The sequence below is a fragment of the Macaca mulatta genome, chromosome 14 (genome assembly GCF_049350105.2).
Source record: "Macaca mulatta isolate MMU2019108-1 chromosome 14, T2T-MMU8v2.0, whole genome shotgun sequence".
In the NCBI taxonomy this organism is placed as follows: domain Eukaryota; kingdom Metazoa; phylum Chordata; class Mammalia; order Primates; family Cercopithecidae; genus Macaca; species Macaca mulatta.
In genome coordinates this window covers 14,485,463-14,620,194 of record NC_133419.1, presented here as the reverse complement: position 1 = coordinate 14,620,194, position 134,732 = coordinate 14,485,463, and the positions used below count along the sequence as shown (strand labels likewise).

The 134,732-nt window shown below is 44.6% G+C and overlaps 2 protein-coding genes, 2 long non-coding RNA genes and 1 pseudogene across 5 annotated transcripts in view; 1 reads left to right on the top strand and 4 right to left on the bottom strand.

Moving 5' to 3' along the window:
* Window positions 1-19,744: 19,744 nt before the first annotated feature.
* On the top strand, window positions 19,745-55,771 carry DTX4 (deltex E3 ubiquitin ligase 4). Its single transcript, XM_001088765.5, has 9 exons — window positions 19,745-20,395; window positions 29,347-30,070; window positions 36,350-36,411; window positions 36,776-36,937; window positions 38,717-38,778; window positions 39,723-39,875; window positions 42,837-42,998; window positions 47,272-47,361; window positions 52,287-55,771. Exons 1-9 carry the CDS (start codon window positions 20,185-20,187, stop codon window positions 52,518-52,520), a joined length of 1,860 nt encoding a protein of 619 aa, XP_001088765.2. The 5' UTR covers window positions 19,745-20,184; the 3' UTR covers window positions 52,521-55,771.
* On the bottom strand, window positions 20,515-20,991 carry LOC144334206 (uncharacterized). The gene is made up of 2 exons (XR_013403790.1): window positions 20,856-20,991; window positions 20,515-20,573 (listed from the first exon to the last, which is right to left on the bottom strand). It is a non-coding gene; the product is annotated as an uncharacterized LOC144334206 (long non-coding RNA).
* LOC144334205 (uncharacterized) lies at window positions 28,670-33,879 on the bottom strand. Its single transcript, XR_013403789.1, has 3 exons — window positions 33,743-33,879; window positions 30,423-30,540; window positions 28,670-28,788 (listed from the first exon to the last, which is right to left on the bottom strand). It is a non-coding gene; the product is annotated as an uncharacterized LOC144334205 (long non-coding RNA).
* An 897-nt stretch (window positions 55,772-56,668) lies between the features above and the next one.
* On the bottom strand, window positions 56,669-60,620 carry MPEG1 (macrophage expressed 1). The gene has a single exon (XM_015114089.3). It carries the CDS (start codon window positions 60,565-60,567, stop codon window positions 58,417-58,419), a length of 2,151 nt encoding a protein of 716 aa, XP_014969575.1. The 5' UTR covers window positions 60,568-60,620; the 3' UTR covers window positions 56,669-58,416.
* Window positions 60,621-132,466: 71,846 nt separating this feature from the next.
* Window positions 132,467-134,732, bottom strand: part of LOC699903 (macrophage-expressed gene 1 protein-like) — a 2,558-nt pseudogene continuing 292 nt past the window's right edge. Inside the window, exon 1 of the transcript XR_013403787.1 lies at window positions 132,467-134,732. This exon is cut by the window's right edge and continues 292 nt beyond it. The product of XR_013403787.1 is annotated as a macrophage-expressed gene 1 protein-like (transcript).

Sequence of the window (134,732 nt, the reverse complement as noted above, 5' to 3'; positions counted from 1 at the left end):
TACCGGATCAAACCGGATGGAGCCGGTTCAAACCGGATCAAACCGGCTCAATCCTCTTCAAACCGGCTCAAACCGGATCAAACCGGATGGAACCGGATCAGACCGGCTCAAACCGGTTCAAACCGGATCAGACCGGATCAAACCGGCTCAAACCGGATGGAACCGGATCAGACCGGCTCAAACCGGTTCAAACCGGATCAGACCGGATCAAACCGGCTCAAACCGGTTCAAACCGGATAAGAGCGGTTGAAACCGGTTCAGACCGTATCAAACCGGATGGAACCGCTTTAGACCGGATCAAACCGGGTGGAACCGGATCAAACCAGCTGAAACCGGTTCAAACCGGTTCAAACCAGATCGAACCGGCTCAAACCGGTTCAAACCGGCTCAAACCGGATCAAACCGGATGGAACCGGATCAAACCGGATGGAACCGGATCAAACCGGCTCAAACTGGTTCAAACCGGATCAGACCAGATGAAACCGGTTCATACCGGATCAAACCGGATGGAGCCGGTTCAAACCGGATCAAACCGGCTCAATCCGCTTCAAACCGGCTCAAACCGGATCAAACCGGATGGAACCGGATCAAACCGGCTCAAACTGGTTCAATCCGGCTCAAACCGACTCAAACCGGTTGAAACCGGATCAAACCGGTTCAAACCGCATCAATCCGGCTCAAACCGGTTAAAACCGGATCAGACCGGATGGAACCGGATCAGACCGGATGAAACCGGTTCATACCGGATTAAACCGGATCAAACTGGTTCAAACCGCATCAATCCGGCTCAAACCGGTTGAAACCGGATCAGACCGGATGGAACCGGATCAGACCGGATGAAACCGGATGAAACCGGTTCATACCGGATCAAACCGGATGGAACCGGATCAAAGCGGATCAAACCGGATCAAACTGGTTCAAACCGGATCAGACCGGATGAAACCGGTTCAGACCGGATCAAACCGGATGGGACCGTGTAAAACCAGCTGAAACCGGTTCAAGCCGGGTCAAACCGGTTCCAACCGGATCAAACCGGCTCAAACCGGTTCAGACCGGATCAGAGCGGTTGAAACCGGTTGAGACCGGATCAAACCGGATGGAACCGCTTCAGACCGGATCAAACCGGTTGGAACCGGATCAAACCAGCTGAAACCGGTTCAAACCGGTTCAAACCAGATCAAACCGGCTCAAACCGGTTCAAACCGGATCAGACCGGATGAAACCGGTTCATACTGGATCAAACCGGATGGAACCGGATCAAACCGGATCAAACCGGCTCAAACTGGTTCAAACCGGATCAGACCAGATGAAACCGGTTCATACCGGATCAAACCGGATGGAGCCGGTTCAAACCGGATCAAACCGGCTCAATCCTCTTCAAACCGGCTCAAACCGGATCAAACCGGATGGAACCGGATCAGACCGGCTCAAACCGGTTCATACCGGATCAGACCGGATGGAACCGGATCAGACCAGATGAAACCGGTTCATACCGGATCAAACCGGATGGAACCGCGTAAAACCAGCAGAAACCGCTTCAAACCGGCTCAAACCGGATCAAACCAGCTGAAACCGGTTCAAACTGATTCAAACCAGATCAAACCGGCTCAAACCGGTTCAAACCGGATCAGACCGGATGAAACCGGTTCATACCGGATCAAACCGGATGGAACCGGATCAGACCGGATGAAACCGGTTCATACCGGATCAAACCGGATGGAACCGGATGGAACCGGATCAAACCGGCTCAAACCGGATCAGACCGGATGAAACCGGTTCAGACCGGATCAAACCGGATGGAACCGTGTAAAACCAGCTGAAACCGCTTCAAACCGGCTCAAACCGGATCAAACCAGCTGAAACCGGTTCAAACTGGTTCAAACCAGATCGAACCGGCTCAAACCGGTTCAAACCGGATCAGACCGGATGAAACCGGTTCATACCGGATCAAACCGGATGGAACCGGATCACACCGGATCAAAACGGCTCAAACCGGTTCAAACCGGAACACCCCGGATTAAACCGGTTCAGACCGGATCAAACCGGATGGAACCGGATCAAACCGGATCAAACCGGCTCAAACTGCTTCAAACCGGATCAGACCAGATGAAACCGGTTCAGACCGGATCAAACCGGATGGAACCGGTTCAAACCAGCTGAAACCGGTTCAAGCCGGCTCAAACCGGTTCCAACCGGATCAAAGCGGCTCAAACCGGTTCAGACCGGATCAGAGCGGTTGAAACCGGTTTAGACCGGATCAAACCGGATGGAACCGCTTCAGACCGGATCAAACCGGGTGGAACCGGATCAAACCAGCTGAAACCGGTTCAAACCGGTTCAAACCGGATCAAACCGGCTCAAACCGGTTCAAACCGGATCAGAGCGGTTGAAACCGGTTCAGACCGGATCAAACCGGATGGAACCGGCTGAAACCGTTTCAAACCGGATCAGAGCGGTTAAAACCGGTTCAGACCGGATCAAACCGGATCAAACCGGATCAAACCGGTTCACAACAGATGAAACTGATTCAGACCGGATCGAACTGGATGGAACCGCTTCACCGGATCAAACCGGATGGAACCGGATCAAACCGGATCAAACCGGCTCAAACTGGTTCAAACCGGAGGAGACCAGATGAAACCGGTTCATACCGGATCAAACCGGATGGAGCCGGCACAAACCATATCAAATCGGCTCAATCCGCTTCAAACCGGCTCAAACCGGATCAAACCGGATGGAACCGGATCAAACCGGATGGAACCGGATCAAACCAGATCAAACCGGCTCAAACCGGTTCAAACCGGATCAGACCGGATGAAACCGGTTCATACCGGATCAAACCGGATGGAGCCGGTTCAAACCGGCTCAATCCGCTTCAAACCGGCTCAAACCGGATCAAACCGGATGAAACCGGATCAAACCGGCTCAAACTGGTTCAATCCGGCTCAAACCGACTCAAACCGGTTGAAACCGGATCAAACCGGCTCAATCCGGCTCAAACCGGTTGAAACCGGATCAGACCGGATGGAACCGGATCAGACCGGATGAAACCGGTTCATACCGGATCAAACCGGATGGAGCCGGTTCAAACCGGATCAAACCGGCTCAATCCTCTTCAAACCGGATCAAACCGGATGGAACCGGATCAAACCGGCTCAAACCGGTTGAAACCGGATCAGACCGGATGGAACCGGATCAGACCGGATGAAACCGGTTCATACCGGATCAAACCGGATGGAACCGGATCAAAGCGGATCAAACCGGCTCAAACTGGTTCAAACCGGATCAGACCGGATGAAACCGGTTCAGACCGGATCAAACCGGATGGAACCGTGTAAAACCAGCTGAAACCGCTTCAAACCGGCTCAAACCGGATCAAACCAGCTGAAACCGGTTCAAACTGGTTCAAACCAGATCGAACCGGCTCAAACCGGTTCAAACCGGATCAGACCGGATGAAACCGGTTCATACCGGATCAAACCGGATGGAACCGGATAGCTCCGGATCAAAATGGCTCAAACCGGTTCAAACCGGATCACCCCGGATTAAACCGGTTGAGACCGGATCAAACCGGATGGAACCGGATCAAACCGGATCAAACCGGCTCAAACTGCTTCAAACCGGATCAGACCAGATGAAACCGGTTCAGACCGGATCAAACCGGATGGAACCGGTTCAAACCAGTTGAAACCGGTTCAAGCCGGCTCAAACCGGTTCCAACCGGATCAAAGCGGCTCAAACCGGTTCAGACCGGATCAGAGCGGTTGAAACCGGTTTAGACCGGATCAAACCGGATGGAACCGCTTCAGACCGGATCAAACCGGATGGAACCGGATCAAACCAGCTGAAACCGGTTCAAACCGGTTCAAACCGGATCAAACCGGCTCAAACCGGTTCAAACCGGATCAGAGCGGTTGAAACCGGTTCAGACCGGATCAAACCGGATGGAACCGGCTGAAACCGTTTCAAACCGGATCAGAGCGGTTGAAACCGGTTCAGACCGGATCAAACCGGATCAAACCGGATCAAACCGGTTCACAACAGATGAAATTGATTCAGACCGGATCGAACCGGATGGAACCGCTTCACCGGATCAAACCGGATGGAACCGGATCAAACCGGATCAAACCGGCTCAAACTGGTTCAAACCGGAGGAGACCAGATGAAACCGGTTCATACCGGATCAAACCGGATGGAGCCGGCACAAACCATATCAAATCGGCTCAATCCGCTTCAAACCGGCTCAAACCGGATCAAACCGGATGGAACCGGATCAAACCGGATGGAACCGGATCAAACCAGATCAAAGCGGCTCAAACCGGTTCAAACCGGATCAGACCAGATGAAACCGGTTCATACCGGATCAAACCGGATGGAGCCGGTTCAAACCGGATCAAACCGGCTCAATCCGCTTCAAACCGGCTCAAACCGGATCAAACCGGATGGAACCGGCTCAAACCGGCTCAAACTGGTTCAATCCGGCTCAAACCGACTCAAACCGGTTGAAACCGGATCAAACCGGTTCAAACCGCATCAATCCGGCTCTAACCGGTTGAAACCGGATCAGACCGGATGGAACCGGATCAGACCGGATGAAACCGGTTCATACCGGATTAAACCGGATCAAACTGGTTCAAACCGCATCAAACCGGTTCCAACCAGATGAAACCGTTTCAGACCGGATCAAACCGGATGGAACCGTGTAAAACCAGCTGAAACCGGTTCAAACCGGCTCAAACCGGTTCCAACCGGATCATACCGGCTCAAACCGGTTCAAACCGGATCAGAGCGGTTGAAACCGGTTCAGACCGGATCAAACCGGATGGAACCGCTTCAGACCGGATCAAACCGGATGGAACCGGTTCATACCGGATCAACCCGGATGGAGCCGTTACAAACCATATCATACCGGCTCAATCCGCTTCAAACCGGCTCAAACCGGATCAAACCGGATGGAACCGGATCAAACGGGATTAAACCGGATCAAACTGGTTCAAACCGCATCAATCCGGCTCAAACCGGCTGAAACCGGTTCAAACCGGTTCAAACCGGATCTAACCGGCTCAAACCGGATCAGACCGGATGAAACCGGTTCATACCGGATCAAACCGGATGGAACCGGATCAAACCGGATCAAACCGGCTCAAACTGGTTCAAACCGGATCAGACCGGATGAAACCGGTTCAGACCGGATCAAACCGGATGGAACCGGTTCAAGCCAGCTGAAACCGGTTCAAGCCGGCTCAAACCGGTTCCAACCGGATCAAACCGGCTCAAACCGGTTCAGACCGGATCAGAGCGGTTGAAACCGGTTGAGACCGGATCAAGTCGGGTGGAACCGGATCAAACCAGCTGAAACCGGTTCAAACCGGTTCAAACCAGATCAAACCGGCTCAAACCGGTTCAAACCGGATCAGACCGGATGAAACCGGTTCAGACCAGATCAAACCGGATGGAACCGGATCAAACCGGATCAAACCAGCTCAAACTGGTTCAAAACGGCTCAAACCGACTCAAACCCGTTGAAACCAATTCAAACCGGTTCAAACCAGATCAAACCGACTCAAACCGGTTCAAACCGGATCAGAGCGGTTAAAACCGGTTCATACCGGATCAAACCGGATGGAATCGTATAAAACCAGCTGAAACCGGTTCAAACCGGCTAAAACCGGTTCATACCGGCTCAAACCGGTTCAAGCCGGATCAGAGCGGTTGAAACCGGTTCAGACTGGATCAAACCGGATGGAACCGTTTCAGACCGGATCAAACTGGTTCAAAACGGATCAAACCGGTTCAGACCGGATGAAACCGGTTCAGACCGGATCAAACCGGATGGAACCGGTTCAAACCAGCTGAAACCGGTTCAAGCCGGCTCAAACCGGTTCCAACCGGATCAAACCGGCTCAAACCGGTTCAGACCGGATCAGAGCGGTTGAAACCGGTTGAGACCGGATCAAGTCGGGTGGAACCGGATCAAACCAGCTGAAACCGGTTCAAACCGGTTCAAACCAGATCAAACCGGCTCAAACCGGTTCAAACCGGATCAGACCGGATGAAACCGGTTCAGACCAGATCAAACCGGATGGAACCGGATCAAACCGGATCAAACCAGCTCAAACTGGTTCCAAACGGCTCAAACCGACTCAAACCCGTTGAAACCGATTCAAACCGGTTCAAACCAGATCAAACCGGCTCAAACCGGTTCAAACCGGATCAGAGCGGTTAAAACCGGTTCATACCGGATCAAACCGGATGGAATCGTATAAAACCAGCTGAAACCGGTTCAAACCGGCTAAAACCGTTTCATACCGGCTCAAACCGGTTCAAGCCGGATCAGAGCGGTTGAAACCGGTTCAGACTGGGTCAAACCGGATGGAACCGTTTCAGACCGGATCAAACTGGTTCAAAACGGATCAAACCGGTTCAGACCGGATCAAACCGGATGGAACCGGATCAAACCAGCTGAAACCGGTTCGAACCGGTTCAAACCAGATCAAACCGGCTCAAACCGGTTCAAACCGGATCAGACCGGATGAAACCGGATGGAATCGGATCAAACGAGCTCAAACCGGTTCAAGCCGGATCAGGCCGGATGAAATCAGTTCAGACCGGATGACACCGGTTCAGACCGGCTCAAACGGGATGGAACCGGATCAAACCAGATCAAACCGGCTCAAACCGGTTCAAACCGGATCAGACCGGATGAAACCGGATGGAACCGGATCAAACGAGCTCAAACCGGTTCAAGCCAAATCAGGCCGGATGAAATCAGTTCAGACCGGATGACACCGGTTCAGACCGGATCAAACCGGATGGAACCGCTTCAGACCAGATCAAACCGGATGGAACCGGATCAAACCAGCTGAAACCGGTACAAACTGGTTCAAACCAGATCTAACCGGCTCAAACCGGTTCAAACCGCATCAGACCGGATGAAACCGGTTCAGACCGGATCAAACCGGATGGAACCGTGTAAAACCAGCTGAAACCGGTTCAAACCGGCTCAAACCGGTTCCAACCGGATCATACCGGCTCAAACCGGTTCAAACCGGATCAGAGCGGCTGAAACCGGTTCAGACCGGATCAAACCGGATGGAACCGCTTCAGACCGGATCAAACCGGATGGAACCGGATCAAACCAGCTGAAACCGGTTCAAACCGGTTCAAACCAGATCTAACCGGCTCAAACCGGTTCAAACCGCATCAGACCGGATGAAACCGGTTCATACCGGATCAAACCGGATGGAACCGGATCAAACCGGATCAAACCGGCTCAAACTGGTTCAAACCGGATCAGACCGGATGAAACCGGTTCAGAACGGATCAAACCGGATGAACCGGATCAAACCAGCTGAAACTGGTTCAAACCGCTTCAAACCGGATCGAACCGTCTCAAACCGGTTCAAAGCGGATCACCCCGAATGAAACCGGTTCAGACCGGATCAAACCGGATGGAACCGGTTCAGACCGGATCAAACCGGAGCAAACCGGAGCAAACCGGTTCACACCAGATGACACTGGTTCAGACCGGTTTAAACCGGATCAGACCGGCTCAAAATGGATGGAACCGGATCATACCGGATCAGACCGGCTCGAACCGCTTCAAACCGGATGGAACCGGATGAAACCGGATCAGACCGGCTCAGAATGGCTCAAACGGGATGCAACCAGATCAAACCGGATCAGACAGGCTAAATCCGGATCAAACCGGATCAGACCGGATGGAACCGGATCAAACCAGCTGAAACCGGTTCAAACCGGTTCAAACCAGGTCAAACCGGCTCAAACCGGTTCAAACCGGATCAGACCGGATGAAACTGGTTCATACCGGATCAAACCGAATGGAACCGGATCAAACCGGATGGAACCGTATCAAAGCGGGTCAACCTGGTTCAAAACAGAACACACCGGATGGAACCGGTTCAGACCTGATCAATCCGGTTCAGACCCGATCAAACCGGATGGAACCGGATCAAACCGGCTCAACGCCTTTCAAACCGGATCAAACCGGTTCAAACCGGATCGGACCGGATCAAACCGGATGGAACCGGATCAAACCGGGTCAACCTGGTTCAAACCAGATCAAACCGGATGGAACCGGATCAAAGTGGCTCAACCTGGTTCAAACCGTATCAAACCGGTTCAGACCGGATCAAACGGGATGGAACCGGATCAAACCGGATCAAACAGGCTCAAACTGGTTCAAACCGGATCAGACCTGATGAAACCAGTTCAGACCGGATCAACCCGGATGGAACCGGTTCAAACCAGCTGAAACCGGTTCAAACCGCTTCAAACCGGCTCAAACCGGATCAAACCGGATGGAACCGGATCAAACCGGCTCAAACCGGTTCAAACCGGATCACCCGGGATGAAACCGGTTCAGACCGGATCAAACCGGATGGAACCGGATCAAACCAGCTGAAACCGGATCAAACCGGTTCAAACCGGATCAGAGCGGTTGAAACCGGTTCAGACCGGATCAAACCGGATGGAACCGCTTTAGACCGGGTCAAACCGGGTGGAACCGGATCAAACCAGCTGAAACCGGTTCAAACCGATTCAAACCAGATCAAACCGGCTCAAACCGGTTGAAACCGGATCAGGCCGGATGAAACCGGTTCATACCGGATCAAACCGGATGGAACCGGATCGAACCGGATCAAACCGGCTCAAACTGCTTCAAACCGGATCAGACCAGATGAAACCGGTTCATACCGGATCAAACCGGATGGAGCCGGTTCAAACCGGATCAAACCGGCTCAATCCGCTTCAAACCGGCTCAAACCGGATCAAACCGGATGGAACCGGATCAAACCGGCTCAAACTGGTTCGATCCGGCTCAAACCGACTCAAACCGGTTGAAACCGGATCAAACCGGTTCAAACCGCATCAATCCGGCTCACACCGGTTAAAACCGGATCAGACCGGATGGAACCGGATCAGACCGGATGAAACCGGTTCATACCGGATTAAACCGGATCAAACTGGTTCAAACCGCATCAATCCGGCTCAAACCGGTTGAAACCGGATCAGACCGGATGGAACCGGATCAGACCGGATGAAACCGGTTCTTCCCGGATTAAACCGCATCAAACTGGTTCAAACCGCATCAATCCGGCTCAAACCGGTTGAAACCGGATTAGACCGGATGGAACCGGATCAGACCGGAACAAACCGGATGGAACCGTGTAAAACCAGCTGAAACCGGTTCAAACCGGCTCAAACCGGTTCCATCCGGATGAAACCGGTTCAAACCGGATCAAACCGGATGGAACCGTGTAAAACCAGCTGACACCGGTTCAAACCGGCTCAAACCGGTTCCAACCGGATCATACCGGCTCAAACCGGTTCAAACCGGATCAGAGCGGTTGAAACCAGTTCAGACCGGATCAAACCGGATGGAACCGGCTCAAACCGGATCAGAGCGGTTAAAACCGGTTCAGACCGGATCAAACCGGATGGAACCGGTTCAGACCGGATCAAACCAGAGCAAACCGGAGCAAACCGGTTCACACCAGATGAAACTGGTTCAGACCGGTTTAAACCGGATCAGACCAGCTCAAAATGGATGGAACCGGATCATACCGGATCAGACCGGCTCGAACCGCTTCAAACCGGATGGAACCGGATGAAACCGGATCAGACCGGATCAGAATGCCTCAAACGGGATGCAACCAGATCAAACCGGATCAGACCGGCTAAATCCGGATCAAACCGGATCAGACCGGATGGAACCGGATCAAACCGGATCAGACCGGATAAAAGCGGTTCAAACCGGCTAAAACCGGATCAAACTGGATGGAACAGGATCAAACCGGATCAGACTGGCTCAAACTGGATGGAACCGGATCATTCCAGATTAGACCGGCTCAAACCGGTTCAAACCGGATCAAACCGGTTTAAACCGGATCAAACCGGATCAACAGGATCAGACCGGGTAAAACCAGATCAAACCGGATGGAACCGGATCAAACCGTATCAGACCGGATCAAACAGGATCAGACCGGCTAAAACCGGATCAAACTGGATGGAACAGGATCAAACCGGATCAGACCGGCTCAAACTGGATGGAACCGGATCATACCAGATTAGAACAGCTCAAACCGGTTCAAACCGCATCAAACCGTATCAGACAGGCTCAAACCGGTTCAAACCGGATCAAACCGGTTTAAAGCGGATCAAACTGGATCAGACCGGATCAAACCGGATCGGACCAGCTAAAACCGGTTCAAACCGGATGAAACCGGATCAGACCGGCTCAAACCGGTTCAAATCGGATCAGACCGGCTCAGACTGGCTCAAACCGGATGCAACCGGATCAGACCGGCTAAAACCGGATCAAACCGGATGGAACCGGATCAGACCGGCTCAAACCGGTTCAAATCGGATCAGACCGGCTCAGACTGGCTCAAACCGGATGCAACCGGATCAGACCAGCTCAAACCGCTTCAATCCGGATCAAACCGGATCAGACCGGATCAGACTAGCTCAAACCGGATGGAACTGGATGAAAGAGGATCAGACCGGCTCAGACTGGCTGAAACCGGATGCAACCGCATCAAACCGGATCAGACCGGCTAAAACCGGATCAAACCGGATCAAACCGGATGGAACTGGATCAAACAGGATCAGACTGGCTAAAACCGGCTCAAACCGGATCAAACGGGATGGAACCGGATCAAACCGGATCAGACGGGCTCAAACCGGTTCAAACCGGATCAGACTGGCTCAAACCGGTTTAAACTGGATCAAACGGGATGGAACCGGATCAAACCGGATCAGACCGGCTCAAACCGGTTCAAACCGGATCAGACCGGCTCAGACTGGCTCAAACCGGATGCAACCGGATCAAACCGGATCAGACCGGCTAAAACCGGATCAAACCGGTTCAGACTGGCTAAAACCGGTTCAAACCGGATCAAACCGGATGCAACCGGATCAAACCGGATCAGACCGGCTAAAACCGGATGGAACCGGATCAAACCGGATCAGACCGGTTCAAACCGGATCAAACCAAATGGGACCGGATAAAACCGGATCTGACTGGCTCAAACCGGTTCATACCGGATCAGACCGGTTCAAACCGGTTCAAACTGGATCAGACCGGCTCAAACCGGTTCAAACCGGTTCAAACCGGATCAAACGGGATGGAAGCGGATCAAACCGGATCAGACCGGCTCAAACCGGGTGTAACCGGAATAAACCGGATCAAACCGGTTCGAACCGGATCAGACTGGCTCAACCGGATTAAACCGGATCAGACCGGCTCAAACTGGATCAGACCGGATCTAACTGGCTCAAACTAGTTCAAAACGGATCAGACCGGTTCAAACCGGATGGAAACGGAACAGACCGACTCAAACCGGATGGAACCAGATCAAACCGGATCAGACCGGATCAAACCGGATCAAACCAAATGGAACCGGATCAAACCGGCTCAAACCGGTTCGAACCGGATCAGACTGGTTCAAACCGGATGGAAACGGATCAGACCGGCTCAAACCAGATGGAACCGGATCAGACCTGATCAGACCAGCTCAAACCGGGTGGAACCGGATCAAACCGGATCAGACCAGCTCAAACCGGTTCAAACCGGATCAAACCAGATGGAACCGGATCAAACAGGATCAGACCGGCTCAAACCGGTTCAGGAAAGGGTCCCAGAAGATCCACGCTATAGTGAAAACAGTACGGCTACTTGGACCGTGTGCCCTGGCTGACCCTCTGGTTTCAGAAGTATCAGATGTGGGAAGAGATACCATATGGAGTTGAAAGCAAGCCCAAGTGGGAAAAGTACAAGGCAAAGTTTTGGGGTTCTGGAGAAATGCCATGTTTTGCAGTGGATAATTACATATCTTTTCAATAACAACTCCTTTTGAATTATATACTGTTTAAATATACCTTTTGGGCCCTGGTAGGGAGCACCTAATCTTGAGACATTAAGTGACTCTGCATCCAAATCTCCCCATTTTGTAATGAGTTCTATCAGATTTATCAAGTCATAATGTCAAGTGTGGCCAAAAAACCAGTCTCTCATATAATGGAGTTGGAATACCTAGCATTGAGCAGCATGAGCAAGAAAGGAGACCACAAGTGAGTTGTATGAGAAATGTGAGGAGCAGGCTCCCAAAGATGTTCACAGCCTAATCCCTGGAATATGACTATGTAGGTTATATGGGAAAAGGGAATTAACGTTGCAGAGGGAATTAAGACTGCTAATCATCTAAGTTTAAGATAGCAAAGTTATCTTGGATATCTGGATGGCCTGATGTAACCACAATGATTCTTAAAAATGAGAAAAGGGAGAATCAGAGATTCAGAGGGAAATGTGACCATGAAAGAGGCATAGAGAGATGGAACACTGCTGGCTTTGAAGATGGAGGAAGGGGCCGTGAACCAAGAAATGTGAGTGAGCTCTAGGAGAAAGAAGAGGCAAGGAAATAGATTCTCTTCTAAATCCTCCAGAAGAGAACTTCATTTTAGTCCAGCAAGATACATGTCAGATGTCTGACCTATACAGGCCTATACTTGGGCCTGGGAAACAAAGGGTAGAGGCAGGAAGGGCCCTGCTTACCTTTATCTGTATTCCTAATAATACACTTAGGGAATTTGTGCTTCCTGTCTCTCTGTCTGCCATCCATGGCCCTGCCAGCCCCCAAGTCAGGACTCTGTAGGATGAAAGGTCCTGATTCCCTATGGGGGCACACTTCTGCCAGGGGACATGGAAAGAGTCCCGCTGAACTCTAAGCCATAGCTTCTGCCTGTCACTGCAAAGACTTTGTATCCAGAGACCATTATGCAAGAAGAGTCACTGTCTGGGCTCAGGCAATTAACCCAGTTCTTCAGGAGCAGGAAGTGCTTATGTGACCCAGTAAGGGCAGGAAGAAATATGTTTGCCACTCACATGATCCATTTGGACCCTACTTGACCAAATTTGATAGTAAACAGACAATTGCACCACCCTAGCTTGAAAATAGCATGGGAGCCAGGGTCTCAGACCCCTCAAAAATGAAGATTTGGGTCATGCCACCAGGTAAGACACCAATACTAGAAGAAGTATTACGGGAGACTGAGGGTAATTTAGAATGGACACCAGAAAAGGGAGACAGTAAAAATCAGTCACATCCCCTAAATCAATTGCTCTGAGAAAAAGGAGAATTCTCTCTGAAATTCCAAATAAAATAAATTCTCCCTTTTATTTATTATTTTATTTGAGAGAATTCTCTCTCAAATTTCAGCTGTACATTGTACCAACTAGAATTTGAAACCAAAAACAATACCATTTGTTTGAGCAATTCCCCTCCTTCCCATCCAAACTAACTTGCTGAGATTTTGATTGCAGTTGCAATGAATCTATAGAACAAGTTGGGAAGAACTGAAAATGTGACAATATTGAGTCTTTCTATAAAGGTACATTGAATATCTCTCCATTTATTTAGTCATTCTTTGATTTCATTCATCAGAATTTTGTAGTTTTCTTCATAAAGAGCTTGTTTAGCCTTTTTAGATTTATGCCCCCAGGTGTCCCTTCCCAGTGGAGTTGTATAGATAGTGCTATTTCTCTCAGCCACAATGTGTGACAATACACATGAAGTATCGTCAACCAGGGAAGCTCATCTGAGCTTCAGTGTCAGGGTTTTTACTGGGGGCTAGTGATGTAGATATGGCTGACCTTAGTCTCCAGATCCTGTAGAACTACAGGTATGCACTACCATGCCCAGCCTCCTGAAACCTTTAACAAATAAAATACAGCAATATTTTAAAAGAATTATACACTATGACTAGGTGGGGTTTATTCCAGGGATGCAAATCTCATTAAATATTTGAAAATCAATCAATGCAATCCACCCTATTAGCAGTCTAAAGAAAGAAAATTATGATCATATCAATTGATACCAAAAAAGCATTTAATAAAACTCAATATCTATTCATGACAAAAAAAACCCTCAGGAAAGTAAGAATAGAGGGAAACTTCCTCAACTTGATGAAGAACATCTAAAATAAACACCTACAGTTAATATCATAGTTAATAGTGAAAAACCAGATGTTATCTAAAATTAGAAACAAGGCAAGAATGTCTAGTCTCATGACTGTATTAAACATAGTACTGGAAATTACAGGTAATACAATTCTAAGTAAGGCAAGAAAGGAAATGAAAAGCGTAAAGATCAGAAATGAAGAAACAAAATTATCCCTATATGGAGATGACAAGTAAAATCCCAAGGAATCTATAAAAAAAACTCTTAGACCCAGATTTGGACTCCCTAGCAAGTTTACAAAATACTACATAAACATACAAAAATCCATTGTATTTATATGTGCCAGCAATAAGTATGTGGAAACCAATATTAAAAATAGAATGCCATTTATTAATATAATCACTCTGAAAAAATGAACTACTTAAGTGTACATTGAGTAAAAAATGAACTGGACAGGTATGCTTAAAAGTAGAAAACACATAAAACAAAGAATATCTAAATAAATAGAGAAGCATATCCATATCGTGTTTATGGATTGGAAGACTTCACACAGTAAAAATATGTCAGTTCTCCTCAAATTGATATACAGCTTCAATGCAATTCCTATCAAAATCCCAGCGAGAATTTTTGCACATATAGACAAGATTCTTCAAGTATTTATGTGGAAATCAAAGGATCCAGAATAGCTAAAACAATTTTGAAGAAGAATAAAGTGAGATGAATCAATCTACCCAATTTACAATATAAGACATTACATAGCTTATTAATACAGCTTATTAATTAACACTGTGCAGTACTGGTGAAGGGATAAACATACAGGTCAATGGAACAGACTAGAGAAACCAGAAATAGATCTACACAAATATGCCAGAATGATTGTTTTACAAAGACTCAAAAGCAATTCAAAGGAGGAAGAAAAGCCTTTTCAACACATGGTGCAAGGACAATACATCTATAGGCAAACAAACAAATAAAAAGACACTCAACTTAAACCTCACTCCATACACAAAAATTTAACTCAAAATGGATCATAGATTTAAATGTAAGTTGTAAAAGAATGAAACTTTTAGAACAAAACAGAGGAAAAAAATACTCAAATCTTAGGACTAGCCAAAGAGTTATTAAAATTAACACAGGAAGCAGAAGCCATTTAGAAAAAAAAAATGATAAGTTGTATTTTATCAAATTAAAAAACTTTTGTTTTGTGAAAGATGCTATGAAGAGCATGGAAAACATAAGCTACAGATTGAGAAAAAATATTTTCAAACTATATATCCACTAAGAGTATTTATTTATTTATTTATTTATGACTAGGATTCACTCACTCTGTTGCCCAGGCTGGAGTATGTCACCATCACAGCTCATTGCAGCCTCAGCCTCCCAGACTCAAGCCTCAGCCTCACGAGTAGGTGGGACTACAAGCCTGCACCACCACGGCCAGCTAATTTTTGTATTTTTTGTACAGACAGGGTTTCCCCATGCTGCCCATGCTGATCTCCAACTCCTGAGCTCAGGCAATCGAACTCCTGACTGAGCTTCCCAAAGTGCAAGGATGACTAGCTTGAGCCACTGTGCCCAGCCCAATATTTAGAATATAAAAAGAACTCTCTAATTTCAACAATGAAAAACAAAAACCAGCAAAAGACCTGAACAGATATCAAAGAGCATATATGGCAAATAAACACAGGGAAAGATGTTCAACATTATTAGTCAATAAGGAAACAAATTAAAAGCACAATGAAATAACACTACACACCTACAAAAATGGCTAAAATAAAATATACTGACCAAAAAATGATGGTGAAGATATAGTGACCAGATCATGGCTATATTGCTGGAGAAAATGTAAAATGGTGCAGCCACTTTAGAAAACTGGCAGTTTGTTAAAAAGCTAAACATGCAACTACCCTATGACCTTGCCATTGTACTCCTAGGCACTTATCACAGAGAAATGGATACTTTATGTTCACACAAAAACCTGGATGAGAGTGTCCATAGCAGCTTTATTCATAATAGCCCAAACTAGAAACAACTTACATGAACTTCCACGGATGAACAGTAAGATGGTCCATGGATAGTAGGGAACACTACTTAGCAATAACAAGAAACAAACTTCTCTTGATACACACAATTTGGATGAATCTTTCGATAATTATGCTGAGTGGAAAAAGCCAATCTTAAAAGATTAAATGCTCTATGATCCATTTACATAATATTCTTGAAATGACAAAATCATAAACATGGAGAACATATTAGTTATTGCCAGGAGTTATGGACAGGATGGTAGTGGGGAGGAATTAGTGGGTGTACCTTTTAGGGCAACATGAGAAATCCTTGTGGTGCAGAAAATGTATATTGTATACAAAATGTATATTGTATAATGTGTGACACAATGGTATTGTATCAATAAAGGAGCAGAATTGTAACCATTCTGAATCTTAACCGTGTCAATATCAGCAGTGGTATTGCACTATACTTTTCCTAGAGTATTATAGGATGCTGAGGATACACAGGCTCTGTCTTGTTTCTTATAACTGCATGTGAATTTACAATTATTTTAAAATAAAAAAATTAAAATGCAATGCCTCTTCTGCCTGGCTCTTTTTCTTGCCTCTCGTTTATTTGGAAACTAACTTCTGCGTTGTAAGAATGCCAATCAATAACATGGACTGGCCATGTGTAGGTACTTGGGCTGATAGCCCTAGCTAAGTGCCCAGATAACAGCCAGTATCAAGCAGTAGACTTATGCATGAGCAAGCCTACAGATGATTCCAGCCACCTGCTTTCCTGAGAGCTCCCTTGAGCTAATGCTGTGTGGAGCAAAGACCAGCTGTCCTTGGAAGCCCTCCCCAAAGCGCAGATGTGTTTGAAAAATAAATGCTTGCTGCTGTTTTTAGCCACAACTTTTAGGGTGGTTTATCACATAATAATAGGTAATTGAAAAAAAAAGGGGGGGATTTTGTCTATGAACATTCTACAGAAAAAGAAGAGAAGTGGCTTTTTCATTGAACCTTTGTGTTAGACAATAATGACCTTTTTTGAAGTATCATCAAATTGTACCTTTGAACAGTTCAAAACTGGCTTCATAGTCTCAATTAGTGAGGTTTTATTATAGCCACCATATGTTCAAATTAAAAATTTGGAATATCATTTGGTTAAAGATTTTTATGCCACTTATGGGTACAGAAGGCAATTTGGGGGATATAGTTTGGATACTAAAATAGAATGTTGGCTGGGCACGGTGGCTCATGCCTGTAATCCCAGCACTTTGGGAGACCAAGGTGGGCTGATCACCTGAGTCCGGAGTTCGAGACCAGCCTGGCCAACATGGTGAAACACCATCTCTACTAAAAATACAAAAATTAGCCAGGCATGGTAGCAGGTGCCTGTAATCCCAGCTACTTGGGAGGCTGAGGCGGGAGAATCGCTTGAACCCAGAAGGCGGAGGTTACAGTGAGCCGAGATCGCGCCATTGCACTCCAGCCTGGGGGACAAGAGCAAGACTTTGTCTCAAAAACTCATACAAGTTAGTATGAGTTTATTTGGGTGCAAAAGAAAATTTGAACTACCTGCCTAGTTTTTTCATAATACGCATTTTCCATAAACTTTTAAAGACCCCTCTCGTGTGTGGATATGTGTGTGTGTGTGTGCGTGTGTGTGTGTGTGTGTATTCACTTCCTCTTGCAAATGAATCAGACTACATACAAACCTTCTCGCATGTCATAAGGTATTTTTATTCTGCTGTAATACTCTGTTGTGCTTAACATGGAAGATACAAGAAGACCAGATACAAAATTAGGCTGGACATAGGCAGGTAGGCGTCAGTTTCCTTCGACCTTCCATTCATCTTTCAAACAGTTCATCTAACATTTGCTAGTAGCCCTCTTATCTAGTTTAGACTTTTTTCACCTGGGAATTTCTGGCTTAGCTGGTCAGGGACTATATTTTCGCTGGTTCTTCCAATATCCCCTTGAATCATTACTCTTCCCTTTTTGATTCATACTTACCAAGACTGTAAGAAAGTTTCCTGAGTTTTGATACTTTCCATTTTTATGACTAGAAATAAAACTAGCCCAATAAATGTTTAAATTACTTTTTCTTCAGTTTGACTTTTGTTTCTTTTCCAGAAAATTCTACCACCATTTTCTCCCTTCCCTTCTTTCACACTGAGACACTTCTACATTGCCTGTTTTTGTGCCACCTCTGTGTCATATAGGACATGCTATGGAACAGGCATTTTCTTTTGAGTCAGCCCAACTAAATTTTGAATACTTGCTTCCCCTCTAACTAGATATGCAATCTAGGGCAAATAGTTTAAATTCCTTAAGTCCTGTCATTTGTAAAATGGTAATAATAATGGCCTATGATAGAATTAATTGAGGTATCCTTAGCTTGTATTCTTTTTGCTCTAATTCTGAAACTCGACATTTTAATGAGTGGTGTTGTTTGGGTTGGATTAGGAACAGTCCCCAATTAAGGGAGAGGCTGACTAGGCATTTTGGAGGTCAAGCTGTGCAAGAAGACCAGAAAGAACAAAGCTGAGAGGTCCCTTGAGCCTGGTGCCTTTAGAGGCCTGAAGAAGAACAGATCTCACACTTTTTCTTTTGCTTGTATTCAGAACTCTGTTGGGAGAAAGATAAAGGTTAGAGGGATGGAAAATTCTAACAACTGGAGACAGCTGTAAGGAGAGGGAGGGAGAAGCAACTCTTCTAAAACATAAAAGGGTCTTAGGATATTTATGAAAAAATTGATAATTTCAAAAGACTCACAATCCCATTCTCTAACACATAATCTATTTTTACTTTCCCACATCCTATATCTTGGATCTTGATAGACTCAATTCGTTGTTTTATGTGGTTTGCAATCTCAACAAAACAAAATTTGTGTTCTTTGACAAGCATAATGCATAATCCTGACTTCAATATTCCCTTTTAGTCAGAACCTACCTATTTAAGGTTATTTTCCATATTAACTATTGATGATCAAAATAAGTTTAGCTTGTGTTTGTCCTAGTGTTTCATAATTTTAGTTACAGAAACGATGCAGATAAAACTAATTTAACATGCGTCTTCCTGACTCTAGTACATTGAATCTGGCCAGAAAAACCACATTTGCTCCCTACCTAGGTAATAGAAATCCATCATTAGCCAAATTGCTGCATCCCTTCGGACTGGGTCTATTAACAGAGGTTGGAGTAGCCATTGGCCGGCACACGACACTTTAGGCCAGCAGGGGGCGGGTAAGCTCCAGGGCACTCGCCCGAGCAGCAGGGGGCGTGGCTTCTGCTTCCTTGACTGACAGCTAAGGATGCTGGAGCGGATGAGGTAATAGGAGCCGGGGCAAGGAAGGCTTGGGGGTGCGCGCGCGTGTCTGCGACTGTGAGTGTGCCAGTGCGTGCGCAAGCCCCGAGACAATGCGTGTCTTCAGTTTGCGCTGCGGACACTGATCGTGCTCCATTAAGGGGGAAAAAAAAAAGAGAGAGAGAAAATTACATTTTGGGGAAGGAGGCTGCAAAGTTGCGGCTGGGCGACAGTGGTGGTCCCGGGGCCGTGTTATGGCGGGTCGCTTCTCTGCATCAAGGAACCAGGGAAACACACGCGGGCGCGGGTTTGCCTTAGCGCCCCGCTTGGGAGGGGCAGTTCATTCTGGAAGGGACTGAGCAGAGCCACAGGGAGGGGGAGCTCTCCCCGCGGCGGCTACTGCAATTCGTGCGGTGAAGGGGTGGGGAGGGAAAGAGAGAGGGGAGGGGACCAGAGCGTGCCATTCCGAGCGCGGCAGTGCGGCGAGATCCCACCCCGGCGTCTGCAGAGCCCGAGGCGCAACTGGTGCGAGGGCTGGGTCCTCGCCTCCCCGTCAGCCCCAGCTCGCGGCCGCCGGGGCTCGGGCCGCGCGCCCGCCGAGTGGCTTTTGCAAGGCGGGGGCCTGTTTGCAGAGAGCTGGACATTTGCATGAAGCGACTCGACCCCACGGAGCAGCGGCAGCAGCGGCGGACCCCGGCGGCGGCGGCGGCGCGCGGTCCCAGCCCGGTGGCCCTGGTGTGCCGGACCCGGTGGATGCACGGCTGGGGAGGATCCCATGGGCCGGAGCTGAGGCTGCCCGGGGAGGGGGAGCGCAGGGCAGGGGGTGCGGTCGAGGCCCGGAGGCGGCGGCGCAGGAGGAAGCGGAGGAGGTCGGGCGCTCGGGCCGCAGCCCCGGGCTCGCCATGCTCCTGGCCTCGGCGGTGGTGGTCTGGGAATGGCTGAACGAGCACGGCCGCTGGCGTCCCTACAGCCCGGCGGTGAGCCACCACATTGAGGCGGTGGTCCGCGCCGGCCCCCGCGCGGGGGGCAGCGTGGTGCTGGGCCAGGTGGACAGCCGTCTCGCGCCCTACATCATCGACCTGCAGTCCATGAACCAGTTCCGCCAAGACACGGGTAAGCCAGCTGCCCCTGCCCCTGCCCCGCTTGCTCCCACCTTCCCAACCTGCCAAGGTACCTCCCTCCCTGTGAACCCACCTTGGCCACCTAGTCGTCACCTCTGTGCAGTAGTGTCACCAAGAGGTGGTGGGAGGCGATTCATTCCCCTGGATTCTCGCAGAATCCTCTCTCCCCCCTAAACGTCCATGCAAGTAGTATTGGTGTTCTGATTTTGCAAACCCAGCTTCAACCTAGTCGGTAAGAATCCACTCCCCACCCCCTTTCATGCCCCCCCGCCCTTTTCAGCACTTGGTGGCCCTAAGTCTTTCCATGTAGAAATTCTAGGGTCACCCCAGACTACAGGCAATTCCAGCCCTTCGCAAAGGCGTCCTGCCCTCATCCCGTGGCGGCCGGCACCTCGGCTGACCTGACCCTCTTTTGCCTCAGGCACGCTGGGGCTTGCCACACGTCCCCTCACCCCCGATCTCACTGCCTCTGCGTCTCCTGTGGGGGATGCCTCCCGGCAGCTGGGTCCTGGATGTGGGAACTGGGGGAGGAAGAAGGGATTCCCCGGAGGTTCTCGCTGCAGTCGGGTAAGGGAAGCGCCGGGCTCCCTGGGAGGAGAGACTGGGGCTGGGGTACCCTGGACGCCGTGGCATTGGCGAATGCCTCTGCTACACACTACAAGCGCGGAAGCAACAGGCCGGAGCAGATGGAGAGAGGAGGGGGAGGCTCGGGGCTTCGGAATGCATGGCAGGGAAGCCGCTCCCTTTGTCTGTGGAGGAGGAGGAGGCAGATTCCTAAGGAGAAACTGTCCCTACGCTTCCTCTTAAAACCATAGCCCGTAAGGAACCCTTGGTCTTCCGGAGCGCCAAACTACTATCTTTTCATGAGAATCAAGTTGCCACTGTAGCCAGCACAAACCCGCTTCCCAGCTGACCTGCCTTTCCAGGTCAGAGCCAGGAAGGGAGCCTCCAGGATGGGGTCGTGGGGGGTGGGGAGTGAGGGTGCTGCCCGAGGGAGAGCAGAACTGCCCCTCTTTGCTCGGTGCTTGCTTAATCGATGACCTGGGAAGAGTTTCCGTCTCCTTCGGTGACAGGTGGGGAGGGGGCCATTGTTTCTGGAATTCTGGCTCGGCTTTCCCAAGAGTGTAACGGAGGAGCCTGGAAAGGCCGGTGTGCTGGGGAGGAAGTAGAGAAGATGACTGAGAGGCCCTCCCCAGTGAACAGCTGTTTGAGCAGAGTCTCTCCGCTTCCTTGGAAAGCCCCCACATCCTGTGTGCTAATTAGGATTGTCATGGGAAAGGGGTATCTTTCCACCCTCATGTCCCCATCTTTAGTCATAACTCCCAGCAACCCCTTTGCCAAGGACTCTGCGGATACTGGCTGATTGAGGAGAGCTTTCTGGGGAGAGGATTCTGGAAGTGTTAGAATCTAGAGGGGCTTAAACGGTGTGTGGAGCTGAGGGAGACTGGGAGGAGGAGAGAATAGAGAGGAATGTGGGGAGATTGAGAAAGAGGATTAAGTGTGGCTGAGGTAGGGGGAGAGAACGTCATTGTGCAACTTGGGTAAAGGTTGTGGAGGTGAGGGTGGAGGTGTCAGGAGGTGAGGATGGAGGGGGTGTGTGTTGTGGGGAGCTGAGCCGTGGAGGTGGAACCAGAGAGAGAGAGAGAGACCAGCAGTTAAAGCACCTGACAGCGGATTCCAGTCCCTGGAAAAAAAAAAAAAAAAAAAGCGGGTTTTAGCTTTTCTATTTCAGACTAAATCTCTGCAGCATTTGGAAAACCACCCTTGTGACAGAAAGGTCTCAGCCCCTTTCCCACATTTGGGAAGGGCAAAGGTGGAATCTGAGTTTGGTGGGACTTAGGATAGGCAAGGTATCTACAAAGGTTCATGACCCTTTCTACAGAAGTGAAGTTGTAGAGAAAACTGGGTGGAAGGAAAGAAGCTACGTGTCCCAGGTCTGATCACTCTTACCTGAGGACAGGTTGAGTACTGCCTGGTGATGAGCAATTTAGTCAGAGGATGGCGCTCCCTGGACTTTAAACCTCAGGCAGAGAACTTGCCCTGAATCATTTTAAAGGCTGCCCCAGGGTGTGTTTATCATCAGACTGCTGTGGTTTCATCCACTCATTGCTAGAGTCAGTCAGCCATCCCGAGTACCTCTCTCCTGTGCGCCAGGCCCTGTGCTGGGTGCTCAGACACTGGGCTGAATTCCCAGAAAAGCTGGGTCTGTCAGGGCGCTTGTCAAAGAAGAATAAAAGAATCTCTGGGTTTCTGAGCTCTGAGCCTCTTCCTCTCCCTTCTCCACCAACACACACATAGTTTCTCTCAATCTCATTGATGAGGCCATGACAGGGTAGGAACTTTAAACCAGTGGCTCCCAGGCAACCTCGGCCAAGCCCTTGCAATGTTTAATTAAATTACCCACCATCCTTAAGCCATAATTCAAAGCTGGGAACCAGAAACATCCCCACAAACAAAAGAGAGCTGGAAGTCCCCTGCCCAGAGGCGATTCCTCTCCTTTTTTGTTGCCTCCTCTATATGGGGACATTTCCTGACATGAGAGCTTTGTCTTTTTAGAAGTTGCTTGCTCTGCTGCTGAGAGAGTCCTCAGGCTCTCCGCTTGCCTGGGCTCCTGACCTCATCTAGCCTGTCTCCAGGGAGATGGCTGGGAGGTTGCAGACACCCGTCTGCCCGCCTCTGTTTGCCCTGGGCCCTTCTCCTTCCCCAGACCACCTAGGGGTCTGTTCTTATTTGCATTCTATGCCAGTCTCCTCTAGGCATTTTGGGCTAGAGAATCTGGAAGAAGGGAAGAGATGGGGTGAGATAGATGGGACTGGCTCTTGGCCATTTCCAAAAGCCTCGGTGAGGCCTTCTCCACCTGCCATCATTTACCTTGACTGGGTTGCCCTTTTTCTGTTGTAGGGCAGTGACTGAAGAACTTTACTTCAGCATCACTTCCCCCTGTACCTTTCAACACGCCTGATCCTATCAACTCCAGGGTTTCAGTAGCAGGATGAGGAAGACCCAGGCTGAGGGTGGGAGAAACAACTGTGGCTCTCATTCTAGGCTCACTGCTTACTCCGTGCCCCTGAGCAAGTCTCTAAATGGTCAGGCCTCATTTTTTTTTTCTTTTTTTCTTTTTCTAGAATGAAGAGCAGCATTAAGATTTCTTTTTTCCCTCTTTTTCTTTCCTCCCGTCATGCACATCAACAGATGAATGGGATGGTCCCTGTGCCAGTGATGATACTGATAAGCACAGGGTGAAGGAGAGTTATTTCCAGCTCACAGTTTCCTGTGCAAGTGTTGCCTTCTTTATGTCTTTTAAAGTGGTAAGAAGTGTCAGATGGAGAGAAAGAGGTTGAGTTGAATTAAATGATTTGACAGAAGCTGAGTTTTAGCCACCCCCGACAACGCCCCCTACCCTATGTTAGCATAGAAGTGGAGGAGGCAGGCATCCTGATGACCACATGATAGTTACAATGTGCAGGATGCACCATGTGACTGCATCATGCCAAGCACGTTGCACACACTATCTGGTTTAATCCTTACAACAGTCTTATGAAGAACCTATTATTATCCCCATTTTATAAGTAAGGAAACAAATTGAAAGTGATTAAGCTGCTCAAGGGTTTACAACTAGTCAATGGCAGGGCTGAGATTCTGAATGAGGTGCCCTATGTCCTATTTCTTCATTCAGTGAATAGTTATGGAGCAACTGTTTAGCGCAGGCACTGTTCCAGACATGTGGGATATAGCAATAATAGCGCATCCAAATGTTTCTTTGTCCTTGTGGAAAATTCTGGTGGGCGTAGGGGATGCTGGTAAGAGTGGCCTGAGACTTCTTGGACATAGTGCCTGCCCTGTAGGCAGTGAGTCACTTACATAGATGTGTGTAACATGTCCCAGAGACCTCAGTGCATGCCTGGAAGGCATTGCCTTCCACTTCCCAGAAGCCGAAAGATTTTGGGTGCTTTGTAATGCAGGTGGAAAATCAGTAAAAAACTGATTTTCTTTCTCCTTCTTCATCCTTAATTTATGAACATCCTCAATCCCTATCCTACTGGAGCCCCTTTCCTTGCATTACTTCACAGATTATCTGGTTTATAATCCTGATTCTAGAAAAGCTGAGAACCAGCACATCCAAAATAAGGTGGTCTCTGAAAATAATCAGAGAATAAAATCCCACCATGTCTGTTGTCTCAACACTTTGGTTCTGAGGTCTGCATGTTATCTCTGACTCTCCTCTAGCATTGAATTGAACTCAACAACTTTCCCTTCAAAACCAGCTCTTCCTCTTGACATCCCTCTGACACCATTTTACCACTTTCCCATGGTCCAAGCCCAGGATTCTTTGACTCATTCTGTCATTTAGAATCTTATTTGGGCACCTAATAGGTACAGGCACATAGATCCTGTAGCCCAGCAGCTGAAATTTGAGTGTACCTGTGCACCACTCAAGGTGGCCATTCACATGCAGATTCCCATACCCAGGCCTGGGAGATGCTGGCCTGTAGGTCTCAAGGGCATTGCTGATTCAATTCGTACCCCTGGAGATTCTGATGGAGGCAATCTTCGAACCTCACTTGGAAAGCACTTAGCTACTGATGATCAAGTCTTACCCATTTTTTTCTCTGTAAGGTCTCTTCTGTTTGCCACCTTCATTTCATTTTCTATGCCAACAGCTTTCTACGCACCTGGAGCTAATGGACAGAGTGGCTCTGGTCTTGCCCCTCTTTTCTTAACAAACTTTAGTGGCTCTTCGTTGATTACAAATTAAATCTATCATAGCCTGCCATTTCAGACTTTCCATACCCGCTCTGGCTCTAACATATCTTTCCAGGATTGTCTTCTTCTATGCCTTATATTTCCCTCCAATCTGCCAAACAGAGGCCACCGCTATCCTCATGCATTCCTTTAGAGTTCTCTGACACCCTTCACTCCACAACTAGCCTTGAGGTCCCTTCTTCTGAAACACTGTCCTTTGCCATTTTTACCTGTCAAAATTATTTTTGTTATACGAGCCCAGGCCATTTGTTATTCATTTCTTAAAATGTTCTCCACAGCTTGAAATGCTTTCCAAACCATCGTTACTTCATTTATTGAATCAACATTTCGGGGTGTCTAGGACATGCAGGCATAGAGAATACCACTATGAGCACACGCCTTGATGCCCATTCTCATGGGATTCGGAGTCTAGTGAGGGGGACAGATGTTCATCAAATTAGACACATAAATACATATGTAACTGCACATTGAGATGAGCGCTATTAAATTTTTTAAAAGGAATGAGAATTTGACCTGGCCAGGACTGCCTAGGGGGCTTCCTTGAAGAAATAAGCCCTTCCTGTAGGAAGAGCTATGGAAAAGATGCCAGAGAGTTTTGGGGAGGAACCAGCATTGTGAAGAGGCCCAGAATCAGAGAAACCTAGCAATGAGGAGAGATTGAAGGCCCGTGTAGCTGAAATGTGGGCAGAGTTAGGCTATGAGGGGGCCATGTACGTTGGTGGGTAGGGGGGATTTAGATTTCAACCTAATGGGACGTCATGGAAGGGATTTATGCAGGGAGGGGACGTGGTCGATTTTCCTGCCAACACGCGTTTTGTTGGCATTCTCCTTGTGAAGCGTTCTGCCTCATAAATAGTCATTCACACACTTGTCTTCCAACCCTGTTTTAGACTGAAAGCTACTTCAGGAATGCTTGAATCTGCATTCCCCATAGCAGTTAATGAGTACTCAGTGATATGTGATAAATGATTAAATATTAAAGTAGCCAGAAATCTTCAATCAGTCTCAGCAGTTTGTGGAGCCCTTGCAACTGCCAGACACTGCATTAGGCACTAAGAATGCAAAGAGCTCCACAGTGGCATTCCTGCCCCCGCTTAAGGCAGGCTGGTATGAAAAGTGTTGCTGAAACATTGGTGCACATCAGCATAGTCAAGCTACACAGCTCAGGCTTCCTGAGGGTGGAGCCTGGGCTGGGAGAACATTTTAAGAAATGGTTGGAGAATGGCTTAAGACCTGAATGGTAAGGAGAATTTCAATAGGTAAAAATGGCAAAGGAGGCCATTTCAGTAGAAGGGACGTAGCGAATTGTGGGGAAGGGAGTCAGAGAACTCTGGGGGAATGCACGAGGATAAAAGGGGCCTCTGTCAGGCAGGAATAGAAGAAAACACAGAGACTGAGGAAAACAAACCTAGAAAGGTATATTATAGGTCCATGGCGTAGTTTCCAGAAGTTCTGGGACAACTCTCAGGCATCGCCAGGATTGATAACGGCATTGTGTTAAAAAAAAAAAAAAAAAAAAAAAAAAAGTCTTTTAGGCACATCTGTGAGGGAATTAATTGCACCGTCCCTGCCACCCTGGAGAGAATATCAAATAGTGCCATTTAAACTCTTTAAACTTAAATTCCTCATTTGTGAAAGGTATTTCTAGGATTGCTATGAAATTTACATAGGATATGTGAGGTGCTTTGTAAGTAATAAAGAATACCAATTTGAAAGCAGTAGAATGCAGCCCAATGACTAGGCAGATAGGGGCAGGTCTCCAGTGAAACCCTACCTTCAAGCCAAAAACAGCCTGAAGGCTGAAAGACTGGACTGCTGGTCCAGGATGAAACCCGCAACCCAGTGTGAGAACTTCTGTTCCTGTTTCCCTACCCTTTCCCAATTGATTCTTTCTGAATAATGCCTTTTAACCAATCAAATGTTGCCTTTTCCAGTACTACCTACAGCCTGCCCCTCCCCTATTCTGAGCCTATAAAAGCCCCGGACTCAGCCACATTGCAAGGACTTTCCCAATTTGGGGTAGGGGGACCACCCCTGGGTCCCCTCTCTGCTGAAAGCTGTTTCATCACTCAATAAAACTCCCCACCTTGCTCACTCTTCGATTGTCAGCATATCCTCATTCTTCTTGGGTGTGGGACAAGAACTTAGGAACTGGTGTGCAGCCAAACTTGGCCCAGGTGGGCAGAGTGAGCAGGGCATCTTCTGCCATCTCCTGCAGCAGGCTGTGTGGCCGAGGGAGGCCTAGGCAGGTTGTTGCCGGCCAGAGGTCCCTGGCTTGCAAAGTGACCGAGAAGAAAATCCTGTGTCAGTTATATAGAAACTTTCTCTCTCTTTCTTACACCCCTCTACCACCCTACACACACACACACACACACACATACACACACACATACACACACACACCCTGAGCTAAACCTTCCCCATGGCTTCTCCATCCTGCTTAGACATATAATAGAAAATAAATTACAATAATAATCACCAACTTTCACTGAGCTCTTGCCATGGTGACAGGTGCTATTTTTGAGTTTTATATTCATTTCTTCATTTAATCCTCAAATCCACCGTTTGAAGTCGCTACCCGGGGCCCAAACAGATGAGGAAACTGAGGCTTAATCACACAGCTGGAAGGGACAAAACCACCCCTGTTGGCTCCAAAGCGCATAATCTTTGCCCCCAGCAAGCTGGGCACTTAGGAAGGAAATGGAGACAAACCAGGGAACTATCGCCTCCCCCTCCTCTGCTCCCCCATCCAGATACCCCCATATTCCCCAGCAGAGGCCCTGGTGATGAATAGGGGATTGTTCTGCTTCTCCCTTGTGCCTCTGAATGTTGATGTTTGGGTCATTAAGGGGCTTGGAGTTGGGGTGGGGGGCGGGTTATGACCCTGGCAAAGGCCTGAATAGCCATTGTTTCTTTTCTTCCCTCCTTGAATGGGATTCTGTCCCCAGTCTTGGTATATCCCTCTGGGTTGGAGGAGGGGTGGGTCAGAGGCTGGTGAAGGGAGCCTTTTCTCACCACTTTGATGGATAGAGCTTAAGCTGACAGATGCAGAGATTCCAGCATCCCAGGGGCCCTCCCCAACCTCCCCACCCTACCCTGAGCCAGGCATCTTTAGCCTTAATGTTGATACCATGAAATGAGCCCTGGTTGAGAATGGGTCAGGATTCAGGTTTTGAGTGGGGAGAAAGAGGTAACAGTTACAGGTTCAGTTCCCTTGCAGTCCTGACAGTTCATATCTGCTGTACCATGACCGTGTAATAACCCTGACCTCTTCCTGGCCCCAAAGTGAGACTGTCAAAATTAAGACAATCCTATCTTTAGGAGGGTTTGAGCTTCTTAAAGAAAGACATCAGATAAATATAAAATTATTCTCATGACCATTGAGAATGTTACTTTTGCTGCTGATATAAGACTTAATGTTGGGAAATATGAGAGAGTTTTCCCAACCTGATTTCCCGTCTCCTCATAGTAACACACCATTTTTTTTTTTTTGACAGCATTCATAAATGTATAGAGATCCAGCTCCCTCACAGCCACTTCTGGGCAGCCTTCCCGCGTGGAGGCAGAGTCTTCCCTCAGTCCTCTAGGCTTCCACAGCCCTGCATTCTTTTCCTTATGACTCTTGGCACAAGAGCATTTAGAGGAACAGAGAAGGAATATGATCATTATGAGCACCTACTGTCTGTCAAGGGCTTTACATGCCTTAGTGCATTCATAGGGTTCACATGAAATCCAGAACCTGGCAGGTACAAATACATATTTGCTGAATAAATAAGTGAGTCATATTTAATTTGTACAAAAACTCTAGGAAGGAGTTATCCTGTTTCCCAGGAGGGAAAGGGAGGCTAAGAGGTTCTATAATAGCTAGTAAATGGAATGAATTTGGCTGCAAACCAAGTTGTCCTGACTACAAACCAGGAGGCAGTCTTTCTGCTACCTTACACTGCCACCCATATCCTTCATGTCATAACTCATCTGCTTCTACCGTGGTTGGACTGTAGACGTCTTAAAGGGAGAAATGAGTTTCATTCAAAGCTGGCACTTCAGGCAGTGTCATGCCCACTACACAGTAGGACTTGTTTAATGTTTGCCATTATTGCAATGGCATGACTTGTTAATGTCATGCCATTCATGTAATTGCATGCTGACTCTGACCTCTCCCCTATCCCACCCTGGCAGGAACTCTCCGCCCAGTTCGCCGCAACTACTATGACCCCTCCTCAGCCCCTGGGAAGGGCGTGGTGTGGGAGTGGGAGAACGACAATGGCTCCTGGACGCCCTACGACATGGAAGTGGGCATCACCATCCAGCACGCCTATGAGAAGCAGCACCCCTGGATCGACCTCACTTCCATTGGCTTTAGCTATGTCATTGACTTCAACACCATGGGCCAGATCAACCGTCAGACACAGCGCCAACGCCGCGTCCGCCGGCGCCTCGACCTCATCTACCCCATGGTCACGGGGACCTTGCCTAAGGCTCAGTCCTGGCCAGTCAGCTCTGGGCCAGCCACCTCGCCCCCCATGTCCCCCTGCTCCTGTCCCCAGTGTGTCTTGGTGATGAGTGTTAAGGCAGCTGTGGTCAATGGCAGCACTGGGCCCCTACAGCCACCAGTGACCCGAAAGAACTTGCCCCCTCCCGGAGTGGTCAGGCTGCCCCCACCACCAGGCTCTGGGGCCAAGCCACTGGACAGCACAGGCACCATTCGAGGCCCGGTGAAGACCGCCCCATCACAGGTGATCCGGAGACAAGCCTCCAGCGTGCCCACTGGGACAACCGTAGGCTCTCCTGCCAGCCCCCCAGGACCCAACGGCAAGACCGGAAGGGTGGCCCTGGCCACCTTGAATCGTAGCAACCTGCAGCGACTGGCCATTGCCCAGTCTCGGGTGCTGATCGCCTCTGGGTAGGTGCTTCCACAGCTGCCTCAGAGCATTTACTCACAGCAGAGATAGGCTACAGCAGATCTTCTGGATCAGAAGAAGGAGGGGCTGCCAAGACTTAAGCTTCTCCTCATCTTGTGCTGACCCCTGGCTGCAGGTGAAGGCAGCATGGTGTGGTGGATGAGGGAAGGTTTGATGCTCAGCCTCTGATCTGGACTCTGGTTGAGACTGGCTCTTACTAGTCATATGATTTAGGACCAGATCCCTAACATCATGGAGTCCTAACTTTCTCATCTGTAAATGCTGGCAGTAATACTCCTGTTAGGGTGGCTGTGAGGCTTAAAGAAGATTGTGGCCAGGCGTGGTGGCTCATACCTGTAATCCCAGCACTTTGGGAGGCTGAGGCTGGAGGATCGCTTGAGCCCAGGAGGTCAAGGCTGCAGTGAGCTGTGATCGTACCACTACACTCCAGTTTGGGTGACAGAATGAGACCCTGTATCAAAAAAAAAAAAAAAAAAAAAAGAAAGAAAGAAAAAATAAGATTGTGCCTACTAAGCAATAATAGGCAACATTAATTGAACTCCCACTATATTATAGTTTGGGGTTTTATCATCTCATGTAATCCTTGCAACAACTCTATGAAGTAGGCAAGTAGGCATTACCCCATTTATGGGTGAAGACAGTAAATGTTCACTTGTTCAAGGGTACATAGCTAATCATTGGCAGAGAATGGGATTCAGACTTTAGGACATCTGACACTAGAGCCCATATTCTGACTCTGCTGTGCTCCTCTTCTACCAAGTACCTACACAATGCCCAGCGTTCAGTAGGTGCAAAATGAGAGTTTCTTTCCTGTAGTCTCTCTGGAAGCCAGAGAGGTGACTCCAAATTGAAATACTGGCCTCTTTTTAGTGATGACTTATTATGGGCCAGACACTTCCTATACATTGTCTCAGTTATTTCTGTGACAACCTGTTGATGCTGTGGGTCCTGTTTGTATTGCTTTTTATGTTCTTGATTTTCCTGATCATAAAATTGAAGTGACCCAGGTTCATGTGGTGGCTGCAACCTTTGCCTGCCAGCCCCTGGTGTCTTAGCATCTCACAGCCACCCAGTCTTCCCTTCCTGTCTCCAGAGAGGCCTGGCTCTCCTTGTTGCCCCTGATCCCAGCTGATCAGGATGGTTTTCGATTGCATTGGGTGCTTAAGTCTGAAAGTCCAGACCGCCCTAAGAAGGTTGTTTTGATACTCGGCTGGGTCCCTGCACACAGAGGTTTGGTACTGGGAGGAGGAATGAAGGAGGGTACACCACAGAGTGGGAGGAGTGCTGGATTGGAAATCCAGAGGCCCAGCCCCTACTGCTACCGCTGTCACTGAGGTAAGCCACAGAATCTTTGCAAGATCCAGTGGCCTTACCTCCTCCATGGAGTTATCGTGAAAATCTCCACTAAGGGAGTTGGCCGTTGGCAGTGCGTTCTCTTACTCTGTGATCTAAGTGTTACGCACAGACATCCTGCTCAGAACTGATTTCCCAAGGAGAAACACAGAGCTCATGTATTATGCAGTAGGGGTTGGAACCCAGGTTTTGGTCTCCTGATCCACTGTTCTTTTGGCTAAAGCCCAGCTCCTCATTGTACGCAAAGGCAGTTTATAAAAGGCAAAATGCTGGCGAGATGCATGAGATTTTCATGACTTCCCCTGAGATGGCAGAAGTGTTTGGGAGCGGGGAATGGATGGCTAAACCTTGCTACTGCTTAATTTCAGTTTCACACAGCACCATCCTGGGGGCCTGTGCTGGATAAGAACACATCCTCCAGAAACTAGGACTGTCTGGGCTCGAACCCAAGTGCCTTGCTGTGTCACTTGGGGCAAGATTTGCATCCCCTGTCTTCAGTTTCCTCACCCGTAAGATGGGATAGTAATAGTAACTTCCTTTTACAGTTGTCATGAGGATCAAATGACATGCTAAGTGTATACACTTAGCACAGTACTTGACACATAATAAGAGTTCAGTCAGTATAGGCTGCTGTCATTGTGATTGCTGTTATTATTGTTAACAGGTATCCATGTAGTTGAAGTCAAAGCTAAGTAGAGTCTGACATCCCACCTTGTCTCTGGTGCCCTTGACAAATGCCAAGTGACTTCATGTCGTCACTGAGGGAGAGGCACCCAGGTGGCTTTGAATCTTGATGAGGGAGTGGAGTCAGCAGCTTTATCTATCTTCTTTATTTCCTCTGCCCGCTAATAGAATTGGGGCTAGAGAATGGGTGGAGGTCTGGGCAGCACAGTTTCAAATGGGCTAGAGAAACAAGTTGTTTTTTTTTCTCTACTCTGTTTTCCTGACGAGGGAGGCCCCCGCTTACTCCTCTCGATCTTCCAGCCCTTTGCTTTTCACCTCTTACCACCTCTCTCACCCCCACTCCCATCTTCTCCTCCAGCCTTTCTTGGCCATTTAATTAGCGTGTTTATTCCCTTTGTCTGGCATTGCCATCAACCTTCTGTCGCTGCAGGGCCCCTTTCCCCCTCCTCTCTCTGCCCATGACCTCTTCCAGCAACTTTCCCACGGAAAAAGGAAGACCAGGGAGGGCGGGAGGAGTGGGATGAAGAGAAAGGTTTGGGGGCAGGAACAAAAGATCCTGTGAATTATTCAGAGACAGAAGCAGGGGGTTTCTAAAGGGAAGCAAGAAAGGGGCTGTGCAGTGGAGGCAAGCGCCACCCCTCTAGCCCCCTCCTCTAGAGCTGAGGATTCTCTGTCTCCAGCTAGGCCTCAGTTGCCGTAGAGACAAGATCCTTGTCCCGCTGGAGGATTCCTGGGCTGGTGCATAACTCCGAGAAAAATACTGCTTCTCCTTGTGGTGCCTGCAGCGATATCCTCCCTCCCTCAAAACTCCTTTCTCTGCCACCTTGCCAGCTCTCTTCTCTTGTCTTAGTTTTATGTTTTAGCGACAGAAACAAAACCTTGGACCCTGCATATCGGGGAACAGCCCAACTGAATGGGGGCAGAGAGTGTCTTCTGATTGGCCAAGAAGGGGTTAGCACAGACAGTTTTGGCTGATGGAGTTGCCTGAAGGATGTGAGATGCATGCCTGCCATTGGGTTGCTGTTTTCTAGGAGAACTCAGGCTTTTGTAGCTGGGGCCCCAACTGGGTGTGACCAGATGGGACTTGATGGGCTGTTCTCCAAGGTTTAACCAGTAATAGTGGGGGAGGTGAGATCAGGTGTTGTCAACTCAACCATCTCCAGTACTACCCAGCACTCAGCTTTCTGCTGGATACCCATGACCTCAAGAATCAGAATCAGAAAATTGGAACATTAGAGCAGAAAACGTCTTTCTTCAGCCCAATGCCCCTTTTATACTTGGGAGGTAAAAGCATAAACAAGCACCCAAACTTGCATAGGGCTCAGCTGTTTACACAGTTATTTGACCTAGTTCCTAAATCCTCACAGGGCCCCCGTGGGGCAGACATTTAGGATGCCCTGTTCCCAGCTGTGGTAACTCAGAGATGGTCAACAAAACGCAGACAGGCTGTGTGGTTCTCCCAAAGGCAAAGCAGGTCATTGCTGAGCAGGGCTAAAACAGACTCCCTGACGCCAGTGCAGAGCTCCTTCCATTACACCGTTCTGGATTTCACAAGCAAATATCCCCCCTTCTCCCCAGGCCCCTCCTTCCCAGAGCCCAGTGACAAGCCCACCTACCATGTCATTCCTCTCCTCAAGTGGCAGGGCCATGTATCTCTCCCACCTATTGAACCCACAGTCTTCTTGTGTGTCCCAGGTGCGCATGCGGGCCCTTCCCTCCCTCTCTCCAGACCTTGCCCCTGAGTTCTTGAGCTGCCTGAGACGTGTGGTGTTCCAGGGATTGGATTATTTCCTGGTTCGCCAGATTGGGTGTGGAAACCTGCCAGTCCAGTTTATGGGAACAAAGGTGGCTTTTGTCACCCAGATCACAGCTACTTATCAGCTGGAGTGGGGGGTCTGGAGATGGCGAGGGAGAAGGCAGGTGCACGACTGAGCCCTGAGTGCTGCCCCCTGCTGGGGAGCTGGGAGCAGGACACAGGAAGCCAGGTCTTTTCCCAAAACCTCTCCGGAAAGAGCTGGGGGAGGAGAATCTGCCGTAAGTGGGGGACTCAGGGCTTGGGTGGCCACCTTGTTCTCAGATATTGAGGTGGGAAGTTGTCAACCAGTTTCCCTGGCATCTTCTAACCCAAGACCCTCACAGTTTTACAGATGAGGAAATTGAAGCTCAGAAAAGCTAACTACCTTAGCGAGAAACTCCCGTCAGGGATGGGACTTGAACCTGATTTTCCTGACTCCCCATCCACCATACCATGCCTGGCCCTGGGGAGCAGGTCACAGAGTCCAGAAGCAAGTCCATTCTTCTTTTCTTGGCCCAGTTGCCCTTGTTTTGTATTCAGCTTTCTCTTCCATCCTCCCATCCTGGTTTGATTTATCCTGGGGACAGTTTCAGAAGAAAAGTGGCTTTGGGTGGCCTGGTGAGACACAAACATTCCCATCCCCACATCTGTTCTTTCACATCCATCTCCCAGCATTGGTGCACATGTCGTCATCCCTGGGAAGGGACAGAGCCCCGGGCAGGCTCACAGTAGCTTAGAGCTGGGGAAGCACCTCCCTTACAGATATGAGGGGAAGAGACAGACCCCATTGCTTGGCATGGAGGTCCCGTTGCAGCTTTCCCCATTCCTAATGGTGGGTTTATTCATTACGCTCTCTGAGTTTCTGATCTATGTTTGCAGTGTGGGATGTTACAAGGATTACATAAACACAAGAGCGTGGCATAGTAAATGGGCTCTGGTGCCAGATTTTCTGGCTTAGCTGTGTGATCTTATCAAGTTTCCTTAACCTCTCTGTGCCTCAATGTAGTTGTCTCTAAAATGGTGTTAATAAGTGCATCTCTTGCATAGGATGTTGGAAGGATTAGACAGGTTTGTATGCTGTGAGCAGTTGGAGCCAGTCTTGGGAGGAGGTGAGCTCTGTGAATGTTGGCAACTATAACATGTGAGTGAAGAAGGGCCATGAGCTGTGTGTTCACTCCTGACCCCCAGCACTGGGAATAGCCAACAGCACAAAGTAGGGCTCAATAAATACTTTTTGGATGGATAAATCAATACACAGATATTCTTTTTTCCCTCCTCTTGCTTTCCCAGCACCATCCTGCCCCCACAGCAGAGCTGCTGGCTTCACAGGCTGTCTGCCTCCTGGAGTCATCTGTGACCGGGTCCATTAGCCTCTCCAAGCCCAGCTGCAGGAGTGTGGGTGGCAGAAGGGATGGCGCAAGACCCAGCCCCATGTGTCCCATATTTTCCGAGTCAGCGCTGTGGGGGGTCGTGCCTTTCCCAGGCAGCTGCGCCATCTCCTCTCCAGCCTGGCTGGAGTTGCTGGGGAAAAGGATAGAAAGGGGAGGAGGCTTTGCCTCGTATTTATATATGTCTCAGGGAAAAGGAGACTTGACAGCTGTTCTAGCAGTGGTTCCAAATGTTTTGCTGGGGATTACTATATCTGCATCCTCTCAGGAGCTTTGGGAAATGCAACTTCTTGTGCTCCACAGGTGGATATTCTGGTCTACATCTGGGACTCTGTCCTTCTAAAAGCGTCTTAGGTGACTCTTGTGTGTACCCTGGTTTGAACTTGCTTCTTTGTGTTTTCATTCCTTCAACAAATATCAGTTGAATGCCTGCTAGTGTCTGGCTCTGAACAAAACAGACAAAGATACTTTGCCCTTGTAGAGCCTGGATTCTAGAAGGAGGCATAATGAGCAATAATTTCCTTTAAAGGATCCTAAGTAGAGCAGGAGTCCTGGCGTGGGATGCAGGGGTGGGTAGCAGTATTCAATACGATGGTCTCAGGAACCTCACCTGGTAGGTAGGATTTAAGCCAGGACTGAAGGAGTTGTAGGAGGAAACTAAGCAGTTGTCTGGTGGAAGGGCATTTTGGGTACAGGGAACAGCATATGCAAAGGCTCTGAGGCAGGAATGCACCTGGCTCCTCGACAGCTGAGTGACATGAGAGGAAGCAAGATGAATAAGAGAAGCTGGGTGGCAGTGTTGGCAGATCGTGCCGGGCTCTGTGGGCCTTGCTAGGACTTTCGCTTTGACTCTGAGTGAACTGAGGAACATAGTTCTGAGGTTCTGAGTGGTGGAGTGACACGGCCTGACTTAGGTTTTGAAGATGCCACTTCCTGCTGTCTGCTGTGTTATGCACTTACTGCATTTTATTAGAATTAAATACTAGTCCATTTTGTTCCACATGTCAAAATGACATTGTATCTGCTCTTTCCTTTCACAGGGTCCCCACAGTCCCAGTGAAGAACCTAAATGGGTCCAGCCCTGTCAACCCTGCCTTGGCAGGTAAGAGAAACCCCAGGGTGCTCTGGGTTAAGGTAGAGAAATCAGAGTGATGAAATAGGTCATGAGCATTTGTGGGAAAAAAGGAGAGAATCTGGATATTAATGAAAGAAATGGTGATTTTAGGAATTGCATGGGAAGGGTATGAAGAGTTTGGAGAAGAACTTATTACTGAAAGGAAAGCATGCAATTGAAGATAAGTGAGTGAATAAATAAGTTTCTGGGGAAAGTGCAGGGTAGAGAATCCAGGAATTATGAGAACTTTCTCCTGGAAAGGAGGAGAGTAGGTTAATGGGGAAAGAGGAATTTGGGGAATGTTGAGAGCTAAGTCTCCAGTCCTTCCTCACCCATGCCCTGCCCCTTCCAGGAATCACTGGGATCCTCATGAGTGCAGCGGGGCTGCCTGTGTGTCTCACCAGGCCACCAAAGCTGGTCCTACACCCACCCCCCGTCAGCAAGAGTGAAATAAAATCCATCCCAGGGGTTTCCAACACAAGCCGCAAGACCACCAAAAAACAAGCCAAGAAAGGTACCAGCCTCTTGTCTCATGGGGTACTGAGAGTCAAAGACTTGGCTCTCAGCCCTGACTCTGCCTCCACCTCCAAGGGTCATAGCCACAGCTTCACCCTCTGTGCCTCAATTTCTGCATCTGCTGAGTGGGCCTAACCAGTAAACGTTGATAATTATACCAAAGCTGATTGTGTATGGATCATATAGAAACACCTTGAGAAATAAAAATATATAGTGCAAAAGTGTAGAAACATAAAAATATAAGGTGTGGTACAAAGAAAATATGTTAGAAGAGAAAGATGACTTTGGCATTGGAACCAAAATAGACTGGAGTCAAATCGTACCTTTGTTTCTTGCAAGTTGGGTGACCACATGGAGCCCCTATTTTCTCATCTTTATAATGAAGTAAAAATAGTCACAACTGGTATAACTGGTATCCAGCAGGTATATCCTGGAATGCATCAATGACAGGATATAGTCACTGTCCTGTGTCCCCCTAGAATGCACAGATGCTCAGAAATCCTCCTTTAGGAACCCCCTCCTACCTGCACACAATCCGGCAAGTAAGGGGTCAATATCTGTACCTTCCTAGCATTGCAGGACCCCAGCTTAGCTCTGTGGCTGGTCTTTCTGGTCACTGGCATTAGTTGTTAAATTTGACCATCTCCCTAAGCCCCAACCTTGCAAACTTGTGAAGTTTAAATTGGATCATATGTGTGTGGCACTTAGCCCAGGGCCTGGCAAGAAATAGGCTCTTAATTACTAGAGCTTAATTCTTACAAGAGAAGCAGGGCAGCCAGAGGAAAGGGCCTGCATCGAAGCTTTTGGCTGTTGCATGATCCACTTCCTCAAACCCTTGTCCCACTTTTCCAGTCTATCAAGATTTCCCTGCTTAAATGAGCTCAGTTGCCTTGCTCATAGTCTTATAGGAAATAACAGCATTTTACACTTTCCCACTCTTCCTGTTATTATTAATAGTGCACATCGGGCCCTTATCTGGCAGAGAGCTAAAGGGCATTACATCCATTTGCTCATTCAATTGTCTAAGCAACCCTTTGAGGTAGGTGCTATTGCTCATCCCCATTTCCTAGGTGAGAAAACAGAAGCTTAGAGAAATTAAGGGAGTGGCCCAAGGTGGCACTGATCATTTTTCAGGCTGTATCATCCCATCCTCTACCTTCAGGTTGGGCTACCTTTTAAGAGTCCAGTCCCCCCAAAAAATCCCTAAATCATTGCAGCCCATCAGGATGCTTCCCAGAGGATCACCCTTCCCCTGCTGCAGGGCTGTGCTTGCTGGCGGTGACAGTGTCATCCACAGCCAGGAAAGACTGTTCTGGAGTTGTGGGTCGTAACTTCCTTGTTTCCCATACAAATAAGCTCACATTGACACCACATTATAAATTGAGACTATACTTAGCAAATTGTAAAATGAAGGTGGTAAGTGCCTAACGTCTATTTAACGTGTAACCGTTTACAAAGTGCTGTTATCAAATCATTTGATTACAAGGAAGAGAAACCCACTCAAACCTTCTCAATTTAAAAAGTGGGTTTGTTGAAAACAGGCAGAGATGTCAGAAAAGGGACTGCAAGAAGTAAAGCTTTCTCTTCAAACCATCTTACTTGCTTTTGCACAATCCATACTCTCTTCCATGTTCTTAACTTCCATTGCAGAAGGAATTCCTCCCCTTTTTGCTTTTAACTTGCCTAATAACTTCCCCCTCTGTCATGCCTAGCATGGCAAGGCTGTTTGATATCTTACCTCTGCCTCGGTGACCCACTGAACCTCCTGTCTCTGCAGGTAAAACCCCAGAGGAAGTGCTAAAAAAATATCTCCAGAAAGTCCGGCACCCACCAGATGAGGTGAGTTCAGAGTTAGGAGAACGGGATTCACCTCTCCATCACCCACACGCATTTCCTCTGCCGTTGTCAGTTTCTACGGGATATGGCAGAGGCTTCATTCCAAGCTCTGATGGGTACAGAACTGGTCAGAGCTGACACTGAGGGTTCAAGGGCCATGGTCCAGAGCTGCAGCTGCACCTCAGTCTCTCCCGCTTCCCCCTTCAACCTAGTGCTGGTTGATTTTAAGCTACCTTAACACGGCAGTCTCAATTTCAGAAAAGCAGTATGGTAAGCCACAAGAACTCACCTTAAAATGGGTTTGATACAGAACAGTGGTTCTCAAACAGAGACAATTTGGCCCCTGAGGGAACATTTGGCCATGTCTGGAGACATTTTTGTTGTCATTATTCTCAGGAGAGGAGATGTCACCAGCACCTTGTGAGTAGAGCAGAGGCCAGGGATGGTGCTAACCACCCTACAATGCCCAGGACAGTCCTCACAGCAAATAATTGTCCTCCCCAAAATGTAAATAGTTCTGAGGTTGAGAAACCCTGTTGGACATTTATTTAAATAGCAGTCCCTCTGGAACAGTTAAAACACAATTCCTTTACATTCCTTTACAGGTTCACCTCAAGTAAAGCTCGTCAGTGGGCTTGTCGACAGCATTTGTTTCCTCCATAAGCCATTGGAGGACAAAACAGAAGGGCAGTGCATTGTCATGGCCCTCATGATTATGATAATTTAGATGATGAGCCCAAGTTAATCAGTACCAGGAATTATTTCAGGATGTTGTTGTGTAAAATAAGATAAAACGATGTTTAGATTCCAGAAAGCACATACACCCTGATTTGTGGACGTTTTAGAAGAGAAGTGGTAAGAGCTCATCTGACCTCTGAGATCATGTGGAAATCTCCCAGGCTGGGTGAGAGCTGATGGCCTCTCTGCTGTGTCTCCTCCCTCCCCAGGACTGCACCATCTGTATGGAACGCCTCACGGCCCCCTCAGGCTACAAGGGCCCGCAGCCTACGGTAAAACCTGACCTGGTAGGGAAGCTATCCAGATGCGGCCACATCTACCACATCTACTGCTTGGTCGCCATGTACAACAATGGAAACAAGGTCAGTGCCAGCCTATGGGGCTCCTGCCACCCTTCACACTGGGCTATGGAGTAGCAAGATGGTGAAGGCCCTATAGGGTCCTTGCTCAAGTGATCTGGGAAGTCTTAGAGATTACCCCTAGGCAAGAGTGAGGATCTTGGCTGTTCTCAGCAGGATCAGTTCTTTACTAAATTACGGCGCTGGTAAGACCCGTCTTCACCTTCCCTTTTGGGCTGTGCTATCTAACTCTCCATCTTCAGTGTCAGATCTAAGAGGGGGGTAGGTTTTTGTCCATGAGGGTTCTGAGGGGAGTGGCCCATTGTCATGGCCCATTGCTAGGTGAAGTGTGTTCCCATCAGTGAGAGAAAAGGAAGTTCTTATCACAGCTCTAGACCCTTGGTGAGTATTCGTTCATACCATTGTAAATGGGTTTCCCAATCACCCTTTCTTCTCCAGGGATAGTGATTTTCAGCTACAATTTTCTTTGGACAGTTTCAAAATACCCTTGATTGGCCCTTCAAAGGTACTAAAGACTGTTGCCAAAGTACACCTGGTAATCCCTGCCCTAGAATCCCACTGTTGGAAGAGGGGAAGGCTGTTTTGGATGCTTATTTTGACTATTATCTGACAATGCAATGGTATCTCCTCATTAGAGCTGGTTCTTTGGAGTCTGGAAGGCTCCATAGGTGATGATTCTTTCCTTACAATGTCTGAGCATTTCCTAAGTCATTGCCTCACGTTCTTTCCTATGCCCGAGATAACTTTTACTCCCCATCTCCATGAGTTTAAATACTACCTCTTTCTTCATGCCAAGCTTAGATTACATGAGAGTCTGTGATATCCCTGATAGCTCCCAACCTCTCACTAAGCAAGAAGTTTGTCTGGGTTTCAGGGTCTGTTCTATACATCTGTTACTGTGGGAAAGAAGTAGAGGCAAGAGAGGTGGGAGACCTGAACTTGAATCCTGGCTTATTAGCTGAATGACCTTGGGCAAGGTTTTCCAATCTCTTTGAGATTTCATTTTCCATCTGGAAGATGGAGATTAAAACTATACCTACTTTATGGGGTGTTATGCTATTATTATTCAAATTGATATCACCTTTGTATTAAAGGCTGTAATTTTTTCCTTCATCTTCATGTAGCCTATTTGATTGAAGTTCTCAAAGCACTTTCTTGGTGTCCCTGAGAGACATGCTTCTAGTGGTGGGTGGTCGGTCATTGATGGGGGATGCAAATCTGGATCACTTGCTCACTTTCCCAACCCTGGGCTAAAAGATTTCATTGGGATCTTGCATTTCAAGAGGTTATTTTGGGCTTAAAGGGGTTCCTTAGCACATTTGTTCCCTATTTGATGTCTATATTCAAGAAGAATATGGTAACTCTACTTTTATTTCCGTGGGGCTTTCAAAAATGTTTCTCAAGAGTCTATGCTTTATTCTCTTTTGCACTAATACTTTGAAGCTTGTGTTTTTATTTGATCAAACACATGAGAGAAAAGGGCCCAGGAAGAAGGGAGTGATTCACCCTAGGTCATGAAGCAAGTCAAGGCCAGAGCAGAGAGTGGGAGTCTGGTTTCAGAGAATAGTAACCCTGAATACGAGCTATTGCTTTAAGTGAGTAGACTGGAGAAGTCCCTAAATAGCTCAGCAGAGGATCCCTGTCTTCCTGAGGAGATGGGGATGTCCTGGCAAGCTTTCATTCCCAGCTGCACAGCAGCACATTTTACACACATTGCTCCCAGCCCATGCGCCTTCCTTCTCTTCGCCCCTCCTTTTTGCGAGCCTGGGAATAGGATTTGGTGTCCAGGCCCTCCTCCAGGCAGCACCTCACCAGGCCCTGCAGTGAGACCATACATCCCTGCATCCAGAACTGCCTCTTCCCACTAATGGAGCCACTGAGTTGCAATGCAAAGCTGGGGGTTTAAACAGACCCCACCCCCTGACAAGCAGTAAGTCCTTTAATCTTGCTGTGCCTCGATTTTCCTCTCTATAAAAAGGGACTAATAATTTCTTCCAGGCCAGTGTCAGAAGCTGAGGCCTAAATGAAACAAGAAATGTTAAACTCTCTTTATAGTATGATTTAAAGCACTATAATTACTGGCCTCATTCTTTCTTCTAGGTATTTGTGCAGACCTTACACTCTATCCTTCTAAGCAAATTCATAGCTATTCTTCAAGGACTGTTTTCTTAAAGTTATCCTCACTTACTCCAGCTCTTAGTGGCCAGTTTCTCTTTTCATAGCAGTAGTTTCCAAACCTGTATGAGCATCAGTCTTTCCACAGAAATTGCAAAAATGCTGATAACATTTAGATACACCACATGCTAAAAGCTTCCTATAGATTATCTCATTTAATTCTCTCAACAACCCAATGAGACAGATATTTTTTATCCTTCTCCTATAAGGGAAACTGAGACTCAGAGAAGTTAATTAATTTGTCCAAGGTCACACAGCAGGCAGATGGCAGAGCTAAGAATTACGCCTAGGCAGCCTGATTTTCGCATTCACAGCCTGAACCACTACGCTTTGCAGCTTCCCAGTTCTTACTCAGTGGACCTGATGTGGGGCCCACGCATCTGTATGATTAACAAGCTGTGTGGGTGATTCTGATGCTCAGGAACTGGGCAGTTGCTGCTCTCCAGGTCTTGCTGTGTGTTCCACCCATTTGGCACTGAGTAGCTGAATAATGACTCCCTGTGTCTGCTCCTGCCCTAGTGAGCTGGTCCCCTCCTCAGGGACAGGGGCTTCTCTTACATATCCCTCAGCGTGGAGCATGGGACCAGTTGTGGAATTTACCTCCTATTACTTTGAAGACAGCAGAAATGGCCTACGTGACTGAGCTGGGGGTGACAAACTAAGATCTATCACTCATTAGGGCACACTTTGTCCCCCTGGCCCTTTATCTCTGGTACCTTTTGGGACTGGGTGGGGAAGTTATTGCCAAAACTGTTTCCCAATCTGGCTCTTCTGGCCATGGCCCCTCAGGATGGGAGTTTGCAGTGTCCAACCTGCAAGACCATTTATGGGGTGAAGACAGGCACCCAACCTCCGGGGAAGATGGAGTACCACCTCATCCCCCACTCCTTGCCTGGCCACCCAGACTGCAAAACCATCCGGATTATCTACAGCATCCCCCCTGGCATTCAGGTGAGCCTTTCTCTCAGGTGAGCCTTTCCCTCAGCCCTTGGTTTTTATTGTTCTACATGTTTGTAGGTAAAATGTTACATATGAAGAGTCTCCTTCCCACACTTGTCCTCCATCTACCCAGCCTCGCCCACATCCCCTGACTTCATCGCCATTGTTCTGACTTTCCTATGTATCCTTCCAGGATTCTTTGTGCACATGCAACAGAGAACTGCATCCACCCCTCCCTTTTTTTTCACAAACAGTGCCATTTAGGCACATTGTTTGGCATCCTGCATTTTTCAGTTAACTATATAGTCTGTAGATCTTTCCACATCCGTATAGAGAGAGCTTCCTCGTTCTTGTGTCTGTGTAATCATCCATTGTATAAATGCACCACTATTTGCATTCAGCAGTCTCCATTTGATGGGCATATGGATTGTTGCCAGTCTTTGGCTACAACAAATAATGCTGGAATGAATAACCTTGTACACATGTGAATATATCTGTAGAATAATTTTCCAGAAGTGGAATTTCTTTGTCAAACGGTATTTGCACTTGTCATTTGATAGCTATACTTGGCTTTGATTTTGGTGGGCATTACTTTCCTCTTTTGATTCTTTGAAAGACAGTCCTGAAGAACAAATTTGAACACTATTCCTGCCAGTAAATCCAAATGTGGCACCTTCCTTTACACAATGAAGCTTTTTCTGAGTGTTCTGGGGCATTCACTGTATGCATTTCTTTAGCAAATATTAATTCCTCTTTTCCTCCCCCTAGTTTTCTTCTTCCATTTTGTCTTTTATTTAACAAACATGTGAGTGTGGACTATGGTCCAGACATGTTCTAGACATTGGAGAAGCAATGAGCAAAGTAGATGTAATCCTTGCTCCTTGAATCCCCTATTCTAATGGGGCCAGGAAGGCCATAAAGGAAACAAATGAATAAACAAGGTACTTCCAGATAGCGATCATCGATGTGGAGGAAATAAAACAGGAAGTTGTGATAGCCTGCAGAAGAAGTGAATAAATCATGGTTCTTCCTGGAGGGGCTTACCAGCCAGTCAGGGGAAGATAAATGTACATCACTAACAAAACCTCTGAGATGCAATGTAGACAAAGTGAGAACACAGGCCTTCAAAGTCCGACGGACTGGGTTCTACTTCCCGGCTGAGTCTTTATTAGCTGGTGCCTTTAGCCCAGGGGTTCCCAACCCTCAGGCCACAGAAGAGGCTGCACAGCAGGAGGTGAGTGGTGGGTGAGCCAGTAATACCCCATGTGCTCTGCCTTCTCCAGATAAGCAGCAGCCTTAGATTCTCATAGGAGCACAAACTCTATTGTGAACTGTGCATGTGAGGGATCTAGGTTGCTCACTCCTTATGAGAATCTAATGCCTGATGATCTGTCACTGTCTCCCATCACCCCCAGATGGGACCACCTAGTTGCAGGGAAACAAGTTCAGGGCTCTCACTGATTCTTCATTATGGTGAGTTGTATAATTACTTTATTATATATTACAATGTAATAACAATAGAAAGAAAGTGCGCAATAAATGCAATGCTCTTACATCATCCCAAAACCATCCCCCACCACCCCGGTCCATGGAAAGGTTGTCTTCCACAAAACCAGTCCCTGGTGCCAAAATGGTTGGGGACCGCTGTTTTAGACAACAGGCTCTTGACCTTTTGGAGCCTGATTTCTTCACCTGCACAGCCAGGAGCCCAACTGGCAGAGGTTTGGTGAGAATGGGAGATAACGTTTGTCTATGTGTATTGAAGGATGAGCACAGTGCCAAGATGCTCCACACCTGCTTGTCAACATTATTTTAGGTCCTCCTTGTCATGGTAAAGAGGAGGGCTTATGTCTCTCTGTCTGGGAGGGTCAGAGGAGACTTTCTAGTGCAGGGAATTCTCTAGTTGAGTCTAGAAAGACATGAAGAAATGGAGGAGAATGTTTTTAGTGGGAGGAGGTAAGAGGGTTGTAGAGGAAAAATTTGAGTATCAAAGGACAAGAAGGAAGGGTTTCATTTGGGGCTCAAGACTTGCAAGGAAGTACAGGGAGGAAGCATGAAGGAGGTACAGGGAAAAGACTAGGCCATGAGGGAGGTTGCATCCAGATCATAGAAGGCATTGAATACCAGGGCGGGGGTCATGGATTTTACTCAACAGCTCTTGGGTGTGCAGTTAGGAGTATGGACCACTGTGTGATTGCAATTATGCTCTAGGAAGGCTAGTCAGGCAAAAGAGTCGGGGATGGCCAGAGGGAAGAAGACCAATTAAAAGACCACTGCCACAGTCCAGGCCCTAGGAATGGGGCTCGAACAAGGGAAGGCCAGGATAAGGAAGAGAGAGATACGGTTGGATATGGGGTCAGGTGAGACTTCTCGAGTGTCTCAGAGGCAGTGAGTCAAGGTGATACAGACATGAATGAAAAAAACAGGACTTGGGAGAAACAGCCAATGATCTGGTGAGCAGTAGAACAGACCGAAGCTTGCAAAGACAAACCTGGGGCTACCATTTCCTCCAGGATTAAAGAGCAGAGAACCCACACTAGGGGATAGAGGTGGCGCATGCTGCCTTGATGGGTGCCGTGGTGGTTCCTCCTGAAAAACCCAAGCTCGTATCAAGAGAAATGCAGCTCTCCACTGTTAGGATCTACATTCATCCCTCCGTGTAAGTAGCAGGACACTCAGTGCCATGTCACTCAAGTTTCCAGGCACCACACAGGCATGCGCCTCTGTGAGGAGTCGAGACCTTCAAGCTCTGCATTCACTGCAGAGAACCATTCCCTTGGGGAGAAACTCTGGGTTGGGCTGAGGCAGAGTCGTGACTGCTCCACTTAGCAACGAGCTGGGAGGGCACAGCCATGTTGGGTCAGTGCCAGGCAGGCATCTGAGTTGGCCACACAAGCAACAGTCCCAGGCAGATCAGGAGCAGTCAGAGCTGTGGTTAGAATTGGCCTTTCAGTCAGGCAACTTGATTTAGAAACAGCCGGGGCCATGGGAAGGTTGTAAATTTGTAGTGATTTCCTATGAATGTAAAATTCATAAATGCTGCATTCTGCATCTCCAAGAAGGCGTTGTTGCTTTTTCAGCTCACGGTGACCTCTCCTCTCTGAGACCCCATTGCATTTACTGCATCAAACCATAGGTGATCTTGAATCAGGTTAACTATTTAAGAAAATGGAAAACCACAGAATTTCTTATCATTTTGGAACCATGGTCCATAATAAGAGAGAAAGAAAAATCTGGGGTTTTTTCTTCCGTTTTTTCATTCATTTGTTCTTCCACACTCATTCATTTATTCAGACAGGATATATTTGCTGATCATGTACATGACAGCATGGAAGTATCAGTTTTATACTGGTTGAATCTAGAAGGGATTTTTAAAGAGGATTCCATCCCTGAGGGGGTCAAGGATGCTCAGAAATCATAGACAAACCTTTGTATGGGGAGGGAGAGATTTGGTCATTGTTACCGGGAGAAAATTTGCCGCTTTTCATGAGCTTCTCAAGGGGGCCTGTGGACCCATTCTGGGCACTGATTAGGAAACCTGTTCTCACTCAATTGTTCTTCAGGTTTTTTTCTCACTCAGTGGCCTGAGACTGCCTACTTAATAGGGTATTGGGTGGCAATAGCTGAAATGCTGTTAGAAGATTTTTAGTCCTGACTATTCCAATTCCTATTGTTAAAGAAGAAAACAAACAAAAACCCATAAGGACAAAGGAGAAAATCCACAAGAATCATTCAGAAAATTCTTTTGGCATGCCTCGTAGCTTGGAGGCACTTTCTTTATTCTGAGTAGTTAAAAATCCAGAGTGTGCCTCAGGAAATCTGGGCTTCAGTTTTAGCAAAGCCGCTAATGTTACAGAAGCCACTTATCTTCTCTGCACTGCAGATTTCTTCTTTTGTAAGACAATAGATGATGAAGATGATGGACAATGATGTTAAACATTTACTGAGCTCTTACTACTCATCAAGCACTGCTCACTTAACATTTATAACAGCCCCATAAGGGAAGGACTCTGCATCATTCCTGTTAGAGAGATGGGGAACAAAAGCCCCAAGGGAGGGTTCCAGCTAACACAGTGGGAGGTAGCAGCTCTGCATCCAAACCCAGGTCTAAGGACACAGAAACATGTGTTAAATGACCATTCACAGTGCTTTCCGGGTCTGTTCTCTCTTGAGGCGCTGTGGGAATTATTATTATCATTATTATTGAAATTAGTCACAGCCTAACCCGCCTCTTATCAGAAATATTTTGAAAAATGCCATTTGCTTGCTTGCTTTCTGCTTTCAGGGACCAGAACACCCGAATCCTGGGAAGAGTTTCAGCGCCCGAGGCTTCCCACGACATTGTTACCTTCCGGACAGCGAGAAAGGGAGAAAAGTAAGACCGGAGGTTTCCACCCAGAACTAGGTTTTAGAATAGATCGGGCAGTTTACTTCTATATCAAGGCCTAAAGTTTTACTTCTTACAATGCACAGACCAAAGAGAACTGTGTCTCTTTTAACTCTAGATGCACACAGTAGCAAGGTCAAGTTTGAGTCAACCATAGGTGGGGTGGCTACGATTCGAATTTTTTTGGTTTTTTTTTGCAGGTGGGTGGGAGTGGGACATTTCGTTTGTGTATTAGCCTGTTCTCACGCTGCTAATAAAGACATAAATGAAACTGGGTAATTTATGAAGGAAAGAGGTTTAATTGACTCACAGTTCCACGTGGCAGGGAAGTCCTCACAATTGTGGCAGAAGATGAAAGGCAACTCTTACATGGTGGCAGTCAAGAGAGAATGAGGGCCAAGTGAAAGGGGAAACCCCTTATGAAACCATCAGATCTTGTGACACTTATTCACTACCACGAGAACAGTATGGCGGAAACCGCCCCCATGATTCAATTATCTCTCACTGAGTCCCTCCCACAGCGTGTGGGAATTATGGGAGCTACAATTCAAGATGAGGTTTGGGTGGGGTCACAGTCAGACCGTATCAGTTTGTTTCCTCTCTAGGGTATTACTGGCAATAATTTATCTATTTTAAGATCCTGTGTCGAGAGTCCTGCTGCTTAAAAGCTGGTCCTGGAACCAGCACCAGTGGCACCACATAGGAGCTTGATAGAAATGCAGAACCAGAAGCCACTTCATCTTAACGAGATGCGTAGCTGATCTGACAACACCTTGAAGCTTGAGAAACACTGGTCTGGGATAGGGATCTTAACATGTAGATTATTTTCTTTTTATGTACTTTCATATCATTTGAATTTTTCTCAAAAGGGCAGAGAAAACAATCATTGGATTTCTGGATTCCTAGTGATTCATGGTTAGGCGTCAGTGGTTCTATGAACTCTAAAATTCGAATAAAAAAATGTATGTTTGTATTTCTATGGATGAGGCCAGAAAATCGTTGGATTTTCAAAATCTTTCCTGATTTCAAAAGGAGTAGGAACCATTGATCTACAGGGAGTACTGGGGGGAATATTGGACAAGATGTATTTTAGTGAGCATTCTCTCCAAATTTCCGCAGCTTACTTGAACAAGTGTTTATTTGTCATGCACTTTGCATGTCAGCAGCTATGGCTATGTTGTTGCTGTGGGTCAGTGTCTTAGTCTGTTCTGGCTGCTGTAACATAGTGCCGTACACAGGGTGGCTTATAAACAATAGACACTTATGTCTCACAATTCTGGAGCCTGAGAAGTCCAAGATCAACGCGCTGGTGGATTTAGTGTCTGGCTAGGACTTCTTCATAGGAACCCATCCTGGTTCGTAAATGGTGCCTTCTCACTGTGTCCCCACATGGTAGAAGGGGGCAAGGGGTTTCTCTGGGGCTTCTTTTATAAGGGCACTAATGTCATCCATTTAGGGTTCTGCTGTCATTACCTGCTGCAATCACCTCTCCAAGGACCCACCTTCTAATACTGTCACCTTGAGGGTGAGGATTTCGACATGGCAATTTGGTGAGGACACATATTCAGACCATAGCAGCAGCTTCAGTCGGCTCCATGTGTCTTCCTGTTCTGGAGCCCAGGTGGAAGGAGCAGCCCTTCTGTGGCCCATGCCCTTCCCGTGGAGGGGACAGAGGACAGAGAACCCAAGTGGAAGTGTGTAATCCCATTTAGAGCTCCTGGATGCTTGTTACTTCCACTCACCCCTTCACAGGCCCCAACAAGTCCTGGGCAAGCCAGATAAGGGGTGGGACGGTGACCTTTCTACAGGGAGGCCCTTTGGGTTTCCTGTCAAAGGGTATGGATATGGTCTCCCCCTACAGGTGGGAAGCAGGTATTTTGGAAGAAATAGAAAATCAACCACACAGAGAAGATGTGCGAGTGCAGTGTCCCCAGATTAGGGGTGAGGACCATCCCTGATACTGTTTACCTTGAAGAGTCAGATTTCTGTGCTTGAGCCCTGGAGCTACATCCCAACTCTTGGCGAAATGTCTCTATTCTAAAGTCCTGCAGTTAAAACTAGAATCCTGTTGCCAAGAGCTGCTTTTCTTCCAGGCCTCCCTCTTTATGTTAATGACATACTCAGAGTTCCTGGTACCCAGATGGGCACATGAACCTATTCTTATCCACCTGTTCTTATCCACTACATCCATTTAGCTCATTTCTCCCTGCACTCACTGCCTTCCAAACCACTAGACTCCTCTTCTAACCCTGCCACTGCCAACATAGATAAGACTTCTTCATCTTTTACCTGCTACCAGGTTAGTTATCTCAAACAGTTTCTAGAATCAAGCTTTTTGTGTGTAAAAGAAATAAAACAAAGAAACAACAAAGTGCAGTCTTCTCAGCTTGACATATAAGACCTACTACAGTGTGAGTTAAACCTTCTCCTCACACCAATTTCTCATCCTTATCCTTCACATCTGCTGTTCCAGGAACCTAACATTGGACTTCATTGTAGATTGAGGTATAATTAGAGGATGGGCTTTGGAGCCAGACCAGCCTGGGTTCAAGTCCCATTTCTGCCATTTACTAGCTGTGAGAACTGGTTGGCTTCATGTCTTAAAGTCTCGGTTTCCTAATCTGTAAAACAGTGGTGATAATTTCCATCTGTATGGACAGGATGTTGGAAAAAGTAAATGAAAATATCATTTGTAAAATGCACAGCACAGTGACAGCAATTGTAATTTATCCATGCCTTAGGTTTATATTTGTTTACTAGGTCTGCACATCCTTCTCTATTAATATACCCCAAATCCTTCCCTTCCTTTACTACTCAGCTCAGAAGCAACCTCCTCCATGAATTCTAGACTGATTCCCATCTGAGAGTCAACAGAGTGGTGATTCAGTCCATGGGCTATGGAGTCAGGCAGTCCTGAAATCAATCCCTTAACCACTGCCCCCAACCGCTTACTAGCTATAAGACCAAGGCAAGTCTTTTACCTTTTGAGCCTCTGTTTCCTTGAGAGGGATAATGAGAGTCCAGTTTTCTGTCATTTAATGGCATGGATATCATTATTATTAGACAGCTTCATCATCATACAAACATCATAGAGTGTACTCACACAAAACTAGATGGAATAGCCTATTACACAGCTAGGCAATATGGTATAGCCTATTGCTCCTAGGCTACAGACCTGTACACCATGTTATTTTATTGAATACCATAGGTAGTTGTATAATGGCAAGTATTTGTGAATCTGAACATTGAAGACTTATAGTAAAAATACAGTATAAAAGATAAAAGTGCTATATCTGTATAGGGCACTTACCATGAATGGGACTTGCAGGACTGGAAGTAGTTTTGGCTGAATCCATGAGTGAATATGAAGACCTAGGACATTGCCGTTCACTACTAAAGACTTTATAAACACTGTACACTTAAATGACACTAAATTTATATACAACTACTTTCTTCAATAATAAACTAACCTTAGCTTACTGTGACTTCTCCATTTAAAAACCTTTTACTTTTTTTAACTTTTGACTTGTTTGTAACAACACAGCTTAAAACACAAACACGTTGTACAGCTGTAGAAAAATATTTCATCCTTATTCTATAAGCTTTTTTATTTTTAAAACTTTAATTTTTTTTTACTTTTGAAACTTTTTTTTTAAAATGAACACATGATCATAAGCATTAGCCTTGAGCTACTCAGGGCAGAATCAGCAGCATCACTGTCTTCCACCTCCATATCTTAGCCTGCTGGAAGGCCTTGGGGACGGTAACAGGAATGGAACTGTCATCTCTTATGATAACAATGCCTTCTTCTGGAATACCTCCTGAAGAAACTGCCTGAGGCTGTTTTACAGTTAGCTTTTCTTTTTGTAAATAAGTAGGAGTGCACTCTACAATAATGATTAAAAGTACAGTATAGTAAGTACTAGGGCAGTAGGAATTCCTCAGCTCTATTGTAATCTTGTGAGATCACCATTGCATATGTGTTCAGTCATTGACCAAAATGTCATATGTGTGGCACATGGCCATACCTATATCATCTGATTATATGTAACAATTACATGTCCCAATGTCCAGCACTTAGAAAGTAAACACTCAGGAAATAGCAGCTCATATTTCTAATGTCTGCTTTTATTACTAATACTATTATGGTTTCCTCTCCTCCAGCCCATACCATGTTTACAGTAGTTCAGTTTTGAACCCAAGACATTTTCATTGGATGCTTTTCCTTCATGCTGGACACTACTCTGACGAAGGCCTGGAACAGGGCATTAGGCATTGGTCTTGCTCAACAAACATTTTTTAAATTTAACTGATTTAGAACATTCTGCAAGCCCCAAAACTTTCTTTGAGCCTCAGTTTTCTCACCTCAAGAAAGTCAAAGTGCTCCAAGATGTCACTAGAGAAATATCATACAACTTCAGCTTTGGGTAAATTAATACTACATTGAGGTAGTGGTGGTGGTAATGAAGGGCAGAGCTTCAGAAGTTCTCAGATCATAAGTGCCTTCAACTCCTAGATCCTATCTTTGAAAATGCAGCTGTTACGTTGGCAGATAACATTTATCAATTAGCGCGTTGTAGGCACTGGTGTGAAAATACTTTTCATGTAGTGTCCAGTAAGATGTTCACAATATTTAGAGGCAGATTGTACCATTGCCATTTCATAAATAAGAAAATTAATGTTCAAAGAGGTGCTATAACTTCTCCAAGGTCACACAGTTATTCAGTGACAGAGCCGGGACTCAGCCTGTAGCTTCCAAACTCCAAGTCCAAATCTCTTTCTTTCCCCTGGGCGCTTAGGGTATCATGATGCAGTAAGGGATGGGGCCCTTGGGAAGATTCTCTACCATCCAAGGGATAGTCTTTGACTGCCAATTAATGTCTGCTTTTCATAACCCACTTTTGTCCCTCTAGGTTCTGAAGCTGCTGCTCGTGGCCTGGGATCGCCGCCTCATTTTTGCCATTGGCACCTCCAGCACCACGGGGGAGTCAGATACTGTCATCTGGAATGAGGTCCACCACAAGACAGAGTTTGGCTCTAATCTCACTGGCCATGGCTACCCAGATGCCAATTACCTGGATAATGTGCTGGCTGAACTGGCTGCCCAGGGCATCTCTGAGGACAGCACTGCCCAGGAGAAGGACTGAGGCCAGAAAAGCTTTGAGGTGGGAGGGGCCGTGGGGACTGCAGGACAGGAAGTGAGGAGAGTGAGTCAATGTAGAAGAAGTTGGTGTCCTGCCCTCTCAACTTTCTATCCTCCCCTCCTGCCCTGTGTCCACCCCTCATCCCTCCCAACCACAGCGGGAGCCAGACTGAATATAGCGACATCATTCATAAACCTTATCCAACACAAAGGGAGAGGGGATGAGGGCCACCCTGGGTCTGTTCCCATGGAGTTTTTGGTGCTGGGTAGTCAAGAATCCCCTCCCTACCCCACCTCCCAAGTAGGGGCATGGTCAACACACCTGGGGTATGGGCAGTGCCTGGGCACTCCATACCCTGGCTTTGGGAAGCCGGGGTTTCTTGCCTCAGCCGGCTTCTTGCTACTTCCACTCTGCTTTGAGAGTGGAGTTTCTGCTATTATCCCTCTGCTGGAGCCAGGGAGCTCTCACTGTGCAAGGTTGGGGGGGCAAAGGGGTAAAACACTAAACTGCTGTGACATCAGAAACGGATGCCTTGGTGTAGAGCGAGGAAGCACTCCTTCCCAAGAGGGTCAGAGAAGGAAAAGCCTCTGGGAGCACATTCCGCTCTCATCACAGTCCTTGGCTTCTCTGGGCCCTCCTCTCCTCCTCACAGCTCTGACCTGTCCAAAGAGGCATCTGGTTCTCTCATGTGGATGGATGGACTCTGGGGTTCCTCTTCGGGGTGGCATCCCATGATGCTGTTTCTAGCCCCTCTCTGATCAAACCAGAGCCTGCATCCCATTGAGCATCTGAACTGTCCTCAGGGAGAGGAGCCCACAGCCTTCTTCCCAACTCATTCTAGACCAGCTCAAAGATTCCATGAGTTTCATCAAGTCACTGTGAGTGGAGCCCATGCTGGGCTCTGTGCCCTCTGTGTCTGTGCATGCGTGTGTGTGTGGGGTGGGGGAGGGGGCGTGTGTGCATCGCTGGGCCAGCTTGATGGGAAGGCCCGTCATGTCCCTGCACTCTGTTTTGCAAGATGCCAAACCCCAGTTCTGATGGGGCTCCAACAGCCAGGCTGTGGTCCTTTGATGTTCCTCACCTGTTGCCAACCTATCCCACAGAGAACTGAAACCCCAATGGAGACAGAACTGTGCCTGGGGAGATGCAATGAGGTGAGGGTTGGACTCATCCTTTTATATTTCTTTTCGAGATTGGAGCAGAGGTCATCTCCATCCAGTCTTGTTTCTATAAAGGCTTCAATCTGTTTCCATGCAAATTTGCTCATCAGAGCCCAGAGCTGCTGGGTCCCTCATCTCCTTCATCTATTATAGATTGACTTAGAGCAGGGAGAGAACCTCTTTAGCTCATTCCTAATGGGGTTGGGACCACGGTATGGTCTGGTCCAATCTGCATCTTGGTTGTGTCCCAAGACCCTGTCTCCTCCCCAACATTCTTATTGCCTTTGGCTCCCAGTAAGGAATGAATTGGGGGCCAGGGAGGAGAAAAGGGGGGATCAAGAAGGGAAACCGAATTCCCCCTTTGAAAGTGGGTTCTTTGAACTATGTGTTTGGGGGAAGTTCCTCTGGATACTAATTTGTATTTATATACCTCATGTTTTGGGGGTTTGACGTATATATATATATGCATATATATTTCATAATATTTGGAAGGTTTTTGATGCTAGAAAAATGGAAACAAGAAAACCTTCAAAAATGGTACTTCGATGGGAACCGGAGGCCAGGCTTTCATAAAAGCCAGCCCCATAGCTGCTTGCTGTTAGGGCTCCAGCCATTTTGACGTGGGTGTGGATAGTCGATTCACTTGCCTGTCACCCAGTTCTGTGGATGTGCTGGTGCTGAGCCTTTGCTCTCTTTCCAAATGGCTACAAGGGATGTTGATCAGCTCCACCAGAGGGAGCTCTGATGGGAGGAATTGTTCTGCCCTCCTTGTCCCCGTGTCTCCTGTCAGCAGGCAGCCATTATATCTCACCAGCAGACCAGGAGACTGGTCCCGAGCTTACTGCACCACAGGGCAATTTCCTGCCAGAGTCAGGAAGGAAACCCCTGAACTAAATGGAAGAGACATCCCTGCGGTGTTTAACGTCACACCCATGCCCTTTGTCGAGTTACCATGTGCCAGAGATTACCTGGAGAGCCTCATGCCGTCTCTGCCTTCAGCACACTGGTCAAGTATCTGCTGAGCTTCTTGGCTGCAAGGGTGCAGAAATAGGCTGAGGGCTCTTGGGAAGAAAGACACGATGAGGCAGTCGGAGGTGGGGAAGAAAAGAAGACAGACTTTCACAATGGAATTAGGCAGTGGGGAGAGATCCGTTTCCCCACGTCAGGGAGAACAAGGTATAGGTCGGGAAGGGGTGGCCAGGAGGAGAAGGAAGAGGACTCAGGATGGAAAGGGAGCCGCTGTGCATGTGGCAATACCACTTGGAGAGGTCGTCTTCACACCTTCAAGCCTTTTCCCCTGGGCTTTTGATTATGTCTGTGCCCAATTTCTTGTCCTCTCTGCAGATGCCCAGTAGGGGCTACCTCATTCTCGTGCTGTTCTTGTGTGGCTTTCTGGGCAGTAGGGATCTTGAATTTCCTTTCTAACACTGTGCCAGGCAAGGCAGGGAGCATTCCTCTGCCCTTTCTCTTGTGCCAACCTGGTAAGGTGCAGTCTAGATTTCAGCGAGAACCCTGCCAGCCGAGCCCTGTGCATCCACTACCTTAACACAAAGTGTTTTCCCACCAGAAGCCCTGCTGTGTTCTCCTGGCCCAAGTAGGGGATTCCATGCCTTCCCTTTCATGCTCTTAGCGCCAGCAGCCAAGTTTCTCCCTTCCAGAGTCTCCTGGGATGACAAATTGGATTGGAGACAAACCTCATCGGATGCTCATCCCCTAAAAGGTTAAGTGTGTATTTGTGGCTGCGTGTGCCTTTGTGTTTTCATTCTCTTTCCATTTTTGTAAAATTGGGTCGTCTCTGTGGTTTTATACTTGGTCAAAAGTACTCATCTTGGTATTGCACTGTTGTATGCATGAGAAAACTGGGGGAAGGCTCATGTGGTACAAGAAAGGACGCCTGACCCATTTCCTTCTCTGTGGTCCCCGGCATTAGATTGGGGGTTCTGGGAGAGGCAGGTGAATGTCCTAAGTGAATTGTTCTGTTTGTAACTGGAGTGTTTTTGAAGTCTTTGGTGTTGCTCTGTGAGAGGACATCGCCACCTGGTGCTCATGAGGTGTCTGTGCAGAACAATAAATGGCAAATGAACAACCACAAAATTGTTGCTGTTGTTGGCCTTCTGCTTTTTGTAGATTAGTGCACCTATCTGTGAGGGATTTGGGTTACCTCCCTGAGTCTGTAAGCAACCACAAGCCCTTCCACTTGATGGGGGAAGCCCCTCCCCCACCACTTAAAAACAAATTTTCCACATATTACCCACCCACACGTTTGACCTGGCTAGACTCTTCGTGAGACTAAAGGAACAGATCACACGGCCGGGAAAATGAGTAAGTGAACGTGTGGGAGAAAAAAACACTTTTGAAATCACGAATATTCACTTTTAAAGGTCCCTTTGCCTGACTACAATATAGTATGTGTTTAAATGGTTTACAGGCTGTTGTTTCTCAAATAAATGTTTGATATTAATCATCCCCAAACTGACAAGAACACAAAAATAAAATGCAAATGCAGAGCCACCTTTGTCACCCAAATCTGTGTCTATTTCTGATAGTCCATGGGATGAGGTTTTCTTGAAAGCCAGGGTTGGTCTCCCCACAGACCCCAGCCTAAGACCACCAGTTAGGAACCCAGGACTTGGAAGGCAGAGCCTGCGAGCTCTTGCATTTGGAATCTGACTCTGCAAAATGATTTGATGAATGCAACCGGCAGACTCCCATGTTCTAACTTCACATGCATGAGCTGTTGGACAGAGAGTTCCTTAGTACATATTTTAATGTATATTTATGTGCAATCTTGTTGGTAGGAATATAGGTTTGTAAGGAACTTCTTATTTCAATACACGGTTAGCGCATTAAAAGCCTGGGAATTTGGGGCTATATTTTTCCTTTCTGACTCAATAATCTTCAAAGAATTCATAGGAAAGTCAGTATTTGCAGACAAGTGGTTAACTTGGCTAAAATGTACAAAACACCCAGAACCCACAAAACACTCAGAGGTTTAGGAGAATGTTTTAATGCTTAAGAGGCAGGATTAAGTGAAGACATTAAAGAAATCAGTGTCCCTGGCTGGGCAGTCAAGAGAGCAGGGCTCAAATTCTGTGACTCACTTCTCTGTGTCTCAGTTGGAAATGAATGGGGATCCTGGTTCCCACCTTCCCACACGCTGTGATGCTTCAAACCCGTTGGTGAAGGGCCTCTTCTCAGCCCAAGATTTTGATTGTGAACATTAACAAAGAGAACAGTCATCCTCCACAGAAGATAACTCATTAATGACATTTGATTCAGTGAATAAATGTATTATTTTAAAAAATATTGTAGGGGATCATGAAAGTAGTGGAGGTAATTGCAATCAGGAGAGATTGGTATTAAAATTGAGCAAAGTCCCAACTATTGCCAGATGACAATTATGCATTCTGCTAGATGCCCCAGGGCTCTCAGCCTGGAACTGAAATAAATGGGTTACAAGTGGTGCTGGATGACTTTTTCAGTTCATTTGAAAACATGGATTTGATCATGTCAGCTCCCTTTCTGCTGGAAAAAAAAGTAGCTTGCATAATTGGTGTTAACTACTCTGTTTTGATTCTACAGAGTAATACTTAAATGTGGTCTTACTTTAATTTCTTGCCTGTTTTACCCCCAGAACAATGCAGACTTACTGAAATGTGGAGTGTGTGTGTGTGTGTGTGTGTGTGTGTGTGTGTGTGTGTGTGTGTTCATATAACAGGAGGACAGGAATAGTAAGGACCTGGAACAATGCAGACTTATTGAAATGTGGGGTGTTTGTGTGTGTGTGTGTGTTCATATAATGGACAAGAAAGGTAAGGACCTAGAACAATGCAGAATTATTGAAATGTGGGGTGCATGTGTGTGTGTGTATGTGTGTGTGCGTTCATGTGTGTGTGTGTGTGTGTGTGTGTTCATGTAACAGAAGGACAGGAAAGGTCATGACCATCCGTGGAAGATGAAGCGGTAGTACTCAGCACCGGAATTTTTTCAGTTTTTACCCATCTTTCATTACTCCTTGTCTCCAAATCATCCCTTCCTCTTTGACCCACTAATAGTTTACAAGTTAAAATATTTTCTGAGGACTTGATGACACAAGTCAGAAGTCCAAGAGTGGTCTGGTGTAAGGGAGTGTTCATCAAGGGGCAGCTGGAAAAAGTGGAATCGGCACAGGCAACATCTTTCTTTTCAGATGTTTGAGGTGGCTCCGAGTAGATAACAGTCTGTCAACATAGAGCCCTCACAGTTAAAAAGCAGTAACCAAGCAAGACTTGTGTCTTTTCGGGACTCTTCTGGGCTCTAAGAGTGTGAAATTCAGACAGCTTTTAAAAAATCAAAATAAAGGGAGGGTAGTTGTTACAGGCAGAAACTCTTAGAGCTCACAAATTGGAAACAACTGCAAACTTCAGAGTAAATTCATGGCTTCCAAATCCAAATGTTAGCATTCTCCCTCCTCTATTTTTACACAAATGCATTTAGGTGAAGACAGGGACACACACTGGGAAACGGCATCTGCTTCCTATTTTAGTCCCAGAATGGCTTTTGCTTCTACTCCCAACTGTTCCCTCTCCCCAATCCCACCCTTATCCATGTAACAGTGTGAATTTTCTGTCCCAGAGACTTAAACAAGAAGTCACAAATATACCTACTTTTGGTTGCACATGCCATTTCAATGTTTAGGAAAACAGAGTGGTCAGCAGTGACCACACTGGAGATGAGAGAAACCATTTTCGGGGAGAGATTTAAGCTGGACTCTGCCCCTGCTCTTCGTGAGGTGTGTCTCCAGTTGCTGCAGTGCCTGGAACCAAACTCTGCCTTTCCCCAATTTCCTGATATGCTTTCTTCTTGAACTTCCGGGTGCCGTAGATGGCCAGGGTGATAGCAAGAGCCAGAATGGTGGTGACCCCCACTGTGACCCCAGCTGCAGCCCCTCCTGACAGACCACCACCATCCCCATGGATGACATTCATGGCCCTCCGCAGCTCTACCGGCTCTCCCAGCCTCCACTGGTGGGTCTGGGAGTCTTTAATCCAGGATCTCGCATTCTCAGAATTGGTCACTACGACAGTATTGGTGGCAGCCTGACTCATGAGGGGTGGCCGGGTGAAAGGTGGGAGCCTGGCAGGGGGCAGGGACCCTCCTGTAAAAAGCCCGGATTTGACGCAGTAGGACACTTGGCATCCGTCGCTAATGAGGGCTAGGTGCTGGCTGAAGCCCCCAGGGCACTTTTTCAGGGAAGGTGCCTCTAAATCTCTGGATATAGCAGGATCTACCAGGGGGTTCCCAACTGCGCAGCTAAAGAACCCACCAAAGGGGACCGCAAACCTGCTTCCCAACTCATAGTCCTGAGAAACACATACCTTGAGGTTTTCAAAGAGTCTCAGGGGAAAGTAGCCGGCTGGGCATGACTGCGCATTTGTCATGGGGTTTATGCTCTTGCTGCTGAAGAGGCCTCCGAAAAGCAATCCTGAGTTCTCAGGTACTTGGCTACTGGCCACACACCAAAAAGCCCTGAATTCAGCCTTTGCCACCTGGAACACATCTTCACACACGGTCTTGCAGAAAACGAGGAGAGTGCACTTTCGATGACACTCCAGGTGGTTGTAACCCTCCTCGTGGATCTGGGATAGCAAGTGCACCGGGGAGTAGCCAGAGGGGCAAGAGAAATCACCAGTGAGTGGATTCTTCTGCTCCAACTTTTGGCAGAGGAGGACATCCCTACTCCCTGAGAGCTGAGTGCATTCCTGATAAACCCCACCCAGAGAGAAGTTGGTCATTTTCCCCTCGCAGGAGCCATCATCCGTGTTGGCCTGAAAATTGAAGTTGGGAGAATTGAGATCGGTGCAGCCAGGGTAGGTGTTGAATGTGTAATAGCGCTTCACAGCAGTTTCCACCGTCTTTGACACCTTCCTCACCAGGGGGCCTGGCAAGTCAGGCAGCATGTTGGGGTTGACGAAGAAATGCAGTGGCAGGCCAGAGCGGTCGATGGCCACCAGGTGGTTGGTGATACCCTGCTGCCAGACCTGGAGGGTGATGCCTGGGTAAAAAGGAATCCCTCCGATGCTCTGCACCCTGGAGTTGGTTCGGTTTGAGAGGTAGCTCTTGGTGAGGACATTCTGCAACGTATAGTTTTCCTCAAGTTTGAAGTTCACGGTGTTTTGGAAGGCAAGTCCAGCAGAGGCGGTCACGGCACTACGACTACTCTGGCTGTCTTGGAGAAAGGAGGTCTTGATGTGGTCCTCCTGAATAAGAGCAGCCCCAGCGTCCACACTGGTGATGACATGGGTGCCATAGTTGAGGACCAGGAGTTCTGCCAGGTAGGTGGCCATCCTCGTCTGGTTGTTCTCTAGACGGTCAGAGATGTCAAGGAGCTCCTTCCTGAAACCTGAGCTTAGTGCTACAGTTGGGTTGATTTTGACTGTGTAGACGAGGTTTCTTACCTGAACTCGGGTAGTTATAGCTTGGTCCTTCACTTGGAGGGTTTTCATCCTCTGGAACTCAGTGGAAAACTTGCCATTGACTTTGGAAAAAAGAGAGAGATCTGTGTTGATGGAGTAGGAGGTGCTGCTCTGGTAATTCGCCCAAGATTCCAGGATTTCTGAGTTCATCTCCAGGTTGCTCTGTTTCTGGGGAATGGTGAAGATTTCATCAGGGGTGATATACTGTCCATCCTCAGTTGTCCTGCAGTTGGTGTAAGTCAATTCCATAACCCGTCCCATGTCCACATTACGCAGATTGTCCCAGCCCCCTCCAGGTAGGACTTCCAGGACAGGCAGTTTCAAGGCATTTTTGCATTTTTGAACTCCAGCTTCATCTGTCTGTCCCAAAGGCTTGCCTGATGTAGCCCATGCTGCCACTGCCCAGAAGAGGATGGTGGCCCTGAAGCTGTTCATGGCTCAGACAGCCCCGGCCACTCGCCAGCCCTACACAGCGGCCAGCAAGCTTTGGGCAACCTAAAATGGAGAAAACAAAAGTAGATGATGAAGCAGAAAACTCATCAGTTCTCTAAAAGCTACCAGTTCCTCTTTAAGTTAATTTCTTACAAAATGGGGAAACGAGAGTTGGTTGAAATACTAAAGACAGTCACTTCTTTGAAGAATTTATTCCATACTGAACATGCAAACACAGCGCTACATGCCTAACAGTTAACTATCCTAATTTTCCCCCAGCCCTGACTGGTTACTCTGCTGCAGGGGCGTGCACTTACAAAAAAAATCTTGACCCCACACCCTACTGCTTCCTCCGCCAGAAAGTTTGGCTTTGCTTTTTGCTCACTCTCTTAGACTTGAGGTTTCATATTTTTCTTGACTGCTGTCTCTTGGAACTCCAATACCAGTTTCCTTTTACTGTATATGCAGAGGCAAATGACCACACCACCCTGAGTGAAACACCCTGGCTCCACCATACCTGTGCAAGCTGTTAGTCAAGGCCAACCCTGGGGTTCCTCTTTGCCAGAGGCTGTTTCCACAAAAGAAAGGAGTGAACTCTTGGGCACTTGTCCTGTGGGTTTCACTGTTATGAACCATAACAGTTCTGTGTTAGGGGATGGCATTGTCTGGAGCAGAGCTGACGGGGCCTGAAGAGGATTCGGTTGCAATATGCTGGGAAACCCCAATTTGCATTGTCCTAAGCATTCAGAATGAGGGCAAGGAACCCCTACAGTGTGTTGTTTTCATTCAGATAGAAATGTTCAAGACAAAACTGCACTATAATCTATATTTTGATTTGCCAACAGCAGGCAGGGGCCAAGGAACACATGTGTATGTGTACACACATTTATATATCCTCTGCGTGTGTGCATTTTACATGAAGTTGGTACCTGTTATACCTTTAATTTTTCATTCCATTGCTAAGTGTGTGTAATTAGTTTAGGTGCATAAAAAAGAATGTGGCTCCTCATTATCCAATATTTTTTCTAAAAGCAACAATTCATCTGCTAGATCATTAGAAGAATATAATTACATGAGCTTCTTTTCAAGTTCCAATGCCAACTCTATTAGAGCCCATAATTTAAAACAATGTGCCAGGTTTGGTTGAAACCCAACTCTGTTAATTCTTTGGGATAATTAGGCTGTGTCTTAGTATGCTTAGTGGTAGCCAGGGAATCCAGAGGACTTAATGAAGCTCCCAATCGCATCCTTAACATTCCCAAGATTATACCATGAATTAGATACAATACTGAGACTGAAAAAGTCATGTTGCAATTCACAGGTATCACTACACCATCACCTGTATGCATCCTGAAGGAAGGTTCCAAGGAATTGAATTTCTCTGTTGGTTATTAATGCAGCTAAGAAGTGTTTTTAGAAAGAATGAGGCTAGTTACCTTCCTTCCCAGGCTGGGCTTCACCAGTTATTATCAAAACCATGATGGTGTTCTGTAAATCTAGAAATACTGCATTCTGGGTCTATTTTTTTTTTTTCCAAGACAGGGTCTTGCTTATTGCCCAGGGTTGAGTGCAGTAGCTATTCACAGACGTGGTCCCACGACTAATCAGCATGGGAATTTTGACCTGCTCCGTTTCCAACCTGGACCCGTTTACCCCTCCTTAGGCAACTGGTGATTTGCTCCAAGGAGGTCACCATATTGATTCTGAACTTAGTGCAGACAACCAACTGGCATAGGACACTACAGCCCAGAACTCATGGATTCAAGCAATCCTCCCACATCAGCCTCCCAGGAATCTGGGACTGCAGTCATGCACCACCACACCTGGCCATTCTGGGTCTATTTGTGCCACAGTTAACATGCTTCTGGAAACTGACACCAGCCACCCAAGAGGGATTAATTTATGAACCAGTGCCCAGTCTATATTTGACTAGAGAGCCAAATCTTTGCACAGGATGTTCTAGTTAATTTATAAATCAGTTAGCTATAAATGTATACCTCAGCAGCATGATCCCAGAATTAGAAAAGTGAGAGTTGAATGCCCTTGAGTACTTCCAATGAGTCTGTTGAAATACCTACATACTTCTCTTAAAACTATTTCTAGAATGGTTCATCAAAATTAGAATACTCTCACACTGCTTTGGAGACAAGCTGACAATTTGTTACCCTCTCCTTTCTCTTTAGTAGACCCTGTTGAGAGCTCACTCTCCTGAAATGAGAATACAAACAAGGTTGATACAGACAATTCTATATTCAGGTGTCCCTGTGTCTCCAGACGTCCAGTCACTTTATTTTTTATTTCTTCTACAGCTATTGTCTTCATTTTATCATAGGAAAAAAAAATTGAAAATAGCGGAAAGGTCCAACAAGGGTAAAATTACATTGTACCCATAAGACAAAATATTTTGTAGCCATCACAATTATTTAAAACAATTTTAATAACATGAGAAATGCTTATGCCATAATGTTACTGGAAAGGGTTTCCAATGCAGACCTCAAGACAGAGTTCTTGGACTTTGTACAAGAAGGAATTCAGGGCAAGTCCACAGAGTAAAGTGGAAGTAAGTTTATTAGAGAAGTAAAGAAACAAAAGAATGGCTACTGCATAGGCAGAGCAGAAGCATGTGCTGCTTGACTAAGGATACTTATTGTTATTTCTTGATTATATGCTAAACAAGGGGTGAATTAATCATGAGTTTTCTGGGAAAGAGTTGGGCAATTCTCAGAACTGAGGGTTCCTCTCCTTTTTAGACTATACAGGGTAACTTCGGGAAATTGGCAGTCATGGCGGCACTGGTGGAAATATCTTTTAGCATGCGAATGTGCTATAATTAGCATATAATGAACAATGAGGATGACCAGAGTTCACTCTTGTCGCCATCTTAGTTTTGGTGGGTTTTGGCTGCCTTCTTTACTGCATGCTGTTTTATCAGCCAGCTCTTTGTCATCTGTATCTGTATCTTCTGCAACCTTCTATCTCGTCCCATGACTTAGAATACCTAACTCTCTGGGAATTCAGCCCAGCAGGTCTCAGCCTTCTTTTACCCAGCCCTTATTCGAGATGGAGTTATTCTTGTTCAAATACCTCTGACAATAATGTTATGAAAAAAAAGAAAAACATTCAGCATGACCCCAACTATGTACATAACTAGAGGGATGTATGCCAATGCATAGACAGTAATTACATCTGGTTGGGAGGTTTTTCTAAATTATTTTAATTTTTTCCTCTTTTCTGTGTTTTTAGAGTTTTCAACAATGAACATGTATTTATTAACTTGAGAAATTTGTATTCAGAGCCTATTAAGTACCCAACAATGATGGGTGTTGGGTAATCATCACTTTTGTGCTCAGGAAAATAACCAATGCACACCATGTTAAAAAAAAAAAAAAAAAAAAAAAAAAAAAAGGAAAGAAAAGAAACAGGCCAGGCAGGGTGGCTCATACCTGTAATCCTAGCACTTTGGAAATCCGAGGTAGATGGTGAGGTTGGGAGTTCAAGACCAGCCTGGCTAACATGGAGAAACCACACCTTTACTAAAAATACAAAAAAAAAAAAAAAATTAGCCAGATGTGGTGATGGCACATACCTGTAATCCCAGCTACTCGGGAGGCTGAGAGAGGAGAATTGCTTGAACCCAAGAGGCTGAGGTTGCAGTGAGCTGAGATCGCACCACTGCACTCCAGCCTGCGGAACAGAGTGAGACTGTCAAAAAAAAATTATTTCTGGAATTTTCATATGCCTGAAATGACCCAAAGCCTATGGATTCTGTGACTGCTGTGCTCAAGGAAGTTCTCTTTCCAATTCTCTGGGAAACAGTGAAAGGAGAAGTGCAAATGATGGGAAATTTGGCTTAACTTAATTTTACATACCAGGAGCAGTAGAATTGCTCATAACAGTCACATATGAGGAAGTGGTGACCAGTGCGTTTTACCCACACATTTTCTGGTTTATTCTGTTCACCAGAAATTTCCTTTGCTTTTTCTTCTGCTAGAATGCACATGCAGTCACATAACCTCCCCAGATGGCCACACTTGAGGAGTAATGGCCTGTGGCTAACACTGATCTTTGATCTCTAAAAGAGGCATCTTGTCCACAAAAACCTTTGCATCTGCATTGCTGAAAGGCGATTTCACTTCCTCCAAAACGAGGCAAGAAGGAAGTCCCACATCTGCTTTCTTTCTCTGTTTGATCCCGTGCAATCTTCTGACACCATCTCGTCCAGAGCCAAAGGCATGATTCATGTCTGAGGTTCACTCCTGTGTGGGCTTGGAACTAGTCCAGGTGTTTGCTACTTCCGCATTTCACCTGTGATCTCAAATGGGGAGGAAAGTCTAGTTGCGTTTGCTGGGACAATTCCCTTTCAGCAGGAATCTAGGAGACCAGTGTGAAAACTGATAGTTAAATAATCACTAAGTAGATCGGAGAACTATGGCTTTTATAGACTTTGGAGTGAACTTTGTTATGGAAAGTCTCAGTGAACAAAGTGGCAGTATTTTCCTTCTGAACAACTGATTCCTAACCTGATGTTTTAAGAGTTGCATTGTCAGCTTCTTCCCCTCAGAGGCTCTTTCCACCAGGGTCATTTGGGTACTGACCACAAAACTAAGAACATAGTGATTTCATGACTCCGTGTAATCTGGAGGGTGAAAACAGAAGGCCCATGTGAAATGTTGCATATTCCCATTAAAAGCTAGGCCAGAATTTGATGGCCTAAGCCATTTCATTTCTGTTCTCTATTAGCACTCTTTTTCTTCCTCTCTCTTCCATTTTCCTTGATCCATTTTCTCATCTTCAGTTATTCCCTTTCTGCTCTTTTTTTTTCCTCTTTAGTATTTGCAAATTTAGATTTGGAGGACACATGTCAGAGTGGTACTTCCACTGGACTAAAGAGGAGCTGGTTTGAGGGTGTGAGCCTATAGTCTCAGCTATTCAAGAAGCTGAAGCAGGAGGATCCCTTGAGCCCAGGAGTTCAAGCCAGCCTGGCTAACATAGTGAGACACTGGAAAAAAAAAAAGCAAGAAAGCAAGAAGGAAGGAAGAAGGAAGGAAGGAAGGAAGGAAGGAAGGAAGGAAGGAAGGAAGGAAGGAAGGGAGGGAGAGAGGGAAGGAGGAAGAAAAAAGAAAAGAAAAGAAAGAAAGAAAAAAAGAAAAAGAGAAAGAAGAGACAAGAAGAGAAAAAGATAAAAGAAAAGAAAAATAAGAAGGACACCCTGATGTGGCAAAAGCTTAGCCTTTTTAGCCTGTAGACTTCCACACTCCTATTCCATGGCAGACATTCATGGCAGACATCACTGAGCTGTCATACCCTTGATTTCCACTGAGCCCTAAGGCTGCCTCAACATCATTCTCAATACAGTTCTCTAGGACATTCTAGTGAAGCCCAATTCATCAATTCATTAAATAAATACTCCTTGAGCATCTGTTATTGGTCATTTGAAGAGTCTAGGAGACAGAATAAGCCCTGAGAGCCATTATTTCCTCTCCATCTCTCCTCCAAGCTATGCTCTACAATGATTGAGCATTAGGACCAACTCACTTCCCCTGCTCATCTGCTTTCAGGCTTCCAAATAACATTAGCCTAACATAAAAAGTACCTCTTGCATTATCCTTCAGCTGAAAACAATTTAGTATGAAGAGCTTTGCACACACAGGACTGAAAACACAGTGAAATTTCTCTTATGTCCTCATTTCTCAGTCTCCACTTCTTCCCTCTCATGTAACTTCCTTCTTAAGGAAGATGTGAATAAAAGCAGTGATGGAGTTGCATTCAGTCTGTCTGGATTAACTGCTGTCAGACTTCATATTTCTAAATTTGTTTCATTATTAGGTAACATAAAACCAGTCTCACATTCAATCTTTTCTTCCTTTATGCTGGGATATTCAGATAAACTTTGAGAAGAAGCAAAGTAAAATTGCCACCATTTTTCTTTCTGCCTGAAATAACCATGAATAAGTTAAGGTGGAAACAAGCAATTTAAGTGAGGTGATTCTTCTATCACAGAATTATATAGAATTTGGAGCTTTAGGTCCTCTATTGAAATGTTCCAGTTGGCTCTTCTATTTATTGGTAATCTTAATATGAGATTAAGAGCAAAGCCTGGATTGTGAGCCTATTCAGTCCCTAAACTTTGTTCTTGCTTTGCTAGTCACTCAAATATCTCAACTGCTAGACTGACAAATATAGATGGCAAATAGAGGTTTCAGAATTGAAATACAGGCAACATTCTGGCTCAACAGATGATTTTGTGCAAGTTCTGGAGTTTCTCCAAGCCTTCATCTTCTCAACTGTGAAACACAAACAATAGGAGCTTCCTCTATACAGTAGATGAAGTTGCTAAGAGGATTGACTGCAATCATCCCTGTAAATCTCAACATGGTCCAGGCAGGAGCTCAATGTATATCAGCTCTCAACTCTTCTTGCTGTACAGTCTTCAGGATGGGAGTTGGAGGAAAGGCATGTTAGAGCCTCTCAGAAGCTTGACTTTCCTCCCCAGTTATGGATTTGACAGTATGAGAAGTCATATTGACTCAGAGAGACCACCTGACTATTGTTTACTAATGTCCTAAACAAAGGTATGAATCTCTTTAAGAAAAGCAATCTAATTGCAATGCCATCTGGATTAATGGCATTGATAAATGAGAAGTGATTGGTTGCTTTATCAAAAAATTCATTTTAGGAGTGCTTTACAATGGGGTTGCCAAACTTTTTTCTATAAATGAGAAGCTAGTAAATATTCTAGGCTTCGCAATCAAATGATCTCTCTGGTAACTATCTAACCCTGCCACTGTAGTACAAAAGTAGGTGATAGGAAAATGAATGACCATGAGTGTGTTCCAATAAATCTTTTAAAAAATAAGTCGAGGCTGGATTTGGTCTATAGTCTGTAGTTTACTGACCCTCAATTTAGAATGATAGAATTATAGAATCCCATAATGGAAAAGGACCTGTCCTCCCAGCCAATGATTTAACATCCTCCAAGAAAGTCTGACAAAGGGGTCATCCAACCTCTGCTTGGAGGCATCCAGAGCTTGAGGGCTTCACAGCTCCTGTGAAGACAGTTCTGATCTTAAAACACTCCTGCTTCAACTGATCCCAAATGGTCTGTTTGATCTTCTGGTGGCTGATCGCATTCTTCTTCTATGCTGTGGCTGTCTTGGCAGTGATGCTGTACATCATATCCAAGCAAAAGAAGATGGTAGCTTTAGATGACCATGAGCCAAGAGGTCCTGTGAGAATGTGACTGTATTTATCTTGTTTACTGATTAATTGGAATGAATGAGGACCACAATGCAAGGGTCCCAGAAGCCTCCTGTTGGGTCAATTATTTTTTTTTTGTTACTGGATTGTGGAGAATTTCAGTGGTTTTCAGGTCAGAGATCAAGATGAATAGGGCAATTAATGTGCTTGAAGAAGCACCAGTTAACTTTCAAGAAGAAAATATTTCAATATTTCCACAATCCCTCAATGTGGGGATTTTTTTCTGAAGAGGTCCTATATGACCCAGAAGAGTCCTGCCCTACATGATAACTGTGAGGCAGGAGATGCCCAATTTCCTGGGAGAGCCATGAGGCTTTCCTCAATTTCAACCTAAGATAAGTGGGAAATATTTACAAACTTAGAGACAATTTAATATGTAAGAAAATTTTGCAGTGAGCATTAGGAAGGGTTGTAGAGGCAACCTCAATTGAAGAGCTATCTTTTGAGGGGCAGGCAAAAAAAAAATGGGTGGGGGCAGTGACTCAAACCTGAAGTGCTCTCTCTAGAGCCTGGGCAGTGCATGCTGTTTATCTAGATTGGGCTATGTCCTAAATTCTCCAGGCTAATTTTTGCTTGCCCTCCTATTTCAGTTTAAACATGATTTCTTCCTAGAAGCCACTGTTGAATCCATAGCCCTATGTTGCAAGATAATGATTTATGTGTCTCCCTAGATTCCATCAGCAGCACCAGCTTCCCAAGCCCTTGGCTACTCCCTCTGTGTAGACTCCCAGGTTGTCCTCCATCCCCTCACCTCCAAAACCACTTGCCTCTCTCCCAGGAAGAGGCCTGGGCTCTGGTATAGTCTCCCCCTCCCCAGTGGTTCCTTTGCAAGTCCAGCAAGAGTAGGGCTGCTAGATTTAACAAATACAAATTCAGGACACCCAACTAAATTTGAATTTCACATAAACAATGAATATGTTTTTTAGTATAAAAATGTCTCATGCAATACTTGGGGAATAAAAAACTTATCCATTGTTTATCAAAAATTCAATTTTAACTGAGCATCCAGTACTTTATCTGAAGACCCTATATATGAAGGACCTCCAAGAGACTCTGGTTCGTCTCATCATGTCTGAACTCCAATGAAGCACCAAGTCATTGTGTGTGGCATCTGGCTTCTCCAGTGGCTGGCCAGAGGTGCTGCACAGCCCAGAAGTTAAGAGGACTTAATTCCATAGGGCAGTGAACATTGATGAATTAGAGCTGAGATACAGGAGAGAAAAGAGATCCTCTCCTTTCTTCCTCCAGTGGATTGTCCCGAGCCCTGGTGGTTACATATGGTCTGGTTAAAGATATTAACCACCTGTGTTTTTCACTGAGCTGCAGTCACCTCAGTAAAATACCCCTTTAGATTTGCTTCCTCTCCTTCTCTACCTTATCTCCCTTGCTCCCTCACATTTGCTGCCCTTGGATTGCAACTCCCAGTAAAGTGTTATTAAATGATAGGGCATTAAATAATACCAGAATCTTCCTCTTACGTGCTCCAATAGCACCTCTTGCATTATTACTGTGTATTTCAATTGACTTTTTGTTTGGGTCTCTCCTCGAGTGAATGTAAGCTCTTCAATGGCAGAGGACTGTGTCATTGGTTTATCATTCTCTTCTTGGAATGTAGCAGTGTTTGGTACATAGTTTGCTTATATTGAATGAATAAAGACGTGAATAAAACAGACAAATCCGACAGTTTTTCTCAAACATTTCCCTGGAAAAGCAGGCCATGACTCATTGAGATAGAATACTCAAGCTTAAGTAACATTATTATGAAGTTTTTGTTTCAATTTACTTCAATATTTTTGAACAGTTACCCTGGGTCTAGTTTGTACTATGTTTGTGTTTCTTACTATAAAAGAATTGATTTTCTGGTCTGAAGTTATATCCTTGGTAAACCTGGGATGGTGGGGATGGTGTAAACCTGACGTCTTATATAATGAATTAATTACAAAGCCTAAAGACAGTGCTCCTCTATGCCAAAAGCTTTGGCCTTATTTACATCTGATCTGGTCTTCGAGGCTGTGGTCCTGCACGGCTGAACCCATAGCCAGTTCCATACCCACCTTGCTTCCCATCTTTGCCTGCAGCTAGTGAGGCTGGCCTACAGGTACCTGGTCTTACCCCTCTGCCTGTTCCTAACCCTCCTACATAGATATAGAAGACAGAGATTGGAAAGGAAGGAGGAACTATCACAGAACCAGACTTGCCCCAATTGTAATAACACTTTCATTATGCCAACAGCAGGAGAAGGACTAAGTACGGGAAAGCTAGGAAAGAGAACCAGGTCAGTATAACACAAATACAAGACACAAGGCATTTATTTAAAGTTTCTAGTTATTAGAGAGCCAAATAGGAGCTTTGCTAATTAGAACTAGGGTCCTCACTCCAACTTTTCCTGGATCCTGGGTAGGTCTTTCTGTCCCTCTTTTCTACTGGTCCTCTCTTGAAGCTAGATTTTTAATTTTTACCTTGAGAAATCAGGGCCTCATGGGACAGAAAAAAGTAGCACAGGGCTAGAAACCTGGCAACTTTGATTCTATTCCTCTTTCTCCCACTAACCTAAGGGTGACTTTAGACAAGTCACTTCCCCTCTCTGAGTCTCTGTTTCCCCATCTGTAAAATAGAAAAAAGCTTGTTGAGATTCTTTCCAGCATCTGAATGACACATGGTCTATGATTCTGCAATCCAGTGATAACAAACCTCTTCAACTAAAAATTATGACCATGATGTTTTTCTCAGAAAAAAAAAAAAAAGAATATCTTGTTGAATCCAGGTCATGGTGTGGAAATTTTCCTATTTTGTTTCTGTTGATACTTCCCCTTTGTGACTTGCTTCCTTGTGTTGTTTGTAATTTCTGAGTCTTGAGCTCCATTTCCACTGGGGTTGTTTGCTGTGGAGGCTGGTTTGCTCTGGTTTATGGAACTGTCCCTCCAAGATGGTTTTAACTTTGCCTCTACTGAGGCCTACTCTACCAGTATATGAGGCCTTAGACTCAATATACTGAATAAACTTATACTGAATATGCTGAGTATATGAGGTCTTATGCTGAACCAGCATTTATGATAATTTCTTGGTTTGGGATCAATGTGAACAAAAATGTCACACCTATGTGGTCATAGGCCTTCTTGACTCCCAAAACAGTTCCATCACCCCCTTGAACATTGTACACAGGACCAGCAGCCTAGATCCCCACCCACAGCGCTTAAAGCCCCAAGACTCTGCCATTAAGTCTACATAAGGCCCAGCAAGCTCCTTAGCCTCAGGGCTTCAGCTCCCACTTACTGCTCTGATTTTGAGTTCTCTCTTTTTGGCCTTCAGATATTTCCCTTTCTTGGTTTTGAGCTTGAATCTTTGTGTTTGAAGAAATGTGTCCCTACCTGAGTATATGCAGGGCAGGGTTTCCATGAGTCAGCTCACCCAGCCAAATTCCCTTTTGTTACAATTATTTTGTAATGGTTAACTTTTTCATAGATATAACAGGTGGCCATGCAGGTATTATGGTTTCAGGGCTGTGGGAAACAAATCTTCCTGCTGTCACACCCCTGCCCTGAATAAAATAATACTTTCACAGAAGTCTAAAACCCTTTCTTTCCGGAGGTAACAACTTTCTTTCCATAGGGAGAGCTCAGGCTGCAGATGTAATCTGCCTTCCCTCTCCCTGAACCGCTAGAATAAAGATGAAGAACTGCTATTTCTTCAAGTGATGAAAACAGAACTTTTCCTAAGAGTCGGGAGAGGGCAAAAGAGCAGCTGGTGATTGCATCAGTGAAGTGGAGAGAGAAAAAGACAGAGAGAGCTGAGGTCTTGGGGTGGAGAAAGGTCTGGAGACTAACTTCACTGGCAGTGGGATGTTAACAAGAGCCAGATCTCTGCAATGTTCTTCTCCTGTACTTTCATGATGGGTAAGATAATACGAAGGAATTTTTCATAGAGAGGCAAGGTTATGGTCAGGACATGAGGAGTCAGGAGCAGTCGGCGTGAATCCTAGCTCTGCCACCATCTAGCAAATTGCTTCCTTTCTCTGGGCTTTCATTTTCTCATTTACAAAATTAGAGGATTATATTAAATTTGTGGATTATAAGCATTATTCAGCCATAGAGCCTTTCTTTTCCCATGTAAGCTTACATGGAAATCAAAAATATAATACATATAAAAGAGGAGCTCCCTCGGTTGAGTAGGAAGCAGGGTGCCAAAGCCCAGAGGTTCACTTCCTCCTCACCTCTCAGAGCAGGCCTGGGATCCCCGGAACACAATTGGAAAACTGCCAGTCGATATATTCTCTTATGGTTTCTTCCATTTAAGGCATAATAAGTATGATGAGAAGAAATTTCCCAAGCTATAAGATTCATGGGATAGAGCTGAAGTAGCATGATTTCCTTGAAAACAGGAAATCAGAGTCGCCAAAGAGTGGAGCAAGGGTTTTTAGACCATACTGCATTCTTCCTTCTAGAACCTTTCACCTCCTGTTGGGTAAGTTGTCAACAAGCAACACCCAGCTGTTGTGTGATAAGTGGAAAGATTGCTGGGCCAGAAGAGTGCTTTCATTAACCAGCTGTGAGACATTAGCCAATTATTTCCCCACTGGGAGCTCCAGTTATTTGCTTGTAAACAGAGGAGAGTGGGTAGACTAGTCACTAGGAGATCACGGATAGCTCTAAAAACGTTGTGAGGTACAGTCAAATTAATAAGGTACTCCTCCCCAAATTTGTTGAGCAAATACTGAGTCAGGCACCACTTGCTTTGCCATGAAGATTAGAGTCATTCAAGGACAGACATTGAGCAGGATGCACTATGCGAAAGGGAGGTTCAAGGTGCTGAGAGAACATAGCAGGGACCTCAATGTGACCCTGGGGATCAGCATGGCCCTCCAAGACAGATGGAGAGGGAGATGGAGATTCAGCGACAAAGAGAGCCACACATGGAGACAGAGACAGAGAAACGGAGTGAGAGAGAGACAGACAGAGATACAGAGAGGAACAGAAACAGACACAAAGAGAGAGAGACAGAGAAAGAAGAGACAAAAACAGAGTCAGAGACTATCTTTGTCATAGAGACATAGAAGAACAGAGAGAGAATGACAGAGACAGAGACAGAAGTAGACAGATATATAGAGATAGAGACAGAGATATATACAGAAACAGAAAGACAAAGAGATAGACATGGAGACAGAGAAACAGAAACAGAGAGGGAAAAAGGAAACAGAGAGACCACGGATAGAGACACGGAGACAGAGATAGAGTGAGTCAGAAATAGAGACAGAGAGATAGACAGACAGAAAGGCAGAGAGAGACACAGAGACAGACTGAGTGTTTTAGGCCATTTTGCATTCATGTAAAGGAACATTTGAGGCTTGGTAATATGTAAAGAAAATAGGTTTCATTGGCTCAGAGTTCTGCAGGCTTTACACAAAGCATGGCACCAGCATCTGCTCCTGGAGAGGCCTCAGGAATCACGGCAGAATGCAAAGGGGGAGCAGGTGCATCACACATCGCACGGCTAGAGTGGGAGCAAGAGAGAGAGAAGGTGGATGTCCCAAACTCTTTCAAACAACCAGCTGTCAGGTGAACTAACTGGGCGAGAACTCACTTATCGCCAAGGGGATGGTGCCCTTCTATTCATGAGGGATTCGCCCCCATGATCCAATCACCACCCACCAGGCCCTACCTCCCTACCTCCAACGTTGGGAATCCCATTTCAAAGGGAGATTTGGAAAAGACATATATCCAAACCATATCACAGATGGGGAGACAGAGATTGAGACATACTGAGAGAGAATGGAGATAATGATGGGAAGTCTAGGATGACTACAGATTACAGAGGTGGCTGTGGTTTGAGCAGAGACTGGAAAGACAGGTAAAGGAGTGGATTTGATCGTACATTGTGTATAATAAGAATTGGGGACTTCAGCAGTTAATAAAAGGTTTTATTCAGGAGAGTAAAATGATACAATTTCTCTTTTATAAGATCCCTCAGGATGTTCCATGGGGGTGGGGGTTGGGGTCATTTTGTGGATCATTGCAGTAGGTTCCTATGGCTGTCTCAACAAATTATCACAAATTTATTTTCCAAGTATCAGGGATTGGGGGAGCAGTTAATAAGACAAGGGATGGATGTTTTAAAGTCTACTCCTGGATTAAGCCAGGTAAGAAAAGTCTGACTCCCAACAGTGTGCTGGAGGTCAGAAGTCTAAAATTAAGGTGTTTTCAGAGCTGCATTCCTTCTGGAAGCTTCAGAGGAAAATCTGTTTTCTTGCCTCTTTTGGCTTTTGTATTCTTGTCTTGTGGTCCTTTCTCCATATCATTCCAACCTTCTGCTTCTGTTGTCACGTCCCCCATGACTGACTCCTTTATACAACATAAGGTAGCACATTCACAAGTTCTGGGGTTTAGAATGTGGGCATCTTTGGGAGAGGAGGGCTTATTTTTCAGCTGACCACAATCATCATTGAAAGGTGACGGTCAAAGCTTCAAACACATATGCCCTTTAGTGTCCTCAGAAGCATGGATAGTAGGATTTCCTGTGATTCTTTACAAATAACAGTGATAATACTTGGCAGTGAAAATAAATATGAAAAGTTGCCTGGAATGTCCTCTAAGACCTGCTAACTCATTCCACATTGTTTATGGAGCCCATACTGTATTCTTGACTCTCACTGTATGTAGTTTTCCATTTCAAATAATAATCACCTTCACCTTGTATATTCTCTTCCTCAGCAAACTGTCAGTGAGAACAACAGTATGATATGGTATTTTTATCTCAGCACATTGAAAAGTAGTAAAATAACATGTGTGTTTTACTATTGTTTTATTCTTTTATTCCTGACTCTACTCCACATCTCTACAAGCAAGAGAATGTGTTGGTTTCATTGAAGGTAAAAGTATTTGTTGAAGTGTTTGTCAAAATCTGTTAAACTGCCATTGAGCAATTGATAAAGGGAAGAGGGTCTTCATTTGCTCCCTTACAATTTGATTTTATGCTTTGATTTAGGGATGGATTAAAGGACTTAGTATTTTTCAGCAGATATTAGAGACCAAGTGTGCTCATCTTCATTAGGAGTTATCTCCATAGGTTTTCGGATTTTTAGCAGTTTATCTTTCCCTGCAGTTTTAGCAGTTTTCGTCACAAAAAGGGAGCTGTGGTCCAGTTAAAATGATCATAAATAGAAGTACTAAAGTCATAATCTTGATAGAAAGGGGGCAGTTCCACATTACATGAATGAGTTACCAAAAATTAGGTTATGATGCGGTTCTGTGGTTTCTTTTAAAAAATGGTTTTCCTTCTTATTTTAATCGGATCCACGAAACCACAAAATGTAGAGAGATTCAAAACACACTTGAGGGTTCACTTTACACATATTAGAAGTTTCATTGATTTCATAGTTCACAAAATTTATTTTACTTACATTATTTAGTTTGACCCTCACTCAAACTTGTACGGGTAATTCATATGATGGAAGAACAGCTATTAATATTTCCATTATATACATGAAGACACTGGGATGTCTATTTTATCTAAAAAGACCCAATTTGAGTAAGACACCAAGCACAATTCTTCGAATTCCTATCCTAATTGACTTTCTAACGTGGGTATTTATGATTTCTTTTCTTCTGGTGGCAGTGGATTGACATTTCTGATATTTGCTACCAAAAGAACCATGACACATCCTCTTTCTGATGCATCATCTTTCTGGGTAAAGCAAAATCTTGGACTTTATTATACTCTACTTTGTTCCAAAATGTTTAACCAAGCATTCTGCAAAGATATATAAAATATGCAAAATAAAAAATTTAGGCCAGGCTCAGTGGCGCAGGCCTGTAATCCCAGCACTTTGGGAGGCCGAGGCGGGCAGATCACGAGGTCAAAAGATCCAGACCATCCTGGTTAACATGGTGAAACTCGGTCTCTACTAAAAATGCAAAAAAAATTAGCTGGGCGTGGTGGCGGGTGCCTGTCATCCCAGCTACTTGGGAGGCTGAGGCAGGAGAATGGCGTGAACCCAGGAGGCAGAGCTTGCAGTGAGCTGAGATCGCGCCACTGCACTCCAGCCTGGGCAACAGAGTGACACTCCATCTAAAAAAAAAAAAAAAAAAAAAAGGGACGAATGATAAAAGCAAAAACAGAGATGCAGAGAAAAGCCGGGAATAAGAATAAAAGACTGGGCATGGTGGCTCACTTCCTGTAATCCCAGCACTTTGGGAGGCCGAGGCAGATGGATCATGAGGTCAGAAGTTTGAGACCAACCTGGCCAACATAGTGAAACCCCATTTCTACTAAAAAATACAAAAAATTAGCCAGTGTGGTGGCAGGCGCCTGTAATCCCAGCTACTCAGTAGGCTGAGGCAGGAGAATAGCTTGAATCTGGGAGGCAGAGGTTGCAGTGAGCTGAGATCACACCATTGCACTTCAGCCCAGGCAACTGTGGGAGACTCCATCTTAAAAAAAAAAAAAAAAAAAAAAAGTACTCCCAGAGTGACTAAACTTCTTGCTACAGATGGGCCACAAATTTCACTCAAAACTTGTTAGTGACCAATGTGGAAAGAGTTTATGTTTCCATGTTCAATGATACAGTATAGATTATTAATAGGATGAATACAGGAAAATTGTAGTGAAGAGGACAGTTGTCAGAGAGTCTATTTCTTCTAGAGTCTTTCAGTATAAATCGTTCTTTGTGGATTCTGATGCAATGTCGTGTGGCAGTCTTTTCGTACCTGGCTTAATCCGGGGGTAGACTTTAAAACATCCATCCCTCTCTTTATTAACTGTTCCCCCAACCCCTGATACTTGGTACGTTGACACTTAAGACGGTTTTCCTTTGCTAGAGGCTACAAGCACAACTGGTGAGTCCTTTAGCTGAGTGTAGACAGTGGCTGTAAACTGGGTAGAGCCTCCTTGCTATCATTAACTTTGGAAAGCATTACTTATTCATTACTAATTCAATTCTGTTTATGTTTTAACATTTTGGTTTCTTCCTTGTTTTATGGCCATTTATGAAAAAAAAATTACAAAGTTTCTCCATTAAGAAATTCATTACTTTTGAATAATGCTATGTTATATGCAGCTCATCACTCCTGGTAAATAACTTAGGTGGCGATCTTATTAAAACTGATTCTATTTTGCAGAAGCAAGCCAGTTCTTCTTTCTCTTTCTGCACTTACATCACGCCTGACTAGAGAAAATATTTAGCAAGTTTTTGAAAGAATTTGCTTTAATATTTTCTTCTTTGTCTCTGAGTGGTACCAAGCATACAAGTGAAAAATGTGTATTTTCAATGAATGACCCTGATGTCATGTAAATATGCACTTGAGATTTTCTTAATTTATTAGTGTATGTCAGAGTATAGTTTACTTCACCTCCTTTCCAGCCTTATATATCTTATCTCACATAAAAATGATGAAAAATTCTATCTCATAGTGTGGTTGTGAGAACTGAAAGAGAAATAGTGTATGTGAGGAGCCTTTCTGTCATCTGTAGTATGTTGTATGTAGATGAGGGAAATAAACAACCCAATCTAACAGTACTGTTTCAAGGATTAAAGGGATACATATAAAGAGCCCATCAAAAGAGAGTAACAATATCATTCTTCCAAAAAGTGTAAGGTGATTGGTGCCCTGTTACATAGATGGGTAGACATTCCCTAGAAACAGCAATTCAACCTCTCAGTTTCTACCATAAAAATTGCATATTAGGGCTGAGAGCGATGGCTCAAGCCTGTAATTCCAGCACTTTGAGAGGCCGAGGCAAGTGGATCACGAGGTCAGCAGTTTGAGACCAGCCTGGCCAATATGGTGAAACCCTGTCCCCACTAAAAATACAGAAATTAGCCGGGCATGGTGGCGCATGCCTGTAGTCCCAGATACTCAGGAGACTGAGGCAGAAGAATCACTTGAACCTAGGAGGCAGAGGTTGCAATGAGCTGAGATTATGCCACTGCACTCCAGCCTGGGCAAAAGAGCTGGACTCCATTTGAAAAAAAAAAAAAAAGAAAAGAAAAGAAAGAAAGAAAAAAACATTGCTTATTGGCATAAAGCAGCATGTTCAATTACTGTTTGTAATAAATTGGTAAAATCTGGAAACTACCTAAATATCCATTAATGGGTGAATAGGTACATAGATTTTATGTATCAATTCTATGAAACAATTTAAAAAGACCGAGGTAGATCTATTAACACAGAAAGAGCTCCAAGAAATAATATTCAATGAAAAAAAAGCAAGGCGTGGAATGATCACTCAGTATGATACCATTTATGTAAATACACACAGAGTCACATAAAATAGTATTATTTATTTTCAATTGGTACATATACATGAATGTGAATATGCAGAAAAAGTCTAAATTTACATCTCAACTCTTAATAGTCATTACCTATTGGGGAGCACAGAAAGAGATTGAAATTGAGGATAAAGTCAAATAAGCATTTTCTCTGCTAGCATATGAATTTTTTCAAACAAGGAATCTGTGTATATGTTATAGAATTGAAACACAACTTTAAAAAACTGCTGTGCGCAATGCTTGACATATTATAAGCATCTAATAAGTGTTAATTCCCTTATTGTAGAATAAAATCTCTAAATTTCCTACCAAATGAATTTGGATATATTTATTCATTGTCCAATAAATATTTATTAAGCATATAGTTTGACCTACCCATGTTCTATGCTTTGGGGAAAGAATACAGAGAAGTTTAGAAAAGAATGTTAACAACTCTGGAAGAAGACAGTAAAACAAGAAAAATAACAAAATCTCACATATGCTGATAGATGAATCAGAGGATGTAGAAATTGCAAGGGGATTAAGGAAGAATAGTTATGGCCAAAACAGATGTGATTTAGGGTTGATTGTGATGATTCACATGGTTTATACACACAACCATTAAAGAAGCAAGTCTTCAGAAATGTTTGTCTTTTGCTCAAGAACCATCATATAAAATGGGCTCAAAGATATGGGCGCATGCCTGTAGTCCCAGCTACTCAGGAAGCTGGGGCAGGAGAATCGCTTGAATCTGGGAGGTGGAGGTTGCAGTGAGCCAGATCACACCATGCACTCCCGCCTGGTTGACAGAATGAGACTCCATTAAAAAAAAAAAAAAAAGACACCTGAAAATTCTGTAACCAGTTCTCTTGAGCCACTTGCCTGAGCCCACTCCTGCTCTGTGGAGTGTACTTTCATTTCAATAAATCTGTGCTTTTCTTTCATTGCTTTGTGTGTTTTGTTCAATTATTTGTTCAAAAACCCAAGAACATGGACATCCTCCACCAGTAACAGATTTTGGGGAGCTTGCCAAGAGGTAATCCCAAAGGTTGGGATTTATTTTTCTTCTCTTTTTACCTTTTCCTCTCTCTTCCATATATGGGAACACTTTTTTCTACAGCTGCCCTGCCTGGAAAAAGGAAGAGTCTTCTATCTTTCTGGTTATAGTCCTGACTGTTATGTGTGACACAAGCAGCAGCTGCAATGCAGCTTGGGAGCTCTTCCATGGTGAATACACACACTTCAAGTGATTTAAACCTTCCTTTCTTATGCTAAAATTTCCTATAGGGTTAATCCTTAACTACAAAAGATAATGTCTTTTAGGTGTTTTGACCTTCTTTCTCCAGCCTCCAGTTCCTATCATTAAAGTTCATGGCTATCACTCTAGTGGAATAGGGAGCCTGGGAAAGTGTGGCTTTATCAAATTACAAGGATGCTAGAAGTCAAAGCCTTCATCCAGGGACAAAGGGAAAGCTCATAGTAGGCCATTGCCTCTGGAGAGAAAACATAAAAAGTGACACCAGGGCCCACCTAAGGTCAGAGATATCTGACACTCTAAGATTGGACCCCAAAGGGGGATTTCCCAGGGGATCCTATTCCAGACCTCAACCTCTCCAAAGGGGATGTCCTTGGCAGAGGTTCAGAGGTCTAGTACTAAGCTGTCCTTAGAATTTTCTCTTGCAGATGACAATGGGACAGTTTGGGCATTCGTGGGGCTTGTTTGTTGCTGCAGCAGTTGGACTGTGTTCTGGTGATTATTTGTGTGTCTTTGATATAGTCATAGGAAATTAGAATTTGGTAAACTTGATATTCTTTTACAACACTGTTTGACCCAGTTGGATGGGAAACTGGGTTGGAATCGCATGTACCCAGGCTTTTGTGCTGCAGTTCTAAGCAGGGTCGGGCCTGGCTAGTATGTGATATTCTCCTGTGGTGCTATTTGTCCCCATTGTTCTTTGAAGTCTGAGGAAGTTGGCCTTTAAAAATCTAACTGCCATGGAAACTGCTTTACCCAAGATTTTGGTTCACAGCCTTCATTGGATTACCTATTGGGGCAAAGAAAGTAAAACCAGTGAACTTGTATTACTATCTCATGGCTATCTAGGCAAAAGCTATTGGATCTTCGTTTGTGTGTGTGTATACATGTCTAGATGCGTTTATTTGTATGCACTTACTCTTATACACTGTGTCTACAAATTGGCTTATAAGTAAAAGAGCACTCATAAATTAAGCAAATAAGTCCAAGCAATTTTCAAGTTCACATGACAAGTATAACTTTACTAAACAAGCTGGCTTTAAAATTATTGGTAAAATAAAAGTAGAAATGCCTTCAAAATTGTCAGCATACATTTTCATCTGGATTTCATATTTGTCTTTTGTAGATATTTTGAGGTGTCAGGGTTTGGCATAGAAGGTTATAAAAATATAAACCTAGCCAAAACAAAAAGATCTTTGTGCAGATTTTTTAATAAGTAATACTAAATATGTTATTGGTTTAATGAAAACACCTGAGGGGAGAGGGACCAAGATGGCCGCGTAGGAACAGCTTCAGTCTGCAGCTCCCACTGAAACAAATGCAAAGGACAAGTTATTTCTGCATTTACAACTGAGGTACTTAGATCTTCTCATTGTGACTAGGCAGTTGGGGCAACCTATGGAGAGCAAGGAAAAGTAGGATGGGGTGATGGTTCACACAAAAGCTGCTCAGGAAAAAGAGACCTCCCGCCCCAAGCCAAGGGAGGCAGGGAGGGACTATGCTACCTGCCTGGGGTACTACAATTTTCCATGGACTTTTGCAATCTGCAGATCAGGAGATTCCCTCGTGAGCCTACACCACCAGGGCCTTGGGTCTCAAGCATAAAACTGGGCAGACCCATGGCAGCTGCTCCAGTCGGTGGCTGTTCAGGCAGGCACAGAGCTGCAGTTTTTGCATACTCTGGTGGTTCCCAGAACTCCAGTGAGGCAAGAGAACTCTCCACTCCAGTGGAAAGGGGGCTGAAGATAGGGAGCCAAATGGCCTCACTCAGCAGGTCCCACTTCCATGGAATCCTGCAAGCTAAGACCCATTGGTTTGAAATCTTGGCTGGCCAGCACAGCCTCCTTGAGTCTGCCTAAGATGACTGAGTTCCTGGGGTGAAGGGTGACTGCCATGACAGGCAGTTTTCCCCTATAAGTGCTAGGGACATTGGGTGGTCTGGACTGGGTGGTACACCCCACATCACAGCACAGTGGCTGTGACAGATCATGGCCAGGCTGCCTCTTTAGGTGGGACGTGGATCCATCCCTCCTCACCAAGCAGGGCCTCCCTACAGGAATTCCAGCAACTCCATCTAGGGGTTTACAGACAGAACTCACATCTCCCTGGGACAGAGAACCTGAGGGAAGAGACGGCCACAGTCTCAGGTTCAGCAGACTTAATCTTTCCTGCCTGCTGGCTCTGAAGAGTCTGCATAATTTGGACATGGGAGATTTCCCCAGCACCATGCACCAGCTCTGCTAAGGGAGAGCCAGTCTGCTTCCATAAGCAGGGCCCTGATCCTATGCCTCCTGGATGGGTAAGACCTCCCAACAGGGGTCACTAGGAACTTCATACAGGAGGGTTCTGGCTGGCATCAGGTTGGTGCCCCACTGGGATGAAGCTTCCAGAAAAAGGAACAGGCAGGAATTTTTACTGTCTTGAAGCTTCCACTGGTGATACTTAGGTGAACAGAGTCTGCAGTGAACCCCCAGCAAACTGCAGCAGACATGCAGAAACAGGCCTGGTTGTTAGAAGAAAAACAAACTAACAGAAGGCTACAACAACAACAATATCAACAAAAGACCACACAAAAACCCCATACGAAGATCAACAGCTTCAAAGATCCAAGGTAGATAAATCCCTGAAAGTGAGGAAAAATCAATGCAAAATTCCTGAAAATTCCAAAAGTCAGAATGCCTCTTCTCCTCCAAATGATTGCAACACTTCTCCAGCAAGGGCATAGAATGAGACTGAAGCTGAGACAGATGAACTGACAGAAGCAGATGCCAGAAAGTGGGTAATAACAAAGTTTGCAGAGCTAAAGGATTATGTTCTAAGCCAATGCAAAGAAGATAAGAACCATGATAAAACATTACATGAGCTGTTATCTAGAATAATCAGTTTACAGAGGAACATAAATGACCTGATAGAGCTGAAAAGCACAGCAAGAGAACTTCATGATGCAAACACAAGTATCAACAACCAAATCAACCAAGTGGAAGAAAGAATAACAGAGCTTGAAGACTATCTTGCTGAAATCAGGCAGTCAGACAAGATTAGAGAAAAAACAATAAACAGGATCTAACAAAACATCTGAGAACTATAAGACTACATAAAAAGACCAAACCTATGACTGATAGAAATACCTGAAAGAAACGAGGAGAATGGAACCAAATTGGAAAATGCACTTCAGGATATCATCCAGGAGAACTTCCCCAACCTAGCAAGACAGGTCAACATTCAAATTCAGCAAGTCCAGAGAACCCCAATAACATACTCCACAAGAAGATCAACCCCAAGACACATAATCTTCAGATTATCTAAGGTCAAAATGAAGAAAAAATGTTAAGGACAGCCAGAAAGGCCAGATCACTTAGAAAGGGAAGCCCGTCAGACTAACAGCAGACCTCTCAGCAGAAACCCACAAGCCAGAAGAAATTGGGGGCCATTCAACATTCTTAAAGAAAAGAATTTTCAAGCTGGAATTTCATATTTGACCAAACTAAGCTTCATAAGTGAAAAAGAAATAAAATCATTTTTAGACAAGCAAACGCTGAAGGATTTCATCACCACCAGGCTTGCCTTGCAAGAGCTCCTGGATGAAGCACCAAACATGATTGGCAAGGGGAAAAATACCAGCCACTACAAAAAGATACTGAAGTACACAGGCCAGTGGAACTATGAAGCAACTGCATTAACAACTCTGCAAAATTTACCAGCCAGCATCATGAGGACAAGATCAAATTCTCACATAACAGCACTAACTTTAAATGTAAATGGGCTAAATGCCCAATTAAAAGACACAGAATGGCAAACTGGATAAAAAGACAAGACCCATTGGTGTGCTATATTCAAGAGCCACATATCATGTTCTCAATGAGAACACACGAACATGGGGAGGGGAACAACACACACTGGGGCCTGTCAGGGGAGGACACAGATGATGATAGCATTAGGGAAAATAGCTAATACATGCTGGGCTTAATACATAGGTGATGGGTTGATAGGTGACAGCAAACCACCATGGCATACATTTACCTATGTAACAAATCTGCACATCCTGTATATGTACCCCAGAACTTAAAAGAATAACATAAAATAAAATAAAACAGATGAATCTTCTCTGTTATTGGTGAGAATGTCTATGTAATTAACTTTAAGGTTCTTATTTCAGTGAAGACCTGATATTCATAGATTATAAAATGGTTAACAACGTCTGAGTTTAAATGATGGTGTCTAATATCTCAGTTTTCAGAAGTAACCTAAATAAACTGTTAAAAATGAAAGAATTGAGTACATATAAACGGGATAAATGTTTTAGGTAAACTTTTTGTGTAATTTAAAATTTGAAAATTATTTTTGATGCTCATTGAATATCTGGATCATTTCCAATTAAGAAAGGGTTGTGCTATGGGGAAATATATTTCTAAAAATTGTGGAATTGTTCTTATCTATAAAACGCTTATATCTGATAGTTCAAGATTTCTTGCTTTTTAGGGTTTCACTAAAAGTTAAGGCTACTAAAGACAAGAATTATAGTTAATATGTAATTATATACATAAAATGTGCCAAAAAGATGTGTTATTAGTAGCAAAAATAATAAAAATTAAAAGTTATTTCAAATTACATATTTGAAAAAGTTATTTATGACACAAGGTAGTAAGAAATCTGTAAGTAGGGCAAAGAGTTATGAAGAAAGTTATGCTTATAAAAACATATTTTTGGTAAGGAAAGTTGTAAAGAAAAGATAATAATTTTCATGAGAAAGTATCTTGTATGGTAAATTGTTTTGGCCTCGAGTAAAATGACTGGTTATCTAAAGAAGAAGAAGAAAATCTGGGACTGAACAGAAAGCTCAGGCATGTCGTGGATTGTCTACGTAAGTCATACGTAATTTTTCCTGTTTCTTTGTGTGTCTGTCTTCATACAGATAGAGTGAAAATAGAAAGCTGAAAAAGTTTACATAATAAAATATTATTTAAAACATGATAAGGATTTGTAGAAATTTGGCTAATTAACATTTTCATATTTAAAACTCTTAGTCTTGATTCAAGTAAAATAAGAAATATTGTAAAGAAATGCATTGGCAGTTTGGTGATTCTTTTTCAGTGCAGAGAAGCATGAAGCCAGATTTAGCGTAGAACCAAATTCCACGTATCTGCTTGCATTGCTTCATACTATGTTTACTGTTTTGCATGAATATTGCTGGCACTGGAGTATTTACTGATCATGTACCTAGAGTGAATTTCCTGATTGCACAGGATTTATGGTGATATTGGTAGACTTAAAGATATTGAATTGTGTATCAGGAATAAAATATTCATTATATAGGTTTTTAGGCTCTAGGTAACATGTTAGCTTCTAAGATAAACTGAGTAGGAAAAATTTAGGGTTGGTTTTCTGTTTGTTTGTTTTTGCTTCTAAATTTTCATTTGTTTGCTGTTTTTTTCTCCTTTGGGTTGGCTTGTGTATTCATATATATAAAACCATTGTGGTTTTTTTTTTTTATTAGTTTCTGGTGGAAGGCTTTTATTTTGTTCTGTGAACAGTTATTTTGTTTCCTGTGCATTTCTAGCAAGTCATCAATTGTTCTATTTATCTGAATTCCTAGGCTACATTTGTTGGGCCTGCAGGAATTGACAGAGCACAACAGCCGTTTAGAATTCACTTGGTTTTACTTGCCTCTGATGATCTAGAGAGCTATGAGAGCTTTAAGGCTCCAGGCAAAAGAAAATTGCATAAAAGGCTTTCTAAATAAGTTCTGAACAGAAATTGTACATTATTTATTATTTGAAAAAGTAGGTAAGAATAAAAATGTTTAAATGATGTTTATTTCCAAGGTAATTCAATTCAATTAGTAATTTGAGTAGGTTTCACATCTTTCCCTTTAGGTAATGAAGAAATACTATGATATGGCTACGAAGTTTTAACATTCAAAAAAGATTGGCCTTGTCGTTAAATAAATTATATTGATTGGGATTTCTCTCAAACTAATCTGGTTGTATTGAACATTACTAAAATTAAGTGACACTCACTTGGATTATGTAGCAATAAAAATGTGAGACTTTCTAGTGATTTTTTTTATCCCAAGCCATTTACTACTGATGGGCCTTCATGTGTGTGCTTGAAAACAAAACATGTGCAAGTGTTAGACTGGTTTGAAGATTTGGGTGGTGAAAGGTAGCTAATTAGATGTCAGTGCTCTATCTAGAAGCCAATCTTGGAAAGATGTGATAATGCCCTTTTAAAATAGCTGAAAAGAAATTATTTTGTGTTTGTTTTTACTTCATTCTTGTTTCATTGTATAGTATTTAAGTGAAAGGAGATTTTTTATCCTTATACTGGTATTTGCATTTACCATTTTTTAATGATGGAGAGAAAAGTTAGTTGTCTTGCTTTGATATGTTTGGCATAGGACCTATGACACTTTTGATGTTTTTTGTCACAGTTCTGTCACTAGAATGCTAGCAATTAGATATATGCAATGAGCAACCTAACTACTTTAATACAATGGTTTGAAGTACCGCAGGCAGTAACTCCTAAATGCCAAATCATAGTGTTTTAATTTGTAACATGTTAAAAAGAATAATCAGACTTTCTGTAGTGTAAATATCTTATTAACTAATGTTTGTGCTGGTAAGTTACAGGGCTTTGACTCCTGGGTTGGAAAAAGGCAATGACCCCTGCTAAATTATGAGCATTAACACCAGTTGAGGCATCATCATCACACTCAGGAGAAGGGGGTCAACAAAATGAACTGCTTTTGTGAAACACAAGACTAGAAATTAAACTATTTGATCCCTCTAGGCCCAGGGACTATCATGGAAAAGGTGGGCCTGTGAGATTGTACGGGCCCATCTGATGGACTAGATAAGTTCAAAGATTTTCTGTAATTAAACATTAATATAAAAAGGACACTAATGAAAAACCAGAATCAGGGCATGTATTACAATAACAGGGCTTTCTTAGAGCATTGATCTGATGTTTAATAGAAAATTGAAAACATTGATAAAAAATTATGAAATCTTACCTTGTGGTCAAACTGATTAAAATTAGATTTGTTTATAAGGTTTTATTAAAATTAGCTTTAACATTAGTAATGCACTACAGGAAGGTAAAATTTTGGTTTTTGCTTTTGAACAAAGTGTTTGGATAGTATTAAGAGATAAAAAGTTTTTGTTTACCTTTTGAGTGAACTGCAGGGAGAAAACGGAGGGGGAAGAGACAGATTTAGTTGGCCTCATGCTGTCTTAAGTATTAGGTGTTACTGTTTGGGAAACTGTGTTTCCTCTGTATGGAAGAGTAAACGTTTTTGTATTATAATTTTGGCTACCTGAATGACAATTTTATAGTAACTTGTGATCTTATTTTGTGATATTGAACGTCAGTGAGACCTTTGAAATCTGATAGACTTTTTTGAGTTTTAAATTCAGTTTTCTGACCTCAAATTTTTTGGATCTTAAGTTTCCTGAAGTTCAAAAGAGACATGTTGGGCTTGCTAGGCTTATTTGTAATGTTAGAATTATAGAGGAGGCATTATCAAATCTGAGATGGTATTTAATTTCCTTTGAGTTATATTTATATAGATGTGTTATTAATATGTGTTCCAGGATTATATGAGATTCCTAAAATTCTGATATGTCTTAATATAGGTTGTCAGTAATATATGATTATTATGTTATATTGCTGTATACCACAGAAATAAACAAATTTCCTTGTCAATTATGTCTTTTATCTATGACTGTCTTAAGACTTTTGTCATCCATCATTGATGTTTTACTTTGTTCCTTCTCAATAAATGTGACTTATAATAAGCTACAGTCCAGTGCTTGCTTCTCTGGAGGAAATCATGAAAAGGACTCTTGAATACAAGTTTCTGATAGCTTTGGAGATTGTGTCATTGAATTAGAGAGAAAACTTCCAGGGTACCAATTGAAAGGCTGATGTGTTCATAAAGATTGCTAACCTAATATGAAGTAGAGCAGGAGTTGATTGCATGGATTGAACTAATGGAAGACAGAAATGATTTTTATGGCTTTTATTGTTCCAAATATTGCAGATTCTTTTTGTTTTGTGTCTAAAGTCTGGAGAATCTTTTTCTTTTGAGTTATTTATAGCCTCGAAATATACTTTAAGTGTATTGAGTATGCTTTTATAAACAGAATTTGAGTCATTTCCCTCTCTCTGCCTAATTTCTCCCAAATTTGTAAACTATTTGTGAATATCATTAATTCATGGCAATGTGTTTGTTTGCATACAGTTAATAACCACATGTTTTCTTTTGTAATGTGACACAGTTGAAGGAAATAGTTATTTTCTCAGGGCTTTGACTGAAATGACCTTGTGAGATGTTCCAAGAAAGCCAGTTTAGGAGAGTCTATATGGACAATGATTCTTGTTGCACTTTGTGTGGGTAATCAGGACAAGTATATGGGACTGAAGCTTATTTTGCAGGTAGATTGGTTCTTCTGTGATTTGTCTTTCGTGGAAGTGGTGGATTGAAGAGAGAACTATTGTATGTCTCAAAATTAACATAGCTGCCAACAACCAACTCCTTATTATACCTTTAACTGCAACCACCAGATACAAATGAGCCATCCAACTCATACCCCCCTTTGTAGGACTAGTAATAACAGCAGGAGTAGGATTGGAAGTTAGCCAGATTGCAACTTCCTTATCCTACTACCAATGTTTGTCCAAGGGTTTTATGGAAAGCTTGAATGGCATTGCCCAGAGTATTGTAACATTATGAAATCAAATAAATCCCTTGGCAGTGATCACTTTGCAAAATAAAAGGAGACTAGATCTTCTAACTGCTGCAAATGGTGACTTACGTCTCCTTCAGGAATAATAATCAACCAGGATTAGTAAGAAATGTCACCCTAAAGCCTGCTGACTGGCCTCCAAAATAATGACAACAGCTACCGAGTCATAGGGCTCCTGGTAAAGGGCACTAAACTGCATTTCATAGCTCCTTCCCTTGGCCAGCCCATCATTAATAATACTTGCCTTGGTTTTGAACCATGTTTGTTAATTTTTTTTTTTTTTTTTTTTTTTTTTAGATGGGGTCTGGCTCTGCCACCCAGGCTGGAGTGCAGCGGAGTGATCTCGGCTCACTGCAAGCTCTGCCTCCCGAGTTCACGCCATTCTCCTGCCTCAGCCTCCGGAGTAGCTGGGATTACAGGCGCCCACCACCACGCCCCACTAATTTTTTGTATTTTTAGTAGAGACTGGGTTTCACCGTGTTAGCCAGGATGGTCTCCATCTCCTGACCTTGTGATCCACCTGCTTTATCCACCCGCTCCATCCCGGATATCCCTATCTGAGACCAGTGAGTTCCACCCCTACCATTCTGTTGAAATTGCACTGGGAAGACCACACCTTCCTTCCTTCTTGCCAAATCAATGGCCTTCTGTTTATATTTTTCCCCTTTGAGTTCCATGCCATGTTCATTAAGCATCACTGAGCGGTGACAGCTTTGAGGATCAGGGTAAGGAATTTGGATGTCATCAGGCCATCAGTGAACAAAAAAACTAATGAATGCTCTTGAGCAAAAAATGACATGATTGGATCTGTGCTTTAAGCAGGTCCAACTGCAGATTGCGGAGGAAGGATTAAATTGGAGAGAATCTGAAGGCAAATTATGAACAATCAGTTTAAAATTGCTTGAATCCCTGTCCCCAAAAAAAATTTCTTGGAGTTGGAGATGACATGAAAAGAGGGTTCTATTGATTCTACTGATAATGTTTCAAGTAGTATCAAAGAACAATCCATTCTGAAGGCGGGAGCAAGGGAGGCAGGAATTGTAAAGCAGCGTAGTCTTCTAGTTTACTATCCTTACACCGTTCAGTCTGCAATAAGGTATTAAAAAAAGAGGTTTCTTTAGGTTTGGGGTTTTTTTTCCTAAAAAAAGATTTAATTATAAACTACTGAATTGGCCATAGTAATTATTTCCCCAATATCTAGCCTTAGAGAGAGATCCCAAGAATGTAGGCATGATGCCCAGAGCTGGGAACGCGAGCAGGGGGTATAATTTGTTTAGCTTCACAGCAGGAGACTCTGGCCCTGGCAGAGGAGAAGCTGATGGGGTTTTGGGTGGAGAAGGGAAACTGTAACGTATTTTTCTCATCTGGATGCAAGTTGAAGAGTTGCCAACATCAACAGGGTGTGGCCACCATCTTTCACAAATCCTTGAAAGAAGCTGCAGTGTCCTGTGGGTTTACACAATGCCCACTTCCTTCTGTTTCTTGCGTGTCCTCCCCAAGACACACAAACAGACTTCAAGTACTTTCAAGATGGATATTTGATAAATCAAAAACAAAACACATACATGAGGGAAATCTGCCTTAGTCAAACAGTAAGAGGTTATTTTTCTTTTAAATTCCCTGCCCACTGATCTTTTGAAAGATAAGTGTTGTCGGGTGATTTTTTTTTTAAAAAAAATTGCCATCCATTTCTCAGGTCCTTATAGGGGCAGTGGTGTATGGAAGAATGAAGATATTATGTAATAAAGTGTTACAAGAGGCCCTATGCACACAATCAAAAATGTTAGTACATGTCAATCTCCTCTCTTCTTTCTTTTTATTTCACAGAATCAGAATCTCAGGATTTTAAGGAGCCCATAAGGTCAACTAATTCAGATTGTCTTTTAAATCTTAAATCCTGTCACTGTCAAGCATACCATCTTCTCCTTACACACTTCCAGTGATGAGAAATTTAAAGCTTTCTGGGCTATCTATTCTACTTTTGAACCATAGTATTGTTTTCCTAAAATTCTCTCTCTGTCTGTCTGTCTTTGTCAGAGGGGTTCTGTAAAACATCTAGTGCTTTACAAAGGTAACTGCTATTGTCTGAAATCATCACATATTTTGGAGCCAAAAACCAGTCTCAGATTGCACTGACTCCAGGGATAACTTATCAGAACCACACCAGGAAAGAGAGAACCAGGAAAGAGAGAACTGGCCTCTCTTTCAACCCCCATCAAGTCCTTCCCTTGGACTTGGTAGCCAATTTAACACAGGTGCATCCAAACACTTTTTATCTCTTTGTCCAAAACCTGTACTATGGGTGCTAGCAGAGATGGGTTTCATTCTTTCTCCAAGCATCTGATCTTCGCCATCTAACTGAAATGCAGAGTGTAAGGAGCTGTAAATGAGTCTGCCCCTTTTTTTCCTTGGAATCATTACTGCTGAATCATGGAAACACAGAATGGGAGAGTGACAAACACTCTTGAAGGTGGGGAAGTTGGAGCAAGCAAGCTCCTGCTGCTCTGACTTTAACCAGAAAGGTGGACTTTATCTATTTAATATTCTGAAATTCTGAAGAAAAAATTTGTTTTTAAGTTTCTTCCACATACAAACAGAAGTAAGGAATAAAGGAATGTGGACTAGAAAACACTGATCTAAACTAATCCTTTTATTGTCCACACAAGAGATGAGAAGATTAAGATTCAGACAGGGAAATAATTTTTCCAACAGTCACGTTATAAAGAAGCAGGAGAACTTGAACAAGCATTTTTTTTCTTTTAACTTTCAGGCTACTTTTTTTTGTATTCTAGACTCATGGGTATATGCAAGTGTATATCTGCAATTTTTGAAAAATCATCCAGTTTACTTGGGGTCCTCTCTAGCTACCTTTGAGACTCTAGGTTTTAGAATAAGGTAGAGCAGAAAGAGCTGCTCTTGAAGATATAAAATATAGATGCTACTTTTTATGTCTGGTACCAATAAATGCTACATTACTTCATGTCTTTTGGCTTTAGTTTTATTACCTATGATGAGAAAGGCTAAGCTTGCTGGTTTCTAGCTCTGATATTGCATTATTTTAGTGTTTTAGATCTATCCCAGAATTTTCTGGACATCTATGCAATATTTTAAATAGGGAAGGCCCCGTGGTTTTAGGATTAGGACAAGTTTACAGTATCTACATAGTAATAATTTGATAACCCTTTTTAAAGCAGTGAACAAGCTATTCATTGGACACGTGCCAGGCACTGTTAACAGAGGAGGGGACAGAAACGATCAAGGTAGACAGCACATTTCTTTTCCTCATGTCAGTTTTTCTAGATTTTCTTCATCATACCCTAGAAAATGATCTGAACTATAAATGCCCCCCACACTTCAAATATAGTGTTCATCTGGGAATTACCACATTAGAACTTCATTCCTCTTTATCTTGGTATGTGGCTCAACCCTGCTAAAATGTAAATAGCCCTGCTGAGGTTGAAGACAAGAAAACTCTCCACAATCATTTTCAGAATTCAGATTCCACAGAACCAGTCTTGTCTAGTCACTTGGAATGGGAGAAGGATCATATATATTGCAGTTATATCTTTTCTTTTCTTTCCTTTTTCTTTTTTTCAAGATGAAGTCTCACTCTGTCTCCAAGGCTGGAGTGCAGTGGCACAATCTCGGCTCGCTGCAACCTCCCCCTCCTGAGTTCAAGCGATTCTCCTGCCTCAGCCTCCTGAGTAGCTGGGATTACAGTGCCCACCACCACACCTGATTAATTTTTACATTTTTTTTTAGTACAGATGGAGTTTCACCATGTTGGCCAGGCTTTTCTCAAATTCCTGACCTCAAGTGGTCTGCACTCCTCAGTCTCCTGAAGTGCTGGGATTACAGGCATCAGTCACCATGCTTGGCCATTGCAGTTATGTCAATAACATAGTCCTATTGTAACCAATGGAGGGTGTCCAGTTTCTCAACATTTAGAGCAAAGAATTAGGCAAAATGCACAAACAAAGCAATGAAAGATAATTACAGATTTGTAGAAATGAAAGTACACTCCACAGAGTGAGAGCTAGTTAAAGCAAGTGGCTCAGGAGCACTGGTTACAGAATTTTCTGGGGTTTAAATACCCTCTAGAGATTTCCCATTGATTACTTGGTTTATACCCTATGTAAATGAAGAGGATGAAGTGAAATTAAAAAGTTATTGACTTGGTGTATACCCTATGCAAAAGAAGAGGATGTTTCCTGATATAGCTGAAGTCAAGTTATAAAGTTATTTACTTGAGTATAGAAAGTTGGGGTTTCACTCACTGGGGACAGGGCATAGCTAAACAAAAAGCAATAAAAACCTCAGCAGAGGTAAATGCCCGTGTCTGACAGCTTTGAAGACAGCAGTGGATCTCGAGCACGGAGGTTGAGATCTGAGAATGGACAGACTGCCTGCTCAAGTGGGTCCCTGATCCCTGAGTAGCCTAACTGGGAGACATCCCCTACTAGGTGTAGATCGACACCTCACACCTCACATGGTGGGGTACACCCCTGAGATGAAGCTTTCAGAGCAAGAATCAGACAGCAACACTCGCTGTTCAGCAATATTCTATCTTCTGCAGCCTCCGCTGCTGATACCCAGGCAAACAGGTTCTGGAGTGCACCTCAAGCAAACTCCAACAGACTAGAGCTGAGGGTCCTGATTGTTAGAAGGAAAACTAACAAACAGAAAGGACATCCACACCAAAACCCCATCAGTACATCATCATCATCAAAGACCAAAGGCAGATAAAACCACAAAGATGAGGAAAAAGCAGTGCAGAAAAGCTGGAAATTCAAAAATTCAGAGCGCATCTCCCCCTCCAAAGGAACGCAGCTCATCGCCAGCAATGGAACAAAGCTGGACAGAGAATGACTTTGACGAGTTGAGAGAAGAAGGCTTCAGTCGATCAAACTTCTCAGAGCTAAAGGAGGAACTACATAACCAGCGCAAAGAAACTAAAAACCTTGAAAAAAGAATGGATGAATGGATAACTAGAATAATGAATGCAGAGAAGACCTTAAAAGAACTGATAGAGATGAAAACCATAACATGAGAACTACGTGACAAATGCACAAGCTTCAGTAACTGACTCGATCAACTGGAAGAAAGAGTATCAGCGACTGAAGATCAAATGAATGAAATGAAGTGAGAAGAGAAGTGTAGAGATAAAAGAGTAAAAAGAAATGAATAAAGCCTCTAAGAAATATGGGATTATGTGAAAAGACCTAATCTATGTCTGATTGGTGTTCCTGAAAGTGATGGGGACAATGGAACCAATTTGGAAAACACTCTGCAGGATATCATCCAGGAGAACTTCCCCAACCTAGTAAGGCAGGTCAACATTCAAATTCAGGAAATACAGAGAATGCCACAAAGATACTCCTCGAGAAGAGCAACTCCAAGACACATAATTGTCGGATTCACCAAAGTTGAAATGAAGGAAAAAATGTTAAGGGCAGCCAGAGAGAAAGGTCAGGTTACACACAAAGGAGACCCCATCAGACTAACAGCAGATCTCTTGGCAGAAACTCTACAAGCCAGAAGAGAGTGGGGGCTGATATTCAACATTCTTAAAGAAAAGAATTTTCAACCCAGAATTTCATATCCAGCCAAACTAAGTTTCATAAGTGAAGGAGAAATAAAATCCTTTACAGACAAGCAAATGCTTAGAGATTTTGTCACCACCAGGCCTGCCCTATGAGAGATCCTGAAGGAAGCACTAAACATGGAAAGGAACAACAGGTACCAGCCATTGCAAAAAATATGTGAAAATGTAAAGTCCATCAATGCTAGGAAGAAACTGCATCAACTAGTGAGAAAAATAACCAGCTAATATCATAATGACAGGATCAAGTTCACACATAACAATATTAACCTTAAATGTAAATGGACTAAATGGGCCAATTAAAAGACACAGACTGGCAAATTGGATAGAGAGTCAAGACCCATCAGTTTGCTGTATTCAGGAGACCCATCTCACATGCAGAGACACACATAGGCTCAAAATAAAGGGATGGAGGAAGATTTACCAAGCAAATGGAGAACAAAAAAAAGCAGGGGTTGCAATCCTAGTCTCTGACAAAACAGACTTTAAACCAACAAAGATCAAGAGACAAAGAAGGCCATTACATAATGGTAAAGAGATCAATTCATCAGGAAGAGCTAACTATCCTAAATATATATGCACCCAATACAGGAGCACCCAGATTCATAAAGCAAGTCCTTAGAGACTTACAAAGAGACTTAGACTCCCATACAATAATAATGGGAGACTTTAACACCCCACTGTCAACATTAGACAGATCAACAAGACAGAAAGTTAACAAGGATATCCAGGAATTGAACTTAATTCTGCACCAAACGGACCTAATATACATCTACAGAACTCTCTACCCCAAATCAACAGAGTATACATTCTTCTCAGCACCACATCACACTTATTCCAAAATTGATCACATAGTTGGAAGTAAAGCACTCCTCAGCAAATGTAAAAGAACAGAAATTATAACAAACTGTCTCTCAGACCACACTGCAATCAAACTAGAACTCAGGACTAAGAAACTCAATCAAAACCACTCAACTACATGGAAACTGAACAACCTGCTCCTGAAATGACTACTGGGTACACAACGAAATGAAGGCAGAAATAAAGGTGTTCTTTGAAACCAATGAGAACAAAGATACAACATACCAGAATCTCTGGGACACATTTAAAGCAATATGTAGAGGGAAATTTATAGCACTAAATGCCCACAAGAGAAAGCAGGAAGGATCTAAAATTGACACCCTAACATCACAATTAAAAGAACTAGAGAAGCAGAGCAAACACATTCAAAAGCTAGCAGAAGGCAAGAAATAACTAAGATCAGAGCAGAACTGAAGGAGCTAGAGACACAAAAAGCCCTCCAAAAAATCAATGAATCCAGGAGCTGGTTTTTTGAAAAGATCAACAAAATTGATAGACTGCTAGCAAGACTAATAAAGAAGAAAAGAGAGAAGAATCAAACAGATGCAATAAAAAATGATAAAGGGGAGACCACCACCGATCCCACAGAAATACAAACTACCATCAGAGAATACTATAAACACCACTACGCAAATAAATTAGAAACCCTAGAAGAAATGGATAATTTCCTGGACACTTACACTCTCCCAAGACTAAACCAGGAAGAAGTTGAATCCCTGAATAGACCAAGAGCAGGCTCTGAAATTGAGGCAATAATTAATAGCCTACCAACCAAAAAAAAGTCCAGGACCAGACAGATTCACAGGAGAATTCTACCAGAGGTACAAGGAGGAGTTGGTACCATTCCTTCTGAAACTATTCCAATCAATAGAAAAAGAGGGAATCCTCCCTAACTCATTTTATGAGGCCAACATCATCCTGATACCAAAGCCTGACAGAGATACAACAAAAAAAGAGAATTTTAGACCAATATCCCTGATGAACATTGATGCAAAAATCCTCAATTAAATACTGGCAAACCGAATCCAGCAGCATATCAAAAAGCTTATCCACCATGATCAAGTGGGCTTCATCCCTGGGATGCAAGGCTGGTTCAACCTCTGCAAATCAATAAATGTAATCTAGCATATAAACAGAACCAAAGACAAAAGCCACATGATTATCTCAATAGATGCAGAAAAGGCCTTTGACAAAATTCAACAGTCCTTCTTGCTAAAAACTCTCAACAAATTCAGTATTGATGGAACGTATCTCAAAATAATGAGAGCTATTTATGACAAACCCACAGCCAATATCATACTGAATGGGCAAAAACTGGAAACATTCCCTTTGAAAACTGGCACAAGACAGGGACGCCCTCTCTCACCACTCCTATTCAAGTGCTGGAAGTTCTGGCTAGGGCAATCAGGCAAGAGGAAGAAATCAAGGGTATTCAGTTAGGAAAAGAAGTCAAATTGTCCCTGTTTGCAGATGACATGATTGTATATTTAGAAAACCCCATTGTCTCAGCCCAAAATCTCCTTAAGCTGATAAGCAACTTTGGCAAAGTCTCAGGATACAAAATCAATGTGCAAAAATCACAAGCATTCTTATACACCAGTAACAGACAAACAGAGAGCCAAATCATGAATGAACTCCCATTCACAACAGCTTCAAAGAGAATAAAATACCTAGGAACCCAACTTACAAGGGATGTAAAGGACTTCTTCAAGGAGAACTACAAACCACTGCTCAGTGAAATAAAAGATGACACAAACAAATGGAAGAACATACCATGCTCATGGATGGGAAGAATCAATATTGTGAAAATGGCCATACTGCCCAAGGTAATTTATAGATTCAATGCCATCCCCATCAAGCTACCAATGACTTTCTTCACAGAATTGGAAAAATCTACTTTAAAGTTCATATGGAACCAAAAAAGACCCCGCATTGCCAAGACAATCCTAAGCCAAAAGAACAAAGCTGGAGGCATCATGCTACCTGACTTCAAACTATACTACAAGGCTACAGTCACCAAATCAGCATGGTACTGGTACAAAAACAGAGATATAGACCAATGGAACAGAACAGAGCCCTCAGAAATAGTACCACACATCTACAACCATATGATATTTGACAAACCTGAAAAAAAAACAAGAAATGGGGAAAGGATTCCCTATTTAATAAATGGTGCTGTGAAAATTGGCTAGCCATAAGTAGAAAGCTGAAACTGGATCCTTTCCTTACTCCCTATATGAAAATTAATTCAAGATGGATTAGAGACTTAAATGTTAGACCTAAAACCATAAAAACCCTAGAAGAAAACCTAGGTAATAGCATTCAGGACATAGGCATGGGCAAGGACTTCATGTCTAAAACACGAAAAGCAATGGCAACAGAAGCCAAAATTGACAAATGGGATCTAATCAAACTAAAGAGCTTCTGCACAGCAAAAGAAACTACCATCAGAGTAAACAGGCAACTTACAGATTGGGAAAAATTTTTTGCAATCTACTCATCTGACAAAGGGCTAATATCCAGAACCTATAAAGAACTCAAACAAATTTACATCAAAAAAGTGGGCGAAGGATATGAACAGACACTTCTCAAAAGAAGACATTCATACAGCCAACAGACACACGAAAAAATGCTCATCATCACTCGCCATCAGAGAAATGCAAATCAAAACCACAATGAGATACCATCTCACACCAGTTATAATGGCAATCATTAAAAAATCAGGAAACAGCAGGTGCTGGAAAGGATGTGGAGAAATAGGAACACTTTTACACTGTTGGTGGGACTATAAACTAGTTCAACCATTCTGGAAGACAGTGTGGCGATTCCTCAAGGATCTAGAACTAGAAATACCATTTGACCCAGCCATTCCATTACTGGGGATATACCCAAAGGTTTGTAAGTCATGCTGCTATAAAGACACATGCACACTTATGTTTATTGTGGCACTATTCACAATAGCAAAGACAGAATCAACCCAAATGTCCATCAGTTACAGACTGGATTAAGAAAATGTGGCACATATACACCATGGAATACTATGCAGCCATAAAAAAGGATGAGTTCGTGTCCTTTGTAGGGACATGGATGCAGCTGGAAACCATCATTCTCAGCAAACTATCACAAGAACAGAAAACCAAATACTGCATGTTCTTACTCATAGGTGGGAATTGAACAATGAGATCACTTGGACACAGGAAGGGGAACATCACACACCGGGTCGTATTGTGGGGAGGGGGCAGGGGGGTGGGATAGCATTAGGAGATATACCTAATGTAAATGACGAGTTAATGGGTGCAGCACACCAACATGGCAGATGTATACATATGCAACAAACCTGCACGTTGTGCACATATACCCTCGAACTTAAAGTATAATAAAAAAAAAAAGAGAGAGAAAGTACAGCTTAAAAAAAAAATACCACTATCATTCTTCACAGAATTAGAAAAAACAATTCTAAAATTCACATAGAACCAAAAAAAGAACCCACATAAAAACAAACAAACAAACAAACAAACAAAACGAAGAACCCAGAATCAGGATCAGGATGAGAAGTGCTTAAAGAGGGAGGTGGTGGCAAAGAGGACAAAGTTGTAGAATTTTATATTTTTGTTTAAAGCAGGTCTTGTCTGTCTTTGTAAATAGTTATTTTAGCTCATTGAAAGTAACATAAACATTCATTTATTTATTTTGCTGTAACCAGAATAAATAGATGTTCTCTGAAATCTGTTCTCAGTCTTCAAATAGACTTATAAACCAGCTTGGTAAAACCTAGAAAATAGTTGCCCAACCACATCTGTAGGGCATCTGTGGCCTTTCACCCATAGTGCCTGCTGTCTGTTCTTTGAAGAGACTCTGATTCTTTGATCCTGCTTGGAGTGATGCGGGGGATAGGCCCTCTTCTGGGAAGCCATAATAATGTGGTATTCCCTGCTGAGAGAGCCCACCCTGAGCTTTTCTTTAAAAAGCTTTCTGAAACCAGGAACATGGGCAAGCATGGAGTCATTGGGAATTATGTATCCTATTGACTCTTGTGCATTGCGACATCAAGTTATCCCTTAAAATAGACCTGGAAATAGCTCTGAAAATCATCCAGAGCTGATGTGACTTGGGGAAAGTATAATTACCCTGAACTTGCTTGATCTCAAAAGTGGCATTTTGTTGGCAGGTCTTGATCTCAAGAAAGAGAGGCAGTTGTGGCTGGAGGCAGTCGGTTAGGTTGATGAATGTTCACTGGAGACGGCTGCTCAGCTGCTTCCCAGATGCTGGGAAAGACCTCATCTATGCGAGGCCATAAAAAGCCACACAAGTGAGGACACCTCAGTCTATGTGGATGTTGATGGTTTGGGGAAGGGAAGAGTTGGGGCAAAGAGGAGGGAAAGCTATAGGTCATGATGTATCCGTTTATTTTATTGAATCATTAATTAGTCCTGAAAATCTAAAATTAGTCTGGAAATTGTCTCTGCCAGATGAGGCAAGATGACAGAAAAATAACAAAAACCAGGTTGTTTCTGTGCACTGCCTACATTATATCTTTGGTTGAGGTCTCAAGACATCACTCTTCTCAAGTTGCTCACCAATTAGTTCAATCAATTTAAAAGCAACCACACCTGGCAAAGAATGCCTTCTTACCCATTTATTGCCTCTCCTCAACACCAAATTTCAATATGCATAATGCAGAAAAAAAAAAATCTAGATTGACTTTATCTCATTGTGATTATTTCACTTTTCTGTATGCCTCTCAAGTCAACATTTATTTAGCCCTCTATGTTTAATGGTGCTGTGCCAGGTATAGTGGCAATGAGAAATATGCATCAGACAATGTTAAGGTTGATGTCCCTCTAATGCTCTGGCTATACATTGTCTTGATTTCCATACCTCACCAACTTCAAATTCTATGCCACCCCAGTCACATGACTTGGCAGCCCCATTCCAGCCCTCACCATAATAGAAAATTGCTTAATTCTAAAATCTCAAACTCTAAAATTTCCCTTTACTAAAACTGCCTGTTCTACTCTGCAACTCCCAGCCCATCTATTCTTGGTTTTCATGAGTTCGTGCTTCTCAGGCTCTCCCAAATTCCTAAGCCCATTAGCCCAGCCCTCAGTGAATCCCACCACCATCTCTCACCATGTTGGTTTTTTCCCATGATATCCATAACCTTAGTCAGGTTGCTGGTGGGCTTAGCTATTTAAATGAGGCCTCTTTTTCCACAAGGACATTCACTGCTTCCTCAAATTTTTTCTGAGCTTCTTTTTGATTTCCTATCCTCTTCCCCACAGCCACCTCAAGACAACCTTTCTTGACACCCTCAGCTGGATATGATTTCTCCCTCTTCTGAACTCTCACAGCTTGTACTTGTTATACCCTCATGGTTCTCAGAACTTTCTGACTCAGATAATAGTCGCGTCTATTTGTGTAGTTTCTCTTCGAGGCCTTTTAGGGTTGAAGTTCTTATTCATCTTTATATTTCAGTGCTTAGCACAGTGCCTGGCATCAAAAAGATGCCTAGTGACTATTTTCTGAATTTAATTGGACAACTTTTCTACAAAGGAACTTTTAAAAAATAATAGCTTCACCAGGATATCAGCTGCAAAGTTTGGAGGGAGTAGCTTTAAAAAGAAGCATAATAAAATGCACACTGAGAATTATTAGTTTTCTATTGCTGCATAATGGATTAACACAAATTTATCAGCTTAAAACAACAGACTTGTATTATGTCATAGTTTTGTAGGTCATAAGCTCAACACAGCTTGGATAGGCTCTCTGCCTATAGTCTCCCTCCTGAACAGGGTAAGTGAGGACATTGAGGTTGTTTAGCTCCACCCACCTTTTCAAGCAGAATGTCACCTCTTTCTGCAACTTGTCAAGTAGAAAGAGGACATTTTAACGTTCCTTTTGCAGATGAGAAGTCATAGGTTGAAGTTACTTGGAAATAACTTTCTGCTTACTTCAAGGAGGAATTTTTCTTAAAGTCAAAAATTTTTTATATTTATCCAAAGAAAAAAGGGACTGACTTGAGCGGTTGCAAACCCTTGAGATAAAGACAACTTCTGGAAACAGAGCAGAGGTGGATTTATTCAGCCTCTTTCAGACATTCATGCCAAGATATTTGTAGGGATAATCCCAGCTGGAATGTCAACTAGGAAAAAGAATATCTTGTTATGGCCATTGCAGAAAGGTGTTAACATTCTGTCCCCTTGAGTGACCCTGGTGCTGAGGCATGTCTGGGCCCTCCTCTGCTGATCATTTGCTAGGTCATCTTCAGCAAATGCAAGCTAGCTTGTACTCCCTCACCCATCAGATGTGGGCTCATAGCCAGGCTGTCATGAAGACCGGATGTTGATGGATATAAACTTTAAAAGAGTTACGCCCTTGAAAGGCAATTTTATCATTACCTCTAATCACACCACCACCTTTGTGTTAACTTTTCTGTTACTGGAGCATCTTAGGATGGACCTCCCTCTACTGATTGTTGAAAAACTGACAAGTTTTACGTTGTGGTATCTCATTTTAGGAGACATCCAAACACATACAATACTTTGTTCAATTCTACAGGCCACCTCATATTCATTGGTTAATTTGGTTCTTCTTGGGTAGGTGTTGTGGCTCACACCTGAAATCCCAGCACTTTGGGAGACCAAGGTAGGTGGATAACCTGAGATCTGGAGTTTGAGACCAACCTGGTTAACATGGCAAAACGCTGTCTCTACTAAAAATACAAAAATTAGCCAGGTAAGGTGGCATGCATCTGTGGTCCCAGCTATTTGGGAGTCTGAGGCATGGGAATTGCTTGAACCTGGGAGGCAAAGGTTGCGGTAAGCCAAGACCACACCATTGCACTCTGGCCTGAAGGACAGAGCGAGACTCCATCTCAAAAATAAATAAATAAGTAAATAAAATAAAATAAAATAAAAATATCTTCTTCACAGCCATGTAACACAATCCTAACAATTCATAGAACTCAAATCCGTACAAGTCAAGCCACACTTTGAATGCATAAAAAGAAATCGCTATTACGAAGAAATGTGGTGAATTTCTTCATCATACTTCTAAGGGGCTGCCTTTCTTTCCTTTGTCATTTGACTCAGTTCTGTCCCAAGAACATGGAGTTACTCACTACATGTCTTGTTGATGAATGATATATTTGGACCATGCCACAGCAACAGGTGGGGAATGGCTGGAATCCTGGCAGTCTTGGTTCATCATCGCTCTACTGGAGCTTGAGGTCTGAGACTGTGCAGGGTTATGCAAGGACCACACAAGGACATGGGGTTTGAATAGTGTACTAGGTTTCTGAGTTTAAGGGTCTCTGCTTTCATTGCTATCAGAAAAAGAGGGGGTTTTTGTTGTTGCTGTTGTTGTTGTTTATGGTGACTTACTCAGGAACAGAGATGAGGTAGTATTTTACTAGATTTTAAAATTTTTCTAAGGACGTTTAATTTCCATGGCTCACTTCCTTTTTCCCTTTCATTTAAAAATCTCTAAGGAACATCTACCTCGGAAACGGTGCCTTCCCATGTAGCAGGACGAGCCACAGACAAAACCCCTCAGACAGCAAGGTAGTGAAGGGAGTGGCTTTAATCAGTTGGGAGTATCGGCAGGCTAGCGTCTTAAAATACGAGCTCCTCAGGTGCTCAACTTCTCTCTCTTTTAAGGGCTCACAACTCTAAGGGGGTCCATGTGACAGAGTCATGATTGATTGAGCAAGCCAGGGGGTATGTGACAGGGGCTGCGAGCACCAGTGGTCAGAGTGAAACACAACCGAAAAGGAGGTTTCACAATGTCCTTCCATACAATATCTGGAATCTATAGATAACAGTTGCTAGGTCAGGGGTTGAATTTTAACTACCAGACTTAGGTCAGGCAGGCCTAGGCCTGGTTTCGGGTCTGGTTCCTTGGTTTCGGGTCTGGTTCCTAGGCGCCGGGCTACCTGCCTTTAGTTTTACTTCTCTTTCCTTTTCTGAGTATAAAACAGTATAAAACAATATAAGAGGGTCTCTCTCTTCCCTCATTTCCCCCCTTTGAGACTCTCACTTTTTATTAGTGGGAGTTCTCACTCTTATTTTCGCTATTCATGTCTTTCTGTGCTATAGATTGATAGTGATTCACATAGTACATTTGTGTTGAAGCATTCTGGTGAACTAAGGTAGCGATGAGGCTTTTTATCATTTGAAGAAGTACAGGTAGCAAACAAGGGAGCAGTAAGCAGGTTTCCTATTACTATTATAACTCTTATCTTAAGAGTTTTAAATCTTCTTAGTGCTGGGAACCAATTTCTAAACATAGCCTTAGGATCAAATCCATGCCACACTTGCATGGGCACATGTGCTAGTTTTGTTATATCTTTAACTATGTCTTCATCTACTTACCCCTGATCATCTATGTGTAGACAGCAATTAGTAAGGTTAAATTTCTTACAAACCCTTCCTTCAGCTGCTAGCAAGTAGTCCAGAGCTAGTGTATTTTGATAGATAGCATTCTTCATCTGAATTTCTTACCGGGCTAGAATAGTCAAGGCTTAACCAGTTTTATTAGTGATGATTTCTAAAACAGCTTGCAACCATATGATTCAGATGAGCATGTAAACGGGGGTCCAGTATCCCCATGAGCCATCTTGTGTCTAAGTGGCAGGCCTATAGTATTGTATAATTTTTTTAAGAGGCCATTCATCATCTTTTTAATTATCTATGCCTACGTTTCACTTTTTGCCGGAAGCATAGACAGGGAAGCCCAGGAGTTCACATGTTTTTTATGGGTAGTAGGAAGAAAGATGGTTTAATAGTGCCAATAACACAACTACCTGTCCACTGGTCAGGCAGCTTAGCGTAGGTTCTATGTCCACATATCCAGTATAGCCTAGTGGGTGCCATCTAGTCCCGGTGGGATTCTGGGTGGGCTTAAACAGTCTGCAACTTTGGAAATTTACTGAATGGATTTCTATCTGTGTGGTTTGAACTCCACCATCTAACTGCTTTTGTGGTACCATTATACAGTTTCTGTCCTAGGCAACTAAGTCATCCTACAGAATGAGTGAATTTTTTCCTTTTTTTAGCTATGCAATATTGTCCAATAATTGAGACTTTTAGAACCTAGAAATGATCAGGGTGATTCTTTAGGGCTGGGAATTCATCAGGAATTGGGTCTGTAGGCACTAATTCTTGGGCTTCTTATGGCCATTGATCTCCTATTACAGTTCTTTCACAAACATAACATTGAGAGACTGGAGCACATACCTTGGATAGAATAGCATTATACAAACAAGTTTCTTTTAGAGTCCTGGTACACTTATAATAACCATAAAATAATAGGACTGTAACAATCTTTTGTCCTACCTCAGTGACTTGATGTATACACTGGGAACAGTCCTCAGTCTGAGGAAGGTCAGTTGAAGTCCTTACTGTACAAGTCCAAATTTTAAGGAAAATGAGTCCTGCGATGAGTTCTCATGCTTTGGCCATGCATGCACCAGTCAGCTTCTGGGTGTGACTGGAGCAGGGCTTGTTGTCTTTTTCAGAGTGACTTTGCAGGGGTTGGCAAAGCTGCTCCCATCCATGTACAGCTCCCAGTCTACTGATATTTAAGGATGGTCTCGGAGGTTGGGCCCACTAGAATAAACTGAGTCTAATATCTCTACACAGTTATGTTTAACTGGGCTCTCTGACACCAGGAGTAAGGTGGCAGGGTTTAGGGTGTTACAAACTTCAATGGTTATGTGGGGATTTTCACAGAGCAAGCTTTGGTATCTAGTTAGTCTAGCATTCATTAGCTAATGGTGTCCTTTGGTATTTATTAAAGTCACCAGAGCATGGGGGACCAGCCTTTGGAAACCCCGTCTAGTTGTTTCGAGAGACAGGCCACTGGCCTTGGACAGGGCCCTACAGTCTGGGTTAAAACTCCAACTGCCATTTTTTTTGACATGTAGAGTGTAAAAAGTTTTGTCAGGTCAGGTAGCCCCAGGGCTGGGGCCAACCTGTGTTTTTCTTTTAACTCATGGAGAGCTTGTTGCTGTTGGTTGTAATAGATGTAGTTTATCTAATTTATATTTTTATTAACTGTCACCCACTAAAATATTGAATTAAGTCCTGTAGCTATTTGATTTCAAGCTTTAAATTGATCTGGTATTCCTTGCAGGGCTCCAATTGCATCTAAACAGATGTGAGAGTTGAAAGACCTACAAGGGGCTTCTCTCACTTTACGATGTCTTTTTTTTTTTCTTCCTCTGGTTGATGAAATGCCAGGGTGAAAGGGATAGCCAAATGGACTAAAGCACAAGTGCCACTCTAGTTATTCATCAGAGTGCCCAGTAAAGGTCCACCACAATACCACCACACATCTGCTCGGGGATGAACAAGGGCTGACTGATTGATAAGCTCTTGAAAATTCTTAAGCTCATCACATCCCTTCAGGTCTCCAAGGAATGCTAAGTTTCCTCCCTGTTGTGAGAGACACAAAGTGAACTTAGTGTTGGGAGATGGAGGCTGGATGGCCCTCGGGGGCTGACCCACAGGTTGCCAGACTTTGGGACATTACAGAGAGAGCTTGGCATGACTTATTACTTCAGGCTGTAGAATCCTTGAAAAGAGCTACTATGTAGCCCATGCCTGGTCAACTGGAGGACCACCTTAGTGGAAGGCGAGCAATCAGGGCCTCTGGCCTGCCATGTGCACAAGCATAACAATTCTTTTGTTTAACGTGCAGATGGAATATTTGATCCACTCCAACCAGGCATTTGCATCTTGGTATGCTGTCTTAATTGCCAAAGTTTGTTTTAAGTCTTTAACTTCTATGATCCTCTACTAAAATGAATGTTTTCTTTAGCACCTATTTTTATTAGTTTTTAGACCAAAGAAAGCCAAATACCATTTTACATTTAACAATGCTTTTTGTATGATTTTTATACTAGATAAGCTAAATTTTACCTTTATATTAGTGTGTTATTAATGTTAAACTTAATTTTAATAAAACCTTATAGACATATTTATCCAATTTTTCATGCTTGACCATAAGGTAAGATTTTATAGACTCTTTTTAACCTTTTATAATTTTTGTTAAAGAGCAGGTCGGTGCTTTCAGAGAAACCTGTTGCATTTTTCCTTTAATGTCCAGTTCACAGAAAAACTGGCTGATATCTTTTTAACTTTAGTTAATATGTTTACACACAGAATTTTCTTTACAATTGACATTTTAAAACTTTCTTAAACTTTCAAACAATTTTTTTTAACCTTTTAATGTAGGTAAAAATCCACATTTTTATGCCTCCTTATAATCTTTTTACCAAAGGTATATTTTACTTTTCTTACACACCTTGCACATAAACTGTTTTTTCAATAGTACTGAGAAAGCCTTATTATTTTTAAATGATATGACATTTTTTGAATAATTTTTTATAACTTCTTTTTCTTTCATGACTTTCACAGACAATTCTTCGACATGCCTCAACTTTCTGACTTATTGCAAACATTTTTTTCTTTAAACAACCAGTTAATTTATTTCAGGACAAGAATCTACCATATAACACTCCTTTTACATAAATACTGCCTCTCCCTTTTTTTCCTTTTTTTTATCCGTTTTTTTTTTTTTAAGATAACCATTCTCTTTTTTTTTTTTTTTTTTTTTTAAAGCAAACTTTCTTTATGTCTATGGACTAGACTGTCTAAGGCCACAAGATTGGAAGTTACTATAATACATGTTACACTGTTAACTTTTAGCAAACTTTACTTTTATTGAAAACCTTGTAAGTTTGGGATTTCAATTATCCTTTGCTATTAATAAGACCTTGTTTACTCTAAATTAACTTAGAGTTGGTATAGATGGCCTTTTTTTTTCTGTTAGCAAAGCAGCTGCCTCTACGGATTGAATGCATCTGGGCCATCTGCGGGTTACTGAGTTAAGGATTTTTGATAAGAAGGCCTCAGTGCTTTCGGGATACGCCCTTGTTTACACTGACAAAAAAGTGGTATTACAGTGTTACAGGGCTACTGAGAATACCTTTAGTTATCAATGATAGATTTTAAATTTACCTTGGCTTTTAAAGGAATAGGGTATATTGTTTTTTTCTTAACTACCTGTATATTTCTCTTTCTCTTTTTCTCTCTTTGACTTTCTGTCTCTGTCTCTCTGACTTTCCTTTTGCCTCTGTCTCTTCCTCTCTGCCTCTCTCTTTCTCTGTCTCTCTCTTTTCTTGACTCCTTCTTTGTCTCTCTGTCTCTTCCTCTCTGTCTTTTCCTCTCTCTCTTTGCCTTTTTTTCTCTCTGTCTCTTTCCTTTCTCTCTGCTGGTCTTTCCTTGTCTCTGCCATCCACTTATGCTGCTGTTCTCTTACCTACTGTGGCGGGGAAGGGGGTCTAAAATCAACTATAACTGTCTATGTACAGAAACTGATCTGGGTGCCTTGACTTACAGGTTACCTTGTGCCATACTTTTGAAACAAGGGACCTGTCTAGGCTTCCTTCTGATGGCCAACCCACCTCTAATGCTGGCCGGTCTATTTCACACAAAGTTCTAAGTTTTCCTGGTGTCATAGTAACACCATAATCTCCCTTAAATCCTTTCTTGAAATTTTTCAATATAGTTCCTAGTGGGGTGGGCTTATTTGTGCCTGACCCATGCTTCTTCGAGACAAAACACCACTCTCACACCGTACGCACACCACAAAACAAAGAACAGGTAAAAAGGCACACACACACTTTTGCAGTTTACACCAAACCAAAATCAAAACCAAAATCGAGTATCCAGAAATCCAAGCCGGGTCAAAACCAAAACCAAAGTATCAAGCAATCTAAGTCAAGTCAAAAACAAAAACCAAAGTGCCGGTACAGGCACACCCTGGGTGATCAGACCACTCTTCCATTCAAATGGAGTAGGCAAGTTCCCAAGACCAGTCCTGTCAAGCAATTCAAGCCAAACCAAAACCAAAACCAAAGTGCCGATAAAGGCACGCCATGGGTGATCAGGCCACGCTTCCGCTCAAATGGAGTGGGCAAGTTCCTAAGACCAGTCCTGTCAAGCAATTCAAACTAAGTCAACACCACAACCAAAGTCCTGATAAAGGCACGCTGTGGGTGATCAGGCCACGCTTCCACCCAAATGGAGTGAGCAAGTTTCAAAGACTAGTCTTACCAAGTTTTAGATGTCTGGACTCCAAGTGCCAGCTTCTTCCCGGTGTTCAGCCACTGCGTTGATCCTCCACCAGGGCCTGCCACACACTGCTCTGGCTAGGCGTCCCACCCAGGCAAATGCCTACCCAGGAGCGCTCTCAGGATCCCTGTGGGGCTGGTCGGAGTCCCCTGCAGGGATGTTCCACAGGTCAGGCTAAAGCCGCCTAAGGAGCTGCCTGGATCATCCGCCAATCACCTCGCTTCCGGGTCAGGGAACCAAGAAATGTAGCAGGACAAGAAGCGGACAAAGCCCCTGACACCAAGATAGTGATGGGAGTGGCTTTAATCAGCTGGGAGTATCGGCAGGCTAGCGTCTTAAAATACAAGCTCCTCAGGTGCTCAACTTCAGTCCCTTTTAAGGGCTCTCAACTCTAAGGGGGTCCACGTGAGGGGGTCCACGTGAGAGGGTCGTGATCCACTGAACAAGCCAGGGGGTACATGACTGGGGCTGTGAGCACTGGTGGTCCCAGTGAAACAGCACTGAACAGGAGGTTTCACAAAGTCCTTGCATACAATGTCTGGAATCTATAGATAACAACAGTTGCTAAGTCAGGGGTCAAATTTTAACTACCAGGCTTAGGTCAGGCAGGCCCAGGCCTGGTTTCTGGTCTGGTTCCTTGGTTTTGGGTCTGGTTCCTAGGCGCCGGGTTACCTTTTTTGAGGTTACCTGCCTTTCATTTCACTTCTCTTTTCCTTTTCCTTTTTTGAATATAATATACAATTATATTGTATAATATAAAACAATATGAGAGGGTCTCTCTCTTCCCTCACCCAAGAATGTCACCTTTGGTCCGGTATACTTTCAAGTTTCTTTCTTTCTTTCTTTTTAAACTTCTGTATTGAGGCATACTTCATATATTATAAAAGTCACCCACTTAAAGTGTGCAATTCAATGGTTTCTAGTCTATTCACAGTTTTAAAACCATCACCAAAATCTAATTTTAGAAACTTCTATCAAAAGAAATACCATACTCTTCCCAACCGGATCTCAAGGCAGCCACTAATCCTCTTTCTGTCTCTAAATATCTGTCTATTCTGAAGATTTCATTGAAATGGAATCTGACAATCTATGGTCCTTTGTGAATGGCTTTTCCACTTAGCATGATGTTTTCACGGTTCATTTATGTTGTATGTGGCATGTGACAGTACTCTATTCCTTTTTTATGGCCAAATAATATTCCATTTAACAGATATGCCATCCTCTTTCTTTTGATTAATCAGCTTTCAATGCTCTGAGCCACCAGATCTCTTACCTATTCTCAATATTTCCCTCTCTGGGGAGGCCATATCTCTTTCTAGGGGAGATTCGATCTGTGTTTTGCTATAACTAGCCCCAACTGCCTTATTGCTTTTCATAATTATAGTATCTGAAGGGTTTGCAGGTCTGTTAATATGGCCTGCTTTTTTCCCTGCTGATTCTCAGTTACAGGGGCTTGACTCTATATGTTTGCTTTTTTTCTTAACTATAACATTTTTCTTGTTTGTTTATTTTGTTGAACATAATCTATGGGAATTCTTGCTTATTTACAGTGAAGATATGGCCCTCTGGGCTTTCTCTGCAGGTTACCTTCAAGATTACCTGGGGTGTTCCTTGAACCTGATCTTCTGGCCCTCCGCCACCCACATAGTCTACACAGCAGGAGCTCCAGGTCTCCAGCTTCAGCAAGACTCCCAAAAATGAAAGCCATTTTTGGCCCTTGTTTACTTCCCTGGTTTCGTGGCTTCACATCATTGAGGGCTTAGCTTATTCCTCATTTTCACTAAATGGAAATACATATTTAAGATGATTTTGTTTCAAATCCAGCATGTCAGTTGTTTCAGATAGGAGAGTCATTTAGATATATATAATTCACCATTCTGTGAGATGCAGGAATCCTTTGTAAACCTCATTTTCTTGTTCTTTTTTTTTCTTTTCTTTTTTTTTAGACAGAGTCTCTCTCTGTCATCTAGGCTGGTATGCAGTGGTGCAATCTCAACTCACGGCAGCCTCGCCCTCCTGGGTTCAAGTGATTCTCCTGCCTCAGCCTCCTGAGTAGCTGGGACCACAGGTGCATATCACCATACCTGACTAATTTTCTTTTTTGGTATTTTTAGTAGAGACGGGGTATCACCATGTTATCCAGGATGGTCTTGATCTCCTGACCTTGTGATCCACCCACCTCAGCCTCCCAAAGTGTTGGGATTACAGGCTCCCATCTTCTTTTTTTGACATGTCAGTAGCATCTATTGCATGATTTAAGACAATTGCTTTTCCTGATGTCTTTATCGGTCTGATATTGCCATGCTTTCTCGGTTTTCATTCATAAGATCTTGTTTACTTGAATACTTGGAGATTTGTGTAACCTGACTTTCCTTAGAAGGTTATTTGGGAGAATTGTTTGAGTCTGGGTTTAAGATTCTTTTTTAAGAATTTGGAGAGAATTTGCATTTGCTTTGACTAGCCTTTGAGGGAACTTACAACCTGGGACTTTAAAATAAGTTATCAGCTAAAGATTCCTTAAACTGCATGTGTAGCATGAATTAAGACCACAAACCTCCATTAGGGCTTGCAGTTACAAATTTGAAGATCCTTACTCTCCCTGTAGGATCTTTACTTTAGAATGACAAGGGACATCGCCTCCAGGATCCGATATCCTAAACCTGCCCTGCTGCATTCTACCTTCTCTGCCCCAAAAAGGAAGTCCAGACCAAAATGCGTGCCAGCGACCCCAACTCCTTTATTTTCCTCAGCAACATGGCCATGCAGACCAAGACCAAGGTGAGCAGTGCCCAGGGCACAGGACGGCCAGTGGGAGCAGAAACACGCCCTGGGGGAACACGTGCAAACACACACCATTGCATAGTCCTTTGGGCCTCAGCCACTATAGCGATGCTGAATTCCAGGAGTTCAGGATTCCCAACTATGCTCCCTGCAGAACTCAAGGCAGCCTTGTCCCTGTTCCCAGGTATCACGTGAATTTGTTTTTGTCCTTTCATTTAGGTAAAATTTTGAATTTCTTTCTTTCCTTCTGTCTGTCTTTCTTTCTTTCTTCTTTCTTTCTTTTTTTTTTTGAGATGGAGTCTCACTCTGTCACCTAGGCTGGAGTGCAGTGGCATGATCTTGGCTCACTGCAACCTCTGCCTCCTGGGTTTAAGCAATTCTCCTACCTCAGCCTCCTGAGTAGCTGAGATTACAGGCGCCCACCCCCCACCGGCCCCGCACCCAGTTAATTTTTGTATTTTTTAGTAGAGACAGGGTTTCTCCATGTTGACCAGGTTGATCTCGAACTCCTGACCTCAGGTGATCTGCCCGCCTCAGCCTCTCAAAGTGCTGGTATTACAGGCATGAGCCACCATGCCCAGCCAATTTTTTTTTTTCCTTTTCTGCTTTTCTTACCAACGCCGTACTAGAAGGAAAGTCATAGCAATTTTCTTAAAGTTATAATTAATGTGGATATTATTAAACAATGGAAATGAATTTTGTACATTTCTGATCTTCAGCTGTGTTCCAGGAGCTGCACCGGGTGGGTGCCTTATTTATGTTTTCTCATTTTTAATTCTTACTGGGAGGTAGCAGTGCTAATCCTTTTAAAGATGAGAAAAGACCTTCTCTTCTTTTTTTTTTTTTTTTTTTTTTGGAAAGGGAAGATAAGCATCCATTTGCTAGTTTTGTTTTGTTTTGTTTTTTTCAGTCCCACAGGCCCACCCACCAGTCACTCTACATGGTGCCAACACTTCCCACAGGGCCTTGCCTGAGCCTCTCCTATGACTGCTGCTTTCCCTGCCCAGCCTCTGGGCAGTGCCCTGCCAAGATAGACATCCGTGCCTTTGCCCCAGCATTCATCTGCTCCTTCTATACAATCCCACGTTATCCAGTTAAGAATCTGCTCTGGAATTCTCCTTGGGAGGCTGAGGCAGGAGAGTCACCTGAGCCCCAGAGGTCAAGGCTGCAGTGAGCCGTGATCGTACTACTGCACTCCAGCTTGGGTGACAGAGCAGAGATCCTGCCTCAAAAAAAAAAAAAAAAAAAAAAGTGTGACCTTTGTACATTAGAGCTTTCTCAAATGCTCGTTGAAAGAATGTTGAAGGAATTGTGCCAATCTTTGCTGGCTTTTATTTTTCCCACCTCTTAGCCCTAATTACACCATGATTCTCTTCAATGATTCCTAAAAGTCATTTTGTTAGTTTTAGAATTTTTCAGCTCCTAAACTTTGCCTGTGTTTCAGTGGTGACCTGCCTGCAGGTCCTTCCTACTGCTCACTTTTGGTGGGTTTTGCTTTCCCTTATTGCCTTATTCTCATGCCTTCTTGTTCTGCTTTCCACAGTGGAGAAGGCAGAAGCCGGTTGGGTTGGGTGCTGCTTTTCTGTCCCCTGTTAACACCGCTATACCTGTCTGAAAGAGCCGGCTGCCCTCCCTGCCATCTCCTTTCCTCTGAGGACGACTTACTTATCCTTTTTCTTTTATTTATTTATTTTTTTAGAAACGGGATCTTGCTCTGCCACCCAGGCTGGAGTGCAGTGGTACAGTCATAGTCCACTGTAACCTCGAACTCCTGGGCTCAAGTGATCCTTCCACCTCAGCCTCCTAGGACTTTGGGTGCATGCCACCACACCAGCTAATTCCTTAATTGTTTTTGTAGAGACAGGGGCTCACTATGTCTCACTAATTTGCCTAGGCTGGTCTTGACTTCCTGGCCTCGACCTCCTGGCCTCAAGCAATCCTCCCGCCTCTGCCTCCCAAAGTGCCAAGGCAGGAGGATGTCCCAAAATCCTCCCCCAAGTTTCAGTTCAATTAGTGCTTTGGCTTTCCCGACTCTAGTCTCCTGTGTCTCTGAGGATGTGGGAGCACAAAGCTAATCTGCCCCCCGCCTCTCCTGCCGTGAGCCCCATGGTAGCTCGTACTCAGGCTTTGCAGGAAGGAACAAAGGTGGGGCTGCCGCCTGTGCACCTTGGCCTTTCTGTGGTCCAGAATCTAACAGCACTCACACCTTTGGCTTCCAAGAAGCACTCTGCCATGTGTCTATTTATATCACTCCCCATTGAGTTTCTGGTCCTTTTATAATCTGGGCCAAGCCTCCTCAGTCTTCATGACCCCCTCAAAGGCGAAGCGGGTTCTGAATGGCACCCAGCCTGCCAGGAGCCCACACAGCTCACCCGAATGGTAGCCCTGGGAAACTAAATGCTCCCAACTAATGGCAATGCAAGAAACTCACACACCGTGGTGGCAACTGTGGGATTGAATGCGCTGTTCACAAGAGGTCCCAGGTCCTTCACCCTCTGAGGCCCAGAGGGCACCCCCTGGCAAGGAGGAGTCACTCCCACTGAGTGGCTGAGAGGCTGGAGATTAATTCAGATGACGGCAAATGTTTATTCATAGCAAGAAAGCGACCAGTCGGGCAGAATTTTGACTTGTCAGTGCCAAGCCTCAAACCGACAGCTCAGGCCCCAGCTCCTGGCCATAAAGCCACCTGACCTCTTCCTAGGTCTTCCGCAGCTATTTGGGACCTTTGCTAGCTGGGCCCAGGAGCCCTGCTGTGGGGCCGGGATTTCCCCCGACCCATCCAGACAGTTGAAAAGATGCCCTTAGGAAGCCTTCAGGATTTCAGCTGATTAATTAAATTAACATGTATCATCCACTTCCTGCGAAGGTGTGGACAGCAATGGGCAGAGAGCCAGAGCATCTTGCCCTAGAACAGCAGGGCGGGCACTATCTCTGCGTCCTGCCGGCTCGGTGTGAAGTCCTCTCTGTGCGTGGACTGGCCCCTAGAATCCTCCCCAGCCCGGTTCACAGATGACAAACCTGAGGCAAGAAGGCTCATGGGTCTATGCAGCCAGGAGGGGGCTGAGCTGAGACTTAAAAGCAAAACTGAGTTGGATCTTCCTGAATCTATCCTTGGAGACGGTCTCAACCCACAGTCCCCACAGCCACCTGAGAACCACTAAAGAGGCTAGTTTAAATGCGGGTTTCATCTCCACCTGCTCCCCCGGGCTGATTCCCTAGGTCTCGGGTGGGGCCTGGAAATCTGCCTTCCTGGCTGTTTTCCAAGGCAGTGAGCCAGCCCCACAGGGACCCACTGGCCGACTCTAACCTCAGAGGTCTAGAGAGGGGAACCTGTGGCCAACACCACACAGCAAGACAGACCAGAGCCTGGATCCCCTCACCGAGGCTGGGCTGCCTGCTTGCTTGGGTTGGGAGGAGGCACAGCTGGCACGGCAGGGCCTGGCTCTGTACCCCACACCCGGAGGTAAGCCAGGCTGTGTTCTCCTCTCTCCCTGGCTCCATCTTACTCTGGCCCACTGCAGCCCTACAGATAGGAACTGTGTTTCTGATGTTTGTAATTCTAAAAATACGTTTTAGAAAGCTGGAAATAAGAAACAAACCCTCTTTTTCACCAGCACAGAGAAGGACAGGCTGTCAGCCAGCAGGCCCATGCGCAGATCCCACCATACTCACAGCCAGGCCTGTCCAGTGGGGGGAACAAAGAAGGTCCTGCCGGGGTGGAGCTGACATTCCAGTGGGTGCTGGGTGATGAAGCAGAGAAACAGGGGGGCTGAGATGGGGGCTTTCCCCAGGGAGGATGTCTTAGTCCATTCTGGCTGTTGTGACCAAAAAAAAAAAAACAAAAAAAAAACAAAAAGCATAAACTGGGTGGCTTATAAACAGAAATTTATTCTCACAATTCTGGAGACAAAGTCCAAGATCAAGGTGCCAACAAATTTAGTGTCTGGTGAGGGACCACTTTCTGATTCCCTGTGTCCTCACATGGCAGAAGAGGCAAGGGGGCTAAGGTCTCTTACAAAGGCACTTGGTTGGGTGCAGAGGCTCACACCTGTAATCCTAGCACTTTGGGAGGCCAAGGCTGGAGGATCACTTGAGCCTCGGAGTTCAAGACCAGCCTGGACAACATGACAAAACCTTATCTCTACAAAAACAAGTCAGAAGAGAAAGTGGGAATTAATTCCTGTCCTTAGAGTCCTGAGTGGGGCCTTCCAACAGAGGTGGGTGGGTTCGAGTCCTTCCGCGCTCTCCTTCCCTTGCCCTCTGTCCCAGAGGTTGCTGAAAGCTATTGCTGCCCCCGGGCAGGTCTGGGGCCAGAGGCATAAGCGTGCACCCACTGGAAGGGGACCCCACAGCTGGACCTGGCTGCAGGGGACATGGAGTGGCCTTGAGGGACCCGCAGCTGGAGGGAGAAGGAAAGTCAAGGGGCACATACTGGGCAAATGTTAGGTTTCAAAAACCCAGGGAAATCCAGACACTGCCCAAAAAAAGAGGTTCTAGAACCAGGATTTTCAAATTTAGAAAATTCAAAAAATCAAGTGGAAAAGAAGATTGTTTCTGGGAAACAAAGGCCTCCCAGAAAACCAGAAACACAGGTGGAAGTCACGAAAGAAAAGATAGGCTTGGCGGATGTCTTTTCATCTACCTGTGAATGTTAGGGGCTCCGGAAGGAGAAGAGGAAGCAGGTCTGGAGATGGTGAATATGATCAATAAATAATAGTAGAAATTTTCCCTGAGCAGAAGAGGGCATGAGTTTGCACATTGAAAAGGTTGGTAGAGTTCCAGGCAGGGTTACATTAAAGAAAAAGATACACCCTTGGCATCTCCTGGTGACATTCTTGAAATCCACAGATAAAATCAAAGAGACTTCCCAACAGAATAAACAGATAATTGACCAAGGAAGAAGAAAAAAAAAAAAAAAACATTGGCAGCAGATTCCTCATCTGCAGCACTGAAAGCCGGAGGGCTCTGGCTGGACTGGGCCCAGGAAGCCTCACCACAGCATTCATACCATTCGCTGACCAGACTAAGAAATACATTTTGCAGACGAGCAAGAGGAATTCAGAGGATATTTCCCGCTTGTGTGACGTCTGAGGGAAATCATCAAGAAAGGCTCTAATAAAATGGCAGTTGACCAGAGTAGAGACCCCAAGATGGAAGGAGAAGGAATCATTGTTAGTTGAGTCTCACAGTTTATAGCGAAATATCAGTGGAAGGTGGCAGGGATAAGAGCCTTCTTGGGGTAGCTCTTACTGGGGAGGGCAGGGCAGAAGGAAGCAGAGACAGTCCTAGGGGGAGGCAGGTGCTTACCCTGTTTCCAACAGACTGGACTGAACCTTCCTCCCTGGTTTGTTTATAATGTTTCTATATAATGATTAGGAAGCAACCCTTGGCTGAAATGACAGATTGAGAATTCGAAAGAGAATAAATAGTAATTTGCCCAAACCATCAAAACTATGGAAAAAGAAGTAAAATAAACCATTCACATAGAATAAAGTGACATAAAAATGTCAGATCCCTCAGTTGTTCTAACAAAATCTGAGACTGCTTTAGACTGGGTTAGAAAACAAAATCCAGCTATAGTTGTTTACAAAAAAAATCTGAAACAGGATAGTAAGAAGAGGTTCAAAATTATGAATTGGGTCAGGTGCAGTGGCTCACGTCTATAATCCCAGCACTTTGGGAGGCCAATGTGGGTGGGTCGCTTGAGCCCAGGAGTTTTGAGATCAGTCTGGGTGACGTGGCAAGACCTGTCTCTACCAAAAAAATTACAAATAGTTAGCTGGGTGTGGTGGCTCGTGCCTGTAGTCTCAGCTACTTGGGAGGCCAAGGCAGGAGGATTGCTTGTGCCCAGGAGGTGGGGGTTGCAGTGAGCCGAGATCGCGCCACTGCACTCCAGCCTGGACAACAAAGTGAGATCTTGTCTCACTAACGAAAAAAAAAAAAAAAAACACCCAAAATTAAAAGTTTAACAAAAGCATACCTGGCACATGTAACCAAAAAGAAAGAATTGGCAAAGTTAATATCTAAGTGGGTTTTAGGGTCCAAAGCATTAAAAGGATGAAGAGGACATTGGGTAAAGATAAAAAGTTCAATCTGTGGAGAAGATGAATAGTAACTTCCATTAACCTTTGGACCTCAACTCGCATGATAACCAACTCTAATGGAGAATGAGAGGTAATGGCTGAGGAAGGCTCTAGGCCCAGAAGGTCTAGGTTTGAATTCCCACTCCACCCACTGATAAGCATGGCATGGACATTAATTCTCTGTGCCTTGCCTTCCTCATCCGTAAAACGGGTTGGTAATCCTTTAACAGGCATTAAGTGGAAGAGTTAATGCAGGTTGTAATGTGACTGTTACTCAACAGATGTGAGCTATTTTAATTATACATAAACACTACTGGCAGTAAAAGGAGAACTTTAATAGATGCACACATGAAACTCTAGGGAGTGAAGTGTGGGAGGCAGAATTAGTTACTTGTCCTCACTAAGCCTCAGTTTCTCTTCTGTGAAACGGGTAAAAAGGCTGCCTTACTCACAGTGTTGGCGAGACTCCCGGAGATGTTTACCATCTGCACAGCACGCAGGACTCTGAGAAGTGTTTGTGAACTGTTCTGGAGGGTTGAATCTTTGTCCTTTGAGAGGGGCTGGATTTTTGGCTGAACCTGAAATAATAAATAAACAAGCCTCAATGCAAAGTCACAAGCTGTCATTGTGGGCTCGAGATGACTCCCATTAGGAAAGGGAATGGAGGTATCAGTTAGTGCATCAGGACCCGGGGTGATCACTCCCCAGAATGCCATTACCCTGTTCAATCTCCATGAACACCCTGGGGGAGGGAGATAAACCTTCACAGGTAAGAGGAGTGAGGCTCAGAGACACTGAGTCATTTGTGAGGTCGCTGAGCTGATGAGCAGCTGAGGGAAAATTCAAATCTGGGGAGGGTCTTACTGCATAGTCCAGCATCCCTGGAGCCTCTCGTCCATGCCAGGTGTTTGGAGCAATGGGACATCTCATAAATAGTGTGTGCAACCTCCCAGGGGACAACTTCTGCTGTCAGCTGCCCAGACCAATCAACTGTAGAGAGCAGCAGCCCCAAGACAGGACACCAGCGTTGAGTTGGACAGATGCTGGCTTGACCTTGGGATGTCACGTGCACACACATAAACACACACACAGACACCCCCACTGGACACGAGGGTTACAGAAGCTCACAGGATGTGCCTGGTGCCCAGCAGGTGCATGATCGATGTTCCTTCCCCCTCCAGCAGCTCCTGCCTACTCTTCCTTGCCAGAACCCCATCCTATCCATCACCCTCCACTGCAAGTTTCTGAGCCGCTTTAGGTCACGAGTCCTTCTCTCCTCTTCCAGGTGAGGCAGGTGTGCTTGGGGGACACCCATGTGACACAGTCGGGGTGAGTCTCCTCACTTGTTTTTCTTCTCAGGCATGTACGTTGGAGAGAGGCTCACAGAGCTGGAGTGATTGGAAGCCCGTTTCTATATACAACTCCAGGTGGGCAGCTGCTTTTCCAACAGACCGGATGGAACCTTCCTCCCTGGATTGTCCTGGCAGATTCCCGCTGGGGCTGAACCACATGCTGGGTTCATGGCCAAGTCCATCCTCAGGTTGGCCAGCTGGGACCAAGATGCTAAGGTGTCCTCCCACCTAGAGCAAGGGCACCCACATTGTTCTAATGCAGGACTCCCCGAAACAGTTTCTTAAAAGAAACAGAAAAGTCAAAACGTGTCAGTATATCCACGAACGTGCTCTTCAGAACAGCAATCATCATTGCAGAAAAACTGGGTCATTGTCTCCCAGGTGCCAGTGTGCAGCTGGGAGGTGTCTGTGCCAGAGGCCTGAGGAAGGGCCCAGGAATGTGGCCTGTTCTTGAGAACTGAAGCACTGCGGCTGGCCCCCTGTGAACTGCTTCCTCCTCAACACACCCCACACCTCAATGAACTAGAGTTCCAGGCTCTCAGATGCCCCAGAATGGAAACCAAGAAAACCCATGTCCTTCAGCTGGAAATTCCCAAATAAGTCCCTTCACCCTTTCCTTGTGTTTGGGGTTGTATGTTCTTAAACAGTGGGACCCTTTCCTGCTGTTTTCCCTGGGCCCCAGGGCAAGCTGTAAATAGTGGTCACCAGGCCGGTCCTGTGTTTGCTGGCAGTACTGAACTTGGCCCCTTTTCCCACTGAGGGAGGGCAAAGCTGACTGCAAGGCAAGACACATCATCCTGAGCCGGGTTTGTGGGAGGCTTTCTGTCTCCTCTTTTTTCAGTGAACCCAGGTGTTGTCAGAGGAAGTAACTTCTTATTGTAGGGTTGGGATTTCATGCAGCACAGGCATAAGGGCCCAGCCTTGGCCTTAAAATGTTCTGTCCCTAGGCCTCATGTAGGTCTGGGCCCCTCTGCCAGCCAATTTTCTGCATGACCTTGGACTGGTCACTGTACCTTTTGTGAGAGGAGGCAGTTAGGGGCTGGCTAGGCAGGTAGAGAGGGAGAGTCTCAGGAGAGAACAACACCCACAAGGAAGCATGTGCACTGCCCCTGTTATGTAGCTAGCAGGTGGAGATGTGGTTAAGGACTTCCTCTTATACCAAGATGTTTGCTCAGAATGGACTGTCCCAACTTAGGCACAAGCACAATAAATCAACTAAATGTCCTTAATTTGACCCAGCTTATTATAATATCATGACCATGACATCTACATTGCAATTTTACCACCACCACCCCTAATTGGGCTTTTCTGTGGTGCCTATGGGTAATAATTACAATGGAGTAACTGTGGACAAGAATGCACCTGCACAGTGAGAAGTGGAACTAGGAAGCAACTTGGAAGTAGGAGGTAATGTAAGATGCAAATGAGAAAAATATCCCTAGAAAGAAGGGATAAAAACCCCTGGATGAGCTAGTCAGCAGCAACCCACTTTCAGGTCCCCTGTCTTTACTGATAGCCGTCTTTCTGTCACTTAATAAAACTCGACTCTGCCTTACCCACCCTCCTGTTTCTGCATACCTCATTCTTCATGGTCACGAGACAAGAACTTGGAACTTGCTAAATTAAGGAGTAAGGAAACTGCAACATTTCCTAGGGGCTCACCCAGGATAACCCAGACCTCTGGTAACACTGTGAAATTCACCCAGCCCTCCTAATGGTTATATCAAAAAACCCCACAAAGGACAGTCCTAGTGGATCAGGGAAACAAACCCTAGAACGTCCCCAGAAAAGGCACCAGCCCCCGAAGCCAGTTCTCTTGGTCAATCCTATCGACCCTGTCCAGGTCCCCCCTTAAACTTGCCCCATCATAGAAATTTTTGTTCTAGTTGAGTCCAAGCCTCACTGATGCCCCTGCAAGAAATGCCTTGTGAATATGGCCCTATTAAGGTACAGGTCGCCTTTTCTCTAAAGGGAGAGCTAAAGGTAGCTCTTTGTAGGTTTTCAGGCGACCCTGGCAGGTATATAACGGCTTTCCAGGATTTAACCCAAGTATTTGAACTCTCCTGGAAGGACGTTATATTACTCTTAAAGCAAACTCTGACCACCGTGGAGAAACAGGCCTCTCTGCAAGTTGCAGAGAAATTTGGAAATGAGCTTTGTACATCCTATAGTGCCAGAGAAGGCAAGGAGCCTTATTCAATTGGAAAGACAGCGATACCACTGGAGGACCCTAAATGGGACCATGATGATAACATGGGAGAATGGAGGAGGAAACACTTTCAGGTGTGCGTATTGGAGGGCTTGGGAAGGACTAGAGCTAAGCCTTTCAATTACTCAAAACTATGATCAACCAGAGATTAGATGAGAATCCCTCTGGCTTTCTGGAAAGGCTAAGAGAGGACTTGGTGAAGCACACCCCTCTATCTCCTGATTCAGTTGAGAGACAACTAATCCTAAATGATAAATTTGTTACTCTGGCAACACCAGATATCAGGAGGAAGCTACAAAAACAGACCATAGGACCAGGTAGCACTTTAGAAAACCACCTAAAGGTGATCACCTTAGTCTTTTACAATGGAGTTCAGGAGGAGGCTTAGGAGAAAGAGAGGAGACATAAGAAAAAGGCAGGGGCTCTAGTAGCTGCTCTACAGGCCTCCGGACCCCAGGATCGCCTAGGTGCACCTGCTAATTGCTACAAGTGTGACAAACCAGGGCACTTCTAAGAAGAATTGCCCAGACAGCAAGAGAAGATTACCTTGACCCTGTTCAGCCTGTGGTGGGTACCACTGGAAGGCAGGCAGACTGTCCCCAGAGGTACAGGTCGCTGGGTCCAGAGCCAGCCTCACAATTGGTCCAGCAAAACTGAAAGGTCCGAGGACTCGACTCCCCGGCTCCAACATCTCAGGTTGCCATCACCATCCAGGAGCCCCAGGTGATTCTGGAGGTCAAAGGGAGGAAGGTGAACTTCCTTCTCAATACCAGAGCTGCCATTTCTGTTCTCTTCTCCTCCCTTAGTATGATTGTGATGGGCATTTCAGGAAAGCCCTTAACCTGATACTTTCCCCAATCCCTTAGTTGTAGTTGGGAAGACCTCTTGTTTACTCATGGCTTTTTAATCATGCCTGAAAGCTCTACTCCTCTGCTAGGTAGGTATATTTTAGCTCATATGGGGACCACCATCCTTATGGCTCCAGGATAGACTCTTTATAAACCCAAAAGTTTGGGCAATTCAGGGAAAAATTGGCTGAGCCACCACAGCCACATCCGTCCAAATCCATTTTAAGGACCCCACTTCATTCCCTAACAAAAGACAATATCCCCTAAAGCCAGAAGCTAAGAAGGGGCTCATGCCTGTAGTCCCAGCATTTTGGGAGGCTGAGGCAGGCAGATCATGAGGTCAGGAGTTCAAGACCAGCCTGACCAACATGGTGACACCCTGTCTCTACTAAAAATACAAAAAATTTGTGGGGCATGGTGGTGTGCCCCTGTAATCCCAGCTACTAAGGAGGCTGAAGCAGGAGAATCACTTGAACCCAGGAGGTGGAGGTCACAGTGAGCTGAGATCACACTGTTGCACTTCAGCCTGGGCAACACAGCAAGACTCTGTCTCAAAAAAAAAAAAAAAAAAGGAGGCAGAAAAACATGAAAAGACTAGACTGGCCTAGCCTTCCAGCCTACATCTTTCTCCCATGCTGGATGATTCCTGCCCTCAACCATTGAACTCAAAGTTCTTCACTTTTGGAACTCAAACTGGCTCTCCTTGCTCCTCAGTTTGCAGATGGCCTATTGTGGGACCTTGTGATCATGTGAGTCAATACTTAATAAACTCATATATATTAGTTCTGTACCTATAGAGAACTGTGGCTAATACAGATTTTGGTACTGGGAGTAGGATGGTTCTAAAGGAAAAGAATATTAAGGATGGAGTTCTTTCCTTGGTTTGGGGGTTTCTGGAGTTGGCTGCTCAATATGATTAGACTCAAAAATGCTAAGGACTCCACTTCTAATAGTGTGGAGAACACTGATAATCCTTGGCATGAACTGTTTAGACAGTTATGCAAAATAAATGCATTTGACACTCCTGATTCACTGCTCATGAGAGGCAAAGAGTTTAGTGACTCTATATGTAATACCTTTGACTATATTTGGAAAACCAAGGAACATAATGAAGCTGGTTGGTTGCACCTAAGTTCACTGGACAAAGTGATGAAAGAAAATGATGAACTCAGGGATTCTAACTCCTGACTTCAAAAGAGAGATCTGACCCTTCAATCTGCTAAGATTGCCCTAAGTGAGTCTTATCTCCTGTAGAGAAAGAGCTGAAATTGTGGAAAAACGGACACATGCTCTTGTCATGCAAGTGGCTAACCTGCAATGAAAGATGCATGCACAACCTGGCCAGGTGTCTACTGTTAAAGTGAGGGCATTGACTGGGAAAAAATGGGACCCTGCAACCTGGAGTGGGGATGTGTGGGAGAACCCTGATGAAGCTGGGGACACTGAGTTTGCAAACTCTGATAAACTTTTCTTTGCCAGAAGAAACAGCCTCCCCACCCCCAGTAGTGGTAACATCCCCTCCCTGACCCATACTGCCATCAGCCTTTACACCTTTGGAGATAAACCCTGTGCTGCTGGAGGCAAGAGTGATGGCCTCTCCTGAGGCGGTTGCCAGGCAAGATAATGTTAATTCTTCTCAGGAGCCACTCCCAACACCTTTGTTTGCTTCTAGACCTATAACTAGACTAAAGTCCTGGTGGGCCCCTAGAGGTGAGGTTGAGAGTGTAACCTATGAGGACGTACACTACAGTTGAAAAGAACTGCTTGAGTTTTCTAATTTACATAAACAGAAGTCTGGAGAACAGGCAAGGAAATGAATATTAAAGGTGTGAGATAATAGTGGAAAGAACATAGAGATGGATTAGGCTGAATTTATTGACTTGGGCCAACTAAGTAGGACTCTGCATTTAATATTGCAGCTCAGGGAATCAGAAAAGGTTCTAATAGTTTATTTCCTTGGTTGGCTGAAATATGGATTAAAAGATGAGCAAGCTGGAAATGCCTGATCTCCCTTGGTTTAATGTAGAGGAAGGGATTCAAAGGCTTAGGGAGATTGGGATGGTGGAGTAAATTAGTCATATTAGACCTACTCATCCCAGCTGGGAGGGTCCAGAAGATATGCCCTGGACCAATGCCTTGTGAAATAGATTTGCGGGGGAAGCATCTGCATCTTTGAAGGGCCCTGTAATTGCTCTTCTCTGTATGTCAGATCTACCAGTGGGAACTGCAGTCACTCAACTACAAATTTTAAATACAATGGGAAAAATCGGATCCCTAGGTGGCAGGAGCCAAGTGGTGGCACTCAACCGTCAAAGGCAAGGTGGGTGTAGCTACCGTAATGGACAGCAGAGGCACAGCAGCAATCAGAGTAGTCTGACTCATGTAGCGCTCCAGCCCTGGCTAATTAATCATGGTGTTCCTAGAAGTGAAATTGATAGGAAGCCTATTGCATTCCTACTTAATTTATATAAAAAGGAAACTTCTAGGTCAAATGGAAAAAAAGACAAATTCAAATTATAAAAGTAGAGAATCACAATCTCTCAGTCAATTTCCAGACTTCAGCCAGTTTACAGACCCAGAACCCCTTGAATGAAGGGGAGGCCAGGTCCTCTTGGGGAAGGACCCTATTACACTACCCACAATTTATGCTGTTAATCTTTCTCCCGTCCTTCCCCAAAGAGACTGCTGGCCTTTTACCAGGGTAACTGTGCATTACCTGGGAAAAGGAAATGATCAGACATTTCAAGGACTACTGGACACTTGCTCTGAGCTGATGTTGATTCCAGGGGACCCAAAACATCATTGTGGTCCTACAGTTAAAGTAGGGGTTTATGGAGGTCAGGTAATTAATGGAGTTTTCACTCAAGTCTGACTTACAATGGGTGCAGTGGTCCCTGGACTCATCCTGTGGTCATTTTCCCAGTGCCACAATGCATAATTGGCACAGACATACTTAGTAGCTGGCAGAACCCCCACACTTGGCTCCCTGACTGGTAGGGTGAGGGCTATTTTGTGGGAAAGGCCAGATGGAAGCCATTAGAACTGCCTCTACCTAGAAAAATAGTAAATCAAAAACAATATCACATCCCCAGAGGGACTGTGGAGATTAGTGCCACCATCAAGGACTTCAAAGATACAGGGATGGTGATTCCCACCACATTCCCACTCAAATCTCCCATTTGGCCTGTGCAGAAGACATATGGATCTTGCAGAATGACAGTGGGTTATCGTAAGCTTAACCCAGTGGTGACTCCAATTGCAGCTGTTGTACCAGATGTGGTTTCATTGCTTGAGCAAATTAACACATCTCCTGGTACCTGGTAAGCAGCCATTGACTTGACAAATGTCTTTTTCTCTATTCTCGTCCATAAGGCCCACCGGAAGTAATCTGCCTTCAGCTGGCAAGGCCAGCAATATACCTTTACTGTCTTACTCAGGGATATATCAACTCTCTGGCTTTGTGACATAATCTTATTTGGAGAGAACTTGATTGCTTTTCACTTCCAAAAGATATCACACTGTTCCATTATATTGATGACATTATGCTAATTGGATCCAGTGAAAAACAAATAGCAAACACACTGGACTTACTTTTTGAGACATTTGTGTGCCAGAAGATGGGAAATAAATCCAACTAAAATTCAGGGACTTTCCACCTCAGTAAAATTCCTTTTCTTTTATTTATTTATTTATTTATTTTAATTTTTTTTTTTTTTTTTTTTTTTTTTTTTTTGAGATAGAGTTTCACTCCATCACCCAGGCTAGAGTGCAGTGGCATGATCTTGGCTCACTGCAACTGCTGCCTCCTGGATTCAAGCGATTCTCTTGCCTCAGCCTCCTGAGTAGCTGAGATTACAGGTGCACACCACCAAGCCTGGCTAACTTTTGTAATTTTAGTAGAGACAGGGTTTCACCATGTTGGCCAGGCTGGTCTCCAACTCCTGACCTCAGGTGATCTGTCCACTTCAGTCTCCCAAAGTGCTGGGAATACAGGCATGAGCCGCTGTGCCCAGCCCTCAGTAAAATTTCTAGGGCTCCAGTGGTGTAGAGCCTGTGGAGATATTCCTTCTAAGGTGAAGGATAAGTTCCTGTACTTGGCCCCTCCCACAACCAAGAAAAAGGTATAATGCCTAGTGGGACAATTTGGATTTTGGAGGCAATACATTTCTCATTTGGGTTTGTTAATCTGGCCCATTTATCAAGTGACCCAAAAGGTTGACAGTTTTGAGTGGGGTCCAAGACAAGAGAAGGCTCTGCAACAGGTCCAGGCTGCTGTGCAAGCTGCTCTGCCACTTGGGCCATATGACCCAGCAGATCTAATGGTGCTTGAGGTGTCAGTGGCAGATAGGGTTGCTGTTTGGAGGCTTTGGCAGGCCCCCATAGATGAATCACAGCAGAGGCCTCTAGGATTTTGGAGCAAGGCCCTGCCATCTTCTGCAGATACTATTCTCCTTTGGAGAGACAGTTCTTGGCCTGTTACTGGGCTTTCAAGGAAACTGAATGTTTGACTGTGGATTATCAAGTCATCGTGGAACCTGAACTGCCCGTCATAAACTGGGTGCTTTCTAGCCCATCTAGCCATAAAGTGGGTCATGCACAGCAGCATTCCATCATCAAATGGAAGTGGTATATATGTGACAGGGCACGAGCAGGTCTCGAGGGCACAAGTAGATTACATGAGGAAGTGGCTCAAATGTCCGTGGTCTCACTCCTGCCACCCTGCCTTCTCTCCCCGAGCCTGCACCGATGGCCTCATGGAGAGTTCCCTATGATCAATTGACAGAGGAAGAGAAGACTAAGGCCTGGGTTCACAAACAGTATGCAGGCACTACCCAAAAGTGGACAGCTGCAGCACTGCAGCTCCTTTCTAGGACATCTCTGAAGCAGTGAAGGGAAGTCTTCCCAGTGGGCAGAACTTCGAGCAGTGCACCAGGCTGTGCACTTTGCATAGAAGGAGAAATGGTCAGATGTGCAATTATATACTGATTTGTGGACTGTGACTAACGATTTAGCCGGGAATTTGGGGACTTGGAAGAAGCATGATTGGAAAATTGATGACAAAGAAATTTGGGGAAGAGGTGTGTGGATGGAATTCTCTCAGTGGTCAAAAACTGAAGACATTTTATCCCATGTGAGTGCTAACCAACCGGGGCCCTCAGCAGAGGAGGATTTTAATAATCAAGAGGATAGGGTGGCAAGTTCTGTGGACCCCACTCAGCCTTTCCCCAGCCACCCCTGTCATCAATCAATAGGCCCATGAACAAAGTGTCCACGGTGGCAGGGATGGTGGTTACCCATGGACTCAGCAACATGGACTTTCACTCATCAAGACTGACCTGGCTATGGCCACTGCTGAGTGCCCAATTTGCCAGCAGCAGAAACCAACACTGAGCCCTCGATATGGCACCAATCCTCAGAGTAATCAGCCAGCTACCTGGTGGCAGGTTGATTATATTGGACCTCTTCCATTAAGAAAAGGGCAGAGGTTTGTCCACACTGGAATAGACACTTACTCCAGATATGGGTTTGCCTATCTTGCACACAATGCTTCTGCCAAGACTACCATCTGTGGACTCACAGAATGCCTTATTCACCATCGTGGTATTCTACACAGCATTGCCTCTGACCAAGGCACTCACATTATGGCTAAAGAAATGCAGCAGTTGGCTCGTGCTCATGGAATTCACTGGTCTTACCATGTTCCCCATTATCCTGAAGCAGCTGGATTGATAGGATGCTGGAATGGCCTTTTCGCCCAGCTAGTTTTTTGTATTTTTTTTAGTAGAGACGGGGTTTCACCGTGTTAGCCAGGCTGGTCTCGATCTCCTGACCTCGTGATCCGCCCGTCTCGGCCTCCCAAAGTGCTGGGATTACAGGCTTGAGCCACCGCGCCCGGCCTTGGAATGGCCTTTTGAAGTCACAATTATGTCAACTAGGTGACAATACCTTGCAGGGCTGAGGCAAAGTTTTCCAGAAGGCTGTGTATGCTCTGATTCAGCACCCAATATGTTTCTCCCATAGCCAAGATTTACGGGTCCAGGAATCAAGGGGTGAAAGTGGAAATGGCACCACTCACCACCACTCCTAGTGTTCACTAGCAAAATTTTTGCTTCCTGTTTCTGCAACATTATGTTCTGCTGGCCTAGAGGTCTTAGTTCCAGAGGGAGGAGCGCTGTCACCAGGTGACACAACAATGATTCCATTAAACTGGAAGTTAAGATTGCCACCTGGACACTTTGTGCTCCTCTTACTTTTAAGTTAACAGGGTAAGAAGGGACTTACAGTGTTGGCTGGGATGATTATCCCGGACTGTCAAGGCGAAATCAGTCTACTATTCCACAATGGAGGTAAGGAAGAGTATGCATGGAACACACGAGATCCATTAGGGCCTCTCTTAGTATTACCATACCCTGTGATTAAGGTCAGTGGAAAACTATAACAGTCCAATCTAGACAGGACTACGAATGTCTCCCAGACCTTTCAGAAATAAAGGTTTGGGTCACTCCACCAGGAAAAAAAACCACAACCTGCTGAGGTGTTTGCTGAAGGCAAAGGGAATACAGAATGGGTAGTAGAAGAAGGTGGTTATCAATACCAGCTACGACCATGTGATCAGCTGCAGAAACGAGGACTGTGGTTGTCATTATGATTTCCTCCTCCTTTTGTTAAGAACATGTTTGTGCATGTACACACTTGTACTAAGAAAATATCTTCATTCCAGTTTTCCTTTATCATGTGACATAAGATTTTTTGACTTATGTCAGAATTTAAGTATTGTTAACTTTATGTAACAGTATTTGGGTTGGGGATAGGTGCACTTCCAGTTGTATGAAGGATAGTTGTATTATGTTAGGTGTAATTATGATTTTATTATTGTCCTTTTTGAAGATTATGTATGATCTTAGGAGATGTGTATGGGTTCAAGTTGACAAGTGGTGGACTTGTGATGGTTAATACTGAGTGTCGACTTGATTGGATTGAAAGATCCAAAGTATTGATCCTGGGTATCTGGGAGGGTGTCATCAAAGGAGATTAACATTTTGAGTCAGTGGGGTGGGAAAGGCAGATCCACCCTTAATATAGGTGGGCACCATCTAATCATCTGCCAGCATGGCTAAATGTGAAGAGACTAGAATGGCCCAGCCTCCCAGCCTACATCTTTCTCCCATGCTGGATGCTTCCTGCCCTCAAGCACTGGACTCCAAGTTCTTCAGTTTTTGGACTCAGACTGGCTTCCTCGCCCCTCAGCTTGCAGATGGCCTATTGTGGGACCTTATGATCATGTGCGTTAATAAGAAAATCATATATATATATATATCTTTTTAGTTCTGTCCCTCTAGAGAACGCTAATACAGCAGCTAATATTTATACTAAGTATGTTTTCTCAATTATCCATGCCCATAGCACTATCTGGAAAGGGAGACGCTTCCTCACAGCCAATGGGTCTCCCATTAAACACCATCAGGAAATTGACAGGCTACTATTCTCAATCTTCTTTCCATGGGAAGTGGCAGTAATACATTGTAAAGGCCACCAAAAGGGGACAGATAAAACAGCTGAGCGAAATAAGTTGGCAGACCAAGCTAAATTGACAGCAAAAGCGCCCCATATTTCTGATCCAGTTAAGGTCCCCCTGACCTGGAAGGGCTCCATAAAAGAAAAAAAAACCCTCAGTATTCTCCTGTGGAGATATAATGGGCCACCTCTCAGGGAAAGAGCTTTCAGCTCTCAGGATGGTGACACTCAGAGGATGGCAATACGTAAAAATTTATTTAGAATGGTCAAACAGGTACTTAATGTTTGTGAGGCTTGCCTTAAACATAATGCCAACTAACAGATTCTTCCCCCAGAACACCAAGAATAGGAGACTACCCAAGGGAAGACTGGCAGATGGGTTTCACCCATATTCCAAGGATAAGGGACATCCAGCCTCTGTTCGTATGGGTGGATACCTTCACTAACTGGGTAGAAGTATTCCCATGCCAGATAGAGAAAGCCTCTGAGGTAATAAAAGTACTAATCAATGAGACAATTATTTGCTTTGGACTCGCTAAGTACCTCCAGAGTGATAACGGTCTCGAGCTTACTGAACCACAGGGCAATTTCCTCCCACACTTAGTAAGGAAACACCTGAGCTAAATAAAAGAGACATCCCTGCGATGTTTGATGTCACACTGCTGCCCATCGCCAGGTTACCAGAGATAATTTGGAGAGTCTCATGCCATCTCTGCCTTTAGCAACCTGGTCAAGTATCTGCTGGACTTCTAGGCCACAGAAAGATGGCCACGGAGGGGTGCAGAAATAGGCTGAGGGCTCTTGGGAAGAAAGACACGATGAGGCAGTCGGAGGTGGGGAAGAAAAGAAGACAGACTTTCACAATGGAATTAGGCAGTGGGGAGAGATCCGTTTCCCCACATCAGGGAGAAGAAGGTATAGGTGGGGAAGGGGGTGGCCGGGAGCAGAAGGAAGAGGACTCAAGATGGAAAGGGAGCTGCTGTGCCCATGGCAATATCACTTGGAGAGGTCGTCTTCATACTTTCAAGCCTTTTCCCCTGGGCTTTTGATTGTGTCTGTGCCCCATTTCTTGTCCTTTCTGCAGATGTCCAGTGAGATTACTTCATCCTTGTGCTGTTCTTGTGTGGCTTTCTGGGCAGCAGGGATGTTGAACTTCCTTTCTAACACTGTGCTAGGCAAGGCAGGGAGCATTCCTCTGCCCTTTCTCTTGTGCCAAACTGGAAAAGTGCGGTCTAGACTTCAGTGACAACCCTGCCAGCCGAGCCCTGTGCATCCACTACCTTGACACAGGGTGTTTTCCCACCAGAAGCCCTGCTGTGTTCTCCTGGCCCAAGTAGGGGATTCCATGCCTTCCCTTTCATGCTCTTAGCGCCAGCAGCCAAGTTTCTCCCTTCCAGAGTCTCCAGGGATGGCAAATGTAAGTGGAGACAAACCACATCAGGTGCCCATCCCCTAAAAGGTTAAGTGTGTATTTGTGGCTGTGGTGCCTTTGTGTTTTCATTCTCTTCCCCTTTCTGTAAAATTTGGTCGTCTCTGTGGTTTTATACTTGGTCAAAAGTACTCATCTTGGCGATGCACTTTTGTATGCATGAGAGAATTGGGGGAATGCCCATGTGGTACAAGAAAGGACCCCTGACCCCTTTCCTTCTCTGTGGTCCCCGGCATTAGATTGGGGGTTCTGGGAGAGGCAGGTGAATGTCCTAATGTGAATTGTTTATTTGCAACTGGAGTGTTTTGAAGTCTTTGGTGTTGCGCTGAGAGAGGACACCGCCACCTGGTGTTCATGAGGTGTCTGTGCAGAACAGTAAATGGCAAATGAACCACCACAAAATTGTTGCTGTTGTTGACCTTGCGCTTTTTGTAGGTTAGTGCACCTATCTGTGAGGGATTTCGGTTACCTCCCTGAGTCTGTAAGCAACCACAAGCCCTTCCACTGGATGGGGGGAAAGTCCCTTCAACCCCCACTTAAAATATATATATTCTACGTTGTTCTTACCCACATATTTGACCTGGTTAGACTCTTCACCTAATAGAAGAGACAATATGGCTGGGAAAATAAGTAAGTGAAAATGTGGGAGAAAAATCATCGTTAAAATTGTGAATGTTCATTTTTAAAGGTTCCTTCGCCTGACTACAATATGATGCATGTTTGAATTGTTGCTTCTGCCTGTTTTTTCTCAAATAAATATTTAATGTTAATCATCTCAAAACTGACAAGAACACAAAAGTAAAACGCAAATGCAGAGCCACCTTTGTTACCCAAATCTGTGTCTATTTCTGATAGTCCATGGGATGTGGTCTTCTTGGAAGCCAGGGTTGGTCTCCCCACAGACCCCAGCCTAAGACCACCAGTTAGGCACCCAGGACTTGGAAGGCAGAGCCTGTGAGCTCTTCCATCCAGGATCTGACTCTGCAAAATGACTTGATAAATGCAACCTGCAAACTCCCATGTTCAGACTTCATATGCATGAGCCGTTGGACAGAGGGTTTCTTAGTACATACTTTAATGCATGTTTATGTGCAATCTTGTTAGTGGGAATATAAGTTTGTGAAGAACCTCTCGTTTCAATACGCAGTTAATGCATTAAAAGCCTGGGAATTTGGGGCTATATTTTTCCTTTCTGACTCAATAATCTTCAAAGAATTCATAGGAAGTCAGTATTTGCAGACAAGTGGTTAACTTGGCTAAAACATACAAAACACTCAGAACCCACAAAACACTCAGAGGTTTAGAAGAACGTTTTATGCTTAAGAGGCAGGGTTAAGTAAAGGGGCTATAGAAATCAGTGTCCCTGGCTGGGCAGTCAGGAGAGCAGGGGTCAAATTCTATGACTCACTTCTCTGTATCTCAGTTGGAAATGAATGGGTGTCCTGGTTCCCACCTTCCCACACGCTGTGATACTTCAAACTCCTTGGTGAAGGGCCTCTTCTCAGCCCAAGATCTTGATTGTGAACATTAACAAAGAGAACATTCATCCTTCATAGAAGATAACTCAGTAATGATATTTGATTTGGTGAATAAATATATCATTTAAAAAACATTTTGGGAGGGAACACGACAGTGGTGGAGTAATTACAATCAGATGAGATTGGTATTAAAATTGAGTAAAACCCCAACTATTACCAGTTGACAATCATGTGTCCTGCTAACTGTCCCAGGGCTCTCAGCCTGGAACTGAAATAAATGGGTTACAAATGGTGCTGGATGTCTTTTTCAGTTCATTTGAAAACATGGATTTGATCATAATCAGCTCCCTTTCTGCTGGAAAAAAAGAGGAAGGGTCCATAACTGGTGTTACCTACTCTGTGTTGGTTTTAGGGAAGAAATAATACTTAGATGTGGGCTTACTTTAACTTCTTGCCTTTTTCACCCCCAGAACAATGCAAACTTATTGAAATGTGGCGTGTGTGTGTGTGTGTGTGTGCATATAACAGGAAGACGGGAAGGGTAAGGACCATTATTGAAAGAGGAAGGGGTTGTACTTTGGTAACATAGAACATGAAACCATAAAATTTGGTCTATCCAAATCTACAGCTCCTTTCAATGCCCCATTTATGATGAGCGAAGAGGAAGGAATCAGGTAGTTGGTTGTGGGTAAGAATTTCAGTTTCTCCTGAGCACCAGAATCTTTTTCAGTTTTTATCTGTCTTTCCTTACTCCTTGTCTACAAACTCTCCCTTCCCCGTTGACCCACTAATAGAAGCTTATATGTTAAAATATTTTCGGAGGACTTCATGACACTAGTCAGAAGTCCAAGAGTGGTCTGGTCTAAGGAAGACTTCATGGGGCAGCTGGAAAAAAGTGGAATTGGCTCAGGCAACATCTTTCTTTTCAGATGCTGTTTAGATGACACGGAGGAGATAACACAGTCTGTCAACAGGGAGGCCTAAAAGTTAAAAAGCAGTGGCCAAGCAGGACTTGTGTCTTCTCAGGGTTTTGCCAGGCTCTAGTAGCATGAAATCCAGACAACTTTAAAGGTGGGGGAGGGGGGGAGAGAGAGAGAGACAGGTGCCTTTAAGCAGACATTTTTATAGCACACACGTTGGAAACCACTGCAGACTTCAGAGTAAATGCATAGCTTCCAAATCCAAATGTTAACATTCCCCTCCTCTGTTTTTACACAAATGCCTTCAGGTGAAGAAGTGACACACATTGGGAAAGGGCACCTGCTTCCTATTTTAGTCCCAGAATGACTTTTGCTTCAAGAGTCCCAACTGTTCCCGCTCCCCAACCCCACCCTTGTTCAAGTAGCAATATGAATTTCCTGGCCCAGAGACCTAAACAAGAAGTCACAAATTTCTATATGATTTTGGTTGCACTTGTCATTTCAATACTTAGGAAAACAGAAGTAATCAGAAATGACCACGCTGCTTGGAGATGAGAGAAACCCTATTCAGGGAGAGATTTAAGATTTAATGCTCTTGGTCAGGGGTGTCTCCAGTTGCTGCAGTGCCTGAAACCAAACTCTGCCTCTTCCAAAATGCCCAGTATCCCCTCTTCTTGAAATTCCTGGTGCCATAGATGGCCAGGGTGATGACAACAGCCAAAATGGTGGTGGCCCCCACTGCGATACCAGCTGTAGTCCCTCCTGACAGACCACCACCATCCCCATGGATGGCATTCATGGTGCTGTGCAGCTCTATCAGCTCTCCCAGCCTCCACTGGTGGGTCTGGGAATCTTTAAGCCAGGATCTCACATTCTCAGAACTGGTCACTATGACAGCGTTGGTGTCAGCCTCACTCATAAGGGGTGGCTGGGTGAAAGGCAGGAGACTAGCAGGAGGAAGGAACTTTTCTGTAAAGAGCCTGGCCTTGACGCAGTAGGACACTTGACATCCATCGCTGATGAGGGCTAGGTGCTGGCTGAAGCCCCCTGGCCACTTTTTCAGGGAAGGTGCCCCTAAATCTTTGGATATGCCTGGATCCACCAGGGGGTTCCCAACTGTGCAGCTGAAGAACCCACCAAAAGGGACCGCAAACCTGCTTCCCAACTCATAGTCCTGAGAAACGCAGACCTTGAGGTTTTCAAAGAGTCTCAGGGGAAAGTAGCCGGCTGGGCATGACTGCGCATTTGTCATGGGGTTTATGCTGTTGCTGCTGAAGAGGCCTCCGAAAAGCAATCCTGAGTTCTCAGGTACTTGGCTACTGGCCACACACCAAAAAGCCCTGAATTCATCCTTTGCCACCTGGAACACATCTTCACACACAGTCTTGCAGAAGACAAGAAGGGTGCACTTCTTACAACACTCCAGATGGTTGTAACCCTCCTCACGAGTCTCGGATAGCAGATACACTGGGCAGTAGCCAGAGGGGCAGGAGAAATCGCCAGTGAGTGGATTCTTCTGCTCCAACTTTTGGCAGAGGAGGACATCCCTACTCCCTGAGAGCTGAGTGCATTCCTGATAAACCCCACCGAAAGAGAAGTTGGTCATTTTCCCCTCGCAGGAGCCATCATCTGTGTTGGCCTGAAAATTGAAGTTGGGAGAATTGAGATCTGTGCAGCTAGGGTAGGTGTTGAATGTGTAATAGCGCTTCACAGCAGTTTCCACCGTCTTTGACACCTTCCTCACCAGGGGGCCTGGCAAGTCAGGCAGCATGTTGGGGTTGACGAAGAAATGCAGTGGCAGGCCAGAGCGGTCGATGGCCACCAGGTGGTTGGGGGTTGGCCACCTGTTGCCAGGCCTGGAGGGTGATGCCTGGGTGAAAAGGAATCCCTCCGCACCCCCTCTGCACCCTGGAGTTGGTTCGGTTTGAGAGGTAGCCCTTGGTAAGGACATTCTGCGAGATATAGCTTTCCTCAAATTTGAAGTTCACGGTGTTTTGGAAGGCAAGTCCAGCAGAGGCGGTCACGGCACTACGACTGCTCTGGCTGTCTTGGAGAAAGGAGGTCTTGATGTGGTCCTCCTGAATAAGAGCAGCCCCAGCGTCCACACTGGTGATGACGTGGGTGCCATAGTTGAGGACCAGGAGTTCTGCCAGGTAGGTGGCCGTCCTCGTCTGGTTGTTCTCTAGACGGTCAGAGATGTCAAGGGGCTCCTTCCTGAAACCTGAGCTTAGCTCTAAAGTTGGGTTGATTTTGACTGTGTAGATGAGGTTTCTTACCTGAACTCAAGTAGTTATAGCTTGGTCCTTCACTTGAAGGGTTTTCATTCTCTGGAACTCAGCAGAGAACTTGCCGTTGACTTTGGAATAAAGAGAGAGATCTGTGTTGATGGAGTAGGAAGTGCTGCTCTGGTAATTAACCTAAGATTCCAGGATTTCTGAGTTCATCTCCAGGT

Coding starts and splice junctions, on each gene's coding strand:
- DTX4 (XM_001088765.5), top strand. CDS start 20,185: ATGCTCCTGGCCTCGGCGGTGGTGGTCTGGGAATGGCTGAACGAGCAC. Junction 36,412..36,775: donor TGTCAACCCTGCCTTGGCAG/GTAAGAGAAACC, acceptor TGCCCCTTCCAG/GAATCACTGGGATCCTCATG. Junction 39,876..42,836: donor TGTACAACAATGGAAACAAG/GTCAGTGCCAGC, acceptor ATGGCCCCTCAG/GATGGGAGTTTGCAGTGTCC.
- MPEG1 (XM_015114089.3), bottom strand. CDS start 60,567: ATGAACAGCTTCAGGGCCACCATCCTCTTCTGGGCAGTGGCAGCATGG.